Below are 144,179 nucleotides of genomic sequence, written 5' to 3'. Positions count from 1 at the left end.
GCCAGTTTTAGATGATGAGCAACAGTAGAGAATTGGCGCCTCATGGGGAAACTGTAGCTGTATGGTGACACAAAGGCTGATGCCATATTGTCATTTTCAGCTTGATAGTGTCCGGAGGTCCATCCAGCTGAAATGTTGGGGATAGATCGCACAGAAGTACTTGTGGTTGTTGAATCATTGAGCCAGTAACTCCTAAAGATATCTCCTTTCTTTTTATTAGTCATGAAGGGGAGGTCTAACATGGGTCGCAACCCAATGTAACTACTGAGTTTGCCCAGGCAAATGTTGCAGTAGGCCCTGTATGTTTGAAAACTGTTTGAAGGGAGTATCTTGCAGCATTGAGGGCTTGTGAATGTGATGGGATGGGCTGCTTGAGCAAAGGAGCTGGGCAGGAAGGATGTCATTGATGAGGTGATGTCGAAGCTCGCTGAAGATCCATAACATCTGCCTGCAGTGAACAAAATAAATAAATAAATACAAATTTGTTAGCTGTAGTGTGTCAGTGTGAAATATCAGTTTACATTTCTAAATATTACTTTTGCCATTAATTGAAATAATCTAATAATAAAATGAGACTTTTAATTGTAATAATCCACAGAGAGATCTGATCTTACCATCATTGAGTCCATCTGGGATTAAATGAAGAAATAGAAAAAAAACTGAGAAAGACTAAATCCAGATGAACTGCGAGAACGTCTCAGAGATGCTTGAAGAAACCTACCAGCAAAGCTACCTAAACTATGTACAAAAGTTGTTTTAATCAAAAAGGGTGGTCACACTAAATATTGATGTGATTTAGTTAATAGAAGTTAATTGATAAAAAAAAAATCTATTTCTGACATTATTTTTGAAAGCATGCTCACTTTACAGCATTTTTACCCAAATGTCTAAAGCTTTTCACAGTACTATAGCTTTGCAGGAAAGTTTCTTCAAGCATCTTGGAAATGTTGCCGCAGTTCTTCTGGATTTAGTCTGTCTCAGTTTTTTCTGTTTCTTCATGTAATCACAGACCGACTCAATGATGGTGATTTCAGATCATACCAGCAGTTGTCAGACTCCTTCTGCATAAAAAAATCTCACTGGATTATTACAAATAATGGCAAAAGGAATGTTTGGAAATGTAAACTGATATTTCCTACTGACACACTACAGCAAAATATATAAATAACTGTCTTAAAACCATTTTATTTAGGTGAAGTGCCTAAGACTATATATATACAGTATATGGCTCTTGATTGAACCACTTTAGGTAATGAACATTTTAGCTATCAAAACTTTTCACCATTACTGGGAGAAAAAAAAAACATTTAAACTGAAATAAAATAATTAAATATTCTGAATTATAAATGCTAACCTTGTAGCTCCATAGCAAAAGATTTTAAATCGAGGTTAAAGGGACTGTGCCATGAGTACGACTCCAGAATCCCACCCAGCATGCCCCTAAAATGCATTGTAGAAGAATGAGAAGGTGAGAATTCAGATATCTGAAAATCATAAAATACCGCTATTATAATGTCTTTATTTTAGATGATTCTGCTAATGTAATAACCTCAAGGTAATATATAGATTTGCAAATATACCAGTGCACAGCATAAACGAGTGCACCCGACAAGATTTCTCAGAAAACATCCATCTCGCTTTTAAATTAATACTTTCTATGGGATTCTATACAATGATATATTTGTTCAAATCTGGTTTTAAATTAGATTAGTCAATACCAAAATTGGAACTATTCTAACAAAATAATTTAAGATCATTAAACAAAAATTGGTACGCCCCAATGAATGCGTTAGGAGAAAACATAAAATAAAATTGTCATTAACAGGAATTCACCAGCAGATGCGTCTAATCAAACCTCACACAGGTGGCCACAGGATGACTGACCATTAAGAGTTTCTAAGAGAGAAAATCCACTCCCATATAATGCTGACAAAATGGCACCACATGGTAAAGAAATGTCACAAGACTTGAGAAAGAAAATTAGTAAAGCATTGCTAATAAGTTTGAATACTGTCGCAAAAGTGATCCAAAAATTAAAAAAAGGATGGACTTGTGGGAAGCTCCCTGAGACATCCAGGCCATAAACGGAACACCTTGTCAAGAGCGTTTTGTGATGAGAGAAGTTGAAGAAAATCGCCATGAAAGGTCAGCACAGTTGGGTTCCAAACTGTATGGTGTTACAAGGGTAAGGAGTCCAATAAAAAAATGCATGATACCAGCAGTAAAGCATGGTGGTGGCAGTGTTCATGTGTGGGGTTGCATGAGTGCTGGAGGAGTCGGGGAGTTGCATTTCATAGATGGCATCATGAATTGAAAGATGTACTGTGAAATACTGAGTGAGAAGATGCTACCATCACTCTGTACTCAAGGTCACCGGGCACTCTTTCAACACTATAATGACCCAACACATACATCTAAGGTCACTGGTTCATTTCTGAGGAAGAACAGGGTAAAAGTGATTCAGTGGCCAAGCATGTCACAAGACCTGAACCTAATAGAACACTTGTTGGAAATTCTGAAAAGACGAGTTGAATCCCTCCAGCATCCAGGATCTGAAAGAATTCATTCTTCAAGAATGGAGAAAGATAGATGTAGCTGTATATAGTCAACTTTTTCATTCAATGTCTAGAAGAATTGGTGCTGTTCTAAAAAAATCAAGAAGGCCATACAAAATATTAGATTTAATTGACTTTGTTGTAGGGAGTAATCATGTATGTATTTTTATTTTTTTTCTTATGCTAAAGATGTTAGGTGACCAAACTGTTATGTTAATAAAAATCCATGTTTAATAAAACAGTTTTATAAAAATGCAGCAAATTGGTCTCATATTCATTGAGAAATGGATACAAATCTTGATTTTCAAAGGGGGTGTACTCATTTATGCTGTGCACTGTATATGATATCAATAGTTTATACAAATAATAACATCCATTACCCATTTCGTTCCCTGAAGCCCTTGGCAAAAGGATTCCTGTCAATCTTCAGTTTTGTTATCTTTAAAGGTACCAAAAAAATAAATAAATAAAACACAGTCACTTTGGCAACAAACGCAGATATATATATTTATAGACCATTAATTTTACAGTGCTTAACAAATAAACCCAATTGAAATCAGTCACTGAAATATAAATAATACAACAATCCTTTTAAGACAAGACCTTGATGAAAAGTTGTCTGTCCTGTGGTTTCTTGTTTTTAGAACTGCCAAATGCTTCTGTGTAATTTCAGGTCTACTGTCCTGCTGATTTACAGGTGCATCTGGGAAAATTTTGTTTTAATATAATGTGCTTTAATCTGAATGATTTTATATAGCATTACAGGTTCCAGAGTTTTTAGTATTTGTAGAATGCAAAGTGTAAAAGAATGCAAAGGAAACCATAGAACTTGTGTTTGTGTGTTTGTAGCAATTAATTATTGGTATCATTCTATAAATTACAAAAAATTATATGGGTTAGGTTTTTGCTATATGTGTTTAACCTAAATGCACCCACAAGGGTGCTACAACGAAAACTACATTCAACAGTCCCCACAAGTAAAACAGGTTAATAAACATGCACACTGTTTTAATTAAAATCTAAAACTGCTCAATAGTTTCTGAAAGAGTTAGGTTTAGGGATAGGGAATAGAAAATACAATTAGCTCAATATAAAAAAATGGTAGAGTATGGTCTGCTAATAGAAAATTAATGTCAGATTTTTATAACTTTATGTATATGGACAGTTGAAATCTGTTGATTCAACACACTCATGGCGATTTGTAACTATTTTGCGTTTTGGTGACTGGGTGGCAATTTACCGGTCAAAAGTTTGGAAACATTAAGGTAGTCATAAAAGTAGTCTCTTAATCTCACCAGGGCTGCAATTATTTCATCAAAAATACAGTAGAAATAGTAATGCTGTGAAATATTATAACAATTTAAATTAACTGGTTTCTTTTGTAATATATTTTAAAGTGTTATTCCTGTGATGGCAAAGCTGAATTTTCTGCAGCCATTACTTCAGTCTTCAGAAGTCACATGATCTTTAAGAAAATAAAAAAGATAATTTCTGAAAACAGTTTTAACGGCTTAATTAATTTATTTATTTTTTGAAATCATGATACACTACCATTCAAAAGTTTGGGGTACGTAAAATTTTAAAGAAAAAATAAAGAAATGAATACTTTTTAGCAAAGGCACATTAAATTGATTAAAAAAGACAGTAAAGACATTTATGAAATTAAGAAATATTATAAAAAGTTATATTTATAATAAATTCTGTTCTTTTAGACTTTTTATACATCAAAGAAACCTGAGAAAAAAAAGAAAAAAAAAATGACTCAAATTTCAGTGTAATCCCAGACTTCTGGACTCGACTTTCCTACATAAATGCAGAACCATATGAAGCTAAACATTTCACGTTCTGCTCTCAATTTATATTAATCAAAGATAAAACAGAGAACTGTTGAGATACATTACCTGTTGGTTTTGGTAGGCAGTGACAGTGGTAAACTGAGTCTCAGGGAAGGAGAAGGTGTACACACCCTCCGCTGGCAGTGATAGTAGAGTCTGGGACACGCATTCAAGAGGACTATGCAGAATAACGTGTATGCGTGGCTTGTACTTATGCATGGACTTCAGGATTATCTGAATTTCAAATGACATTGGACACATTTTGTATTTATATTTAAGCGTAATTGTCAATTGATTTATGTTGTAGTGTAGAATTAGGCTAGTCATGTGAAAGAAAGGGAACTCACATGCCCTTTGTCATCCATCTCATTGTTGGTGAGTTTGACACGATCAAAGCTAATCCCCTGTCTCATCCAGTTCTCTCCTGAACACGGTGAGTCCGGGTGGACATACAGATGAGGGGAGAGGCATGAATGATCTGTGTTTCCAGCCACCATCCACTGAGAGCTGTGGTACACATACCTAACATAGAAGATAACAACAATATCTTCGATTCATTTTAAGTATTATTCCTTCTAATCAATACATGATTTAATCATTTGAAGCAAGTGTAGATAATTTAATAATTCAGGATACACCTCATCTATATCATCTGTATCAATCTTTTACCCTTTTTCATTTATGTTATTTTGACCTTCATGATTATTTTTTTAAATTAATTATTTCAGACTGCAGGACAGACCACAGTATACCTGTATCTCTTTGAGTCCACAGGCATGATGTCCATGGCAATGGAGTATTGCTGCAAGGGATCCAGATTGTGCACATTGACTCGGACAGAGGGGAACATTCTCCTGAGTATTTCAGATACACAGTCAACACTGACACTATAAAATCATTACAGCTGTTTGGCTAGTTACAGATGAAAATACTGAATAGTCTAATACAGTTTGCAAAGATATAGTTAATATAGATCAAAATAAAGGCTACAGAGGCTACACAAACTACAAAACTTTTGCCCCTTTTTGCATTCTGGATAAGTTGACTCTAGAAGCTGGACAGGCTGTAGATTTTTTTGGTAAGGAGTTGACAGACTTCACATAAAATCACGTGGTGTATGAAGGGCACTTTTTTTGTTTAGCTTCAGAGTATGAGTTTATTCAGTCATTGACCATCAAAGGACTAGTACAGAGCCCCTAAAGGAACATGGTGAAGAAAAATTAAATGGTATAAAAAATAATTTGGAAATGCTTTTGTGTTCTCTCGCAAATGTTTAGCGTTAAACCGAGAAACATTGCATTCGCTCAATGTTTGCATTCCCCCGATAAACTTTGTGTTCACTCGAAAAGAACACAAAAGTTTTGGCGAGAGAACGCAAAGTTTCTCGGGGGAATGCAAACATTTTGCGAGAGAACGCCAAAGCATTACCTTACTATTTTTCCTTCCATCTCACATTCTTTTTCCACCATCATGTCCCCTTAGGAGCTCCATAGACTGGAATACACTACATGACTTAAAATCTGAACAGATTTAAAAAAAACTAAGCCTAATACACTTGCTGATTTTATAACTGATTAGGTTTCAGAGAAAAACAGGGCATCATATACAAAACAGATGAGAATAACACTTCCAGTCATTTAAGTCATCTTAAACACAATAAACCCACACGGAAACACACACCTCTTTGCTTGGATATATTGTGTAACTTAATAGTGTGGTGTGTGAACTTCAGCCATGTAGGTTATGATGCCCAGTTTTTCTCTACCACAAAGTCAGCAAGTCTACAATGCCTAGTGATTTAAAAACTGTTCAGATTTTAAAAGTTGTATAATAATAATAATAATAATAATAACTTATATTTATATAGCGCCTTTCACAGGACTCAAGGATGCTTTACAGACAACTACAGAGATAAAAAAAAAACTTTAAAAAAAAACTATACACCTTTCTTGTATAGTGTAGCCTATTCCAGCCCTAACTACTAATATTAAAGATAAACACACTTGACATCAACATAATAAGTAGACTATCTAATCTTACCACTTAGCCCTACACACTCTCAAGATTTCAAAGTTGTATGTTTTACTTGCCTTTTTTTTTAAGGTGTGTGACTCTGTGTTTTACAACACCAAAACATAACATTAAAAACCAGGGTGAAACCACCGGTTTGGTTCTATTTGGTCACAAGCTCATTTTGCTGTAATATAGCTGTCACTGTAATATACTGATTTGCTTGGTTAATTTGTCATTGATTTTTAGAACTATAATATGCATATATTGCCATCTACCTCCCAACTTTTGTGATGATCATCTCTGTGCCGATCTCGTGAAATTTCTTCCACAGGTCAGATCCTTGAAGATCTACCCTAACTTCTCTCGCAGCTTCAGATTCGGTCCCTGCAGGTTTTCTTAGCTTCACGCTTTTTTTCTTCCTGTTGTTTCGCTGATCTACACAATTAATCAAAACAAGATTACACAAATGGTAGCCTAATACAAATAAGTAAAACAACTGTCAAACAATGCTAAAATGTTTCCCCCTCCTTCACAAATGATCCACTAACCCTGTGGGTCGATGAAAGTTCTTCTCGGTGTATCTCTGTCATATTCCAAGACATACTGCAATTTCTCATTCTTCATACTGTCCACCTTCATCTTCTTGCAACTTTTTCCTGAAGCATCCACAGAAATCTCGTGAGCGCGCGTGCTGATTCCCTGCATTCTGACACAAGAGCTCAAATGACACGAGAGTCTTTCAGCGTCAGTCTGTCAGCAGCATCCATCGTCAGTCGTTATCGATGGATCAAAACATTCTCTCCTCTCTCGTTTGCTGTCCTCTAAGCGCGTTCGTGTTCACATTTCACCTCTTTATTTCTCATCCTTTTAAAACTAAACAGTCCAACTCTTCATTTGCCTATGGGAAAGGAGATGCTCTTGTTCTCAAACTTACAGGCACCAATGGGATCTCAGAGGAGGACTTAAGTAACTCCCAGTCCCAGTACGATAAGCAACAGTTGTTGTTTTTGTTTTAAGAGATGTCATGCAAAACTCCAACCTGTGTGGATATAAAATGGCCCTCCTAAGAACAGTGTGCATTTACTTTTTAATTGTAACATATTAAGATATGTTTAGCATGTGCAGGATGATGATGCATAATGCAATTTTTCTTTCTGCAGCAAGAACAAATGTGAATACCTGGCATGTTTAACAACCATAGCATTTCGTGAGCTTAGAATTATAAGGTTCTATCTCCACTCGAAATTGAGTTTTTGACATAATCTGATCCATTAGGTGTTTATTAATGCCTGTGTGGTGTTATTTTTGTAAAAAAAATATTTTGTTAGTAGTTATTAATAAAATAAAAAGGTTCCATCTCTCCATTGCCAGCTGGGATGTAAAAACTTTGATGCTCAATATCTCAGAACTACTCTAAACGGAGATAGAACCTTATAATTCTAAGCTCTCGATTTTATGGATGGTTATGTCAGAGTATCACATTATGACAAGTGTTATTTACATTTTTAGCTCACATTTTATACAATTTATCATGCAAAGTGTTGAAAAGAAAAAATACAGAGGATAAAGAATAATTAAAAGTACCAAAAACATTTTTTTATTTTAAAAAAGTAACTGAAGAGGACTAAAATACAGATTAAATATGCACAACTGGCTCAATGACAAATGAAAGGAGGACACAGTGAAATCTGAGCAGTTGCATAAGTTAAACGTTTATTAATTAACATAAATAAAATAATCTGTAAAACAAAAAACAACATGGTTACTGTCAAAAACAATTAGCAAAAAGAACTTGTAACTAAGACCAAACAAAACCAAAAATCAAACAAAAACAGGCGATGGAAAACGTACTCGGTTACTCACGTAACCTCGGTTCCCTGAGAATAATGGGAACGAGTATTGCGTCGCCAGACACTATGGGAAAACTCTTTTTCTCTAGAATATTGAAGCCTTTATTTTAAAACGCAGTGCAGCTGCACAGCCAGCACAGTGCAGAGCTATAAGCATGCTGATTGGCTGGGCTGCGGGAACTGCACGAACCTATGGCAAGGCGGCGTGGCTGCATGAACCTATCAGGGCGCATCCCGCCACCAGCGAGCTGAGCCCGCCAAAACCGGGAACCGAGGTTACGTGAGAAACCGAGTACGTTCCCTTTCGAAAACTGTTCACTCGTATTGCGTCGCTAAACGCTATGGGAACCCAATTCAATCAAGCCATGCTATTTTAGCTGCCGACTTCGCTCTGAACCCCCGCCTGAAGCTGCAAGGCCTGAGGCTTAGAGTAGAACTATAAGTCAGAAGTCCAACGGATGTCGGATGGACAGATGTCAGAGCCCACAGAAGGGATACCTAGTGGTTTGGGCTCTTTAGAGGCCAACACCCACTTAGATAGAAAGGACTCGTGCCTGCAGAGCCGGCACCTCCAAGTTGTAAAACCTCACAAATGTGGACGGCGAAGACCAGCCGGCTGCCGCACAAATGTCTTCAATTGGTACACCACTGGACCATGCCCATGAAGAGGCCAAGCCTCTTGTGGAATGAGCCCTGACGGGGCAGAGTAGACTTAATTCTCTATCGTCTTCTGACAGGGGAAGGGCAGATAGCGAAATGACTTGGGCTCTGAACGGAGTTGAGAGCACCTTGCATAGCCATGTCTCAGTTTGAGGACGACTTTGGAGTCGTTGGGCCCAAACTCAAGGCAGAAAGAGCCCAGGCCACTCGCTTGACTGATGCTAGGGCTAGCAGGAGTGCGGTCTTGAGCGAAAGTGGCTTTAAGTCAGCTGACTGAACCAGGTCGAAAGAGTCAAGTCAAGAGTTGAGAGCGCTGCAGAGGCGGAAGTAGGGGGCGCACCATGACTTCGTCAGTTCGCCATGAACTTCAGGGAAGAACGGCGAGTTGAATTCATCGAGGTGGCTTCTAGTGGGCTCTTCCGGGGAAGACCAGTCGAGGCCGAACTCTTCGACGGCCCTGGCGAGAACGCGGAGAAGCTCGGTGTCTGTGCTTGCCCTGGCGTCACTTTTGCTAGACTGAGACGGGGTCAGTGACTGAGCCTGACCAATCCTCGCCTTCAGAGACCGCCAATGACAGGCTGTCATTGTGGAGGTCTTCCTCCGATCCACCAAACGAGACGAGGCCGGCCGCATCAAAGAAGGGGCGCTGGTCTGCTTTGGTGAAGAGCACCGGTGAAATGTGGAGAGAGTAAGGCACGCGGGGTCTGAGCCGGCGTGAGCTCACTCGTCTCTGTGCGCTCGTTTGTCCACTGACCCCGCCATTTCTTCCTCTGAGATTCCTGGGAGGCGGGAAAGGGGAGGGCGCAAGGGGCAGGGTCGCTATCTAAAAAGAAAGCTAGCCTCGAGCGCAGAGAGGAGAGCGGCATGTTCTCACAATGAGAACAGCCGCCCTGTGTGAGTGCAGTTTCTGCATGGTTTTTGCCCAGGCAGGAAACACACTCACGGTGCTCATCTGTGAGATGCAGAGGGGCTCTGCATGTGACACAGTCTTGCTGCTCTTTTAGAAAAAACATTTGCCTTTTAGGCGGATTCACTCGTTAAAAGGATACTTCGTCGGATAGCCACAGGGAAACGGTGAATCAGCAGATGACGGCGTCGAGTGCTGCAGATTCGCTGCGTTCCGCTGCTGGGCTCATTCGACAGCGAGAAGGCTTTCAAAGCTGGAGAAGATCAGCGAAGAGGTGAGTCGTCACTGAAGGAAAATAAATCTAATGTCTATGGCAAAATGGACCGCTTATATTGTCAGTAGCCCCGCCCATTTTGGCGGGCTCAGCTCGCTTGGTGGCGGGACGTGCCCTGATAGGTTCGCGCAGCCTCGCCATAGGTTCGTGCAGTTCCCACAGCCCAGCCAATCAGCACGCTTATAGCTCTGCACTGTGCTGACTGTGCGGCTGCGATGCGTTTTCAAATAAAGGCTTCAGTATTCTCGAGAAAAGAGTTTTCCAATAGCGTCTAACGACGCAATACAAGTGAACAATTTTCGAAAAGGAACTCACTCTGCACACTAACAAAAACAAAGCTTTATAGAGGGAAGAACAGGTGGACTGAGTTCTGTTGACACTGGCCTCCTAGCCACACTCAATGGCCGGCCGTAGCAGGGAAAGACGTCGTCTGAGACAGCAGAGAGTAGCCAATTAAGCAATGAGGTTTCTTTACAAAGATAAATTAAGAAATTAGGTTTACTTTATTATTCGGTAAAACAATATTGTAACGAGGAGTCAGTGTCGTGAGGGGCATTTCGCAATCCTAAACTCATTACTTTGTAAGAAAATAAACCTGAAGTAGTAATAAAAGCATATTTCTCTGACATCAAATTAGTAAAAAAATTAAATAAAAAAATAAATCCCATTTACACGGATCCGTGGAAACAACTAAAACGCTGTATTACACATGCCAGGAAAGTAATTGGCAATGTCACTAAGTAAAAAAGAAAGACTAAAGCCCTGTTCACACCGCCAGCGATTTTGTCGCTGCATGTCGCTAGTCTATGTACAGTGAAGTCGCTTGTGGGCGTTCCTAGTGTTGTCGCTCTAATGTTATTGGTAGACTGCACGTCTGAGCATATACCATCACAAGTGTTAAATAAAACTGAGATATAATTCTAATTTGACTAGGAATTGGTCTTAAAAGATTTCAAATCAATATTATGCTGTTGGGAGAGTGTTGTTATATTAACCACAGCAGTGCAGTGCATTAAATATTTAACTACATTAACGATCGATCAATCAACAAATTAAACTCACTCATACTGTCAATAGTTACTAAAACGTCATTCGAATTTGACAAATAATCCATTTCTTGTCCGATCCACATAATGCAGGGGAAACTGTAAAATGAACTGTCTGCAGCAGTGCTAAACTTGCATCATAAAATGACAACACTCGAACTAAATGTGTGAATTAAACTCACTGAGAATGTCGACAGTTTCTTTTCCATGCATCATTTTATTATATCCATACAGTCAAATCATATAAAGCAGTGAAATCGCCCTCGAACTCTTCTTGCCTGCACTCGAGACGGTGGCGTTAGCTGAACTCCACTGAAAGTCTTCTTTCCTATTGGTTGTCGCTCGCGAAAATCGCTTCTCATTTGCATAAAGTTGAAATTTCTGAACTTTTGTCGCGCGTCTCGTGTCGCTTGACACGCCCACATTCTGTCGCCAACGGTCACTGTCGCTCGTGTCGCCGGATGTCGCCAGCGCTCCATTGAAATTAATGGGATCATGTCGCTTTGTCGCTGCGTGTCGCTGGCGGTGTGAACGGGGCTTAAGTGCCCGTGCACATACGCATTCAAACGTGCATGCCTATAGACTAAACGCACTAATACGCATGTGCACGCAGTCACTGTTTTCACAGATTCACAATTTTTAAGTTTACACAGAGATGATAACGGTATCAAAAACTTGCACTTTGAAACCTATTCTATTCTCAGGCCACCAAAATGTATTAAAAGTTTTCTGTTTTCAGGGTGTCGTGTAAGCGGCAACTTAAGCGGCAACTTAAGTAAGTTAATAACTAATGATTTTTTTTTATAACGGAAATGAGTCAATCAAAAACTTAATTAAGCTGGACAATGACTTACTTCTAGAGCTGCTGTACAGCCAAAACAATCTTTGTTGAATCATTGCTGATGTTGTCTTGATGAGAGAGAACCAGTGGTGATTGGAAAGACAAGGCCGCAGCCTGGCACAAACGTAGGGGTCCTTTGAAGACTTCCAGCATCATCTTCACACTCAGAATCAGCCCTGATCTTGTGATCACTGATCTGTGATCTTTTAAAGTGTGAAGATGTTATACCCTTGAGAGGTGAGTGAGCCAATAAGGAGTTTGGATGTGTGATGTATTAAATGCTTACAATTTTGCATTTGAGATTATTGAGATTCCGAAGCAGTAGTGATAGGAATGTTGGGAATGTTTGGGCGCGCAGTTTGTGGAAGTAAAGAAAAAAGTTGTTGCTAAAAGACGTCTTACGTGTGTTATTTTGAATAGATACATCACAGAAAAATTGGCAACGAGGACAACGTTTTGTTCAAATTATGGCGCTTATTGGAACCAAAACCATAAGCGAAAGCAGAGTCTTGGTCGGCTTATATTGAACGGCTATTATCACTGTAAAGCTGCTTTGAAACAACACAGTAAGTATTGTACAAAGCCCTATATAAATCAAGGTGACTTGACTTAACTTGACTTGAGAAGGCGCGTCTGGAAATAATGAAACTTACTCTGTAATTAGAATGATGAAGTCAGTACACTGAGGTATGTAACTACATAAAGGTCAACATGATCTCTACAAGCATAATAAGGCTTCAACACGTTTATGTGACACACTCTAGTCTTCTTTATCCGGTCTGGGGTATTAATCAAATAATTAAGGTCAGAAATCTGATGAGCAATAAGTCTTACAAACTTAGCTTGAAATGTTGATCCGATAATAGGCAACAAGGTCACCTGGTTGGAAAGAACACATCTCTGTATGATGATCAAAAAGCTTTACTCAGACATGCTTTTGCCAATTGACAAGCTTCAAAAATTCTTCGAAAATCACTAACATATGTCAAGACATTCTTTGGTGGGTCAAACTTTTCCCAATCAGAAGCCAAAACTGCCAGTGGGCCTCACACATCGTGACCAAGAATAAGCTAAGTATGGTGTCCCAAACTCGTGTGCTCTGCATTTCACCCATCCAAGTGCACACACACAGCAGTTAGCATTCAACCCGGAACACACACCCGGAGAAGTGGGACTTGTGGGTAATGAGAGAGGAAGAGAAAGTTGTTCATTCACTCCCCCCACCTATATTTTCCTGCCGGTACTGAGACTTGAACCTGTAACCTTCGGGTTACAAGTCCAACACTCTAACCCTCAGGCCCCATTTACAGATGAGTATCAAATGAGTACAATATGATCTCAGTAAAGACATAAAATGATTGGTGGAATCTCTCCAGAGCTCCTTGAATGTGGGCATGATAAGCACTGAAGAGATTATGTTTAATGTGAAGTTGTTTCAATACTTGACCAAACAAATTAGAAGTGAAATTACTCCCTTGATCGGACTGAATAATTTGTGGTATTCCAAACTCTGAAGTTACTTGTGTTAGCGCTTTCACGACCAACACAACATTTGTTAATTTTCTTGTGGTGTTTTTCAAAGGTGTTTAAATATTGCTGGCTCACTTTGGCTGAATGTTTTAGACAGTGGGATTCATTTAAAGTGAGCGACCTCTGAACTTCAGTAATTATACTCAAGTTCATGAAATAAATTAACATTCACTGTTTATTTTATAGTTGACATGTATAATCTACTTTTTTAGAAAACAGAAATGAGTGTGCCATTAGGAAATTTTAAGTCAGAGATGGAGGCAATAAGTTCAAGGAGGAACAAAATGTAGATGCAGAATATAACGCTTTAAATTATGGACACAATTTAAGTTAATTTAAAGTGTTTAGAGAAAACAGACAGAAAAAAAGTTTTAGAATATGGTTACCTTTTTAAATGTTCCTCTTATTGAATTTTTGTTAGCCTATTTGTTGTTGTATGTCAAGTCACCTTGCACCAAATATAGTGCTTTTAACAATATAGATTGTTTCAAAGCAGCTTTACAGTGATAATTAAAGTAATAGAGATTGTTTTGGCTTTACAGCAGCTCTAGAATAAAGTTATTGTCCAGCTAAAGTTAGTTTTGATTGATTCACTTCCATTGCAAAGATCATTAGTTATTAACTTAGGGGCGTAAACACAACCCTGTTCCAACAGAAAACCCTTAAAGGAACACTCCACCGTTTTTTGAAATAGGGCTTATTCACTTTCTTTCCTACATTTAGATAGGTGGGCAAATGCATTTTTGTCTCAGTGCATGCATTGTTTTAGTTTGACAGGGTCGGCGCTAGCTTAGCTTAGCATAATGAATGGAATCCTTTGTTGCCAGCTAGCATGTCCTGAGTAAAAGTGATATAAAAAAAAAATAAAAAAAAACTAATTACTTCTTGTGGCCTGCGTATTCACAACAAGTACAAATAGCGATGCAGATTAACACTAGGCGATTTCCTAGGCAGATATTGACTTATATATTAAGGAAAATATTAGGGGGAAGCACAGGCGAAGCACTGCTACTTGGGCGTGATATCTCTGCGCCCAAGTAGCAGTGCTTTGCCTGTGCTTCCCCCTAATATAGTCCCAAGTCAATATCTGCATAGGAAATCACCTAGTGTTCATCTGCATCGCTATTTGTACTTGTTGTGAATACGCAGGCCACAAGAAGTAATTAGGTGTTTTTTTGTTTTGTTTTATATCACTTTTACTCAGGACATGCTAGCTGGCAACAAAGGATTCCATTCATTATGCTAAGCTAAGCTAGCGCCGACCCTGTCAAACTAAAACAATGCATGCACTGAGACAAAAATGCATTTGCCCACCTATCTAAATGTAGGAAAGAAGGTGAATAAGCCCTATTTCAAAAAACGGTGGAGTGTTCCTTTAACGTGCTCCGGCCCGCTCATCCGCACAACAACAGTGCCTGGTGGCTTGAGAACGCAAACCTTGAAACAGGTTCCAAGGTGCAAGCATTGAAAAATCGTTAAAAACTTTATCATCTCTGCGTAAGCCTCAAAAACGTGAATCTGTGAAAACGCTGACGGCGTGCACATGCGTATTACGTGTTCAGTCTATAGGTATGTGCATTTGAATATAAATGTGCACAGGCGTGTCTTTCTTTACAAATTTACCTCATCAAATTACTTGTCTGGCCTTAAAAATTCATAATACATAATTTTTTGTCGCCTCCACGTATCCATGTGAACTGGAATCATTTTGACAAGGTTTTATCTGTACTGAGGTAAAGGGAAGGGAAGGAGGCCTTCACAGGGAGAGACTAGTTGACACTTCAGGACAGCATTGTCGTCGTGTCCAGGCGAAGGTCCTTCATCAGATCTGGATACGGCCTGGATCCGGCAGACTGCAGTAAACCTCGGGATAAACAGAGACTAATATTTTAGTGTAGACGCCATCCTTCTTATAATGCAACGAGCACATCAGGATTTATGGGAAGTGATCCCGGTTCCGGCTGACCTAATCTATGCATCTTAACATTGAATTATAGAAGTTGATAATGTGTTATGTGTATGCTAGGCCAAAGAGATGTGTTTTTAGTCTAGATTTAAACTGACAGAGTGTGTCTGCTTCCCGGACAATGTTAGGAAGACTGTTCCAGAGTTTTGGTGCTAAATAGGAAAAGGATCTACCGCCAGCAGTCGATTTTGATATTCTATCATCAACTGGCCACAATTTTGAGATTGCAATAGACGTGAAGGATTATAATGCGTTAAGAGCTCGCTCAAGTACTGCGGAGCTAAACCATTTAGAGCTTTGTAAGTAATCCGCAATATTTTAAAATGTATACGATGTTTAATAAGGAGCCAATGCAGTGTTGACAGAACCGGGCTAATATGGCCATACTTCCTGGTTCTGGTAAGAACTTGATTCTTGTTTATTAAGCGTGCAGTGTTGTTTAAATGTGTTGCATGTCTTGTGGTCCCATTTTTAATATGTTGTAGAGTTAATTTTCATCTATATTCTGATTTCTGAATATTCTGATTTTCAGATTTGATCAAATTTAATGTCAACAATGTTCTATCAGTTGTTTAGAATTTTACACATGCATTGAGTGAACTGATGAATTTTCACATCATAGCCTAGGCTATATGCTTTTGGGTTTGTTATATGTTTGTTTGACAATATGTGTTAATAAATCATGTGCTTTTTTTTTTTTATTAAGATACAGGATCATTTTTGATAAATCAGGCCCACTTTACCTGAAAAGAAATTTGTCTGGAGTGCATGATCTCAAAATGTTTATCGGCATACACCTTGCAAATAACACATTATATCTACTGTATTCAAATTGAAATATTATAGCCCGACCTTAAAGTTAACAAAAGTAATAAAGAAAAGAAAAAAAAATATCTAGGTAACAAAAAGTGGCCCACTTTACCTGCATTCACCCAATTTGAAATTACGCATTTAAAGTGTTCAGAGAAAACAGACAGAAAAAAAGTTTTCGATTTTCTGCTCTGCTATTGATACTTGCTGGTTAGTGCGAGATGCATTCTGGGGTACCTGGCTGTCTCAAGTCTGCACAAGTCACCTCTCGATGCATCCTCAATCAAGAACACACTTGGGGATTTGAACTGTGCTTTGGATTGAAACAGTACTTGGGCAGCGACTGATGACATTTTACAAGTCCACAAGAACACAAGTACAGACAAGAACGCAACGCATATTGAGAAACGGCAAAGATCTGTTCAAGCGAGAATAAGGGTGTTTCTCAATATGCGTTCTTCAGCGATCTTGCGTCCTTGTGTTCTCGTTTTACGTCATCATTAACCGTCGAAGTTCAGACCCAATTCTCAAGAACGCAAGTACAGAGGACGCATGAAAGAACCCGGATGTGTTCTTCATACCTACCGAGGATGCATCGAATGCAGACTTGAGCTAGTACTCGCCTGGTGTCCCAGAAGTCATTGCGGCCGGTTCCAAGTTCGTTCTTCCAAGGAAGCTTGGCAAGACCGGTCTCCACGAGAACACAAGACCGTTCTCTGCGTTCTTGGAATTGAGAAACAGTATAAGTGATTCTGAGCCTTACTCTGAAGGTCCTTGCACACTAAGTCCAAAATTTTCGCACGTAAAAAATAAATACGACCTCACGTTGTGTCAGTCACATTTACCACAAACTGCTTCTGAAACTTTCGTCCGTCATAAAAAAAATCAGATTGGGTTAGATTTTCTGCGTTTTGCGCATCCGTAGCAAGAAGTGTTTTGACAATTCAGAGCCACCGAATGACGAATACGAAAAAACGCAGTTTCACTTTATTTTGATGGTTCCTTTAACACATTCTGTTGACTATAAGTACCGTTGCACCTACATGTCTACTAACTCTCTTTAGAGTATTAGTAGTGTATTAGTAGACTGATTAGAATAAGTTGACATGTACTTGCAAAGATATTCATAATCAGTAGAATTTCTGTTGGAGAATCATCACAATAAAGAGTTAGCAGATTTAATCAGACAGTCTAGTAATGCTCTAATGTGAGTTAGTAGACATGCAGTAGCAAACTTACTCATAGTCAACAGAATGTTTAAAAGGGACCATCAAAATAAAGTGTTCCCAAAAAAGCCTACGAAAATTTCGGACTCAGTGTACAAGGACCTTAAGTCTAAATCAGACAATTCTAAACTATGTAACTAAATAATGTTACTATGGAAAATCAGAATACTGATGGATTCATTCATCATGACTAATATTCAATAGTGGTCTGGTCTCAGACTTTCTGTCTCAAACCCCACTCAGTGTGTTCTCCTGGTACAGTTTATGAAATGGCACTAGGGGGCAGTGAATGGCTGTTTGTTTCAAAATATTCAAAAATATATAAATATACAAGTAAAATAGATTACACCATTCACAATGGTTCATGGGCTTTTTGAAAGGTTTCCTGTGCTGTTTAGAAAGGTTTATTCTTTTACCTTATTTAACCTTATTAAAGGTTGATCACTGGGCACCTCTTGATCGCTATGTTGAGCTCTGTTGCTGATTGGCACACAAAAAAGCTACACAAAAGAATGTTATTCGTATTATTCGTTCTGTGCTTCTGAGCAGTCTCTTGGAAATCCTAGGACAGAACAACATTTATGTACAGTACCAGTCAAAAGTTTGGAAACACTACAATTTTTAATGTTTTTGAAAGAAGTCTCTTATGCTCATCAAGCCTGCAGTTAAAAAAAAAAAAAAACAGTAATATTATGAAATATTATTACAATTTAAAATAATGGTTCTCTTTTTTAATATACTTTAAAATGTAATTTATTTTTGTGACGCAAAGCTGAATTTTCATCAGCAAGTACTCCAGTCTTTGGTGTCTTATGATCCTTCAGAAATCATTCTAATATGATGATTTGATACTCAATTATTATCAATGATGGAAACAGTTGTGCTGTTTAATATATTTTTTTGGAATACTTTTTTCAGGATTCATTGATGAGTAAAACGTTAACAGCATTTATTCATAAAAACAGCATTTATTCAAAATAAAAACATTTCTAACAATATAAATCGTTACCATCACCTTTTATCAATTTAACGCATCCTTGTTGAATTAAAGTACTAATTTCTTTAAAAAAAAAAAGTTATTGTTCCCAAACTTTTGAACGGTAGTGTATATTGTTACAAAAGATTTCTATTCTAAATAAATACAGTTCTTTTTAACTTTTTATTCATCAAATAATCCTGAAAAAAGTATCTCAGGTTATAAAATAATATTAAGCAGCACATGTTTCCAACATTGATCATAAATCAGCATATTAGAATGATTTCTGAAGGATCATAAGACACCAAAGACTGGAGTACTTGCTGATGAAAATTCAGCTTTGCATCACAAAAATAAATTACATTTTAAAGTATATTAAAAAAGAGAACCATTATTTTAAATTGTAATAATATTTCATAATATTACTGTTTTTTTTTTGTTGTTTTTTTTTTTTTTTAACTGCAGGCTTGATGAGCATAAGAGACTTCTTTCAAAAGCATTAAAAATAGTAGTGTTTCCAAACTTTTGACTGGTACTGTATTGCACTAGCCATTGCCTAAATCCCAATCCAGGTGTTTAGAATTGCATATATATGACAACCAAAAGGCAACTTACTCTTATACTATAGTAGTCTATACTTATACTTTCCACAAAAAAAGTGGGGAAAAAGTTACTTTCTAAGTAAATAACCAAGAAAATAGTTTATTATGAAACACACAATACTTTACAGAGTGATGAGGAATAATAGACAGACATGAGGGACAAACCAATCCCACACAAACCAATGAAGAATAGTAAATTATTACTACTAGGTAGGACATCTAGTGGTGAACATATGGAGCTACAGGTCCACATTCTCAAAACTAAATTTCACTTTGATTGATTTATTGATTGATAGATAGATAGATACAGATTTTATAGTCATTTAATAGAGTTTATTTTATTTTTATTTTTGTACAGAGATTAAGCATTTTAGAGCAGAAATAATTCTCTGATTTTTTTTTCAATTTGCTTAAATTATCTAGATGTTGTTGTAGCAGACATTTTAACACATGACTAACACATTTAGTGACAGTTTTATTTTATTTGCTTTGGTACTATTTTCACAAGTAAGGTGTACATTTTTTAAAACTCTTAGTACTAATATCACAACAGATCAAAAATGTCAGCATATTTTCAATTGTGTTAGTACAATACACAAAATCACAAAGTATCCTTTATTACAGTTTTTCTCGATTGCTTAAACACATTTCTTGAAACTATGCCTCGTATTCTCAAAACTATAAACACAAATCCATAACGTCTCACCCAATTCCCCAAACATCCTATTTTCAGGTCAAAATGAAGCTCTACACTCAAAACCATTCACTCTTGCTGAAAAACCAAACTTTGCCCTCAGACAGGACACACAAGCCATCAAAATCACACACACTACAACATAGTCTAAGACACTGGTGCAATAAATTCAAAACAACATTTCCAAAACTGGTAAGTTATGTTGCTTGTGGTTCCCCCCTCTCAAACCTTTTCACATGATGAACACAAAAGACACAACCAGTGGATACATTGGCGCATTTTTATTCATACACAGAAAACACACACACACAAAAAAAAATGTTTTCCTGTTTTACTCTTTTTTTTTTTTACTCTCTCCTCAATTCTTTTTTTTCAACATATGACAGTAAAGAGCACACACAAACCATATTCTAATATGGAATTCGAATTGTATTGGAATGGTAAAGAGTGTTGGACATGACAGGAGGGTCTCCACTCAAGGAGACAATATGATGTACACGTCTAAGAATGTTCCACATGTGGTTGAAATACCATCATTGGCCTAGAAAGATAACATTCTGGGAGTCCAGACTATAAAGGAGAAAGGATGCCCTCCCTTCACTGTCACACTCTGCAGCCACTCTGTGTGACTGTACGACTGCTGGCCTTTTCTTGCAAGAAAATAAACCTCATCAAAGACTATTGGAAATGTTTGTCTCTTATTCAGTGATAGAATTTTGTTTGTCACCACACCTCCCTGAAGGCTCTCGAGGCGACGGTAAAGCGACTCAAATTTGGCCTTGGCCAAATTTGGGCCCAGCCTCCCTCATAGTCATACCATTGACTAAGACATGGGCAACTAGAGTGGCTTGAATTTCATCTGAGACTGCTTGTCTTCTTATCCTTGCCCTTCCTCCTCCTCATTCTTATCCCTCCTCAATCTCTTCCTTCACGTCTTTCTGGATCCATTGTTCCAAAACTCAATAAACTGATTTGGGCCCTTTTATATATCTATTGAAGATTCTGATTGATGTGTGTTAAATTTTGACTCTTAGTGTTTCCACCTGGATAATTGTGTGCTAACTGAGCTGAAGCTGTGCTGACTTGAGTGATCAATATTGAATGCTAGTGCTTTATACATGACAACATGGTCTAAGCAATGAGAAATGAAGGGATTTGTGTGTAGAGTTTTGCAGTGACAGTTCAACAAATCTGACTCATGTGTCAAAACAGGGAATAGTGTTTATAGTTTAGTGAAATGGGTGTGCTTTTTGATAAATGGCATTATGGTTTTGAAATTTTAGTTCAAAAGCCTGGTTATAGTGTTTAAGCAATCGAGAAAAACTGTAACTGTATCCAGTATGGCACTAGGGGCACTAGTATCCATAAACATTTCATTCACAGTAACTGCCTTTCATAAAGCACTTGCTATTAGCCTAAATAGAGAGAGAGAGAGAGAGAGAGAGAGAGAGAGAGAGAGAGAGAGAGAGAGAGAGAGAGAGAGAGAGAGAGAGAGATTTCTGAACATAGAGCAGGATAGAGTACAAGGGAGAGGAAACAAGACTGTATACAGTAACATCAGATTGACCAGAGATGCATCAATAGAAGGGAGACAGATGGCATCAAATCCTCATGGCTGGGTCATACTTCATCACACCTTTTGATAACACACAAGATATATAACATTATGGATTCAATTACATAAGGTAGGTAATGTAAGTGTATTTTCTAATGTGGCAATTGTAGCATGTATTACTGTAATTAATGTAGCAACAAGGGTGATTTGAAACATGTATCTTGCATTGTTTGCTATTAAATGAACTGATTGTTAAAAGTACTAAATTGAAAGGAGAACATTTGGTTTGATCACCGAAACGCAACAGTATGATCTTATTACATATTACAATAATCTTGTGTTTGAATCAATGATTATGTGGACTGAAAATATAACTGAATGAAATAACTAAATTAAAGCATCAGGTTTTGAAAGAATGACTAGCTGTATTACAAGTGTGATAATTTTGTATTTTTGTATTAAGAGTTTTGAAAATGTACACCTTGTGAAAATCAAGCATAGCATTAGTTCTGGCAGGTCATGTTAGTCAAGCTCACATCAGCTGACTCTCAGCTGATCCACGTCTACCTATAGGAATACGACGCCTATCACAGCATCCATATATACAGTTAGCTCCTTCATTATCAGCAGCTATCGCGTTTCTCAGGAGCTAATTACCCTCCTCCATTCCCAGCTCCTCCTCTCATCCAGTCCGAGACGTTCTTAGAATGTTTACTTAACAGTTATGAATACATTATTTATTATTTATTATTATTCATGGAAATGTCCTCCAAACATCCCCTTGGGAACATGGCTTATATTCATGTTTATATTATTTAAAATTATAAAAGTTGTAAATTATAAATGTAAGAAATTAATTTATTACAGCCACAGGTATGGATTTCAAATAAAATAAAATTCAAGTACCAGCATTTTTTTTTTTGATCAACGCATTTTATACACCCCGCTCTAGTCATCTAACACGGATATGCATTTGCTTAGCAATAAGCATAATGCTGTCCCTGGCTGCAGCCGAAATCACATACTTATCCACTATGTAAAACAGTATGTGACAAGAGTAGTATGTCCAAATTTACAGTTATCATAAAAGAGTAAGCAAAAAGTACCTGGGTGGCATACTTCTTTACTTCTTCTACTTTCTGTGAGATTCTGAAGTGTGCATACGATGGACACTTTACTATCTCATGAGGCCAAGGGAGAGGTTTTTTGAATGGCAGTGAAGCGACATAACAGACGCTCGTAGATCACATGATAGTGACAACATGGCGAATATAGTAAATCCAGATTATATTTATACTACATGCATTCATACTATATATAGATATGTATACGTAGATGCCTCATTCTGCCTGCCATCTTGCAACGGTCAGTGTGTTGTCACTCACAGTAAGAATCAATGATGCCACAACATTGTGCAGATTCTGGTTGTGAAACCGCCAATATTTATATTCCAGAAGAAATGGGTTTTACAGGTGAGAATGTGTTGGTTTGTGTTTTTATATGTAGATTAACTCAATATTACATGTTTTTACTAAGACACATTTAATGGTTTTACTTTTACCATGGTAACTTTTTAATGCCGTGTCAGCTGACGCCTTCGTCTTGTTGTATTGTGTTAGTTTAGTGAAATCATCTACTGAAGTCCATTTCATATATAGATATTCACACATATGTCTAACTACGGTTGCAGATGCTACAACTTTCACTATAAAGAACCTTTAGTGGCTCCATGGAAGTTAAAAGTTCTTCATGTAACCATCGATGCCAATAAAGAACCTTTATTTTTAAGAAAGTGTGTATATTGTGTGTATATATATACCCTTGTGTTTCAGTCCTTGTTTTTCTGTCATTGTCTTTACATGCATTGTTGTGAAGCTGTTGCTTTTCAATTCCCCGTTTAGATCATCTTCTTCTTCTTCTTCTTCCCATTTTGGATTATCTTTGTTGTTTTGTTGATAAACTGCTGCAAATAGGTCCTCGCCTCTCCTCATTCCTATGTAACCACAAACAGAATGACTGACCAGTAAGTATGGATCTAGCAGCAGTATGCCGAGTTCTACTCACCCAGGATGATCGTTACCTCGAGAACAATACAAGTGAGTTTTTGGACCTTGCTTATCACTATCCTGACAGTGCTTTGATTTCCTTTTATTGTGCTGAACTCAATAGTTAAAAACACTAAAAAAATCCTTTTTTTTTCATTTATGGTCCTCGAGGGAGATTTATGGATTTTGTTGAGATGGTGCTCTCAATGAGAAGTTCCTCCTTCACATTGGGTTAGGTGGAGGAGGATGTGGACAGCCACTCGGTCATGTAACTTAAGTTCAGTGGTCTCAGAGCTTCCAAGTTTGGAAATCCCATGTACAGTGGTCTCAGAGGTCATTCCACCATTTGCTGTGCTTCCTGTGATGGAAACCTCCATCTTGTGTGTTTGGACCACACACACTTTGCCTGCTCCTTCCAAGGCGGCGACCCCAGATAGCAACATTGTTTCGGCCTAGATCCAGCCCACATCTGGCACTTGTGGAATGCGGATCTGGCCCACATGCAGTGTGGAATGATGGCACTTGGGCGGACCGCTCCTGTTTGCCAGATCTGGGCCACAAGCAGGCCATAGCAATGCCTAGAGCAAAGAAATAAACCAGAACTGGACCTTATCTGAGCCACAAAGTCTGTGTATATTAAATATGGAGTCATTTCAGCCTTAATAAGCCTGTTAACAAGCAGAATCACTGAAGGAAAGAAGATAACAGAAAAAGAGACGAGCAGAAACACAAGAACTACAACTGACTTCAGCCACAGCCTTAGATGAAATCAACTGATGAGAAAAGAAGACATTAAATCTGTGAAGATTTCTAGCATGAGATCTAGCAATATTATAACAATCAGTTAAAAGACTGATTTAACGATTTTACAAGTAGTATGCATTATTTTATGTGACTTTAAGCCGGGTTCACACCGGCTGTGAAGCACAGAAAAGCCTAGAAGAGCAATGAAGCATTCTTGCACGATATACTGCCTCGGTCATTATTATGAGACCGAACGATTATGAAAAATATGGTAAGTGTGTAAAAGGGTGAAAAGTCGGCACACACACTTTATTATATAAAATTTGCTGATTAACTTCATTTTAGTTAGCCTAGCTTCTGTAGGCTAGTTGTTCGATCTCGGCTGGCTAACCTTTGTTAAAGTTCGTTAAATGTTAGCTCTATTGATTCCGTTTTATAAAATCTTAAGTAAAACTAAGTTAATACAAAATAAAACATATACATATCTTACCTTGGTAGAGTTAAACAGGAGATATTTGACGGTGATGTTCTGGAAACTTGTTGCCAGGAGAGAGGAGACCGTTAGGGTTTTTTTTTTTTTTTTTTTTTTTTTTTGCTCTTAGATATATTATTAGACAATATTGTTTTAAGCAAATTTTTTGCACACATACATTAAAAAAGTGTTTTATAAGGCCATGAAACTTACACAAAAATATTATTTGACAAACATGCTGTGCATTTTGTATTATTATATCAAATAAAATAAACTTAGTCAAATATTTGAAAATGTTTTTCATTTTTAATACACAATTATGGCAGTTACTTTTTAAACAAATACAAACCAGATTCAGTAATTCAAATTTAGTCTAATATAGCCCAATTGGGGCCCAAAAGAAACCCGCAAATAAACGATAATGGGCAGCCTAACTGGAGCCCACAACCTAAACCAAACTGGGGCCCATAATAACCCCATCAAAGTGCCCAATTTGAGCCCATGCCCACATGACACCCATTTAACCCTGAGAAAACCCATGTGGGGCCCACGTGGACATGTTGGCTGGGTTGTCATGTTAATTATAATCAAATGTATCCTATTTTTGTTTTATTGACCACAATATTATCATTAAATATGAGGGGGGCACTTTTGAATCATTTTTAAAAAGGGCAGGGGTTTGAGCCCTCAAACCAATTCCCGAATTCGTCCACACCTTTGGGAGCTAGGGAACTGATTGAGACGCACCCCTAGTGCCTCCAGGAACAGGGTTGGGAACCACTGCTTTGTGCAATTGTAATTCCAGTGTAAATGCATTCATGCCAGCTGCATTAAACAGTCTGTGTAAATATACCTAAATGACAAATTAGAAAAAATATAAATATCATGGACATTGTTATCGGCTTATGGTAATAGTTAAATTACTGTGTCTGCATATACATTGTTATGTCTCAAGATGCAATCAACTCTGTGTCTGTAAAGGTGTGAACCAAATGGCCCATACATATGTATGGCCCATAGAAACTGATGGGTGTGAATGACAAAGAAACAACATTGCTCAGAGTAGATTTCAGTGTAGATCAATCTCCTGTGGGAGGTCCTAACAGTTTTCTATTGTATGTAGCCCTTTTGTCTTCATGTACACAGAACTTTGGGTTAAGATTCTTTAAGGACGACATGCTAACACTGCTGCTGAAGAACTGCTACACTACAAACCTAAACTACACTACACTACTCTACTCTGAAATTTGAGTATTTTGCCTTTCTTTAAAAATATCTTTTAAAAAGTATTTAAAAGCAAATCCCTGTAAAATGTGTTTCTCTGTCATTTGCTATCATACTGTAGAATATAGTGAAGTGTAGTATAGTTTACACTGAAGTGAGTCAACATCAAAATGTATTTCATCAGGTCTTTCAGTTAAAATGAGCATAAGAGATTGCATCCAGGTAATAAAATTCAGTCATCCATTAACAGTTTAAAACATTTATTTTTGTATATTATGTATTGTACCATACATATAATTTTTTTTACTATATTTGTATGCAGTATTCTGTGTACTATTCATTAGTCTGCAATTATAAAGAAAACAAACTGAAAATAGCAAAACCCTTCTCGTTTTTTTCCACTGACATTGTTGTCTTATACTTTTTTATCGCTTTGGTACTATTTTCACAAGCAAGTGGTGAATTTTCAAAACTCAATCACGCAACAACAGATAATCAGATAAATGCACTTTGATTTGAGCAAATTTTTATCAATTATGTAAGTACAATATATCCACTACAGTAATTCTATCAAACATTTTATTTGCATCTCTCTTTTTTTTCGTTCAGTTTAATTCGGTCAGTCATATCCAACTGATCTTAAAGGTTAATCAATCAATCGATCAATCATTTGGTACATCTATAGATTGCTGTAGATACAGCTTCAATAGATGTCTGTATGTGTAACCAACAGATTACAGTTATCAATTTTGCTTTTAAAAGTAAGCCATGTGAGGAACACTGCAGCTCACGTTTTATTGTACTTAAGTACTTAAGTTACTTTTTTCTTTGATTCAAGGAAATTGAACCTATGTTGGAATTTGATTGTTTTCATCAATACTGTAATATTCTGTAATATTTTCTTTACTAGTTATTTTACAGTGATGTATTTATAGAACCATTATGAAATATCTATCACATATATTGTACAACAATATTTAATGATTGTACAAACAACTATACAGTGAAACTATCAGTATCTTGTGTTTGGGTGAACTGAATTAGTTTTTCCTCGATTGCTAACACTGTAACTGATTCAGTTGGCACAATTTCCCAAACCATTCATCCAGCTCTCAAAACACACATTTCTCAAAACGTTTAACACATTTTTTACGTCCTGTATTTTTGCAGAATTGAGAGACGACGAGGTAGAAAAAGTCTTTTGTCAGAAAATTTCTTCTATAGTACTGTATACTGTAAAGAAATTTGGCCAAAGATGCAGAGAATGCTGCATTTATTTATTCAAAAAAATCTTTTACTGTACTGTAATTCACAGTATACTGCATTGTGTTGCATACCAGGTTCATATTCTGTGGTATTTTAACTTTTCTTCTTTTCATCTACTGTATAGTGTAATGAAAATGTTTTTCCTAAAGCTTATTGATGTATTTTACTGTATCTGCATTTATTTATGTTGTATACTGTAATAGACAATGAGTTGTAAAATAATTACTGATTCCCAATAAGAGATTTTTGTCACATTGTTACGGATTAATCTCACTGACGTTAACTGGGCAGGAAAGTAGTCTGTGTATTTTTTATGATTTGAGTGTCATTTGAAGCCAAAGTTTGATTCTGACAAAAGAGAATAATATATGACAAAAATATTCGATTTTTGACATGACAGTCAAAATGGTAAATTGATTAATGAACTGTGTAAGCAATCGAGATAAACTAATGTTTCTATGGTATTTCATGATGATAAACAAATGATTCTGCAAGTGCAATGCTTCTTTAAATAAATGAAATCACAATGCAATGTTGTACAGCCTATTACAGCTGAGGACTTTTGGGTTTTATGTCTAGAGCTCTGAAAAATGACATCAAGATTCTGAAATTAGTACCAAAGTGATGGTAAAAACTGATGCATCAGATGGAGAGAGACAGATGGCAGATAACTGTTATATAAAATACAGGCACTGTACAATACATTATGCCATGTAATAATGTAAACAAAGGCCTTACCATAGAGACTGCCAAATTACTGTAGATCTAAAAAGATTCACTACAGTATACATTCATATCAAATGTTCTTATTACATGTTACAATAATCTTGAAAAAGAAAATATGTACAACTGTAATGAAAGCATGAGATTAGGATTTGAAAGAATGACTAGCGGTGTTACAAGTAGGAGGCCTGTTATATTTCTCTCTTGTTTTAAGACTTAAAAATAGAAACAAGTACTCTATTAAGACATGGAGGATATACTTGAGGCAAAACATGCAGTATGAAATATGCACATAAATCAATTATAAAAAAAATATTTAAAAAAGTAAAGATCCATTTTACTAAAAATACAAGATACTAAAAAGAATATTTAAACACACAAAAAAGCAAACTATCACTGCACTATATGGGCACTAATTGGATGTAACTTGAACCACATTAATAATCAAGTACATTTAAGTATTAACTTGCTTAAACATTAGAGAAATAATTAACTGTCAAATCGTAACATATCTTTGCTTGTGTCTATTTGGACGGCTACAGAAATTAATTTCAAGTTGAATAGCCATTTAACAGTGAATTAATGAAAAGGGCTCTTGAGTGGATAAATAATTCCACCTCATCACATAATTTCATGGGTGCAAAAAAAAAAAAAGATATGAGCCAATAAGAAAAAGAAAAGAAAATCATCAGAAATCAGAAAGTGCAGGAGTTCAGCAGCTGTGCTGGAGCGGGTTCTCTAGATTACATCTGCCCTTTCTTAGATAGGGCTTCTGCTTCCTATGAAGAAACACAGAAAGCCTTCGGATTAGTTCAAATTAGCAGTGAGAACCTGTTCTGTACAGTAGAAGAAAGAGAAGAGCATGTCCATGAAGCAAAGGCCATCAGACGGGACACTGTGTCCGTAAGGCTAAACATTAGCACTCAAACATTCCTAAGAGCGGACACATACCGTACACATGAGGAGGGCATAAAGGACCCTTTTGTCTGTCAGAACACCTACCTTTGAACCTGGGGGCGCAGTCAAGCCAAGAAACGCATACACAGCATTGTCTTCACGGGCATCGAAAAATGCCTCATAGTTCTGGAGCACAGAAGCATCATTTAGGGAGCAGATGGCAAGAGAAAGCATTGCTCAATTCTTAGAGTCTGTGCATGAGTAAACCAGTCAAAACACAAGACTGCAGTTCTTCTGATATTTGAAAATTACCTGTGCAGAAATGTGTCCTGCGCAACACTGAAACTTACAGAAATAGATTCATTTTGAAAGCTTCATCACCTTCGTGAAAGGCATCTGTTGAGTTCGGGTAAACTACTTTCTCTTAAAGGAATAGTCTGGGTTAAATCTGTGACAAGTTGTTAAAGGATTGGTTCAACCCAAAAAAATCCAGTCATAATTTATTCAGCCAAATGTTGTTCCCAACTTTGGGAAATACAAAAGAAGATATTATGAAGAATTTTTCAGTTGTTTGTTTGTTATATTGCCAACTGCGTGTGCAACTGATATATTGTGTCTGGGGAGAGGGCGTGGCTTCTGGCCATGTAGAGGAGAGGCCAAGTTTGAATCTTGTTTGCAAACTGAAAACCCTGCATAGTGCCCCTTTAAAGGGCTTTTGCTTTGAAAGGGATGAGTTGAAAATATTTTCTGTGGTTATTGACAGCGTGTCACAGATACTGTCCAAAGACTTTAGGTTATGTTAACCCAGAATATTCCATAATGTTAGACTAGTGTTGAGAACTACTGTACTACCCCAACATGTGATATTTCTTATATGTACACACCCCACAATATCTCTCTTCGTTGAAGATCTGCGGAGGTAACGGGTTCCCTGAGGTTGGTCGGAAATCATCTGGAACATTTTCCCGCATCCATTTTCTGTTGTCTTCATCAGCTGCAATGTCACATTCCTCAAACTCAATCTTATTGGCTGCCAAGAAGCCCATGACATCCTGTTGCTGTTTCTTGATCTGAGGGAAATAGAAGATTAAAACACACATTAAAATTGATGGACACCAATTCTGATGTCCTCAAAAATAGTAATTATCAAAAATTATATTTTTTATAATTACTGACCTATGAACTCTTACATGTTTTCCTGCACTAGTTTTGTTTTTATTTTGAAAAAAATTATTTTTATACCAAAATACCAAAAGTATTTTTTCATGTTTTTGATTGTTGTGGTTGATTGTTGCCCTATTAAAATTACATGTATTCAGACTAAGCTCTTACATATGTATACCCAATTATGTGAAAATACCTCTTTGTATTCAAAAGCTTTAAAGGCATGAAATAAACATTTACCCTATTTAGTTTCTAAAATAAATATGTAACGAGTGGCTGTAAAGCGCACAATGACAAGTAGAATAAGAGAGAGAACAAACATGCAGGAGATCGCAGGAGTAATCACAGTAAAACAACCACATTAACATAAACGAGACGGAACACTGAACAGAGAAACCTAAGGGCTATAAATACAGAACAAAAATAATTATTGAGAACAGAACTAAGAACAGGTGTGGAACTAATGAATAACTATGGAAACTAGCAATGAACGGGAACACAGAAAAAACAAGAACAGAGAAATGAAACCAAAACACAATGAAGCTAAACAGAACTGAACATAACCCTGACATTACACCGCCCTCCATGAAAGGCACGTCCTCACACTGTAACAATATAGTCCAAAAGAGGAGGGAGGAGGATGAGGAGTCAGAGACAGGTGGAAACTAGGAGGAGCCGACAGATAGAGACACCACGGACGAGCTGACGGAGGGAGAAGCCAGGGAGGTGATTAAGGCAGAAGGAACCAGGTGGGAACCCAGATAGAGAAGAGACACCATGGTGGAACCGATAGTGGGAGGTGCCAGGGTAGAGTCAGCGATGGAGCGATGGTGCCAGGGTAGAGTCAGCGAACCACCAGCGATGGAGCCAGTAGATCTGGATACCCAGGCGCAGTCGAGGAAATGACGAGACTGGACGACACCATAGCTGCATCCAAGCACTTGGAGAACGTCTGCGGAGCCAAAGCCAGACCAAATGAAAGGACCCAAATTGGTACAACTTCAGGTCCACGGTAACAAACCAGTCCCCTGTTCGGATCTGGCCCAGGAGAGTTTTTAACGTCAACATCTTGAATTTTACTTTGTAGAGGGAAGAATTGGATGACATAGGTCCAATATGGGGCACAGACCCCCGTCTTTCTTTGGAACGAGGAAGTAGTGGCTGAAAAAGTCAGAAGGCGGAACCTCCTCTATCGCTCCCTTCAGGAGGATCGACGTCACTTCCTGCTGGAGAACAGAAGCCTCGAGGGTGCTGTTCGTAACAGTAAACCCCATCGAAGCAAGGAGGATGGCGATGAAAATGGAGGGTGTATCCAAATTGAATCGTGCGGAGAACCCAGCGCGACACACCTGGCAGAAGCCTCCATGCTGCCAGGTGGTAAGACAAGGGTTGCATAGGAATGGGCTCTAGTAGGAGCTCGGCCGGCAGACTTTCTGTGTGGCTGCCAGCGAGAGGTGGTGGGCAGAAAGCTAAAGTTACTGGAGGAGGACCTAAGGCATCCTCTGACAGCAAAGAGAGGCCCATGAGGAATAATGAGGAGGTTTTTCTCATTTTGGGATCTGGTGTAGAGGCTGGAGCATCCGACTCGGGGAGAAAGCCAGATGCGTCTCCCGTCGGAGGTGAAGCAGCTTGAGCAGGAAGAGGTGTTGAGGGGAGATAGCCTGAACCGTCTCCGTCCATCAATACAGGAAGATGGTGTTGGTAACTTAACTCTGTATCCCGAAGCGTGCATGGCGCTTGGTATAACAGATTTTGATTCGAAGAGCATCTGTGAAAGGTGAGTGGCCAGCATGTCCTCAACTGCTGGAATGCAAGTATAGCCTTAATCCACAGAACCAGCCAGGTTGGGCTACAGCATTAATCAAATGAGCGGACAAAGGCTGCTTCCAGGGTCTTGAGATCCCGTAATGAAAATCGCTGAAAAATGGCAGCTTCCTTCTAATGGGGCTCGAATTAGATTGGCCGCTCAAAGAATATCGAGCTTGGAGGACTGAGAATCGCGAGGCTCGTCAGGCCACTCAATGTTAAGCTTCTCAGTAGCACGAGTTAGCACGTCCACAAGCTCAGTGTAGGCTGTAGAAGGCCTTGCTCCTTGGTCGCTAGGCGGGAAGGTCGGCCGCAGGCCCAAAAAGCATTGAATCAGAAGCCGTGGTGAATTCAACATTCTTCATTCCAAAGGAAACGGCATTGCGTGCCTCTGGACTGCGGCATAAATAATCATGGAGAAAGCCAGAAGAGCCATAAATAACCTCCCGTACATGCATTTCACACACTTACCATGCGGGTGGTCTTTTGCAATGAAATGAGAAGACGGTGGCTGGCAATGACGCAGCTCCATTGTGCTTCACCGAGAGGAGAATGAAGCAAGTTCCACTAAATGTGGTCGCTGAAGCACAAAAAGAGGATATCCAAAACAAAATCGCTTAACTAGCACGGGCCAGATAAACCACTTCTGAAGAAGAAGAAAGCAGATAACGGGTTCACAGTATTAAGAGTGAGTGATGAGCACCGCTGAGCTGAGCCAATGAATTGGTGTGATTCTATATGCATTCGGACAATCAGCACCACCCCAATGGCGTTCCCATTGCATGAAATGAAATGAAATGATACCATGTGTTTCTTGTCAGTCAACGTGTGTTTGCAAACCACTGCGCAGCCCGTTCACGCACACATCATTCGCCATCAGCGCGTTTCACGTACGCTGCAGACAGAGTGAGAATGGCAGGCAAACAACATAACTTTCCTTCTGAATGTGAACCGACAACAAGTGCCAAGTATCTACAGTTCAAGTTTGACAGTACAGTTCTATGTACCGCGGACTTTGCCCTATGCAGATAATTCAGTGAAATTTGACTGTGTTGCCACTATGTCCTGATATCACATATGAATAAAGCTGAAATACAGAGCATTCTTTACTTTATGTCAACAGGTCAACTGGAGTAATTTAACAATCACATACTTGTGTATGCAACCAAGCGCTTCTGTTTCTTCCCTCACTGTACTGTAAAGTTTTCTCACCGGTGAATGACACATGATATAATCCGATAACGTTGTCTCTGGTCGTCTCTCTTCTGTCATGTATTTTGGAGGAGGTGTGGTTTGGACGGTGATTTGCAGGTAGGGTGGGATCGTAAATGTTTTCAATGCTACCAGGCTAAAGTTAGTATTTTCCAGACCACCTATTGCACCTTTAAGTCCCATGATAGTTTCTATTGCAATATGATTTGCTTATTACGCTTCACAAATCAGTCTGAATGTCAACCATTGTTTTCCAACCCTGTTCCAGGAAACACACCAACAGTACACATTTTGGATGTCTCCCTTAACTGACCCATCCATATCAGGTCGTAGAATCTCTGCTGATGAGCTGATGATTGGAATCAAATACAGTATCATCGCTGTCTTATCGTATTTAAAATAAACTTGACATGACTTGAAATGATGATCTGTAAGTAAGGCACTCAGCTTCCCCTGGTGATTTTAAAAATACATCATGACATTGTGGTATGGGGTGAGCTGGGCACAACCTAACGTGGGGCTAGTTGTAACACACTTGTTTTAAATACTTCCACACATGCTAGACGAAACTTAATTTATTTTCTAGTCGCCAACTGGAGAAAAAACTTATTTTATGAATTCTATTGAGAAACTATGAGAAAAAGATGAACAAAGACTGACAGTCAATGTTCAGAAATTGTTAATTATCAATGAGTTTACTTTCATTATTTAAAAAAATGCCATTATTTTATATGAAAAAGTTTATAATTGTATTTTATTGAGAAATTATTTTAGTTTGTCTTGTATATTTTTTGATAAGATCGGATAACATTTTAAGCTGTCATATGGCCATGTTACAATGTTCCCACTATGGGGCATGCTGTCATATTTCCCTTCCATTCTTTCAGGGTAAAATCAAGAAAAAAGTATACACTGTATTAATGAAACAAAACCACATAATTGTACTTGACATGTGGGAAATTAATGTGGGAAAAAAGAAATACTGAGCTTCTCTGAAAGTGGATTTACACAAACTGAGAAAGTCAAAAAGTGTTGGGTTGTGCTCTCCCCTACTATGGTTACTGCATTTGTGGCTATTTGTGACCAAAATAAATGTAAAAAAAAAATAGCTAAACAACAGTTCAGAAATAAAATATATATGAAATGTTACTATATTATTGTAGTTATTTATTTGAAGAAATGTAAAAACTGTTTAAACAAATTTGATTGATTGATTGAGATGTATACTTAACAGTATAGGCTATGGTAATATAAACGTTAGAAATATAGTAGGCTATTGGTTGCTTGTTATTAGTCTAAGATAAATGCAACACTTAACCTGTGTAAACATCAAATGAAATTGGTATAATATTTGGACTAATGGACTAAAAAAAATAAAAAGCAGTGGCATTTGCCTCCTCATTTAAGAAAAAAATAAAAAAAATAAAACACATGCCACTGGTGGCTGGAGCATGAGCTAGTCGAGACCATGAGATGTGTCACTGTCATTCCAATGTTACATAACTTAGCGTATCTAGAGCACAAGTTTTCGCTAACTCACCAAATTAGGAAGTGCTCCAGCCAAATCACCTGCTGGAGGAATAGCCCCCTCTAGCGTGCTCATTTTACACAGTGTGAATGAATACTGTTATTTAAAACTTCTCGACAGTTAAGATGCAAATAAAACATACTCATTGAAACCATTGGCAGGGACCCTTCTGAGTGCAGTCTCTAGTCTAGTTATATGCGCACTGTTTTTTGAGTAGTCGAGCAGGAGTGGCTATTACCAGCACACTAATAAGGAAGTGGTTAACTATCAACTTCAACACCATATTTAGACTGTTGTGTGTTTTTCTCTGTTAAATTTTAAATTTGCTTGGAAACAAAAGAATAGTTTAGAGCATTATTTATGTTGATGTTTCAGTAATCAATAAACATGTTTTCAGTCTGACTAATAATAATAATACTTCATAAAATAATATACAATAATTTTAGTGGCAACCATCATTTCCACCCAAATTTATTATTTGTGTCACACTCGTTTATTGTTACTATGTAAAACTAATTTAATGCGTCATCAACGACATCATAAAAAAAAAAATGAAAAGAAAAGAAAAAAAAGGACAAAGACTGTGGACTTTTCTCACACTGTTTGATCCCTCGTTAATTTATTGACTTCACTGTGGTAACAATTGTTGTTGTATTTTGGCTTATCTGCTGTGGTAAAATGTTGTAATGTCGCATGTTCTCAATTAATCTTGTGTCTTAAGTTCTTACCGATGTTGATCCGGAGGATGATGCGATGTATACTTTAATCACCATAATCACAAATTCCTTAAATCTAACAGGATGCAAACAACAATCTCCGGGGGAAGGTTAACGGCACAACAGCGATGTAAAAATCCACATTCACTCCGTCTGTCTCGATGAGAATCTGTTCATTCCGGTTAAGAACTGTGCTCATTATTGCCCTTCTCTTTCTTTTACCCCTCCTCGTTCTCCGCCTCTACAGCAAAACATGGCTTGCAGAACTCTTTCTGCTTTATCAGAAATAGTCGATCTAGGAACTAGAATGTGTTTTCCATAGAGTACAAATTAAAACAGTACTGGTGTGAAATGTTCAGCGTTCTCAACACGAGCAATAAATGTGAGAAAGTTATAGCACCCATGAATGACTACACAAAGCCATCGCCGTGCTGCCTTGTGTGCGGTTTTGAACTTTCAGAGCGTTACCTCTGCTTATGCTATATGGGAATCGTGTTATCGATAACACAAAGAGTTCAATCATATTGGTGTTTAGTGGGGGGGAAAACACATTCTTCTGAGTTCATGCTGCACAATCTGTAGAGATGACACGTAGGCTATGAACTGTGCAGAAATTTGCACTGAATAAAAGTTCTAGTTTGCTTGCTTCGCAGTTTTAACATGTTATTTTATCACCGTGCGACAGAACAAACTATAACGCCCTGTTAACCAACTAAACTGACTGTCTACACACTTAGTAACCACGAACGCTGATCTCTCTCTCTCTCTCTTTTTTTTTTTTTTTTTCCCTTTTTTTTTTTTTTTTTTTTTTTTTTTTGCTTGTAGCAAATCTGTCATCTGCAGGCTTGAGAAACAAACTCTAACCCGACACAATTCCAGGGCGCCATTTTGAACTATACCTAAATGGCAAAGCTACTTTGTAATTGCAAAAGCACAACGTTTTTTCCTCGTTAAAAAGTAAACAAATGAAGAGGCACATTTAAGTCTTGAATATATTCTTAGTCTTTCTTTCTTACTGTCGACATTTTTCAGAGATACCGGCTCGGATCTTTGTCATGTTTGGCTCTCGGCGCTGATTGGTTTAACTACACATCAGTCACGCCTAAGCTCCCCCCTTATCCCATTCAGTCCCTTGCTAATGTTCCTCTGTTTACTATTGTGTTAAGTGTACTGAGCTGAGCACGTATATGCCGAGTTCTCCTCTATAGCTGCAGTTTTCCTTGTGTTTTACTGAATCTCTTTAGGAATCCAACATGCCTAAAAGAAAGGTACGTATCCTTTTGTGCGTTCGCGCGCGCACACACACACCTACATCATGGAGGCATTGTTCGGTATTGATAAGCCATATTTATGTGGTTTATTATTTCTTTGTTTTGTTAAATATATATCTGCATACTTTTAAAAATATGTAACACTGAAATCCGCACAGCATATATCTACATTTTACACAGTATGTGCGATTTCGTGCTCAAGTAGGCTATGTTTTGCTGGTTTCCTGTGGGGTCAGCCATGCTGTGTAAGAAGAAACTCTTACAAAAACCCATCACGAAACATCCACTTATACTAAAAATGACTTGTGCAGTACTAAAGATTGAGAACGCACTGAAATGGACAATAACAGTGTTATTATTTTATAGTCTTTGTTCTTGTGAGCAGATGGCTGTAATGGCGCTCAAGTACCGAAAGATGGCGCTGTCGTCAGCTCCTCCTCTCACAGCTCACATATAGGGGTTGGTTGTGCTATTAATAAGGGATGGTTGAGCTGAACTAATGAGTTTACTTATACTGGCCACTGGATATGTTTATTGGTCTTACATTTGAATGTGTGCAAATGTAAAATTATAATAAAAGTAATGCAATTTTTTATTTTTTATTATATTATTATTTGTACTATATTCATTTAATTCTAAATAAAGGTTTTGTTGAGCTCATGTGTTTTTTTTTTTCCATCCACAGAGAGCAGATGGTGTTGCAAAGGATGAGGTGAATTTATTTTTATATTTAAACTTTTTATGCCACTTGGTTTATATGATTGTTTATTGAAAGGTTTTCCTTTATTAATAGATGTATGCATATTTTACTTATCTTTGTACTCTTTTTCAGCCTAAGAGGAGATCTGCACGGTTATCGACAGTACGTATGTTGCCATTATCAGATGTTGTTTGTGTGTGATATGTTTATGCTTAAAAATGCCAACTAGACTGGTTAAAGGTGCACTACTGAGTTTTGACCTCTCTGTGGTCATTTGATGATATACTAGTTGTCTGATCACCATATCAGAGCAGATTTGTCATTCTCCACCAATGGCAATACACTAAAACACGTAAAAGGCATGATAAATCTGAACAATATGTAATTTGAGCAAATAAGTTGCATTCTCTAACTGCCACCATAGTAGCCAGACCTTCTTTTGGTTTTGTGGATGATGTAAATGTAAAATTTCCTGCCAAATCGAATATAAAATCCTTCTTTTTTTTTCATTTATAGAGACCAGATCCTGCGAAGGCTGAACCCAAATCAAAAAGGACAGCTAAGGTAAATAGAAATCCATACCTAACATTAGAAGAATGTTTCAGTACTTTAACAAAGTACTGTTAATGTATGTGAGCAAGTTTCACGCGTGCAAATGTTCAGTGGATAAGTTCTGTTTATGGGTTCAGTTAAAACAATGTGCTGCCAATCATTTACTTCCTCTGTAGAAAGACAAAGCAGTCAATGTCAAAAAGGAGGACAAAAAGACCAAGATGAAGGCCAAGGAGTCCTCAGAGTCTGCAGCCAACGAGGAAAACCACTCTGAAAATGGAGATGCGAAGGTCAGTGCGGTGTTATAATTTCACTGCTGCATATCACACATTCAACACAGAACTGTATAGTCACAGTATTTTTTTAATGAGTCTGTTATACTTTGATTTTGTGTAATGAAATGCAATGCTATACTATGACATGCAAAATTCATTATTCTCCCTTTTATTTTTCTCAACCCATCCTCAGGTCGCAAAGACTCACAAAGAAACAAAGGAAGCAAAGTCTGAGTAGCACTATTGCATCCCATCAGCACTCTCGTTGCAACTTCTCATCACTCCTAAGTGTTGTGTCATTGTCCAACCTCCAAGGCATATTGTTAACAAAGAAATATTTTTATCAATGGTTTTATAAGTATCAGTACAAATCTTTAGCACAAACTGAAGCTAAATACTGAGCACCTTGTAGATTTGCAGTGATTGTTTCTGCGAGAATGCAGTGAGTGTTTTCTTAAATTGTTTCCACATGCTCTCCATTCTTCTTCCTCACACTTGTTTTTAAGTTTTTCCAAGTGATTATACATGGCTGGGGGAAATTGACTTTTTAACCTCATGCATTTTTTCCTTGCTGTTTATCCATTTGCCCTAGATTTTGATGTATTATTCATAAGAGGAATAATAATTAAACAGAAAAAAAAAAAAAAAAACAGAGCTAAGGCCCGTTTCAGAAAGGAAGTTTAGCGAAAACTCTGAGTATGTTAACCCTGAAATGAGGGAAACTCTGGGATTCCCATCTCAGGGTAAATCAACTCAAGAGTTCACATTTTGACTCAGAGTTGGTTGAACCTCCTTATTGAAACGGACCCCTGATGGGCCCAAATACAAACTGATAATTAAAAATGGCAGCTTATTAAAGATCATAATGTTTTCATGCAAATTGTAATTTTTTTACTATGTGATTCCGACATTTATTGAAGTCCGTAGGTTGTTATGTACTCTCTGATGTTGCAGTGTCTGCTAATAAAAAATGGTGGAATTTTCCTCACTTTTGCCTCTTACTTTTTTTCTTTTTTCTTCCGTTTATTCAAGTCAGCTATAGACCAATTTGGAGTCGACGTCACGGTTTAGGTCATTTGCAGCTGCGAGCGCATTGTGCTTTTTTTTAAACTAAAAATAAGAAGTAGACTGAAAGTATACTTTATGTATTTGTCAGAAATTGCACTTAAGGATACTTGACTTGCTATCAGAAAGGTAAGTATATTTGACCTGTACTTGAGCTCAATCTTTTGATCGAGATATACTCAAAGTATAATTAAGTATTCTAAGTATTCTTGGCTTGTAGTTGTGTTTACTCTTTTGATTGAGTAGTCTATTAAATACTTTTTTTTACGTAGTTTTACATACTGTCTTATAAACTTACATTGCTTGAAAATATTGATTTATAAAGAAAGCAGATGTTTCTTATTCTGATTTTTTGTGTAGACTTGTGTAAAGCTAGAATAAAATATTTTTAAAATGGAAAGAGTTACAGAAAAAGGTATATTTCAAGTATAAAAAAAAAATGAATAGGCTTACCTAAATAGGAACATAGTAGTATATCCTACTTAAAGTGCAAAAATAATATATATAAATAGTAAACTAACTATATGTTCACTAAAAGAAAACTTACAAGTATATTTGCAGTATAAAAACTATTAAACTAGTAGGTCACTGAGAGTTTACTTTAAAGTGTACTTTCATAAACTAAAAAATGTGCTACAAGTGTTTGATTATTAAACTCAGTAAACCTATAAGTTCACTTGTAGTATAGTTGCAGTACAAATGAAAAACTTAGTTGTAAACTAGTTGTGTACTCAAAGTTTTCTACTGTACACTTAAAGTACACTTAATAGTATACTTTTTACACTAAAAAGTGGGCCAATTTAGTCTCAAGTAGTATTGAAACAGTACACTTACAAGTATACTTCTAGTATATACTTCTTGATATTAGTATACTTCCTACATAAAGTATACTCAAAAATATACTTGAACTTTACTTAAGTATACTTAATAAAATGAACTTGAAGTATACTTATTTTTTGTAAGGGTAACTTTTCAATAGTAGGCTACTTTGTTCTTCAAAGTGGCAGACTTTGCTGCTTGCATACATTTCATTCTCTTAAACGTGTAAAGAGGCATTTATTGGGGATGTAGGCACGTGTAAATCCCTGCCGACCTTGGTGTTTGAGTCAGAGCTGGAATCAACATTGTGTTCTGTCCGGTTCAGTCAAGTACAGTACATCGCCGAATGGGAAATCCCCACTAGAGGGAGCTGTTGTATTATGTGGGAGGATAAACATCTATGCAACGAGGAGAGAGAAAGTTTTGTTTAGGTGCATGAGTAAGAAGTGTACTGCATCAGATGCATCACCTGTGTGTGATATCCTGATTTATGTAAAAAAAAAAAAAAAAAAAAACTGGTCCTTGAAATTAATTAAATTAATTCGGTTTGGAACCTACACAAATGTTAGAAAACTTCCTTTTGACGATTCATACTGAGAGAGATGACTGGCCTGGAACTCGAAAGCGTGCTATATTGCTTCACTGCCTTGGAACAGGGCACAGAAAATGTTCTACACTCTTCCAAAAACTGGTGTGATCTATGCATCTGCACTGCCTGCAATGAACTGCCTCTAAAACATGCTCATGTGTGTCTCGTCACATTTTCAAAACATAACCTTACTGTGCTGTGCTGTATGTATAATTTCTTTCTTCAACCAGTGTTTTTATTTATATACTATCATAGGCCATGTAACAGAGACAGAGGTGTGCCAACTGCAACACAGAGGGCACCAAAGATGTTTCAAACAGTGGCAGCACCACTGCTCTGAATCTACCGGCAGGTGGAGGAGTAAAAATTAAGTGACGTGATGATGGCGTCAAAAGTTCAGTGTTTATTACAAGGAGAGAAGAAAAAAAAAAAATTCAATAGAGTGCAAATGTTATTTACAGTGAAAATCCAAAAAAGACAAAACAAAAATAAAATAAAATGTTCAATGTTATTTGCAAACAAACCTATGCCAATAAATTGACCCAAAACACAGCAACACCTATAACCCTATTCCCTCTATGAGCTAGCGTCCAAACAATTCTGAGAGGCCCTCTTAAACAAGCCAAGCCCCTCCTACTTGGACTAAACCATTTCGAAATTAAAGGTAATAAAGGAATTTAAGAAAAAGAAAAAAAGTAAAAAAAAAAGTGATTTAACAGTAACAAAGAGATAAACTGTTATAATAATACAAAAATATATACACATTGGGAACAAAACAAACTAAATTATTAATGTTTAACCAAGATTTAAACAGAACACCAATCACCCCTCATACATGAGAACAATTAACTGTGCCTTCTATTGGCGGGAATGAGTCGAGATCTTCAAAAATGGTGGCATTTACTGTGACTGAATTTTGTCTGTTTGGGACAGGAAACATTTCTAGTGTGTAAGTATGACTATTTATAGTATGTAAGTGGTTATATGGAAACAATAAGCATTTAACATGATCACCCATCTTGTTTAACTTCTTAACACAACACAATACATAAATCATTTATGACAGAAATGTATGACTCACTAAATGTTAAACTGAAGAAAAAAAGGTGTGGTGAGGACAGGAACAACACTAAACAATACACAATCAGTGACACACATATCTGTGATAACTGGTGTTCAAATTTGTGCAAAACAAATAATGTGTTATGATGTTAGAATGAAAAGTGAATGTATGCAAGTATGTTCTCAGTCCAGTGTAAAAATAAGAGTCCCTTTACAGAATAAGAGTCTCTAGTCACAGAGCCTCACTGCGACAGGCCACATGACAATGATAACATGGTGAATGTAGTACTAAAAGACTTAGCCACTCGATGAGCCGCTCATCACTGACCCGCTCAGTACTCCAACACATGCATTCCCAGACACCTGATCGTGCTGATACACTCTCAAACATGCAGGGTGGATGTGTAAGGATTCACAAAGTACAAGTGAATAATAACATTAGGGATATTCCACCCAAAATTGAAATTCTCTCATTATTTACTCAACCTCATGCTGTCCAAGATGTATACCCTAGTGAAGAAAACCACCAAAATGCAATTAAAATACATTTATTTCATGCCAAGTTTACTACAAATCCATGAACATATTTATTGACATATCGCTTGAGGCTTACTTATCGTTAGCCTCATAGCATAATTGCCTAAGTCATATTTCAATTTCTTTGGAAAACAAGAAAAAACAAAAAATGACTTAGCCAATTATGCTATGAGGCTAACGTTATATAAATATTATAATTAAACTTTATTTGGAGTACCTTTTTATTGCACAATGCACATTTCTTTATATTAAGCCTAAAATGTGTTTAATATCACTATTTATCACTAGTTGTTCCAATTTAGCATACTTTAAGTATACTAATTTAGTATACCAAACCTACAATTGCAGGGTATTTATATTAAGTACATGAATATTTAAATGTATTTGAAGTATAGTTAGCATAAAATAAATGTATTTTAAATACATTTTAGTATATCTATTTTTCACAAGCAAAGATTTTTAGAAAAATAATCCACATCTGTGATTTCATATCATGTAAGCCTATTATGGGACGCCAAAGTTGATGCTTCAAAAACCATACAAAGTGAACATGACAGTAGTCCATACGATCCCAGTAAATTAATCAATGTCTTCTGAAGTGAAACGATAGTTGTGTCTAGGGCCCTCGGCCTCCTAGAATTCCTTACCTTCCTTCTCTTTAAAGTTTAGCGTTTGAAAAGCATTAAAAGAAATAATTAGTAATATTTTCTAAACATTTACCCATCATTCCTGTTCATGTGTTGCTCTACAACAGGTTTACATGCATGGTACTCCATTGCTTTCAATTGTTTGCCTTATGTGTCAGATCAAGATGCAGAATTCTTTCTAAAAGTATGGTTTTATAAATATTTATAAGCTACTTTTATATTTTGGAGCAACTAACCCCACTCCTAAACAATATAAAACGCGTAACAGGCAAATAAAAGTAGTACAGTCATAGGTATTTATTGCAAAAACTGACCAAAAACAGTAATAAAGTAATAACTCGTGTTGCATTCCAAGTCTTCTGAAGCCATATGATATCTTTATGTGAAGTAGTTGTCAGAGTGGATGTTAATGTTTTAAAGGCTTAGTTCACCCAAATTGAAATTTCTGTCATTAATTACTCACCTTTGTTCCAAACCCCGTAAGACCTTCGTTCATCTTCGGAACACAAATTATTTTTGTATTTTTGATGAAATCCTAGAGCTTTCTGACCCCACATAGACTGCAAGGTAGAGCTGCACGATTATGACAAAAATCATAATTGTCGATTATTCCCTTGAAATTGTAATTGCGATTATTAATTACGATTATCATGCCTATACATATTATTATACATGTTTACTTAAATTGTGAACACACACACTGTCCTCCTTAACATACACATAAATTGTAAGAATATGACTAATAGTAAAGACTACTAAGAAATAAACATTAGGCCTATATGCTAAAGCTAGTAAATAGCAGTCCCAAACTAGCTTTTGTTAATACAATGTTGGTATGAGCCACCACAGTCATTTAAAATATAAAAAATAACACAAAGTGAAAATAAAGTGGCATTTTGGGGTTAATATTGAAAGGACAGTTACCATGGTGAAAACACAATATTAACAAGAACTGTTAATGAAACATGGAAACTGCTCCTGGTCAATAAAATGAAAATCATCCCTGCATGCAAATCCTTCTCAGCTAACACACGACGTACCAGTAACGTGATTTATTGGTATTTTACTTTTATTTCGTGACTTACCAATTTACAACGTATCGTTGCATGCTCGTAGTTCCCTTTGCACTTTATACACAGCGCGCGCACGTGCGAGTGTGCGCTACGAGCACAGTAGAGTATAATGGCTGAAAGGACAGGGGAAGTTGGAACGTCCATTTTTCTGAGGTGAAAGACTTTTTATTTCAGCGCACACATACGTCACTGCCTGGTAGTTCCTATTGTGCTGGGTTTTCTTAAGTAGTTTTGATTCGCCTCTCATAACATGCTCTAAATGCGCGCAAAGTGGATTTAAAAAAATAAAATAAATTTGTAATCGCGGCTTTGAACGATTACGTAATCGTGGCATCCATAATCGTAATCGCGATTAGAAATTCGATTAATTGTGCAGCCCTACTGAAAGGTAATTGACACTTTCAAGGCCCAGAAAGGTAGTAAAGACATTGTTAAAATATGACTATGTGACTTCAGTTGTTCAACTTTAACTTTACGAAGAGACGAGAATACTTTTTGTGCGCCAACAATAAACAACAGTTTCTTCTTTTCCGTGTCAGTCTCTGACGCTGTTGACGTGAGCACCACGACACATGCGTGTGGTTCTGTCGCAGGAGCTGGGCAATACTGAGCCGAAGTTCTGATGTTGTGCGCTGTACTGTGTTTACAACGTGAACAACACGGAAGAGAAGAAATTGAAGAGACAAAAAAAGTCGTTGTTGTTTTATTTAGTTTTTTGCCTGTATAACCTATTTTACCTTTAAGTGAGGTTTCTAGAAATGTTTTTAAACATTGTGCTGTAACATTACAGAATTGCAACCACAATATAACATTGCAAAAATTTGTAAAAAAAAAAAAAAATTGTGTTTGCTGGAATTGTTGCAATTTCCAATCATGAGCTGCTTGCATGTAAATGATCAGTGCCAAGTTTAATTCTGAAACACATCACATCAGGCCAAATTACAGCCTTTTGCGACTTTATAATCTGTACTAGCTTTTCATCAACAGCCTCCCTACAAACTCTTGTTTGGGAAACTCTGCTTAAGAGATTGGGGAAACGTTTCTGAGCAATGAGAACCAATGTGTGGGACCATTCAGTTTTTAATGTTATTAAAAAAAGCATGAGATCAATTATTTTGTATGTTACTGTCATTTTACCTTTTATTCTGAGTCAATCAAAATTCTGTCTCTTAGGGCAGGTCTAACAAAGCCTGTGGTAAGTTTCAGAATATTTGATCATGCATTTTAGTGACAAAAAAAAAAAAAATAAGAAGGAGGAAAGTATTTTGTTAATTTTATCCCACATATTCTGCTACATTGAAATGTTACGATCACAAATGTTATAATCACAAATATTATTGTTACGGAATAACAGATGTTACTGACCTCAATTGCAGGGATATTTGTTGATTTGTTGTACAATGAAAACAGGTGAGTAGTAGATCAACAGATAATTCAAGGAGAGCACTTAACTTGTGAGTTACTGAGATGTCTTTGCAGGAGATCATCTGAAGGAGAGCCATACAAGGAAACACAAAGGGAGAACAAACAATGGAGGGCAAAAAGCGGATATCCAAGAAGAAGTCCACCTCCTGGTGTGACCAGGGTTGATGAGGAACGGCAGCGAAGGGTGTTTGCTTGCTGGAAGGTGGCGAGGAGACTTGGAGATGGCGCAGTCAGGACTAGGACAAACAGAAAGTGGAACCTTCCATCCAGTGATGCTACTCCACTAGCGCCAGCTTGATCACAAGCTCCTGCTGGCTGATGTCATAGTTTTGCTCCACCAAGGAGAATTTACCGGTGAAGAAGGCACATTGGTTTAACCTGGACGGGCGCCGATGCTGCTGAGTGAGGATGACTACAATGCCTGAGGCAGAGGCATCAAAACATTGCAGCTCTTTAATTTCCACCCCCTCAGGACTGATGTTATATGTAAAAAACTGAATTGATTACATGTGGAACTCACAGTTCTCCAGTTTGAGGAACAGACAATGTTCCGGCTGCTAATGTTTGGTCTTGTTCTGGGAATAGATGAGAATGTTGTCAATGTAAATGATGACAAAATTATATTCATAATGGACAGTGAGGGTCACAAAAGTAGTCCGGACAAGGTTCTAGGGACTGCACAAGTCCAGCTTTGTGAACACTGTCACTCCTCAATGTAGCTCCAAAACTACGGTGACTAGGTGAAGAGGATATTGGTACTCGATGGGTACCTTGTTGGGTACCTTGTTAAAAGCTCTAAAGTCAATGCAGGGACTCAAACCTCCCTCTTTCTTGGCCACAAAGAAACTCGAAGCAGTAGGGGAAGTAGAAGGATGGATGTATTCCCTGGTTCAATGCCTCCTCCACATATTCCTCCATGGTCTTCTGCTCCAGAAGTGACAGAGCATAGATCTGTCCACAGTCCACATGGTCTGGAAGAAGGTGAGAGGCACATTGGGGGCTAAACACATCTTTGAATGCCTGATAGTCAGATGGTAAATCAACTTGGGAAATTGTGATGAGTGAATCCTATACGAAGACTGACGTGTTTGGTATGACCAGTGATGTTTGAGGAACCTTTCCAAGTGGCCTGCCCACTATTGACTGAATCAGGAGCGTGGCTCAAACGGGATTGAGGGAAGGTGGACCTGTGGTGGATCTTCCTGAAGACACTGATGGCCAAGCCAGAGTCATGGAGATTTGTAACTGTGAGAGATATTTTGGCAATGGTCACTCTGACTTTAGTACACAATGGTGAATGAATTACAGGGAGGAAGTATCTAAATGCAGAAGTGGAGTTAAATGAAAACAAATCAAAACCAAAACAAAGGACAATAGCGAACTGAGAAATGAAGAAGTGCAACCAAACACAAGTGACCAGGAACAAAGGCACAAGACACCTAGGAACAGTCAAGATTAATAAACGGGGAAAACTACCAAAAATATACAAAGATGGCACCAAGAAACAGGAACAGAACAACGTAAGAGTCTAGGGTACATGTAACGGAAAGACAGGGCCGTTTTAATACATTTTCACAAAACTAGAAAATGGTTGTAGCCCCTGCCTTTCTTGATAGAAGGTGTTAGGGAAAAAAGTTTTTTTCCCCTCATGTTTGCTTCCAAAATGAGGAAGAATTAAAAAGAATACTGCATTGCCACAGTCAGATCACCTGGATAAAATGAAATTCAGGTCAAACACTAAGTAAGCTGATGTACAGTGGGTACAGAAAGTATTCAGACCCCCTTCAATTTTTCACTCTTTTTTATATTGCAGCCATTTGCTAAAATCATTTAAGTTCATTTTTTTTCCTCATTATTGTACACACAGCACCCCACATTGACAGAAAAACACAGAATTGTTGACATTTTTGCACATTTATTAAAAAAGAAAATCTGAAATATCACATGGTCCTAAGTATTCAGACCCTTTGCTGTGACACTCATATATTTAACTCAGGTGCTGTCCATTTCTTCTGATCATCCTTGAGATGGTACTACACCTTCATTTGAGTCCAGCTGGGTTTGATTATACTGATTGGACTTGATTAGGAAAGCCACACACCTGTCTATATAAGACCTTACAGCTCACAGTGCATGTCAGAGCTAATGAGAATCATGAGGTCAAAGGAACTGCCTGAAGAGCTCAGAGACAGAATTGTGGCAAGGCACAGATCTGGCCAAGGTTAAAAAAAAAAAATCTGCTGCACTTAAGGTTCCTAAGAGCACAGTGGCCTCCATAATCCTTAAATGGAAGACGTTTGGGACGACCAGAACCCTTCCTAGAGCTGGCCGTCCGGCCAAACTGAGCTATCGGGGGAGAAGAGCCTTGGTGAGAGAGGTAAAGAAGAACCCAAAGATCACTGTGGCTGAGCTCCAGAGATGCAGTCGGGAGATTGGAGAAAGTTGTAGTAAGTCAACCATCACTGCAGCCATCCACCAGTCGGGGCTTTATGGCAGAGTGGCCCGACGGAAGCCTCTCCTCAGTGCAAGACACATGAAAGCACACCTGAAGGACTCCAAGATGGTGATAAATAAGATTCTCTGGTCTGATGAGACCAAGATAGAACTTTTTGGCCTTAATTCTAAGCGGTATGTGTGGAGAAAACCAGGCACTGCTCATCACCTATCCAATACAGTCTCAACAGTGAAGCATGGTGGTGGCAGCATCATGCTGTGGGGGTGTTTTTCAGCTGCAGGGACAGGACGACTGGTTGCAATCGAGGGAAAGATGAATGCGGCCAAGTACAGGGATATCCTGGACGAAAACCTTCTCCAGAGTGCTCTGGACCTCAGACTGGGCCGAAGGTTCACCTTTCAACAAGACAATGACCCTAAGCACACAGCTAAAATAACAGCTTCCCAACAACTCCGTGACTGTTCTTGAATGGCCCAGCCAGAGCCCTGACTTAAACCCAATTGAGCATCTCTGGAGAGACCTGAAAATGGCTGTCCACCAACGTTTACCATCCAAACTGACAGAACTGGAGAGGATCTGCAAGGAGGAATGGCAGAGGATACCCAAATCCAGGTGTGAAAAACTTGTTGCATCTTTCCCAAAAAGACTCATGGCTGTATTAGATCAAAAGGGTGCTTCTACTAAATACTGAGCAAAGGGTCTGAATACTTAGGACCATGTGATATTTCAATTTTTCTTTTTTAATAAATGTGCAAAAATGTCAACAATTCTGTGTTTTTCTGTCAATATGGGGTGCTGTGTGTATAATAATGAGGAAAAAAAATGAACTTAAATGATTTTAGCAAATGGCTGCAATATAACAAAGAGTGAAAAATGTAATGGGGTCTGAATACTTTCCATACCCACTGTAAATTAGTGTTACAAATTCAAAAGGGTAAAACTGATCCTGAGTTCCACAGATGGCTTAAAGTGGCAGCTGTTTCCTGAAAAGAAAATACTTAAGCCTAACCCTTTCAAGTGAATATTATCTTAACCAATGTCCAAGGTCCACTGTGATAAGAACACCTCCCTTGACGTAAAAAACATCTTATATTACCACCTAGAAGGCATCTGATTACTATTGATGACCACAGAGTATGCCAAGACACAGGAGTGTTTACCTGACGCAGTGAAAGCAAGGCTTAGAGCAATGCATGGACATGGCCATTCATGGATCTGGTTGACAGTTATGGTTTTCCAGTACTGTTTCCAACAAAGTGCTTCCTTGATTTACTGGACTGCCTCTGTGGAAGTTAGATACTTTGACGGAGGATCTAATGAAACTAAAAGCAGTGTATGTGAGTGTGGTGTGTTCGGAGCGCACTCACCCTTGGAATCAGTTTCTGGACTAATAGTGCTTCCAAATCGGGATCCTCTGGCATGCTCAGGGAACACTACTTTCACCGCAAGTCAACAGCCATGGATTGCCCTGATAAAAAAAGGAAACTGTACCTATTCACAGAAGATACAGGCTGCCAAGCAAGAAGGAGCTTCTGCTGTAGTTATTTACAATATAGATGGGACAGGCAATGCGACTAACCTTATGGGACATTCAGGTATGACAGTTTCTCTAATTGGCAAACCAAGACGATTTAATTTGTTTCAAAGCAGCTTTACAGAAATTACACATTGAGCAAGGCAAATGTAATTGTGACAAGAAAACAACTTCATAAGATGTTTAGGTATAGTGTGAAGGGAAAAACCTTTTAAAAAAAGTGCTAAACTTACTGAATTGGCTTTCTCCATGCCATTATAAAACTGACTTAATCCTAGAGTAAAATCTACTTTGTAGAATGTCTTAGGAGATATAAAATAAAATATTTAAAAAATGGCATTGCTAACATACAATAAGAAAATATTTGATACATAGTCAAGATGTTGACAAACAAAATACAAAATGTTATAAAAAGTTATAAACCTGCCATTATGCCAGTGATCTAAGAAAAAGAAAGGTTTACTATTTGCCTATTTTATTAATAGAAGTAAAAACAGTACAACAATAAAAATGATATATTTAATTATATAAAAGTTATATTCTACACTATATATATATATATATATATATATATATATATGATAAAAACAACCCATTCCCACTCCCAAGGTGTCAAAACTATTAAGCCGCGAAAAGTAGCTCTATGTTTCACTGTCTTTGCTTTTAATTGCTTGCCTTATCTTTATAAACAATTCTGTACATCTTATATTTTTTATTTAAATGAATATTTTTGAGCACATAACTTTTTACACTTTAAGAAACAAGTGATTTTGTTAAAAGCCATCTAAATGATGTATAGGTAAAGGAACTAATTATTGTATAGACTGTTCTCTAAAGCTCAAAAGTATTATATAGTGGATTAAACGACCAAGATTTTATTAGTGGGTTAGTCGCAGAAAAAAATAAAACTCCACAGAAAGTGTCAAAGTCACGTGCTGATCGTTAACAGCAATTTCTTGTGATAATTACAGTATGTCGGGCAGGAAATCCAAACGTCCACCTATCTTCCATCAACCTTAAAAATAATTTGAAACATGTAAGTAGCAACTTTACATTCCTGCTCGCTCTAACGTTAACCTAGAAAAAGTTTGCGCTATTATTAGGCACATATCCAAGTCAAGTCAAGTCAAGTCAAGTCAAGTCAAGTCATCTTCATTTATATAGCGCTTTTAACAACGTAGATTGTTTCAAAGCAGCTTCACAGAGATAAGCTTATAATTTAAGGTAACAGAGATTGTTTTGGCTTTATAGCAGAGTTAAGTTTTTTTCCATCTTAAGTTAGTTTTGATTGATTTGCTTCCGTCGCAACGATCATTTGTTATTAAATTAGGGGGCGCTAAGACGACACCATTCCCTCTACACAGGCTTTAAACGCGAACCTGTGAGAAACACTGATGGCGTTCACATGCGCATTTAGAATGGGTTCTATAGTTATGTGCATTTGAAAATACGCAGGTTTGGAATTCCCTACAAGCCAAGCCTAAACAAAGTACTTGTCTTTCCTTATAAATTTTGATAAAGAATTTTATTTTATTTTGTTGCTTTGGGGTAGGAACGCGAAACAAATTTTCCCGACAACGCCTTATCTGTATAGTGGTAGAGGGATCCTCCATAGGGAGAGACTAGTTGGCACTTCAGCACTGCGTTGTCATCGGTCCAGGCGAAGGTCCTTCGTCAGATCTGGATACGGCCTGGATCCGGCAGGCTGCAGGAAAACCTCGGGATCAACACAGACACTAAAATTAGCGTAGATGCCATTCTTCTCATGATGTAACGAGTACATCAGGAGTTATGGGAAGTGTTCCCGGTTCCGGCTGACCTAATCTATGCAGCCTAACATTAAATTATAGAAGTCTATAATGGTGTCAAATGCAGCACTAAGATCGAGTAACACTAATAGCGAGATACAACCACAATCGGATGATAAGAGCAAATCATTTGTGACTCTAACGAGAGCTGTCTCGGTACTATGGTACGGTCTGAATCCGGACTGGAAATCCTCGCAGATATCATTTCTTTCAAGAAAGGAACACAGTTGTGAGGATACTGCCTTTTCTAATATCTTTGACAGAAAAGGTAGATTCGAGATCGGCCTGTAATTGACTAATTCTGTAGGATCAAGTTGCGTTTTTTTAACAAGCGGTTTAATCATAGCCAGCTTAAAGTTTTTTGGTACGTATCCTAGAGACAAAGACGAATTAATGATATTAAGAAGAGGATCTATGACCTCTGGAAGCATCTCTTTCAGTAGCTTAGTCGGTATAGGGTCTAACATACATGTTGTAGATTTAGATGATTTAACGAGTTTAGTAAATTCTTCCTCTCCTATAGCAACGAATGAATCAAATTTTTCCTTAGGGAGACTACAATGCACTGCCTGATGCGATACTGTAGTAGACGGTTGCATAGTTATAATTTTGTCCCTGATATTATCAATCTTATAAGTGAAGAAGTTCATAAAATCATTACTGCTGTGTTGCTTGGAAACTTCGGTGCTTGAAGCTTTATTTTTTGTTAGTTTAGCCACCGTTTCAAATAAATACCTAGGATTATGTTTATTTTCTTCTAATAGGGTTGAAAAATAAGCAGATCTAGCAGCTTTTAAAGCCTCTCTGTAAGCAATCGAGCTCTCTTTCCATGAAATGCGAAATACCTCTAGTTTTGTTTTCTTCCAGTTGCGCTCCATTTTTCTGGCTGCTCTCTTAAGGGCCTGAGTGTGCTCGTTGTACCACGGCGTTGGACTATTTTCTTTAATCTTCTTTAAGCGCAACGGAGCAACTGTGTCTAAAGTGCTGGAAAAGAGAGAGTTAGAAGTTTCTGTTGCAATATCTAGTTCTTCTAAGCTATCTGGGATGCTGAGATGATGAAACAGGAAGGATGATCAGGAAGATTATTAATAAAGCAATCTTTAGTGGCAGAAGTGATAGGTCTCACATATTTGAAACACGGAGTTGGCTTTGCAGCCTTGGCTAAATGAAGTTTACACGAGACTAGATAATGATCTGAGATGTCATCGCTCTGCTGCAGAATTTCAACGGCATCAACATCTATTCCGTGTGATAATATTAGATCTAGAGTATGATTACGACGATGAGTAGGTCCTGACACGTGTTGTCTAGCTCCAATTGAATTTACAATGTCTTTAAATGCCAATCCCAATGCATCTTTTTCATTACCGATGTGTATATTAAAATCACCAACAATTAGTACTTTATCTGCAGTCAATATTAATTCTGATAGAAAGTCCGCAAATTCTTTGATAAAGTCTGTATGGTGCCCTGGTGGCCTGTATACAGTAGCCAGCACAAATCTCAAACGTGATTTATCGTTTACACTATATATTTTTACATTAAGCACCAAATGCTTCAAAAGAATTATATTTAAAACTTGATTTCTTAGTGGTTTTGAAACTATTACCATAAATTACAGCAACACCAGCCCCTTTGCGTTTCAGACGAGGCTCATGTTTATGACAGTAATCTTGCGGGGTTGATTCATTTAAAGTAATGTAATCGTTTGGTTTTAGCCAGGTTTCTGTCAAACACAGCAGTCGGCAATTTTGTCGTCAACACTGCCGACGATGTCTTTGCTGCTATATGTTTAACATGAAGTATAGGCCTTCCACAACTCTCTCCATTTGTCAAATATATCACCAATGAGGCTTATCATTACCAATATTAAACATTGTTTAATATAATTGCTGTTCATATTTTTATTGAAAGTTCATAATCAAGATAAAGTTATTACCGGTAACTCTTATGTTTCTTATGATAACTGAGATAATGCAGCTAAATTTATATATTTTTTTACCTTGAATGTCATTGCTCTAATTTATTTTTTATTTTGTTCAAATGTTTAATATATCTGCTGTTCATATGTTCATTTATTAGTGTGTTATATGATTAGAATGTTGTCCCGGTTTTAAAATAAAGCAAAGCAATGATATTTGATAGTGTTTCTCCCTTTTCAGGAAAAGTATCGAAAAAGTATTGAAATCGCAATTCTTGACTTGGTATCGGTATCGAAACAATAATTTTGGTATCGTGACAACACTAGCACAAATAAGAATTGAGAAGCATACACAGTCTGCGTCGAAGCTTGACGGAAGGTATTTCTGAAGCCTGCTGCTGACGCAACCATTACAGTGACAACGCATTACTTCCAGCTTGGACTGCAACAAGCTAAGGTATTTGCATAAAGGCAATCTAATTGGCTGTCGCCTGCGTTGGCACTTGAAAAGTGACTCGACGCAACGGAATCCACAATTCAGTTCGGCAATGCATGACGTCACTCATTCAAAGTAAATAGGCTTGTTTGAGATGAGCAAAATCTGCGCAAAATCGATCACCGGTGATCACCGCGAGATGCATGCCGGTTAGAAATGTGTCCGAGTGCGGTCCGCCTTGCTCTGATGTCATGCTGACGTATGTCAAAAATCTCTCGCGAGCGCAAGGCGCACGTGTCGGATTCTGCAGTCGGGCGCAGTTGCTCTCCACCGACTGCGCTGATCAAAAGCATGATGGGAAACGATTTACTGACGACACAGCTTGATGTTCATTGGTTTAAACAACCGTGATGTATTGTTCTCTTTTAAAATGTTTGATTTTAAAACTCTGATATCATGTTTTATGTGTATAGCCTATGTTATATTCCCAAACTATCTGACAGTGCGATCTCTTTGGGTTATGCAATTCAATTTTTTATTAAAAAAAAACACACATATGTCTGTATTAAAGAAAAAAATATTGATAAACATGTATTTGGAATGGAATTAAATAACAAGTACTTTGGGTGTCTTGTTCATTTTATTTATTTTCATATAGAAGCAACGTACAGAACTTAAATTCCATCCAGTTTATTGGCAACACTGTGCACGAGCGTGAATCCCGTGATATCCATCTTTGATCTCACAGGTGTCAGATCCACTGCGTGAAGAGAGAACTGTCCGGCTTGCCTGCTCTTTTTTCACTCCTCCTCTCACTGCAGCCGCCTACTCTCGACTACATTTCAGGCGAGGCAAGGCGCATCTCAAACAAGCCTATTGAGAAGCGTTGGCGCAGATGCCCTGTGTGAATGCACTGTTACTGCATGACATGGAGGTGATCACCTGCATTTTTATTCTTAAAATAATTGTAATAAGAGTAATTCATCATTCCAAACTGTAAAGGGTCTACTTATTTGTGTACACAAATTTGTGTTTTTGTCAAATAAAGAAGACAAACAGGATGCGCTTTCTACCATCTCGATCTCCCTGAACTGCAGTGCGTCACATAAATGAAATGAAGCCGTTTTACTTGGAAATACGTCCCAACAGGGAAGACAAGACTATTGCATCCTCCGTTTCGTGCCGACTTTAAAGTACATGAAGAACAACAACGCTTACGCTAGCAAAAAAAAAAAAAAAAAACTGAATGCCCCTTTAATATATAATAACAAAGAAATCAAGGTATTTTAACATGCTTTAGTTTTTGATGCCTTCAGAGAGAGAACGTGTTTAAAATGAAGAGTTTCGTTTTATAATCATTGCATGACTAAAACCTGTTAAGGTGATCATAACCTGACCATATACAGTCAAGTGATCCCTTTGGAAGCATGTAATTTGAAATACAGTCAGTGTTTGTACCTAACTGTTTCTCAGGTCTGAAAGTTATGAAAGGGTTTGAAATTGTCATTGACTTATACATATATGGCACTGTAAAATTTTATGATCAGTAGAGACCATAAGAATGTTTTTATGACTAAGATAATTATGTTTTCTGAAGTTCATGAGTTCATACTGTTCCTTCCCTGAACTGTAAAATCCATAATTCTATAATATGTTGAAACTTTGTGTTTGACTTGACAGTTATCTGACAGAAGATATTTGGATAACAAGTGATTCTATGAATAGCGGAAGACTGGCAGAGACAGTTAAACAAAGTGGAAAGGGTGGTTCTCGCATATGATGTATGCTGGCGTATGATACGAGAATCTTGACCAATGACGTATCAGAGTCCATGTAAGCTTCCGTTTACATCATGGACTGTCTCTGCAGTCATTCTCGTCAGTCTCAGATTGACCAGAGACTCTGGCGGTCTGCCACTATTCATAGAACCACGTTTACATCAGTGAGCAACTTTCTAATTCATAGTTCCAGACCTCCAGATGCGGTTTAACATAGTGGAAGCTGTAAACCACCAATTCACAAGGACTGAGCTCTGAACACTGTCCGTAAACACAGCAGAGCTAACTAAAGAAGTCGCAATAGCACAAGTAGAATGGAATTTCATGGATATTGGAGCTGGACTACCTACCAAGCGATGAGCATTGGAAATAGTGTCTACCACTCAATGAGATAGCTGGGGTGAGGGGGCTTTGGGATGCCTCGGCTGACGTGGTGATCTATAAGATTGCCCTTGTACGTGCTGCAGCGAAGCTGTCTGATAGGCAGCTGTTACGGCCCATAACCAAATCATATAGCTCATTTGATTTTATAGAAATTAGTAATGAATATGGGTCAAACATATAAATCAGTCGCAGACACTTGAAACTTAAGAGGTCAAACACTGCTTTTATCCAACAACAAAAATCAATACAAAATAATTCTCAAAAGATGTTTACAAAAATATATATTAACAAATAAAGACAAAGCCTGACTACACCTGTTCTCATGAGATCTTACCTAACTCTCGATAAGAAAAAACAGGCATTTCTTCCAGGCCTCTGCTTCCCTCTCTGTGCTTACTAAATAACCAAAAATGTGAACTGAAAATAAATCCACTACCCGTTACTGACAAAAATAACAGTGAAGAGCATTAAATATAAATTACTCAAAAGATTAATGAAAGCACCAAAAATCCAAATAAATCGAATGAAAAACTGGATCACTCCAGAGAAATGGAGAGAGGTGACCAGCGATCCCGCCGTGAGGAACAAAGAGAAGGAGAGCATGCCATTGACTCAGTCATTCCTCTCCTGTTGATTGGGGATTCCCTCTCTCAACACCACCTATGGAATTTATTAAACACAGACACACGTAACAGCAGCCAGCCGGCCGATCTGAATAACTTCCCTTGTGATCAAGATATAATTAATAATAATAATTTGTTACATTTACTGACTTTTTATCATCCACTATTAAACTGAACAGAGTGATTATTGTCGGCGATTTCAATATTCACGTGGATGATGATGCCTGCAATATTGCTTCTGAATTTTTAAACATCACGGAATCTTTCAACTTTACTCAACACGTCACTGGTCCTATGCACAATAAGGGACAAGGGACGCTTGATCTAGTTCTATCTTATGGTCTAAATACTAGCAATATTTGTATTGAAGATGTTTTTGTTAGCGATCACAAATGCATTTTATTTAATCTTGCTTATAACCTGTTACGCGAGAGTCTTGCTCCCGCATGGTTAACCAGCTTGCTGTTGAGAATTTCTCAGCCGATTTTGATTCAAGCTCGGTTTTTATCTCAGATGACATTGACGTTTCTGTACAGTCTTTTAATGAGCAGTGCACCCTGCTGCTGGATAGAGTGGCTCCTCTTAAGACTCGACTAATTCCTGTTGTTAATACATCTCCGTGGATAAATGACGCCATCTCGCAAGACTCTCGCTTTAGACGTGTTTGTCGGAAGACGGAGCGCTTATGGAAAACGACTCAGCTTCAAGTCCATCACCTGCATCTTAAAGAGCTCTTGATTGATCTTAACGAGATGATCAAGGATGCTAGAGTCTCTTATTTTTCAAAACTGATATCTGCCAGCAAAAGGAATCCTAAAACTTTGTTTGAGACTATTAACAACATTGTTTCTCCTGCAACATCTTCTGTCCCTGTGTTTTCTAAAGATGATTGCAATCATTTTTTGTCTCACTTTGTGGACAAGGTTACAGCTGTTAGGGCAGGCATTGCACCATCAGTAAACCACCTTATAGTTACTCAACAAAGACCCTCAATACTGGACTCCTTTTGCCCCATTTCCCTGGAGGACGTCATTAGGTTAGTGTGTACAATGAAGCCTTCCCAAAGCTCTGTCGATATTTTGCCTACATCTTTGTTCATGAAATCCATTACATCTTTTGGCCCGTGTCTTGATCTTGATGTTGCATCTTTTAACAACTATAGGCCTATTTCTAGAATGCCTTTTATCTCTAAAATCCTAGAAAAGGTTGTGGCAATGCAGTTAAAGTATGTTTTGGAGGCTCATAGTATCTGTGATAAATTCCAGTCTGAAACTGCCCTCCTTAGGGTTTCAAATGACATCTTGATGGCTGCTGATGAAGGAGAGTTTGATACTGTTGATCACTGCATTCTGATTGATAGACTTAACTCTCTAGTGGGCATTTCTGGATCTGCTCTGGATTGGTTTACCTCCTATCTTTCTTACAGCAGTTTTTCTGTGTCCACAGGATCTTTCATGTCAGATTCTGTTCCTTTGTCCTGTGGTGTGCCGCAAGGTTCTGTGCTTGGCCCCCTGCTGTTCAGTCTGTACATGCTTCCCATTGGAAAGATTATAAGTAGTTTTAAAACAGTATCTTATCATTGTTATGCAGATAACATCCAGTTATTTATTTCATTTAGTCCAGACAGACTAGACAAACTGTCCTTTCTGCTGAATTGTTTAGTCTCCATTAATAAATGGATGGCTGAGAACTTTCTGCAACTTAATACGGATAAAACAGAGGTGATGATTTTTGCTCCAGACAACATTACCCCTAAGATTAGGCAGGCCCTTGGGGGTCTATCATCCTCTGACCGCAGTGACATAAGAAATCTGGGTGTCATTTTTGACAGATCAATGTGTTTTAACAGTCATGTTAAGTCTGTAGTTCACACCTGTTTTTTCCATCTCAGGAACATTGCTAAGATTAGATCTATGGTTTCCAAAAAAGAGATGGAGATGCTTGTTCATGCCTTTATTTCTACACGATTGGACTATTGCAATGTGCTGTACACTTGTTTGAATAAATCTTCTTTAGATCGACTGCAAGTTGTACAAAATGCAGCGGCTAGGCTTTTGACTAGGACCAGTAGGAGTTCACACATTACTCCTGTGCTGAAGGCCCTTCATTGGCTTCCTGTTGGTTTTAGAGTACATTTTAACATTTTGGTCATTACTTTCAGAGCAAGCACCCTCCTACGTCCAGGATCTATTACATATGCATACTCCATGTCGGTCTCTGAGGTCTTCAGGCCAAGATCTTTTAACTGTTCCCAGAACTCGCCTTAAGACAAGAGGTTACCGTGCTTTTTGTGTTGTGGCTCCAAAGCTCTGGAACTCGCTCCCTTTAGCTCTGAGAACTATGAGCTCTGTAGAATCTTTTAAAAAACACTTAAAGACTCATCTTTTTGGACAAGCTTTTAGCTAACAATTTGATGGTAGTACAGTTGTGGAGTTGTACTAGGTTTGTACTTGTGTTGTTTTTATTTTATTTTATTGTTTATTTTTATTACTGTGCAGCACTTTGTGACCCTTCTGTCTGTGAAAGGTGCTATACAAATAAACTTTACTTACTTACTTACTTACTTACTTATATAGCGCTTTACTTGGCCGTCTCTTTATGCTTTAAAACGCTTTACATAGAAGGGGGGAATCACCTCAACCACCACCAGTGGTGGCAGCCATATTGCTCCAGAACGCCCACCACACAGCGGCTTATTGGTGGAGAGGAGACAGAGTGATGAAGCCAATCAATATATATGGGGATGATTAGGAGGCCACAATGATGGACAGAGGTAAATGAGCTAATTTGGCTAGGATGCCGGGGTTAAACCCCTACTCTTTTTTCGAAGGACATCCTAGGATTTTTAATGCCCACAGAGATTCAGGACCTTGATTTAACGTCTCATCCGAAGGACAGTGCTTTTTGACAGTATAGTGTCCCCATCACTATACTGGGGCGTTAGGACCCACATATACCACAGGGTGAGCACCCCCTGCTGGCCGAGATGTTGGGAATGAGACTCTACTGTACGCCCTCTTTATTCCAGCTGGCCCAAAGACCTGACCAAGCACCATTGGCACTTGACGAATCCCATTCCGGGAACCCTTCCAGTAATCTAGATTGCACCAGCCATACCTGACCTTTAGCCTGCGTCATTAGTCATAGATAAATTAAGTGCAAGCATCAAGTGGACTAGAGAGTTCTCCACCCGGCTCAACCCTGAAACTGTATTATAAACCCTGATCAACATGTAATCAGTTCATCTGTACTGTATTCTGGGTTAAGACATCAAAGATTCTGTTTGAGGACCTCATCAGGAGACACTACCAAGAAAGACATGCATGTCTCCACTGGCTGTGTGTTACCAAGACCCGTCCCCTGTGCATCAGCCATCACCACCAACATACATGCCACCCGGTTCGGTCTAGCTGCTGGGGCTGAACGAAAAGCAGAAGAAACTACATCTGTAAAGTCGGGACAAGCCAGCTTCAAGAAATTCTCTAGCTGAGAAACTGGATGACACAGAAGGTTTGAAGCAACCCAGGACTGGGAAATGTGGGTCCAGTTTCAATCTGGCTAGTGCCATCTTCAGCATATCTTCAATTACTGATTGCTCAACACCAAGAAGGTCTGAGTCCTCATCACAATGTCACAGCTGAGACTGGGACAATGGAGATGATGCATCTTCCAATAAGGAATAGTGACCTTGTTCAGGCTCAACCAATGATTGAGAAGCAGCCAGTAAGACAGTATCTAGATCCTCTTGAGAAAAGCTAATTGATGGTTCATAGTGAGGTAGGCATACATATAATACATGCATACATTACTGTCATCAACAGGCTGGAACAGCACTCACTAGTTAAGCCGAGAGATTCTGGACTGTACTTGTAAGCTCAGCCACCTGGTGGGCTAGAAGAGCTGAAGAAGCATTCTTCTTCTTTGCAAGTTCCTTAGTCCTTCCTGCTGATTGCTTGCTGTTGCGTGGCCGAGCTGAGAAAGCAGTTTGAGGGGAAACACCCCAAAATTCAAGGTCCAATCCTATGAGTCCTTTTTTTCTCTATTCTCTTGGCATAATGCTACACTCAGGACAAGGATCTCTTAGAGACTCCTGGAGAAGGTCAATACCCAAACAGGTAGGACATTGGGTGTTGGAATCCATCAAGTTCATGGGCCCAGAGCAGACAGAGTAGTATTAATAATAAACTGTGACCCCTGGTCAGCCAAGGGGGTAAACCGCATTTAATGGGGACTTTTAGCTAACAAGCTCTTCATCAGTCACCAAACACTCTGGAAACCAATGTGTGCTCTTAGATTTAAACACAATAAATATTGCTAAACACAGTAGAACAGGTTCCTTAAATCCAGCCCTAGATGGCCACTGTCCTGCAGAGTTTAGTTCAGACCCTAATCAAACTCTCCTATCTGCAATTTTCTAGTAACTCTGAAGACATTGATTAGCTTGTTGATTAGGGTTTGAACTAAACCCTGCAGGGCAGTGGCCCTCCAATGGGCCCCTCAAGTCAGATAAAATCCATACCTGAACCCCCATCTGGATCGCGTACAAACCCAGTGATATATTCATTCAAAAGTTAAGCTTTAAAGTTTTAAATGTGTCGAGACACAGGAGCTAATACCAGCCCAAACAATCTGTGCACGCTCGAACAAGATCTCTCCGCGAGAAAGCCAAAGAGACAGACCATGTTGTAAATGAAAGCTTATATGGACTCTGCTATGTCATTGGTCAAGGTCACATGTGACTGAATCAGTATGAGATTCTCTTATCATACACGAGCATATGATCCTTTTCGATTTTTTTTATGTTTATCCGTCTTTGGCATTCTGGAACTATGAAATAGAACTGCATGCATTCTGGGGAAGAACATTGTTTTGGTTGTACTTCGGCTCTGCGTGACTGTGTGGATAAATATTATCCTACTGTTCATAAAACATTCACTACTAGACTTAAGAGATATAACCAGTTTAGATGGAAAGGATCTCAAGTTGACTAGCAGAAGACGTTACTGTAGCTATGCCAAACTACACTAGGTTAATACTAGTCCTATGGTTATATAACATACTGTTTTATCAGATTTTGTTGCCACTAGTCAGAGCTATTGCTGTAGGGTGTATGCTTCCCCTGCCAAACTACACTAGTTTTAGCAATAGTTCTGTAGTTATACAACATGTTTGTTGTATCAGATTTTGTTGCCACTAGTCAGAGCTATTGCTGTAGGGTGTATGCTTCCCCTGCCAAACTACACTAGTTTTAGCAATAGTTCTGTGGTTATACAACATGTTTGTTGTATCAGATTTTGTTGCCACTAGTCAGAGCTATTGCTGTAGGGTGTATGCTTCCCCTGCCAAACTACACTAGTTTTAGAAATAGTTCCGCGATTATACAACATGCTTGTTGTATCAGATTTTGCTGCCGCTAGGGGTGTAAGCTTCCCCCAATAGATCCCATACACTGTTAAATTAGCTACAGCAACATGCTTGTTGCAATGTGTCCTTGCTTGCTCCAGCTTGGGGTGATGCTTCCCTCATAAGATTGGATCTATAGCGCTCAACATATGCCACTAACATCAGGATGTATTAACCATTCTATCAGCATCAGTCATGTTGAGGGTAGTAAATAAGAGGGTAGTTGAGGTAGAAAAATCGCTGTCAGTTTGTGTTGGGGGATATTGGCAGATGGTTTTGTTTTGGGGGGGTTATTGCTGCTCTCCCTGCTTTTATCCATGCTAGGCTGCATGGATGCGCAGGGAGTTCTTGCCCAGAACAGAACCATACCGCCAATCCGAACTGTATGCAATTGCCAATCATATTTGACGATAGTGGTCCTGACAGAAATAACTTACCAGTTGAGTAATAAAAACGCCATCTCCACGTCGCTTTTACAACAATAAAAAAAAAAAAAAAGCCAAACCAGAGTTGATTCTTATTTTATTACAAGCTCTGTCGCGTTCTCATTTTGCCAGCACTCTCCTGTGTTTGCTGAAAATGTAGCTGCTCCATGTCAACCTTTTTCACTCATTGTGACAACTAACCTATGCCATACACACGTCAAAGTAGCACCTTCTCTCTATTTATGGATATGATGAGACACGCATGGGTGAGTGAAATAGTAGCCTATGTACGCAATTTCCCGTGAAAACCATTCCATCAGGTCTAAAATAGGCTATAAACAATTATAATAGGCTTACCATAGTGAATCAGGGTAAGACAAGAACATGTTTTGGAAGAAAGATTGATGATATATTAAATCATAAACATTTTTAACGTGTGCACAATTGGAATATCGCACAATTCATTTGCTAACAAAGCAGCGTTTCCAACCCATGCATGCGTTCAAGAGAACAAAATTGTCACTTCCTGAGAAATTGACGCAAAATAGCTGTAATAAAAATGGAAGTTGCTGCAGTTGGGGAAGCCACTGTGGCTCTTTTTTTCTTACATCATAAATTACTTGTTATCTTGCATTTTGATGCCTGGTGAACGCAGTCATGTGGGAAGCTTCTGGGTGGGAATTAAACCAAATCATTCTGATGACATTCTGAATTTGGATCAAGGATTTCAGAATGATCAAACCAACATTAGAGATGCTGTGCAATGAAAAATTGTCAGGGAATATGTTTTACAACAACCTACACTTGATTTCAAAGATGATTTTATACTTTTTGTAATGCTTGACACGCTTATGCAGTCATGCAAGTAATCAATATGGCATTGCTGCAATTCAACTGATGGAAATTTGTCCAATCGATGGATAACTATATTCCCTGTAATCCAGTAACATTTTGGGATGCTATGCTGTTGATCTCAAAAATAACCAGTCATGGTTAATGTTAGTATTTTATTTCCACAGATGCTGATGACATAGTTGCCATCATGGTTGGCAATATTCTAGGCACAGAAATCATTAACCTGATCAAGAATGGCTCAGACGTCTATATAGCGATTGCTGTAGCCAATGCACATGGCCTGTGGCCCAGTGCTACATGGGCATATGCACTGTCTTTCACCTTCATTGGAATAACAGCCATCACTTTGTTCTACTTCGCTTTCCTGTTTATCAAACGCATGTACATAAACCGACAGCTTCGTATGCAACAGGTAAAGTATTCAGTTAAGGTTAAAGGGATACTCCACTTTTTTCGGAAATAAGCTCATTTTACATCTCCCCCAGAGTTAAACAGTTGAGTTTTACCGTTTTAGAATCCATTCAGCCGAACTCCGGGTCTGACGGTACGACTTTTAGCATAGCTTAGCACAGATCATTGATTCTGATGAGTCCAGTAGCATTTCTTTCAAAATGACCAAAGAGTTTCAATATTTTTCCTATTTAAAACTTGACTCTTCTGTAGTTAAACCGTGTACTAAGATCGACGGAAAATGAAAAGTTGCGATTTTCTAAGCCTATATGGCTAGGAACTACTCTCATTCCAGCGTAATAATCAAGGAACTGTGCGGCTGTACCATGAGTGCAGCAGGCGTAATGATATGACGCAGCGCCTGAAAATAGTCCCCAGCTCGGTAACTTCTTCCAACGTGACCGGGACTAAGTTTGTCTAACCTATTAGACCTATTTTCAGGCGCTGCGTCATATCATTACGCCTGCTGCACTCATGGTACAGCCGCACAGTTCCTTGATTATTACGCCGGAATGAGAGTAGCTCCTAGTCATATAGGCTTAGAAAATCGCAACTTTTCATTTTCCGTTGATCTTAGTACACGGTTTAACTACAGAAGAGTCAAGTTTTAAATAGGAAAAATATTGAAACTCTTTGGTCATTTTGAAAGAAATGCTACTGGACTCATCAGAATCAATGATCTGTGCTAAGCTATGCTAAAAGTGGTACCGTCAGACCCGGAGTTCGGCTGAATGGATTCTAAAACGGTAAAACTCAACTGTTTAACTCTGGGGGAGATGTAAAATGAGCATATTTCCGAAAAAAGTGGAGTATCCCTTTAAGTTCACTGTAGGAGTCAAATCTACTCAAAAGTGTTGTATATTCAATATAAAATACTCAGATTCCAGACATTCCAAAATCTCTTAAGGGATTTTTTCTATTGCTAATTCTGTTCTGTCATTCATTTCTGTGCAGAGGGAGATGAAAAAAGTGACTGAAAAAGCAATAGCAAAGTTACAAGTGCGGACTCTGCGGACAGGTGACCCGGTATTGTCCCATTGCTAAATCCTAAAATAAATAAATGTGTTCCGTACAATAAATTCAGAGAGCATTTAAACTGCAGTGAGTAAAAGCATCATGCCTGTGTGTCTGTAGGAGGTTGAATCAGAGGACACGAGCTGTGTGGTGTGCACTGACTCATTCACACATAATGAACAGGTCACAGTTCTACCCTGCAGGTGCAGTATGAGGAAATCCACATATGATTTAACATTAAATACGTTTCTAACTTCAGAATAGTGTCAGTATAGTACTGTATGTTAATTTTGATGCATTGGCTGAGACTATTTTGAAAGGTTTTATTCATCCTTATTTATTTTATCTATTGTAACTTGCTTATCTTAGAGCATTGAATACAATATAATATATTATAGAAATATTGAATATATTAAAGAAATGCATAATATGAAATACATTGTTTTTACAGACATTTATACCATAAGAAATGCATTGAGCCATGGCTCCTGGAACACCCCACCTGTCCCATGTGTAAATATAATATCCTTAAATCCAAGGTCGGTTTGCCAATACACACAGAACCATCTTTATTCAGACAGATGATGTTGCATTTACTAACATGAGATTCTTTGTTGCTGTATGTGTTTAGATTGATGAGGAGGAAGATGAGCAGCCCTCATCATCACCATCAAACAACTCATTCTGCTTATCTACAGTAACGACAGTCACATCAGCAGACCAACACAACACATTAGACTCAAACATTCAAACTGCAGAAAGTGAGTAAAGGCTACCACAATAACATTTGCTGTCCTTTAAATTGTGTTCCTCCATGATGTAGGTGTTAGAAATGAACAACAAAACACTTTTCATTGTATTGCTGATGTTTTATCAGATTGCAGCTCAGCACTTACAGACCACATACTCCTAAAAGTTGACAAATGTTGTTGTTGTTTTTTTTTTTATCATATGCACATTAAATTGTTACTTATTTTTTACAGCAAATATTTAGTTTTGAGTTATTATTATGTCACTTAATATATTTAAATATATAAATATAAATAAATAGCCTACATGTTTATGATTTATAGATTTTACATATTTAATTAATGGGAAAAATACATAATGGTGTTTCATTGGTCTCTTGTATATTTTTACCTGCTAATTGGTAATTCAAAATTAAAGGGGTGGTATAATGCCCTTTTCACAAGATGTAAAATAAATCTCTGATGTCCCCAGAGTGTGTATTTGAAGTTTTAGCTCAAAATACCACCATAGATATTTTCATATAGCATGTTAAAGTTGTCACTTTTTGAGGGTGAGCAAAAACACACCGCACTTTGATTCTCTAATCTGCACAGACGCAGCAGCTGTCATTTTTGCAAACCATGCATAATTACAAGAAAAAATATTCCACACGAGGGAAATCATTGTGGTGTCCATGAAGATGTGAAAAAATAGGCATAAATCTAGCTTACACATTTACCCAAATTATTATACGCCTGTTTAACCGACGCTTATTTGGGTGGGTTTCTCCCATCCCCATACAATGTCACTTTTCTGTCTTTTACGGCCCTGACGAGAACGTCGGTCTCCTCGGCTGTGAAGAGCTCCTGGCGTGTGCCTGGCAAATCCGCCATTATAATAGCAATCCGCCATGGAACAAGCGCACCTGCTTTTAAAGGAATGTGAGATGACGCTCTGATTGGTTTATTTCAGGTTACGCCCAAACCACACCTATGAGTAATGTGGCTACTTCAGACCAAGCCATTTTAGATTTGCGTAGGGCCTAAGAGTCATTTATCCCGCCGGTATAATAGCAACAGCGCCCGAGATCCGCCCACAAGGTTACTTGCGTTTCGTGTTTGATACTTGCGTTTCAGGTCGTTAAAATAGGGCCCTAACACTCAAACAAGAGTTAAAGGGACCATCAAAATAAAGTGAAACCGAAAAAAAATTGTCATTGTTCAGTTGAAGCCAGTTTAGAGTTGATTCAGTTCCATTATAAAGATCATCAATTATTAAATGAGTTAAATTCGGCTGTAAAGCAGCTCTGTAGAAAAAGTCTTGGATTACGACTGTAATAACGGTTCCCTGAGAAGGGGAACGAGACACTGTGTCATGGTGTTGTTGCTCTGGGAATGTTTCTTGTGAACCAGTATCTGAAGCACGTGTGTTAAATGCCAATCTTGATTGGCTACTGCCGTCAGGTAATGTCACAGGCACGCTGGCTTGCTATATAAGGGGTGCCCAGAGAACATGTCATTAGCTTCATGTTGTCTGAAGGAAGATGTGTAGTTATGCCGGAAGTATGGCAACGCAAACACAGTGTCTCGTTCCCCTTCTCAGGGAACTCGCACTGCGTCATGGTGTTGAGACTATGGGAACGAAATACCCACTGCTCCATACTGACAAAACGCCTGCCCACTTTGCGGACCAGTCTCTCAGCGAGCTCTTAGCAGTAGCCAAGATGCTGCCACACAATGCACCTGCTGACCAGAGAGCTTATCATGCCCTGGTGCACTCAAGTCAACACCTCCAATATTACCCCTCGCCACCCTTAGTGGGAGAAGAGGGGGAGCACGGATGGCAATAGAGTGGTTCTTGGTCAACCGAATAGCTTACAAGAGAGCTCGCAAGTACTTCATGAAATAGATGGTGAGAGGATGGAGTGCCTCTGTAGCTTACACATCCTCCTTCTCTTCCCCAGTGAGCACATAAGGCCCTTCTAACCATGTGAAGCGTTAACTTGACCTTTCCCTAATAAGGGAGCTCAACCTGAAGAGACAACCAATGAGGTGGTGATAGGTGGAGAAGACAATGACTAAAGTCAGACTTTAGTCAGACAATGACTAAAGAAGTGGCATGCAAGAAGCAGAATAGCCCATCTTCTTTCAGCTGCGTCTGGCAACCCTACATATGCGAACCAGTAAGGAGCATATGCTTTCATCTCCGTGATATAAAAGGAAAGGTGACATGTGAGGAAGTGGGACATGAAAAGCGGATTAGCCCATCTTCCCCAACTATGCCCTAGAACATAATACTTCTACTTTCTATTACATATATGAATGCAGAAAGAGTATATCATTCTGTGTTCATTCCTAACAACTAGGAAAGGAGGTGGGACACTAGAGGTGGCATTGCCCATCTTCCTGATCCCATCCACAGATGTTACTTATATCTCTGTATTCACAGAACTAGGGAGATAACAGATCATGAAGTAGGACTCTAGAAGCGGAATAGCCCATATTCAACGTTTTCACATGTAAACTGAGCATTTTGTGCAAAAAGAGCTGCATGCAAGGCATTCTCGTCCTCTCTTGTCAATGCCGTTACATAAGCATATCACTTTCAATTCCGCACGCACAGTTCCAGAAGGCAGTAAATGAAGAAGTGCAATACGAGAAGCGATATTTCCCATCTTCTCATCTGATGTTATCTAAGCCTATGCGAACTAGCCCATGTGCAGAAGGAGTAAACATGCTTCTTATCACTGTATAATCTCGGAAAAACTGTTTCATTTCCTGCTGTCTGAAAAAGAGTGCCCAGATCTCTTCGTCTAGCATTGCATTGCATTGTCATTAGTGCCACGGAGCGAGATACTCTTAGGGATCGATCAGTAATCATTAATCATTATAGTAAAAGTGTAGGGGAAGCAAACAACCTCGTCACCGTATCATAAGTGCAATTGGGTGTCTATTGTACATGAAATAGCATCTGACCCGCTACTGGGAAGTGACAGCAAAAAGATATCAATCGCCAATAACCTTGTATCGTTCCCCTGAACATAATGCAATGGTTGGGGATGGATGTAAAATAAACCTGTATATGTAGTCTTTATTTGTGAAGAGACAGCGATATCATCCATCATTCATTTTAAAAGAAAACATTTTTAACTGTACTCAGAACCAACACAGACACCCCTGTCTTTTAATCTCTTTCTTTTAAGGGAATGAAATGCTTTCCCTTACACTCTTTCTCTTTTTTTAAACAACCTCTTGAACCCCAACACCCAGAAAGGGGTGGGGAGGGAAAAAAAGAAATAAGGATGAGAAAAAGACCAAAAAGGACTCTCAGCGTTTAGACCTCCATACTTGTTCTTGAGCCAGATGGCCACCTGGATCCCCGACCTCTCTAAGGCAGAGCTCTAGTGGCCACACTCACTTACTGCTCCTGTCACCAACTGGACCCAGCGACAGGCTCAGAAGGGGGAACTGAAGGACATTGCCTGCGGCGGGGAATTTACAGTAGCACTTGAACACCGCCGACTTAACCCTCGCCTCCCTAAATTTCCGGACCACAGTCTCAACAGCGGTGATTTGGGAGCGTCAAGGAGGAATGATCTCTCCTTCTCCTTTAGCCTCGATAGGTTAAGGTAAGCAATGCCAAAATTTGTGACAAAAGCAGCAAGCAGGGTAACGTCAGTGTTGTGGAGGAGATCTTCGATCGCGTTTGGTGCCACACCCCTTGCAGCGTTAACGTCCTTCAGGAAGTCAGCTTTGTATGCCTGCAACATCGCCATGGTATTCACGGCACCGCCGACTTGGCCCGTCACCGTGTGCACCTTGCTCACAAGTTTAGATGTAAATTGGAAGGGTTTAGAAGGAGCGGGAGGCTTCCACGAAGATGCCGCGCCAGATGAGAGGTAACCCGCCAGTGATTCCTCCATCCAGAACATCTTTGTATACCCATGTTCCTCCAACCCTTTTACATAGTTGGACTTGCTGGGAGGAAACACATGGACTGAGAAAGGATTTCCTCAAGATCTTAACACTTCACTGTGGAGAGAAATAGAAGGTTCGCTGGGGACACGTTTATGACCCGCCAGGAAGTACTCGTCTAGCCTGCCTGGGGCCATCCAGTCTAAGCTCAATCTGGCGGTGGAGTGGGTAGTAAATAGCAGGTAGTAATTATCACGTGTATTAATTCCCTGTACACGGTTGACGATGAGGAGGCTGGCTCATATAATACATCCGCCTCAACTCCCATCACGTCTAATTTCTCTGAACTAGAGTGGCATTGCAGCATATTTTCCCCCAAACCAGAAGCCGGAGAGCAGGCTTTCGGATTCGGCGCAAGAGCCTCGGAACTAGCGACAGAGGATTGGGAAAGGGAATCTGCGAGCCCCACTATCCTAAACACTGCACTGCCCCAACAGCAGTGGGTCCTGGACCACGGGGCGCTAACACCTGGCTCCCTTTCCCCGTAAATAGAGCCAGTTGGGAACACGATATATCTCTCACATGGAGGCACACATTTTTTAAACCTGCGTTCACTCATTTTGTTTCCTTTCTTTTTCTTTTTTCTTTCCTGAAGACGCAATAGAGGTTATGCACTGATATCACTTTCCCGCCAGAACATGCCCTCTTAGGACTGAGTGGCAACTTGGCTGGCGCTAGTAGGGATGATGACGTGTTCTCTGGCGCCCCTTATATAGCCAGCCGGCGGCCCAGTGACGTCACCTGACGGCAGTATCCAATCAAGAAAGGCGTTTGGCACACGTCCTTCAGACACTGGTTCACGAGGAGCATTCCTATAGTGTCAAAACCATGCCTTTGAAAGGAAATAGTGATGTTATCATCCAGCTCAGTTCAGTTATCATCAAATAGTGCAGTGTTCTAATCTTAACAAAGGACTTTGACCCCTGGTTTCACAGATGAGGCTTAAGCCTAGTCCCAGACTAAAATGCATGTTTGAGCTGTTTTAACTGAAAGCATCTTGCCATTGTTTATAAAAGCTACTTAAATGTCCTAATCGAACTAAGGTCTAATCCTGGCTTAATCGAAGCCCTGTCTGTGAAACCAGGCCATAAAGTTTTACCAATCCAATATCTACATCTTATCTCAGCTGGAGACTCAGCAACACTTACTATTGAGTACTGATGCTAAGGACTGTGTGTGATACCAAACAGTAACCAAATGTAGAAAAAGACAATAAAATCAGAAATTCAAATTCCAGAAAAACATAAAATTCAGCAGTAACACTAAAAACATTGATTTGTAAAGGTAAAGGTAATATACTGTATCAGAATAATGAATAAATTAAACACAATATATGAATACATAAATTCAGCAGTAACCTATGCCCTTTGTCATTATCAATGTCATGCTGGATTAATCTGTATATGGTGTATACTGATGGCTCATGGTTATTGATTTTTTCTTTATGACAGCAGTTCTTGGACATCCATCAGACCGTGTGTATTATGACCCGGATATCCAGACACAACACATTTATGAGAACCAAGCATTTGAAGAAGAACCAGAGATAATGGAGCAGCAGGATATCAACAGCCAAGATTAATATACTATAACATATTTCAAATATTTCTACAGTTTGAATATCACAAACAGCCAAAAAAGTGTGTGAAATGTGTCAAAAAGAATGACATACAAAAAAGAAGAAACTTAAAATGGGATGCTCAAATTGTGACATACAATTTATTAATAACTGAGCACTGTTTAATTAATGTAGATTTTAATGAATTTTAAGAAGAGACAGAGAGTATAAAAACAAAAATAAAAAAGGGATTCATTACTAATACATTACATAGATACATGAGCTAAATAAAGCTTGTTCACACACACAAACACACTCAAACACTGGCTAAGTAAATTTGACAATAGAATGATGAAATAATAAAATTGGTTTCTTTTTTTTCTCCATAAATATACTTTCTCTTTATCCTGCTCTTTCTCCCACACACATAAAGATATACGTAAACATTCACACACACACACACACACACACACACACACACACACACACACACACACACACACAAAAAAACGCTTCAATGCTGCCCCATGACTGAAAAGCTACATGACTATTGAAGGCCAAATTATCTTTTGATGTTCTCAGTAATGTTTACTAGTGAGCATTCCAATTAGAGATTTAATCTGTAATTACATTTTTACAAGCAAATTCCAGTTTTGGTGGTAACGCATTACAAGTAATTCGAGTAATGTAATTAGATTACTTTTTTGTGCAGGTTGTTGATTTTGTTTTTCTTCCATTGAGATGAGTTAACCTTGGATGATCGAACAGTGAGCTAGCATATTTGCACAGATGTCATAGTACTGTACATCTCCCTACGGAGTGTATTTCAACATCTTGATGCATCATGAGTTTATGGATATTAGATAAGATATTACCACACACTGAACACTTTGGAAAGTTTGGGTGACAGTACTAAACTCAGTTGATTGCTGATTGTATTCTTTCTGTTGTTGATTGCACATTTGTACCCTGATTTAACTTTTGATGGTACAATGTATTTCCTTCATCATTTGCATGGTGTAGGTTGCTGTTTGAAACCTATCCCTAGATGATGCCATTCATTAATAAAAATGAAAACCTTATAAATATGACGATTGAGTGGAGAAGTATTATTGTTACTGAAAGTAAAAGTAAATCTGTTTGTAATATGCTGTAATATAATCTAGTAATAGGTTAGGCCATGTAGTGGTATTTGTGGTATTTAGTGGAACTAAGAATAATAAGGCATAATGTACAATAGGAAAGCAATATCCAACTGCAGAGCCACATGTAACAGCAGTTTCTGTGTCTCAGCTTGCAGACATCTTGGACCTCCTAGGACCACATTTCTACCTTTTTTTATTTTGTATATATTAGGACTATACTATTTTAGAGCACTTACTATTCAGTTTTCAATGCGTAAGTAAACAATTTTTTGTATTTGTGAGAGACCGTTTAGTTTTTTTTTAAACTATATATAGTTATTTGCTATAGGAAAATAACTAGAAGATTAACAAGTGCAGAAAACGTTAAAACTATTTGTTTAAACTATTGTGTTTATGATTATGCTAATAAATTAAAATAATATAACAAATACCAATTTGGAATAGCAAGCAACATAATGAATGACTTTTACAAGGCTAAAAGACAGCTGTGCAACTGAAAGCCTTACACATTCTATTTTAAAAATAATGTAAAAAGATAATAAAAATAAATTTAGAAATAATTCAGGATTATTTGTAAAATGAAGCTTTCTTAAGCAACAAGGCCCTCAGAAATGTATTAACTTTACTGCTATCTGGTAGTCAAAAAGATTACACACATTTACCGAGCAATTAGATGTGACCATAATATGATGTTCAAGCAACCTAATGAATAAAGTACATGTTTATACACCTTTAACTAGCCTGCTATGGATGACATACAGTTATTTATGCAGAGCGAAACTGTGTATTTTTTTTCATCATCCTCTGTTGTTTCTTAAATGACTGAATCCTTTACTTGTGTATTCCAGAAAGCAGGTTATGCGACATAAGTAAACGGAAAACCTCAATGTTTGGTTCCAAAAACAGAAGCATGGAGGTGCAGAGCATTTAGGTGCTTTTTCTTTTTTAAATCTTTTTTTTTTTATCCTTCTTAATTCATTATAAATGTTGTGTATCTGTTTGTTTTGTATGTGGTGGTAATTTCCGTGCTGCAGCACAAATTGTCCCTATAGAGAACAATAAAAGGTTAAAGTCTACAGTCTAAAGCATTTGACCAGAAATCATTTGACTTTAAATGAAATATTACTCTGCAGAAAAAACTTTGCTGTGCAGCAAAAACATTACTGTGCTAATGTGTGTGGTAAGGGGAGGGGTACTTACTGACATAGCAATTGTAGGGTCCTGTGCTGAAGTGCCCTTGAGAGCCACCAGAGGGCACTCCCTTGTTCATTGCCATTTTCTTCTTGGACTTCATTACCCATAACCCACGGAGGCAAATCTGAATTTGCCATGTTAGATTTTTGGACCCTTTTTACATTTTCAGGGTTCTCTGAAGTGAATGTCATAGTTTGGTAAACTTCTACAGTGGTGAACGGTAGACAACAGCAACTACAATTTTCATATTACCATTTGCTCCATTAGCAAAAGAAAAAAATACATGATAGCATTTCCATGACTCTCAAGTCAAGTCACCTTCATTCATATAACACTTTTAACAATATAGATTGTTTCAAAGCAGCTTTACAGAGATAATAGGAAATTAAAGTAACAGAGATTGTTTTGGCTTTACAGCAGCTCTAGAATGAAGTTATTGTCCAGCTCAAGTTAGTTTTGCTTGATTCACTTCCGTTGCAAAGATCATTAGTTATTAACATAGGGCCCGCTAACACGTCGCCGTTATAATAGAAAACCCTTAATGCTCTCCGGCCTGCTCATGTGCAATATAGGTTCCAAGGTGCAACCGTTGACATTTTTTGAAAAATGTTATCATCTCCACGTAAACTTCAAAAACGCCAATGTCTGTGAAAACGCTGACGCCGTACACATGCATTTTACGTGTTCAGTCTATAGGTATGCACGTTTGAATATATATGTGCGCAGGCGCGTAGTCTTTCTTTACAAATTTACCTCACCAAATTGCTTTTCTGGCCTTAAAAATTCATAATACAGAATTTTTTGTCGCTTCCGCGTATCCATGGGCATTGGAATCCGTGCAATTTTTTCTCTCCAAAAGAGAGAAAAAATGTCAAGAGACTGATTACAGCAGTCAGAAGAGAGACAGATGTCATATTGTAACTGAGATCTGAGGGGGTAATTCCACATTTTGACCCCTTGTTCCACCGAGCCTTCTTCTTCCTAAAGGATGACGAGAGCATCAGAGCTGCTGTGCTGCACACGGGGGTGATCGACATGTTGCAACAGATGGAAGTTCTGAAGAGGGACTTCAGGAGCCTGATTGAGACAGTATGCAGCACATCACCCGCGACTAGGATCATTGTGTCCAGACTGCTTCTCATCTACCGACGAGGACATGAAAGGTTCAGTAGATTATTTGCTCTAAATGAATTGTTAATGTCCACCAGTACCACCGGCCCTGCACATTTTGTATGTCTCCCTCATCTATCACACCTGATTCAACTCATGAGCTCATTAGTAGAGACTGCAAGACCTGAAATGGGTGTGTCTGATATAGGGAGACATACAAAATGTGCAGGGCTGGTGATACTGTGCAGGGCTGGTGTAATGAACAAAAACTGCTCTTTGTTAATAATTTGAATCTTCTCAGGGAAAGACATAGGCACTTTCGTGCTGATGGCCTGCACCCCAGAAGAATCGGAGCAGATCTCCTGTCGGACAACATCTCCAAGATGCTACGCACCATTTGACTAGTAAGTCAAGCCTCAAATCACAGCCTTTGTTGTTCTACCCACTTAATTGATGGAAGTGTGTGTGTAGTTCATTCTATTGAGCCTGGCAATGGATAAAGCCTGGGGTACAGCAGATAGAAATGGTGCCGGACCAGGTGGAGACCCCAGCGAAACCATCGGGATGATGGCTTTGGGCGGCATTGCCAGGCCCGGAAGTCCAAGTCGATCCCACAGACCGAGGCGGAGCCGGAGAACTGGAGGGAGTCAGCAGCGAGGGCAGAGCCCTGACAGGGTCTCTGGGATGGACATGGCAGTGGGCTCAGGCTTTGAGATGGAGGTGGCCTCCCGCTGTAGCTCCGGGACAGTCATGTTGGCAGGCTCTGGCTCCGTGGGTGGAGGCGGCTCTCACACATAGGCTCAGGTCAGGTCCACGGTGGAAGATCTCTTGTGCATTCTGATCCTGTCTGGAGCGGGCAGAGAGATGGCTGCTGGTGATGATGGCTATCTTGGGGAGTCGGAGTTAGTGATGCTGTCCTCCTAAGGCCGCATTTTTAAGTTTTCGGACGCAGCCGACGTGTGTTCGACTTGAAGCAGTGTTGCGCAGACCGATTGGTGTATGATATCAAAGTACCGGGAGAGTGATTCGAAAGCACACAAAACTTTTGGTCTATAATCGCTCTTGTGGTACTTTGATGTCATGCACCGGTTGGTTTGCGTGGCGTCGCATCAGGTCAAACACACCTAGATTTTAGATGAGGCCATTCTATCACCATTAGATGAGGCGAATTATAGGCTTTATTAAAGAACTATAGTGCTGCAAGTCAAGAGTATTCACTAGGGTGCATCAGGTATGAAACAATATAAAGTAATAATGATTAAGTCAATTGAAAGTTATAATGTTATTCTATGTGTTAGTTTGTCTGTATGAGACTAGCAGTAAGCTAGATCAACATCAGAATAACATACTGATCATATTCTAACATTTCATCATATTGAGCTATATAACATTGATTAGTTTTATGTACATTTGCTCACCTGTCTAATAAAGTACATGCAAGAGAGGTGTCTCTGTCAAGTCGAAGTTTGTCACGGACGTGGAGCTCTCGGCATCTCAAAAACGTCTGATATATCACGCTGATATTGATCCTTGTTTTAGTTCTCCTTTTATCCCAAAGTCTGCTTGCCATGGTCCATAATGTTTGAACGAAACAACAACAGCGTGAGCGAGCCGCTAGACGTAGGCAAACACAGTTGTCCACGTCTGTCACCATGGTTACTATGGCAGTACAAGTGGAAACCAGGGATAAAACGGATATTACGTAATTGACAGGCGACAAGTGAACAGGGACGAGCCATTATTTAAAATTGGAATTTCTCTGAAATGAAAAATCTTTGGGAACTTTTGGGATATTGTAAGTACACAACTGCAGGAAATATAAAACACTAGCTGTGCAAGTGATTTTTGGATATTTTATTACAAAAATCTAACATATTTTTGTAGCTTTAATAGTAGCCTAAATAGCAAGCAGGTCAAAACAATATTATAACAAAATTATGACTTTACAAAAACACAACAACATAAATATGATAAAACTATTTAACAAATATTTTAACATTTTATAATTTTATTTAATATTCCCAAGCTGTTTTACTGTATACAGAAATTACAACTTTTTAAACTTAAAATGTTTTGTTATTTGTGCTTGAAAATGACTCTTACTATCCAAGCTTAGGCTACTAGCTTGTTATTTAGCGAGTGTAATTGTTTAATAGATAGATAGATAGATAGATAGATAGATAGATAGATAGATAGATAGATAGATAGATAGATTTTTGGGTGGAGTATCCCTTTAATGTAATAATCCTTTGCAAAAGTTAAAGACCTGTTCCAGAGAGCTGAATCCATTATAGAAAGCATTTCACGTGTCGTCTTCCTTTAAATATGTAGCGGACTGCAGCTCTTGAGTCCAGCTGCTGTTGTTTCAGCTTCAGTGTCATGCTGGAGGCATCATAAGCGCATTCCTTGTCCGTTAAAAGCTTTGGTGAGTACCTGAGTATAATGTTCTTGTTTCGAAAATATCGCGATTTTAACGGTAGCAGTAGCTATGTCATGTGGTCTCTGACTTTCTCAGTTTTGAAGGTTGTTAGGAAATATACAAGACTAATAGTAGATATTTATTTGACACATTGAATTCACGCGACAATAATCGGTTCAAGTAATCAATAAATTAAATGCGACCTTTTTGATTTATTTTTTTCCTAAGGTGTTTACCCGAGCTTGTGAGCATCAGTTCACAGGGGACCCGTACGTGCTTAGGCTACGTCTGATAGATGAAGACAACGGAATGTAACAGAACTCAAAGCTCCCGAGACTCTTGTCTGGGCTATTTTTAATTTGGCACGCATCTTCGAAAATGCTCGTAGGCCAGCAGCAAAAAAAAAAAAAAAAAAGCAAAACGTGGTAATTATTAATAATAATAACATTAATCAAAATAATAATAATAAACAGAATGATTGTGACAATGAGGCATTTGACAGTCTTTGTCGGTATATTCACTACTTGCAGTGAATCGAGAGATAGTTTCGCTATCTTTATAGTCAAAGTAGCTGATATTTGGGATCCTCCTCTGCGCATAGAAAGCTTTGACAAAGAGCTCAAGACGAAAGACATGTTACACATTGTTTCCTTAAAGTAGGCTATTACCTGAGTGCATTAATAATAGGCTATTCTCTTTCGTCTGTTTTATTATATAACTGATACAGATTTACAGTTTAATAGATAGTATTATAATAAATTGCATGAGAATGTTAATATGGATGGACATTTATTGGCTGTACAAGTTTAGTTCAGACTCTTCTCTTAGATACAGTATTTGAATTTCCCATAGTGTTCATAAGTTCATTCAGTAGTTGATTATAAAGTTTAATTCTTCGTGTATGCAGGTCTATAGAGCGTCTCAGCTCTATTTTCATTTCCATGCATTTCATGAATATAAAAATGTTCTATTCTTGTTGTTGCATGCATATGATAAGTACTTTTTGCCATCAGTAGCTGAGCAGTTGTCTTATGTTAAACAATATTTTTGATAAATTAGATTCATGTAGGCAGGATATGTACATATTTTGTTTACAACTGTTTTAAGTAACCCAGTGTGAAAAGACTGAATGCAATGCATTTGAATACATTTGAATTACAGTTGGGTATAAAGACTACATATATAGATCAGGTTTCAATGACGTGAGGATGAGAATAACCCATGCAGTGTCATCAGTGTGTGTTTGGATGTGGAGGTCACAAGAATGCTGAGTCATACTGCAGAGTAGCTCTCTCATGCTTAGCTTTCCTCTGTGTTGAATAGTGGCCACGCTTTGTAAGTTAATCCAATGTCATGACTAATTCAGCAATTTCCACAGAATGAATTTGAGCCAGAGGAGATGGTTACTGGTATAACGTTATTTTTTATTTACCTGCTAAACTCATTAATAGAGGTTATGCACTGACATCACTTTCCTGCCAGAACATGCCCTCTTAGGACTGAGTGGCAACTTGGCTGGCACTATAGGGAAAACTGCAAGAACTAGAGTAAAACAAATGATTACGTGCTTAAAGGGATCGATCACACAAAACTGAAAATTCTGTCATTAATTACTCACCCTAATGTCGTTCCAAACCCATAAGACTTTCGTCTTCACGTTATATGATAAGGCCAATTGCATGCAAAAGTCATCCTTACCATGAAAAAATTACGTTTTTACCAAAAGAACAAAACCCTTTATAAGTGTAAGTAAGTATAAGTCCATTTAGGTCTGCAATGTACTATATTACTGTGCTGTAAAAGAAAATTGCCTTGTTTATCCACCACATATGAGGTGAGCAACAATGCTAAAATTACATTTACTTTCAAAAGAGGGATCAAAGACCCCCATTTTTAAACTTTATTTTAACATTAAGCATTTTGCAGAAAGATAAATATACTCATTTAGTCATAACAGCACTGCCTGTTGAATTTATAAGGGCTATAATTAAGAGGTCACGACGCTTCAGTGCTCTGTCACGGCCTTAACGTTTTAAAGATTAAGTTTATATAATATAACAATTATAAATACAAATAATTTTAAACTTTATATAAAAAGCTAAATTATGTTTATGCTCTTAGTATCGACAATTCATCTCACTACTTTGCTCTGAACAACCATAACAACTATTGCTGTGATATATCAAAATATCTCAACTTTCAAATTCCGTCGATTTTATAACAAAATTTCACACTAGATGTCGCTCTTTAATACGCCGTGATAGATTTCTGTAGCGCCTCAGTGTAAGCGGCGGATCAAGCGCACATGGACCGATCTTCTCTTCCTCTCTGCCAGTTACAGGACGAAATATGAACATCAGAAGGTATATGACACTGTACAACTTACAGAAGAGCATTGTGTCTCATAGGACACTTCCCCCACGGGATGTCACGTTTTCACCTCTTGGTTAAAACATGAATATTCATCATAATCCCACGATCAAGCGGACATAATATTAACAATATTGCAATCATTTAGACACTAAATAAAATGTGATCATTTTGACTCACGACTGACTGGCTGAAAACCATGCAATCATTTAGACACAAAACATAACTGACATGATTGCGAGTGCGACTCACACCTATGGACAAGAGTGTCAATCAATTCAACTGACTGTGGAGGAAACCTGCGATTTTGATTTTATATGATTTTAGTATTTTAGCAAGCAGTTTTATTAGTAGGAAAATCATAGTCTCTATTGAGTCCTGAGCTGCACACACGCTTGTCAACTTGAGAAATAATCCATAACCATTTGAAATAGAGTGATTTATAATAAAGTTGATTAATTGTGCAATCTTACCATACTGGTATCACAGATTTCAATATTTGGTGGTTTAAATGCCTGCTTGAGGTCTCTGTAAAGTTTTAAAGCAGTATTTTAGTGCCGCTTTCAGAGCGTTCACGTCCGTAACGGAGAACTGTCACGCCCGTAACATTGTTTTTTCCTCATAAATGCGAACACGAAAAATTCTATAAAATGTGTATTTTATTGGCTGGTAAAAATTTGAAGCCCAAAAAAGTGCATCCATCCATGATAAAAGTAATCCATATGGATCCAGGGGGTTAATAACAGGCCTTCTGAAGTGAAGCCATGCATTTGTGTAAGAAAAATACCCATATTTAAAACTTTATAAACTATAATCACTGGCTTCCGAGTTCCAACAGACTGGCGTACGTATTGGTGAAAGACTAACCCCTGACCCGACGCACAACGCAATGACGAACGCGGAAGCTCAGAGGAAAGAGCAAAACAAAACACCGGTCGCGAGGAACTTTGTTTGTTGTAAAGCCCTATTACAAAAACCCATCGCATCTCTTCAGAAGGCCTTTAATAACCCTTTAATAACCCTCGGTGCCGTGTGGGGTATTTTTTATAATGGATGGATACACTTTTGGGCCTCAAATTTTCACCAGCCATTCACTCCCATTATAAAGCTTGGATTAGCCTGGCCATTTTTTTTATATAATTCTGATTGTATTTAAAGGATTGACCCCCTTTAAAGGGTTAGTTCACCCAAAGACAAAATTTCTGTCGTTAATTACCCTCGTTCCAAACCCAAAAGACTTTTGTTCATCTTCGGAACACAAATTAAGATATGTTTAATGAAATCTGAGAGGTTTCTTGAATCAGCCATAGGCAGTAACGTCATTGCAACTTTCAAGGCCCAGAAAGGTTGTTGAGACATCATTAAAATAGTCCATATGACTACAGTGGTTCAACCTTAATGTTATGAAGCGACAAGAATACTTTTTATGCGCAAAAGTCAAACAAAAATAACGACTTTATTGAACAACTTCTTCTCTTCCGTGTCAGACTCCTACGCTGATCACGTTTTAAACACAGTGCAGCGCTTCCGGGTTCTACACCAGAGCGCTGAGCTCCTTATTGGCCAACTCTGTTCACGTGATTGCCACGAGACGTGTGTGTGGTGCTGACGCAGGAGATGGACAATAATGAGCGAGACGACCGTTCCAGCACTGTTGGCCTCTCCCAGGCTCCCTGAGCTACCGGCTCCTCCATGGCTTCTTGTATTGCCGGTGCCACCTAGGAGGCTTCCTGTCCTGCCTATCCCACCCCTGGCCACCCCCTTCTCCATCCCCTCCCTTGTTGGACTTATTACGGCACGAGGATGCTCCTTCCGGGATGGAGTACTTCCATGTACTGTCACGTTTTGTTTGTTCATGTTTTTGATGTTTTTCTGTTTTATTGTTGTTTGAAGTCAGTGTGTTCATGGTTGTGTTTCCTCTGAGTTCTCCTGTTTATAGTTTTGATTCTTGGATTAAACATTTATTTTGAGTATCTCCTTTGTCAAGCGCTTCATTACAGCCACCGAAAATGACACCTGGATTCCTTGCTTTTTCTGCAAATTGCAGTGATCCATTTGTTTCTATTTTCTGTAGCTTTCAGCAATCTGAAAAAGGATATCGCCGATTTCTTTTCTCTTTTTTTTACCTATTTGGTTTCATTTTCCACTGTGGGCTGATAACAGGGCCTTTTGGAATGTAATACAAATGCTTCAGTTGCGTTTTCTAGAAAAACAACTGTAGATTAATGTTCACTAAAAGAACTTCAAACATTTCCATCAGCTCTCTGCTTGATTGTGATCCATGGTCGCGCATTCCGTGGTCAAATATTTTTTTATTAAAGGAGTCATAATGTTGTGTTACCTTGGATACCCAATGCTCTATTATAGTCTTTCAGGCACTTCTAAAAAAGAAAAGTGGAAAAAAAATCAACACAGAGCCCCTCAGACCCTTATTTCTAAAGGCATTATTGTCTCGCGAGATCTGATGCGATGTTTTGGCTGTCGTGGACGGTCATTATAATAATGCAAATGAGGGGCGCGTTGATTGGTCGTAGAAACGTGGTAACGTTACATACAATAGCCGCATTAGCAGTTAGCTGCTATTTGTTAACCACAGTAGAGCAATAAAAACACAGTTTTACCTTTTCAATTTCTGGCAAGTCCCTGATGGTGGGGATGGCACCTTTTCCCAAACGGAGCTTCGAGGCCAAGTTCGCCTGATATTGCCCCAAATTTGTAAATGATTCCGGTGTAAAATGTTTAGCGCACACACCTAACGATACGCCACTTGAAAGAGTTGTTGGGACAGCGTCATTAAAAATGAATTTCCTCCACTGTTCCCTGATAGTTTCGTCCGTTTTTGGTAGATAAAACACATTTGCATGTTGTTTGTGGCAGTCAACCACAGAGCATCTCAGGTGTGCACTCGGTTTCTCCATCTTTCTCGAGTCGACTAAACTGAATCTGAGGGGGAGAGGGGGAGAGGGGCGGGCTTCCCGCGGCATAGGTTTGCGGTGTCCATATTTGGTATATCCTCCCCCGTCTTGACGTCAAGAGGGGGAAGAAATCAAAATCTCGTTTTTTCGTGCGCGTGCACGTGGCCTATTTTACAAACCCCGAGGTAAACAAACGCTTCACTTTTAAATATCGGCTTCCCGGCCAGTGTACAATCATTATGCAATCATAACATACATTGATTCTCGTGGAAAAGTGAAATTTCTACATTATGACTCCTTTAATGAACACCTAACTGGTTAATTGACTATTTTGCCACGTAGATGTGCCAATTTCATGTCTCTTATCATTCCCTACTCTTTTTGTTATTAACGATGTTATCTTTGTTATCTTATCTTTTGCAATGTAGCCATAATGGAGAAACATAAAATAAAGGGGTAAAAAGACATCTGTCAGGCTTGAAGCAGGCACTCAGTAAATCTGACTGAATTAGAACCGTTTAAGCAGCTTTATTTGTTATGTTGATTAAATTTGTAACAATTATCAATGGGTGAACAAGGAAAAACAATAGCCATTATTAAAGGAAATACACAATACGACAGAAAAATTTCTGTCAAAGCTGTTGCAGTTATACTGTTGCTCTACTTGTATGCTGCGGTGAAAAACAGGCCAGTTATTTGTAGACCCCAACACAATCTCATGGCAGTTTGTTACGTTTTGGCGAATAGGTGGCTAATTCATATGAATTTTCATGCAGGGAGATTTGGTGATACACTTGACAAACACATCACATAGAAACTACAATTGGAATAAACTGGAAAACCCAATATCAATCCAGCTGCCTCGTTTAAACCGATGTTTTGGTGAATGGACATGTGAATGGGTGGAAAATATGCTGTACTCCAAAAGTTATTCCATTGGTTTTGATGCCAGTCGTTCATGAATCGTTTAAATTGACTTGAATGTTAAAACAACAGAATGAGAAATGTTTTGCATGCTGTTGAAGTTGCAACAGATATCAGTTGCTGAGTGAAAACAGAGGGTGTGGGCCAAGCTCCTCTCACCACACGCCTGGATGGCAAGATAAAGGTACTCGCTAACAGGAAATATACCCTGATGGAGCTGAGTGGCTGATTATCTCTCTGAGCCAAGAGAGTCAGATGGCGTGACAAAGACAACTTTCTCAATGCTGGAGAAAATAGTTTTAGGTTGTGTGAGCATTACCTGCTGTATAAATGTAACTGCCATCCTTTTGTCCAATTTGCAGCCAACTGCCTTTGCAAAGAAGACAGTGGGATGACAGACCAAGAGACACCCAATGTGGGTGAACCCCCTCCAACATACATAATCTTCCTCCTTGTCTTTTTCTTCTTCATCACTGGCCTTCTGGGTTTCTTAATCTGTCACTTATTGAAGACGAAGGGCTACCGCTGTGAACTGGAAGAGGATCAAGTAAATTGTGAAGACAAACTGGGGACAGACAAAGATGGCAAGTCATTTCAGCCTTTGTTTTATAAAAAATATACATATGTTTTATACAAAATACGGTCACACTTTAGATTAGGGTCCAATTCTCACTATTAACTACAACTTTTTCCTCAGTAAAATCCTAATTACTGCTTATTAATAGTTAGTAAGGTAGTTGTTAAGTTTAGGTTTTGGATTAAGTTGGATTAAGGGATGTAGAATATGGTCATGCAGAATAAGGCATTAATATATATGTAATATGCATGCTAAAATGCAACTGATTAATAGTGAGAATTGGACCTTAAACTAAAGTGTTACCCAAAATCCATACTGTTTGAAGACAGTTTCTTGTCTTTTTATTTTCTGTATCTTTATCCCATGGAGGTTTTACTTATCTCAAAATTCCTGGCTTAACACCTATCCCTAAAACCCTCACCATCACTTTTTTTTATTATTATTTGCTTGTATAATCTATATGGTCCAAAAATAAGCACTATTTTTCAATAGACGACCCACCCACACACACAGATTTCTGCCAACTATTGTAGGTAACTGCGATATTATAATAATAGATTCATTTAAAAGGATGTCTGCCCTTGAGTGCAAAGAGAAAGGATCACTCTCTCAAGAAATGACACACAGTTCATCAGTGACAATTTTTGACTTAAATACAACATGGTGGTGTAAAAAAGGTAGATGCTATTTATATAAATAGTGGTACATACTGTTTGCACAAGAATAAATAGCAAGAACATGTTGCACTAAATGTAGACTATATGAGAAATGGTGGGTAAAGTTAATAAAAATGACCTTTGCCAACAGTGCTATTTGCACTGTTAGCAAGATTGCACATAATACTCACTTTATTAACTATATAAGGATCTAAATACTCGGCACTCAAAAAGCACATTTTGACACAGTAACAAGCAGTACACATTATTGACAATACAAAAAGCGATTAATAAATAAAAATTCTTACAAATAGCCCCTTTAAACTGAACAAATACACAGTATGATTTTGGTCAGTTCATCCAATTTGTAATGACATTATTTTAATTACCATAATAATGTTTATATGTTTTTGTCCAGATGAATCAGAAAACAGTCAAGACACTGTGGAACAAATTCTGAAATGCATCATTGAAAATGAAGGTACAGACAATTCGTTCTGTTCTATTCTGCAGTATTTACTATTGTATTGGTCATGTATTTAAACAATTTTCACCACTTGTTTTGCTATTTTTGTCACAGCCAATATGGAGGCCTTCAAAGACATGTTTACTGCGCAAAATGTTTGTGAACATCACGATCCACGGTATAATCATTACATTTTTTATATTTCTTTTGTTCTATAGTGTGATAAACAGATAAACACCAACCTTTACAGCACATTTGACTCAAAGAGGATATATCAACTTTGTATAAATATGTTATATGATATGATGTGAACTGTCTACATTGAGATTCTTTAAGATCTTCCAGTTTGTTTCCAGATATTTCAGTTTGTAAAGTATTCTAAATTTCTTTTAGTACTCAGTTCAACATTGGCCCCACATACCTCACAATGATGTGGGACAAGTAAAGCAATGTAGATGTGTAAATTAGTTTGCACACTGACCTCTGAACTAATCCAAATGTAATAGAGGAATAGTGGCCATTTCCATTTTCCTAACAAAATAAAAATGTTTCTAACCAGGTTACATCAGAAAGAAGGTGCAAGTGGTCTTCCCCTTCACCATCATACAGTTCATCTGGGGGGTGAAATCAGCTCTTGTGTCCACTGTATGCAAGAACATATATTAAAAACACGACGCAAAAGCCGTGTGGCTAGAAGCAAACCTCGGCCAGCGGAGCAGACTGTGTTCTCTGTGGGAAGGTGAGGATCTATTATCTGTTATTATATACCAGTAATAAAGTTACAGTAATGGACACACTCATTCTTTATTACTGTTCCATATTTAGAATAATGCTAAAGTCTTAAAAACATGAAATACCACAAATGGAAGTATGTCCATGACCATGACCAAAAATGTTGAATCGAAACATTTGTATATTTGAGTTTCTTCAAAAATGAATAGAATCTTGACTAGATTAGAGATGCATGGTTTGTACATGTTTAAACAGCATTACAAGAGTTCCCGTGTTATGCTGGACACTGGGACTAAAACATGTATATATTAGTTGGATGACAAAATAAGAGTATCTGCGATAAAGATCTTTAAAATATTTCATTTAAAATACATGTATTAATGTTTTATATGGTTTTGAAAAACTTTAACTCCCGGTTTCACAGACGAGGCTTAAACTTAAGCATTATTGAGCTGTTACAACTGAAAGCAATTTACACTGGCATATCTTCAAATATGTCAATGCCTGTGTTTTGTCTCAAGATGCACACTAGCAATGTTTTAAAGGCACATTTATACTTGTATGTCCTAATTGAACTAAGGCCTAATCCTGGCTTAATCTATGCCCTTTTCTGTGAAACCAGGCCAAAATATAATTTCAAATGGTTTAATTAAAATTCAAAAATTAAGGTCACACTTTAGTTTAGGGTCCAGTTCTCACTATTAACTAACTATTGCTGTAACTATGACTTTTGCTTACTTACTACTCATTAATGTTAAATCTAGGTATTGGGTAGGATTAAGGGATGTAGAATATGGTCATGCAGAATAAAGCATTAATATGTGCACTAATAAACAGCCAATATCCTAGTAATAGTTAATAGTGAGAATTGGACCCTAAACTACAGTGTTAGCAAAAGTAATAACATATTTCCCTTCCCTACAAAGGCCAGAGGAGAACTGGCCCACCGACTGACCTTGGTTTTTCCCAAGGTTTTTTTTTTTTCTTTTCTTTTTTCTCTCCATTCTATTACTTGATATAATTTGCATTCCGTGCGACTGTTGGCTTTGGCTTGTTTAGTTGGGATTTAAGAGACCAGCAATATTATCAATTTGACTGTACTGACATCAGATAAGATAACATCATAACATCTGACATCATATGGTCAGATAACAACATTTGAATTGATTTCAACTGAATAATGACACTATTGTCCCTCCTGTCGAGCTGCTTTACATGTCACGGAACACACACGGGAGAAGTAGATCCAAAAGCAGTATTTAATAAAGTGTAATCCAAATCGTAGTCATCCAGGCAGGGGTCAAAATCCATATAATCAATCCAAACACGAGAAACAAAACGATAACAGGCAAGAAACAGACTTCAGAAGTGCAGTGACATTAAACAACGACACTAACCAGACGGGGTATATATATACACAGAAACTAACAATGTGATAGGGAACAGCTGAGTGCAATGAACAGTGATGAGTCCAGACAGGGATTGTGGGAAATGCAGTTCCAGAAGTAATGGTGACAGTATGGGGAAGAGACCTCTAGTGGACACCCGGGGGAAACACAAACCAGACACTGTGACATTACAGCTGAAATTAAGTCATTTCATAGCTGATAAATTCTGCAACACTGTTGTTACTGTGTGCTTTGAATCTAAATTGTGTCAAGTATATAAATACACGACTTGACTCTAAAGTAATTTTATTTATTTTACAATAAATTTTGATGTATACATTTCTAAATATAATTTATTTATACATATAAATATATAATTATATATTTGGGGAGTCATACCTGACATTTACCACCTGAACTTCTTCACCTTCTTTCATATACATTTATTTGATATTTTAAGAGACTTATTAACCTTGATAGAAAATCATGAGGGCCAGCAGGGGTTCTCTTAGTGAGGGAACGCCCCCCTCTGTGTAAATCATGTTGAAACCAGACGCTACGCCACTGGGTTCTCTTTATTATTATTTTTTTCAGTTTTGTGTTGATTGCACCATGTGACTTTGATTTGGAGGGAGAAAAAAAAAATGAAAAAGAAAAAAAAATATGTCATAAGGTTTTCTTTTAAAGAATTTTGCTCTTTAATAAGACTTTTTTCCTTTATTATAATATTGGGACAGGATATTTTTTATTTCATACACTAAAACTAAATCAAAATAAATATCGAAATGAACTTATTCAAGTCAGTGAATGAATGAATTGCATTTTAATGTATTTTTTTAATGAATATGAACAAAAATTTTACGGGATAATGTTGATCCAGTTTTGTAAAGAAATTCAAAAACTTTTTGAAGCATTTAAGCGTCATCCTTCAGGTCAAAAGCATTTTAGGACAACTATAAACATAAATTGTCAAGTGTGTCCAGACTTTTGACCGTGTTGAATACAGTTTACACCATCAGTATTGTAGAATATTATCAATGGATGGAAGATAATAGTAGACTAAAATTAAGATTTGCGCTATTTGCAAAATGTACATAATACAACCAAGCTAATTTAACTAATACTTACCTAAATTCACAGATTTCGTGTCACCCACATGGAGAAGAGAAACAGCCTGCAAGGTTCGATCAATCTTTCTGCCTCTAAGCCAGGAAACACATCAAATGACACAACGCTCTCTGATAGCAGGACGGGAATTAAAGACGCTTCAAAAAAACCTCAGGAGGAATACAACATCCGCAACATGTTCAAAGACACTGGAGCAACCAACGGCAAAGTCCTAAATGTAGGCAAACGGAAGAAGAGTGTCACATTGCTCGGCTTCTTTAAGGGTGCTGATCCTGTGGAGACCAAAGGGGGAGCAGAAGTGTTTGAGGAGGACAAGGAGGGGTCAACCACTGCTGATCAGTTATCTGTCTCTCTAGGAGAAGGCTTGAGCTCAGTTGCACTGTCTCCCACTGATGAAACAGCTTTAGATGAAAATGCAAATAAAGGTTCAGGTAGTAAATTAGAGGAGACCAGCGAAGAGAACAAAAATGCTGATGAAGCGATTTTAAATGTGAAATCGCATGACAAAATAAGTACAAACACAACAGAGATAGTTCGTGATAGTTCTAATGACTGCTCTAGATTTTTGGTGGTACGAACTACGGAAGAAACTGTCATCCCACCTGCAGCCGCTGCGGACCATAGAGGAGACGATACGACGAAACACAAGGACATTAAGACTGGCCAAGTTAGTCAGGAGAGTACAGACAATCAGCGGATATGATTACAGCATCATAGCCCTACAAGCATAACATTATACAATTATCAGATAGTCAGACAGTTGTTTATTAAGAACGAGACTCATGAAAAACAACACTGCTTTTACCAAAAATACACCTTGTTCTCAATTAATTGCATATTAAATCTATAAATATGATGGGCTTAATCGAAAAGCAATGGCCATTAAAATAGATGGACAATTTGTTGATTTTCTTTTCGCATCTTTAGAAAGCAGCTTAATTCATTGGGCAATCACAGCTCATATTAAAATAACACTGTACTCAATTGTGTTATAGGGGAATATTTTTACATGAACTATTTAAACTTGTGTCATGTGTCCTTGTATACAAGACTGCAAAAAAGACTGGCAGTTATGCAGGTCATCCATGAATAGAAATGTATTTATAGGACTATACGAACATTTCTTATTATTAAAGACATTTCACCACTCATCCAGATGGCTTCATCAGTTGTGGAATAGTGGGTTTTCCCAGACATTGAATGCCAAAATACATTTGATGTCATGCACTGGGAATTGTGTGAATATGGCTGGGTTTGAAAAGTTTGAAAAGTCTTCACTGAACAGAAGAGGGACAAATGTTACTTGTTACAACTCATCAAACTATATAATAGCCTAATCATCAGTAAACACCAGCAATTTTGTGGACGTGGACCTCTGTCCAATTTTTTTCCGTGAAGCACGTTTTAATTTGGAGCAAGAGATACAGTACGGAGAATCCGTCTCAGCTCGGTCCGTCTCACTATAACAATCCGATGCATATTGCATACAAAACTGGAAAACACTTTTTCACATTTTTATCAGTTTACTTTTGAGGATGATGTAATCACTGATTTGCCAAAGTTTTGCCAAGTTAGTAACAAAATAATTTTATAGATATTTAGTTTTGTTTGAGATTGTCGTACCATTATTTAAATACATGATTAATAGCATAAAGTCCTGGGGTGTTCCAACTGACAGATGTTACAAAAGTGCTTCTTTAAGCAGTAATTGTGGTAAATAGGAACTATATATGTAGGTTTTTGACATATATGTTGGTGGTAGACTGATAAATTCATCTCATGATATATTTAAAAAAAAAAATCATGTTCATTCAGTTTTTGTGCAGTAAAAACTGTACTTAGTTTACCCTATGTTTGACATTTTTCCTTGGTTTCGATTGATTTCTTTTTTTCTCCATGTCAGTTGTATGTTTTTGAGAATAGAAAATAAAATATTAAAATAAAATAGTTTTAAACAGCTCTGTTACAGTCAATGGTACACATTTACTGACATTTGATGACCTAGATATAATGCATCAGAATTTTTTTTTATTTAGCATATGTCACAATAATTTCACAATAATTTTCACAATATTTTTCACAATATTTTCAATTTTATGTGAATCAGCTTTTGGAACTTGAATGAATGACTCAACTCACTCATTAAGGCAGTCAACATGTCCGAAATCACTTACTGTATACATTTGGTTAAAATTTTGCTTTACGACCGTTAAAAAAGTAAATTCTATAAATGAATGTTTGGATGTAATACATCTACGGCATCAGTTACGTTGCTTATGCTTCACCGTCATTCAGGATAGTAAAGTTTGTTCATCAGATGCATGCTTCAGAATTTCCCAGACAGTAGTGAGTCATCCGTGTATAGTTTTTGCCTACTGTTTGATGAATACTGTGAATTCAAAAATTTGAATTAAAATCTACTCATACTGCTTTTCGCCTACTAAAGTAGTCATATTCGGACACTTGCAGTCGTAACCACCTACAGGCTTTTTTGTTTCATATTGAAATTGTTTCTTTTTTATAATTTCATATTAAAATATTCAATAAAAAAAAGCAGTTTGATTCACTCAATTTATTCACCTAATAATTGAGGTTTTAATTGCAGTGTAAATGCATTTGTGCCACATCTGTGCTACATTAAGCACATATACATGATACAATCTGTGTAAATGCATCTAAATGGCACTCCATATGCGGCTTCTGTGTGACCCTTTGCAGTGATTGATTTTGTTCATTTGGTTAACAGCCTTATAGTATCTTATCACAGTGCTTTCCAAACCTCTCCTGGGCCCCATTTTGTCTCCCTGATCTAATACTATTTATTCAACTCTTTAGCTCATTTGTAGAGACGGCAATATTTAAATTGAGTGTGAACGATGAGGAAGACATGCAGTGTTGGTGGGACCACAGGACAGGATTGAGAAGCAATGTCTTATCTATTAATTCTGAAGACATTGATTTACACGTTCATGTGTAATTCTATCAGGGTTGGAGCTAAACTTTGCCCATCCCTGTATCAGATAGTTTAGGACAGTGGTTTTCAATCCTGGTCCTTGGGACCCACCACTCTGCACATTTTGTATGTCTCCATTATTTAACACACCTGATCAAGATCACCAGTTAATTTGGTGTGCCAGAGCACTGGACCTGACTGATGAAGCAGACTAAACATGATAACTCAGCTGCTCATTCATTCAAGAGCATTGCAGTGGACAGGTTCTGCATGGGACTGCGATCTGACACCGGACGGAAGTCTGAAATCGGAGAGACACAGTGAGTAGAAGACAACGCAAGCAGAGCGAGGTTGGCATAAACTGGTCTGTGACCGGACTAAAGATGGCAGAGAGTAGTGACGGTGAGGGTGGGTATGAGGATATGGATTTAAATGACTGGACGGAAGTACAGAGAAATAAACGAGTTAGGAGTGAGTGGTAAGGAGGAGGTAAGTTGAAGATGAGAGGTTTAAAATAATTTTGAGGTTCAAGGAAGGAAATGATATAAGATAAGTCATTGACTTGCGGTTTAAAGGAGAAAATTTGATGGCGAAAGTGTTGGGAGATGGTGGGTTGTTAATCAAATATAAAGATGAGAAGCAGAGGGAAAAGGCGATGAAGATGGCTAAAGTAAGTGACAAAGCGGTGGAGAAAGCAAAGAAGACAGGTGATGGAACCTTTATGAAAGGCGTTATATATGGTATCCCAGTTGAGGAAAAGTTGGAGGATTTAAAGTCAAACATAAGAGATGGGAAAGTTATTGACATTAAACGTCTGCAAGCAATAAAGGGAGGAGAAAGGGTTGATAGTTTGTCAGTGTTGACTGTTTTTTTAAGAGAAGTTGTTGCCGGGGGAAAGTTAGAGTGGGATACATAAGTTACAATGTAAGAGCATATGTTCCTCTTCCTCTGAGATGTTTCAAATGCTAAAAATATGGACACATTGCAGCCGGGTGTTAAGGAAAACAAAAGTGTGGAAGGTGTGGAGGGGAGCATAAGTATGGGAAATGTGAGGACGGGGTAGAGATTAAATGTGCTAATTGTGGAGGTGCACATGTGTGGCCTATGGGTGAGAAGTGAGGAAGAAGGCAGTGGAAGTACAGCAGCTAAGAGTTAACAAGGACATATCCTTTGCAGAAGCAGAAAAGTTGGTTCAGAGGGAGAGTAGAGTGGAGAAGAAAGAAAAAAGAAAAGGAACATTTAACTGAACAGCTTGTGACAAAAAGTCAGATGGAGATAAAGTAGAGATAAAGAGCAAAAAAGGAGGTTTTTGTGTATTTCATGGCTGAAGTAATTAACTACACGTTCCAAGCAAAAGGGAGATCTGAGAAGATTAAAATAATTGTAAAAAGTGCAGCAAGATATTTAAATATACAAGGAATGTCTGGAAGGGGAGTGCAAGAAGAGCTTAATAAACAGGAACAGTCAAGCACATAATCATGGTCACAAGATTAATTTTACTCATGTTAGTTCTTCAGTGGAATGCAAGCAGTCTACTGTCGAATGGCCAAGAATTTAAAGGATTTCTTGAGGGTTTAGAACAGGGGTCGGCAACACTGGCACGCGGAGGGTTAATCGCTGGCACACAAGCAAATGCGAGAGAAGTGTATGTATTTCATTCAGATAAAGTAGTCTAGTTTTATGCCGGTCAAATGCACTCGGGCTCCCCATGATTAACACTGCGCAACATCAGCATCACACGTGCACACGGAACGCACATGTAGGAAACCTCGGGAATTACGGCCGCAATGTTACTAGGTCCCCAACCCGGCATCAATCCCGGGTCGTGTTTGCGTTCACACAGAAGGCACTCTGGCAATTTGCCGGCAATTCCCGGGTTCAAAGCGCTGTGTGAAAGGGGGGGGGCTAAAGTGAAAGCACACTTTTGATGGACAAAATAAATATGATTCCAAACAAAAGTGCCCAAAATGCACAGAATGTGCATGTCTAGTGTGTTTTATCAAGAACTGGATTAGGTTATGTCAGAAAAGAAAATTAAGACTCTATAAGACCCTGCGTCCTCATATGAGGACATTACATTTTTGCCTCTTGACAGTCAAATTTGTAAATCTTAGACATGTTGGCCACATTTAGGGACACTGCCCACACCATCTTGTGGTGATATCACAACATTACACCAATGTCAGTGAGAAGAAACACTTCTACACCAGTTCCCGAAAGAAAAATGACCCAGGTAAAAAATCTATTCAAATTATATGAATGAAACAAATGTATTTATGTACAATACTGTCTCTATCATCATATGGGGATTAAAATTTGACATATTTTAGTAATAGTAGCACTCTAGGACATCAGTAAATGTGAAGCACTCGTTTGAGGACATTGGGACTATATTACGTTATCCCCTTAACTGTCACCGTCCCACAGGTATATATTGCCCATATATATTTAGAACAATAATATCTTAGTAAAAGCCTAAAGTAATATTGACAAACTGTATATCATTTGAAAGCTTACAATCTCTAGTTTTCATATTTGGTGGCGGTTTTAAAAAAATAAATTACAGAAGAGCAGTAATTTATCAATTTGCAACAATAATATTTCATATTCATTTTATGTTTAGGCCTTTATTTTGAAATAGAAATAAACATGAAAAATCATGAAAGATTGGTAGAAACCTCAGTTTGTTTTCATGCCAAGAGTTCAAAAGATAACACTAATTAAATGTTATGAGAAAAAAAGGTCTGAAAATGTTTAGAATATAAAGAAAAATATTATGGATTCTGCGGCAGTGAGCTATAACACACATATGTGCTCTTTTTATGTTTATTAGAGGTTGAAATCAAATCAAATACTGCCAAAACACCCATACTATTTCTGAATAGGATGTATACTTCATAAATTGTATGAAATTATGGAAAGACATGGTTCAGATCACTCAAAACATATGAAAATGGAGGCGCCCTTATATGGTCAGTAAGGAAGCTGGCTGTCCATCTAGTGAAAAAGTTTGGTACTGCGCCCAAAAAAATCTTACTGAAAGCTCATTTTTTGAGATATCAACCTAAAATTTGGAACACAACTTGTTTAGATTTTGGGCTTTCATTTTCTAGCAGTTTTAGAGTAAAATATATTGTATAATATATATATTTTATATAAAATATAAATAATTATATTTTTACATTCTATATTTTCATAAACTCAAACTTATATAACTTTTTTTCTGTTTCACTTTCATAATTTATTTCACTTCTACAATAATCTGGCAAACGTCTTCTTGAAAACAAGACCAACCATATGTCTATATTCCAAAGCATTCTTGAATTACAACCATTTAAGTTTGTTTTTTGATTGCTAGTACTATGTCCTCATATGAGGACATCATATGATAAATCCTAGACCCACTGTCCTCACATGAGGACATCATTTTCTGCAAAAACTAGGCTACTTCCTGTACAAAAACAAATTTTAGTTATTATACTTATTAGGTCCTACTTATCCCAAATAGCAAGAACAATTAAAAAATGCACACCAGGCAAACTCTCAGGTCTCAGGAGGTTAAGAAAAGAAAAAGAAAATATTTATGTGTGCTGTAAAGTGGTTAGAAAACATGAAATCGAAATCGGCTAAAAAAATCGGTATCGGCAGGTCAAACTCAATGAAAAATCGGAACCCGGAATCGGCGTAGAAAATTGTAATCGTTGCATCTCTAGTTAGGAGTTATAAATACTATTAATTTGTCTATCTAAATCTAAAACAAATTTCAAGAGAAATATTTTAATTTCTGTAGCCTACAGATGTGTAAGCCTTCTGTGTAAGCCATTGTGAAAATGTAAAATGTTTGTGTATTTATGAGTGTGTGTGTGTGTGTGTATATATATATATAGGCTATGTGTGTGTTGTGGCACAGTGATAAACTCGGAAACTTAAAAATGGCACTTTATGACAAAAAGGTTGCCGACCCCTGATTTAGACATACAAACGTATACAAACACACGTATCCTTATAAAATTTGGTAAATAATAGTAAATAACAAATTCACAAAACCTGATCAAAAGAGACAAATTAGGAGTGTAAATAGCAACAGGTTCACAGAAGCTTTGTTTAACACAAGAAAATAAATAATAGTAAATAATAACAAATCCACAGAAACTGATCAAAAAAAGAGGAAAAAAAAAACAGATCACAATGGCGACTGTTGGCTGGTCATCCAAACCATTCGAGGCCTCGGAGAGAGGGAGTAGGCTACACACTGCTGTATCTACCGTTCAGCTGATATTCAAAGTGTCTAGCGCTGAAATAAACACACTAGCATAAAGCAAGTACAGCACAGCAGCAGCACGTTCGTTCAAAGTTATCTTGTCTTTTAAAAAGTTCTCAAAATGCTAGAACAAAAATGTTATCCTATATATTGTTCATGGAACGTATTTTTTGGAATGGTTTAGTTGAAAATTCATCTAACATTTATTAAACGTTACTACTTGTTTGATTATGAAAGAGAATTGAAAATCAGAAAAACTGCTTTGGATTCATAACCTTTAATTGTAATTCTAACTGTATATTTATTAATAAAATCATTATGAGATAAGAAATACCCATTATCATGTAATAAATCATGAATAAAATGATGTGATGTGACTTTGTTAAACACTTTTTCAGCAATTTAATTCGGAATGTACCAAGAAGAGATTCAAAACCAAAGGCTCTCAAGCCGCCATGTTCATACTCTTTAACCATGTATGTGATATTTACGTAAATAATATTTTTTATTTTTACATGAAATTTTAAATAAAATTGAATTCCGATTTAACTTCTTTTGGGGTGGTATACGAGAGATAGATAAATAAGTTTAGATATTTCCTCAATTTTAGTCAAGAGGAGTCTACCCAAAATAACCAATGATTTAAGGATTGTTTCATACTTTACACTGATTAGAAACTGATTAACTGAGAAACTGATTAACGTAAGCTGTAACTGACTGTCTTTTTTATTTATTTTTTTATTGCAGAGAATGGGAACATACAAAAGAGAAAGCATACATCACATAATATCAACCACAAAAATAATAAAGGAGACAACAGCAAAAAAAGAAGAGAAAAAAAGAGAGAGAGAGGGCCATTAGCCCTATACATCGAATAAAAATGTTCACATGAAGAGATCAAAGGCAGTGCGAATCCTAACAGTCCTTGTAGCTTTCTTTTTAGCAGATAGGCTACTGAAAATACATTTTAATAATTTTCCATTTATTTTAAGAAGACCGAGAAGACCGGTTTACAGTTTGAAAATTTGCATTTGTGAATGTAAAATTTGCTTAAGAATTCTTTTCCAAAGAGGTCTGAGTCAAAATACCTAAATATAATGTTTCTCATATTTATTGAGAAGCCTGGCAAACTCTTACACTTGACAAATACACCAATATAATTCCAACGCTTCTGGCTGTAAAGGACTGTCTTTTTATTTATTTTTTATTGCATAACAACATACATATACAGAGGAAACACACTGTATTATTGTCTATTACATTCATAATAGCATCAAAGAAACAATAAAATTAAATAAAATAAAAAATTAACACAGGGGAAAAAATAAAAATTTACAAAGAAAAGGATTCAAAAATTTTATACATCCGTTTCGCTTTTTTATTTCTGACATCTTTTAGGGCTTCAATATAATGTTTAAGCTCAATTTTAAATAGTATAATGTTAGGTTTATTATTTGTCCATTTCTGCCTATGTATATGGTATTTTCCATACATAATTATTAAGTTAACAACAAAATTTTGTTCCACACTCTTATTTTTGTATAACAAAAATATATCTTTACCAGATAGTTGAATCTTTCATTTTGTGAATTTAAATATCAAATATTCAACATCAATCCAAAACAGTTGGGTAAATACACATTCAAAGAATAAATGTTTTATTGATTCTTCTTCTGTATTACAAAAGTTGCATGTAGTTTCCATATCTCTAAAAAATCTTGAGACTACTTGTCTCACTGGATAAATCAAGTGAATAATCTTATATGTAATTTCTTTAACTTTATTGGTCAGACAGTATTTACTGGGTAAGTTCCAGACCTCTTTCCAATCAATCTGATTATACATTGAGTTCCAAAAAGGTTTACATTTAGGCAATAACGTAATCCTACATAATTCTCTAATATAAAAGTTATTAAACTTTTTATCCATAATTTTCACGCCATCAATACTTAACTGATTAGTAGTATATATGGGGATAGCTTCGGAAGATACATTGCCTGATAAAAGCTGAATAAGGCCACTAGGAATGGCATCAAATACCACTGCAAACTCTTTAGCAGTTACAGGGATCTTATAATAGTTAAGGAATTCACAATAATTAAAAAGATGTCCATTATTCTTAAATAACTGTCTGACCAAAATTATACCGTTATTGTACCAATTTCTGTAAAATAAAGATTTATTTTTAAATGTAATATATTTGTTGTTCCAAATCACAGATTTGTGTGGAGAAAAATTATGCTTAAAAATGAGCATCCATAATAGAAAAACCTGTTTATGAAAAGAAGAAAGCTTTATCGGAATCTTATTTACATCAAAGTTACACCTCAAAAAAAAATCTAAGCCCCCCAGCTTATCAAAAATGAACTCAGGGATGATATTCCAAATTTTGCCTTTAGAGTTAAAGTAGTTCTTTATCCACTTATTTTTAAATACGCAATTAGCAGTATTAAAGTCAAGTACATTTAGACCACCATCCTCAATTGAATTGCATAAAACAGTTTTTTTAAATAATGAGGTCTGTTCTTCCAAATGAAATTGAACAAAATAGTATCCACCTCTTTTATAATTGATTGTGGAACATCTAATGCAAGAGCTGATATACCAAGCGTGACAATCCTTCAGTTTGGGATAATAATATTCTTCCTTTTAATGAAAGATCTCTCATTAACCATGAATTAAATTTTTGTTTAATTTTCCTTATAATTGGTGTAAAATTCAAATTATATTTTGGTCTTTACAGATCTTAATACCTAAATAATCTACTAACTCCTTTACTGGAATACCAAGAATGTTATTATGATTACATGTTTTCAAGGGGAATAACACACATTTTTTAATGTTTAAACATAAACCAGATACAGAAGAGAAAACATCAAGGCACTCAATAGCTTTTTTAACTTCAGTTTCACTTTTTAAAAAAATAGCAGTGTCGTCCGCTAATTGAGAGCATTTTAACTCTTTCTCCAAAAGTCTAATACCACAAAATGTATTTCTTTTAATATGTATGGCCATGGTTTGTGTTACAAGTAAGAAAAGAAACGGTGAAATGGGACAGCCTTGTCGTATACCTCTATTAATTTTAAACCTTGATGACGTTCCATATGATAACTTAACTGAGCTGTTACAGTCATTGTACAGTGTTTTAATAGCTTTTTTAAAGTATACTCCAAAACCAAAATAATTTAAAGTCTCCAACATAAAGTTATGATCAATAGTATCAAACGCTTTAAAGAAATCAACAAATAAAACAAAACTATTATCTGTAATAAATTCATTGTAGTCGATTAAATCCAAAATGAGCCTAATATTATTACAAATGTGACGACCTTTCATAAACCCTGATTGACATTCATCAATTATGGGATCAAGACAGTTCTTCAATCTTTCTGCAAATATTTGTGCAAAAATGTTTGCATCATTATTGATTAGCGTAATGGGACGCCAATTCTCTACAAATAAAATATCCTTATTGGGCTTTGGTAATAAAGTTATCAAACCTTGTCTCAATGAATTGGGTAAATAACCTTGTTGTATAGCTTCTCTAAATACAGCTAACAAAAACGGGGATAATTCATTTTGAAAACATTTATAAAATTCACTAATTAAACCATCATTCCCGGGTGACTTATTGTCTTTGAGTTTATTAATACAGTGAGATATTTCATTTAAAGAAATCTCTTGGTCGCACATTTCAATAGAAGACTCACTTATCTTTTGAATGTCATCTTTAATAGACTCTAAGAATGACTGTGCATTACTCAGTTTGTTATCATAAGAATACAATTTCTCATAAAAATCAGCCACATATTTAGACATTTCTTTAAAATTTTCTGTTAACTGTCCATTAATATTCAATTTGACCATAGATGCAAGTTCTACATTCCTTTTTTCCATATTAAAAAAGTATTTTGTATTTTTTTCTCCTTCCTCTAACCATTTCTTCCTTGATCTTATGAAGGCACCCTTTGCTTTATATTCATATATTTTATCTAAATCTAATTGTAGTTGTAGTAATTTATTTTTATTTTCTTGATCTATATTACAATTTCCAGAAAGTCTTATAATTTCCTGTATAATTTTTTCTTCGTTTTCTCTTCTATATTTGGCTATTTCTTTTCCTCTCCTGTAAAGGACTGTCATTAAACTTTGAACTGCGGGCACTGACGTCACTGCCATTACACGATAGGCTGAGGTACATCACGTGATCCAAGTTTTGGATACAGACCCTCTTATCTCCTATAAGACATCTCTGCCTAAACCCACTGCTGGCCATGCTCTGTCTGGACATAATATGTTCAACTTAATGGAGATCTCAAGCGAAAAACACTATGTCGAGTTCCGAGTTTCTGTTGAATTTAGTGCATGCTATATTGTCTTGAACGATTGCAGTTATATTTAAGCCTTGCCGTTGCTTTATGATTATGCCTATAATTAGCTTGGTTTACAACAGTTACAATTATATTGACACAGTATCTTTACTTAAGTCATTCGGAAGAAAGTTTGCATTTCCCAACTGCAATCGTGTGCTAAAAAAAAAACCCAAAAAACATGACACATGACACAAGCGCGCTATGACAAACCAACAGCGAGGCATTGGAGCGTTCAGCGGATCTGAGGCTGAGCAAACACACCGGTGTTACGGATCAACTGGGGATCATGTTAACTGGGGAAACGCGCGTGCACGCAGATAGTTTTACCTGGATTTCCAGCAGATGTTAGACGACTACAGATTCGTTGCAGCCATTTTTCACGGATCCATGATTAAAAACGTATGTTTCACCAGTTGTATACACACTGGTATGCATAATAAAGCGATTTGTTTTTGAAGTGTATATTCCTGCGTATTTGACGCAATTTCAAATAAGTTTAACGTACTTTAGTGTCAAGCTCAGAAACCACGCCTATGTTAACATGGGGCATTTCGGTTTCATTGGATGAACAGACTTGTCAGTGCACTTCAGAAGACGTGTAATCTTCTCAACATTAGTGTATCATATTTTCTGTAGTGTGTTGTCATAAGTTCTAATCACAAATAACAACAGATGTAGATTATATTAAAGTAGCTAGGCTACCTAAAAGAAACATAAATTGCAAAGTCATTTAAAAATTTTACTCTTACGCTTATTTTACTCTGCTGATTATATTAATATCTCTTTTCTGTACAACCAGCTCTGACACCTCTGTATCCTTTTCCCTGGACATGAAGCAGCTATGCTTATACACGTAGGGTCATGAAGTTAATTATCTCATGAACTTGTAACATTTTCAACAGATTTATAAAAAATAAAAAAAATAAAAAAACGAATTTTGACTCTTCTTCTTTCAGAACAATTCTATATAGCAAATATATAGTAATATTGAATTGTAGTGTCGAGCTTTCCTGTAGCTCAAACAGTAGAGCGTTGGTACTTACAACGCCAAGTTCAAGGGTTTGATTCCCAGGGAAAGTAAGACCTGATAAATGTAAATGTGTACTTTGAAACACAATGTGAGTTGGTTTGGATAGAAATGTGTAAATGTACATTATGCTTAGTAGGAGCATGAACTTGAATGTTGTGTATTTAATGTCTTGTATTGGACATGTAGAAAACACTTTGTGTTTAGTGATTAAAGTCCTGTGAAAAACACTGAAAGGCAACCACAAATTGTATTACTGAAATAAGCAAAATATATGATATAGTGATAATGAATTATTATAAATATATACTGATATTCTCTATGGCTAATATTCTCATAGGCCTACTGTCACTAACCTCTTAATCATTTGTCACCTCACATGCATAGCAATAGGAAATGCTTTATTGTTAACTTTTTTGCTGACCTCTTTAACAAAAGAAATATGACACAATCTTTTTATGTAATATCAATTCTCTTAATTTGACTGGTACCATGAATCTCATTAACATATTCTCTTGTTATCCATCACATCATGTGCTTTCATTATTGTTGTCTGCTAACCGTTAGGAACAGATTAAAAGGTCTATAAATGAAGTGTCATTGTTGTTAGGCCATATACTGCCACAGCAAATGGATGCAATTAAAGTTAGACAAATCAAAAACTTTGCAGGATAACCAATATCCCGATCGCTGCTCAAGAAAGGAGCGTGATTATATAAAGAGGAGATGTGAAAATTTCACAATGAAGGGTGATGGTGTGTTAAATTGTTCTTAAAAAGATAATACAACTGACATTTATTTACTAATATAACATGATTACATTAGATGGAGAGCAGCATAGGTATGAAGGCCAAATTGGCCAATGGGTAAGAAAAATATATACATATACATTGCAAAACAAGTAACTGTTCTTCATTAACATGTAACTTAGTCTATAGTTTGTTCTCCCTTCTTTAGATTGAATGTTCAGAATGTGGAAGGTGGGACTGTGTGGTCAGATCTTCCACTGTTGGCAAATACAGCTGTCCTGCATGCATGCACATGCAAGCCTATGGCTTCTCAATTTCAACACTCTTTAGGAACATTTATGGAGTGTAGCCTACTGTATGCTTTATGTTTTAACTCATTCCTCAGTAACATTAAAATAAATACTAAATAAATGCTTGACATCCCTTTCAGCAGTACTGCTGCTCAATTTAAATTAAGCCACAAATTGGCATCATAACAATAATCTGTGAATACACATGCACTGCAAAGATACAATGTCAATAGCATAATTTATTTAATCTACTTACAGTTGTCATCAGATATTCAATTTCATTGAAACGAGTAACAAAATAATGTGGGCGTGGTCTGTGTCGTGAAATTAAAACACATAAAAACTTCCCTTAAATGCGTCTGAAACATTCAGCGGAGCGGAGCAGCGACAGAGTAAACAACAGTGTCCTAATATGATACAAACATTTACCAATAACGTGGAAAGCTTTTAAATCTGCTCAGTGAAAGATTCGCTGTGACGAATCTGTCACCGTTCAACATCTGCTGGAAATCCAGGTAAAAATATCTGCGTGCACGCGCGCGTCCCCAGTTAACATGATCCCCAGTTGATCCGTAACACCGGAACTCATGCATATTCATTAGATAACGTGAATGGACCCCCCTAGGAAGGGACAAGTTATTCGTTCTCACGATGAGGTATGACCATTGACAGTATATAAACGGGTATGACTTGTGAATTTCCTTTAGCACCTTCGATTGTTTTGCTTACTGCACAGTGGCGTCGACACACTTTTTGGCCTAGATCTGTATACAATGGCTTGCATGTTAAAAGATCTCCGAAGATCATGATACAATGTTTTTTTAATTCAGCGTCACGCTGTAGGCTAGTCTACTATAGTTACAAAAATGTGTCAGGCTAACTGTCCCATCGACGTCGTGGAAAGATTAGTTGGCTGAGTATACTGATCCTTATGAGAACACAAAGCTAAAGCTAAAGGTAAGTGTCAATGTTGATTTACCATTAGTATACTAATTAAATCATGTTCATGTGTAAACAAGAGCATGTTTAAAAAACCTCAAATTACTTTGTTGATATACTGTTTGGGTGTTGTGATGTGCAATATAGGCTACTTGCTCCTATAGTGTATATTACCGTATTTAAATCAAACGAGCTGCTTTTTGAAATGTAGCCTAGTGTCTAAAACCTTATGCTCTGTTTGGGCTCCGCAGACCCTCTTAAAATGCGTCAGTATCAGTATAAAATATAATGTTTTATACTGATATTTCATGAATTTTCCAAATTATGTCAAATCTTTTCAGTATTTTCTTTTGGTAACACTTTACATTAAGGTATTAACTAACATGAACTAACAATGAGCAATTCATTTGTTACAGTAGGCCTATTTATTAATATTTGTTCATGTTAGTTGATAAAAATACAGCTGTTAATTGTTTGTGCATATTAGTTCACAGTGCATTAACTGTTAACACATACAACTTTTGATTTTAATATTAGTAGCTAAATGTTGAAATTAATATTAGATTAAAATAAGATTAATAAATGCTATTGTTCATTCTTAGTTCATGTTATAACTAATGTATAACTAATGAACCTTATTGTAAAGTGTTACCTTTTTTCATCTGTCAGTTTGGTCAATACAAAATGTCCCCAAACCACACACACTTGTCTCTCTCACTTACACGCACACACTCACACACAAGTCAAGTCACCTTTATTTGTATAGCGCTTTTATACGATACAGATTGTTTCAAAGCAGCTTTACAAACAAGAAAATGATGCATTTCGACTGTTGTTCAGCTGAAGTCAGTTCAGTGTTGATTCTGTTCCGTTGTAAAGATCATCAATAATTAAATCTGTAATCTAATATCTATAAAGCAGTTTAAAAAAAAAAAAGTAATCGACCAGTTCAGTTTTCATACAAAAAGGTCAGTACAGTCAGATAAATAATATTATTGTTAAATATTAATTCAACAGCACACACACACACACACACACACACACACACACACACACACACACACACACACACACACAAACAAACTCTCATTCACACACTCTCTCAATTCAATTCAGCTTGATTAGTAAACAATATGTAATACAATTAGGGTTGGGTATCGCTTGAATTTTAATGATTCCGATTCTTCTTATCGATTCAGATTCTTATCAATTCCTAGTGTATCGAATTCCAATAAGGTAAAAAAAATATTTAAAAAAAGCACTTAATTAGAAGCACCACAATTTAAAATTGTGTCTTCTGTAACATAGGGACTTACCAAACATTTAGAAGTTTATTTTAAAATGCAAAGTATTGAAAATCAAAATAAAGCTCTGTAAACACTTTCATTTTTTGCAACACTATAATGAGTGTGTCCAATCGGGCAATCACACCTACTTGAACGCATGGTTGGCGCCAAATACAGGAAATATATAAATGCAAATTCTTTTCATGGAAAAGCAAGAACAAAGATGTGTAAGAAGATATGAGGGGAGCTTCAGGTGTCAGATAAAGACATAATAGAGTGTGTAAAAATGAACGAGCAACTGAGAATTTTCAGTTTACATGTAACACATTTATGCAAAAATAAATGTACTGTATAAATGCAAATCTGTATTTACTGTAAAATACTCAGTGTGATACACAGACAAAACGTATGGTGACATTCATGTATAGAAAGCAGTTAGCGTCAATAAAAAAGGAGTTTTTTTGTTCACTTTTTTTTTTTTTTTTTTTTTGAGAAGCAGTCGTCAGTAAAATGATGGGAGCACAACCAAAGATTGGGACTGTAGTTATAGTGCTGTGGGGGGACATGAGAGCATTAAACATGTTTAACATTGCATTTATTGTGATATCTACACTGTAAAAAAAAAAATAATAATTTTAGAAACAGAAAAGTTACATGTTATTTTCTGCCAGGACATTATCCATTAAGTCCACGGACCTTTAACCCTGAAACACTTAATCAATGTGTTATTCAGAATATGGGTAAAACACCTATGAAAAATTAAACCTTAAGTAAACTTCCTTCAGAAAATTAATCTTTTTTTTTATTATCAGATTTGCGTGTATTTACATTGATTTTGCAGCATCATTTTGGGCATTAAAGTTTGGATCTCCATCTCCGTAGGAGCGCCTTTAAAACCCTGTGATAAAGAATACAACAAGAGCCACTAAATATCAGACCATGGACTAATTATTAATACATAATTAAAGTATTATGTTGAGGTGTATGTACATAAATGTGTGTTGGTTTGCATGTACAAAACATTGGTCATGTACATGTTCTGTACTAAATTTGCTATTGTTATCATCACTAATATTCTGGAGAAATTTCTGGAAGAATGCTATGAAAAGCTATGTATTTCCATAACTCCACACACCCTGCTCTTGCAGACATCACACGTCATAGAGTTGTGGACAGACAGTTACTGTGCGCCACAATCAAGTCAAGGCACTTTTTTTTTTTTTACAATACAGATTGTTTCAAAGCAGCTTTACAGTAATAACAGGAAAGTAATACAACAAGTTTGTTGAGGCTGTAAAGCAGATATGTGACCCTGGATCACAAAACGAGTCACAAGTCGCACAGGTAAATTTGTGGCAATAGCCAACAATACATTGTACGGGTCAGAGTTATAAATTTTTCTTTTATGCCAAGAATCATTAGGATATTACGTAAGATCATGTTCCATGAAGACATTTTGTAAATTTCCTACCGAAAATGTATAAAACTTTTATTTTTGTGGGTGAATGCAGCTCAATCGCAAACATAAACTTTAAAAGTGATTTTCTCAATGTTTTGATTTTTTTTTTTGCACCCTCAGATTCCAGATTTTCAGATGTATCTCGGTCAAATATTGTCCTATCCTAAAAAAAATACATCAGTGGAAAGCTTATTTGTTTATCATGAATACATCTCTATTTCAAAAATATTTAACCATGTGACTGGTTTTGTGGTCCAAGGTCACATATTGAAGAAAATAGTGTCATAGTCCATTGATCCGGTAAGTACATTTTTGTTGTAAAAAAGGAGAAAACCGTGATGACAGTCATCTTCCAGCTCAGTTCAGTTTGTTCGTTGAGGATCAGTGCCAATGGCTGTCGTGTCAATCAGGCGTTCACAGGGGAATGTCTAGTTGACACAACCTTTGCTGACACTTCAGGGATGTGTTGTGGTCATGACTTGGCGCAGGTCCACCATCTGATCTGGATCCGGCTGATTACAGTAAACCTCGGAATAAACAGAGAGACTAATATAGCGTAGATGCTTTTCTTCTTATGATGTAACGAGTACATTGGGTGTTTATAGGAAGTGTCTCTGGTTCAGGGTGACCTAGTTTATGCAGCCTAATAATCATTTAACTGATTTGAATAATAGAAATTAATAATGTGTTATGTGTATGCCAAGTTAAAGAGATGTGTTTTTAGTCTAGATTTGAACTGTAAGAGTGTGTCTGCTTCTCAGACAATGTTAGGAAGACTGTTCCAGAGTTTTGGTGCTAAATAGTAAAAGGATCTACCGCCAGCGGTCGATGTTGATATTCTAGGTATTATCAACTGGCCGGAATTTTGAGATCGCAATAGACGTTAAATGACTATAATACTTTAAGAGCTCGCTCAAGTACTGGGAAGCTAAACCATTTAGTGCTTGTAAGTAATCAACAATATTTTGAAATGTATACGATGTTTAATTGGGAGCCAATGCAGTGTTGACAGAACAGGGCTAATATGGTCATACTTCCTGGTTCTAGCTGCTGCGTTTCTCATTCTCAAGTCATTCTCTCCTCTACAATTCTTTCCAAACAGAGCTATTCAAGTCATCTGGGGATTTAAATGTATTGCAGAAAAACAAAATATCGCAGTGTCAGTTTTTTTTTCCAATATCGTGCAGCCTATATGGTAGCCTACTAATGATTATTAATGTAATTTGGTATTTATATATTTGCTGTTTATTATCATAGTATGTGTACCACATAATGTACTAATATCATGGTATTTTTAACTTTTGTTTAAAGGGATAGTTCACCCAAAAATAAAAATTCTGTCATCATTTACTCACCCTCAAGTTGTTCCAAACCTGTATAAGTTTCTTTGTTCTGCTGAACACAAAGGAAGATACTTGGAAGAATGTTTGTAATCAAACAGATCTCGGTCCCCATTGACTTCCATAGTAGGAAAAAATATATACTATGGTAGTCAATGGGGACCGAGATCTGTTTGGTTACAAACATTCTTCCAAATATCTTCCTTTGTGTTCAGCAGAACAAAGAAACTCATACAGGGTTGGAACAACCTGAGGGTGAGTAAACAATGATAGAATTTTCATTTTTGGGTGAACTATCCCTTTAATATAAAGGGTTTATATATACCTAAAGCATGTATGTTTGTAAAACTAACAAAACCAAATGTACCCAAGAACTGATTTTACTCTGTGTTCACACTTGTAGTTCGGTTCTCTTGTTTTTTTTTGGTCTGAACCAAAAAAGAAAATGATACGTAGTCCTGATTCGCTCAGTGTTCACTCTGTCAATTTTAAGACCGAACCTAAAGATACAAAAAAATATATACGGTAGGCTATATATATTGTGATTATACTTAACAAAATGATATTAAAGGATCAGGTCACTTCAATATTAAAATTCTGTCATTATTTACTCAACCTGTTTTCAAACAACTCAAGTTGTTTTAAACCTGTATGAGTTTCTTTCCTCTGCTGAACACAAAAAGAAGATATTTTGAAGAATGTTGGTAACCAGACAGTTGATGGACCCCATTGATTTCCATAGTAGGAAAAAAAATACTGGATTGTGCTGGACCTGCACTTTTCTGGCTTACTTTAACATAACGTCACTAAGCAACAAATAAAGCCACGCTGGTTTGTTTGCTTTGAAGGGAAGAGCACAGACCCAAGAAACATAATAATTTGGGAAAACTAACCCAAGTGTAGAGAACCACCTAGCAACGAAGAAGCACATCTGGCCTATCCTGTCTATTTGTCCTTTTAGGCTGGTCTTTGTAAGTTCTGAATGGCCGGTAAATTAAAGGTCTAGTAATTGGCTGGTGAGTAAAAAAAAGTTTATTTCAAACCCTGGGGGGAATGTTTGTGATAATTTACTTAACCTTAACTTCTAACTTTAACTTTATGTTGTTTCCATTCAGAATGAGAGAATTATGTGAGAGTGAAGGACTGCTGGTAAAGCAGATTGAGGCAGGTGTGAGATGCAAGTGGAGCTGAAGCTTCAGACATTACGGGTGCAGGCAGCACACCTGAACTGATATCCCATTACATTACTTTCTTACATCATTTCCTCTACATTATTTGAGCTAGCATTTCTGAAGTGCAATCAGTAGAGCAGATTGGGGGGATCTTGCATCTTTGTCACCTTTTTCACCCCTGATGAGTTTGCATTTCAACCAAACCTGCCAAAAGTGAACACACCCTCAAATGCAGTATTGAATGAATGAATGAATGTTTTTTTTTTCGTTTTTTTTTTTCTGCTTTTAGGTGTCCCCCCGTCACATGCAGAAGCGAGGGCTTTTTGTTTTAGGCAGTAAAAGTAAAAAGAGGACTTGGTGATCAGATGCCACCATGAGGAGAGCTGTCAAACTGTGGCTTTTTCAACCCAGGTAATCATTAGACATGATAATATTAAAATGTCTTCCTTACCTGTAAACAATTAAAACATGTTTAACATTCACCTAAAAATGTAATTTTACTAATTTTAACCCTGACCCTGATTTTTACTGACCCTTTTTACCTTAGCAAAAGGCTGCTTATTCTTCTTCTCAGCTTGGCAGTGATTTCACTGGGAATTTTAAAACTGCCTCTCTTTTACACGGACCCAAAGCCTGTTCAAGTGCCAGTAGACCCCATCTACCAAGAGGTATATCTTTTCTTCATTTTACATCAGATTCAGGAAGCATCTACACCATTTCTGTGGTCCACCCAAATCAATTCAGCTTCGATGGGCTTAATCAAATCAAAACCTTTTCAATTCAAAATGCCGAATCTAAATGCATAAATTTGTAATGTATTTGTAAAAAATTTCTTTGGAGAATTTTGTGGTGTTGATTCACAATTATAAATGGAGTAGTCTGGTTTGCATTTGTGGTGCCAGATTTGGCTGCTGCCGCAGAAAAGTTTATTACGGCCCGCAGAGCCGGCCCGAAGCATAAGCGAACTAAGCGGGTTCCAATCGAGTTTTTTTTTTTTTTTTTACATATTAATTAACTTAAACAAGTGACATGAATGAATTAATGACTAATTCAAGACAAGAAAATTCTGATTTCATGATCAATATACCTGCCTACAGCTGCTGCTGTGTCTGCCAGTGTTTGAGTCATGCGCATAACCTCGCATGCATAGACAATTAGTGCGCAAAGCGGTACTGTTAAGCCATGTCACAAAAATTTGATTTGATCAATGATTGATGATTGACATTTAAATCAATGATTTATCCTTTAAATTTAATAATATTCAGAACAGAACAAGAATAAAAAAAAAACTATAAACAAGCCAAAACGAAATAATTTAAAGCGAAAGTGAAAGTAAGCGGTGTTGGGCTCACATTAGAATCAAAATGTTTCAACATTCGCGATGTATTTGGATGGTAAACTATTCTTTATTATAGCCTTTGTACTTAACTCACGTTCCAATATCGACGGGAAAAGAATCATCCTCTTCACGTGCAAAAAAGTGCTTGGAAACATCGCAGTGGAGCGGAGCTTACGCTGAATGGTACAAATTGTATTACTGACTATTTAAACAGAGCAGTGTAATTTTTATATGTTAGGTTGACTATTTTATTATTATATTTTATTATGGCAATAATGAACAGGCTGCGATGTCAAGATTACAATGCTGGAATATGTTGTGTCTGTGTGTGTGTGAGGCGCGGGCGCGATCGAACAGTGGAAACATAAAAACATACTCCGTCATGTTCAGACAAGACATTCAAACTGCAAAGTGTTGCAAAACGTTGGAGGATATTTTGCAAATAATTTATTTAATGTGTTTTGTGACAGTTTGTTTTCAGAAGTTTCAAAGAGTTAGTAAAAGAGTAAAGAAAAAGTTAAAACTTTTTATTTAAGTAGGCCTATCTATTTTTTATTAAGTATTTATTTTATATTAATACATAACCTCATTGTATTCATTTATAATGTAACATTATAGCGTGACATTTGTGTCAATAATCGTCAAACAGGTGACTCCGCGTGGTGGGAGGGGGCCCCCAAATTCAATCAAATTCCCCAAAAGGCTCGGGCCGGCACTGACGGCCCGTATGTATTAAACTTCTCAGAAATGCTCTTAACAGGGATAGTTCACCCAAAAATGAAAATTGTCATTAATTACTCACCCTCATGTCGTTCCAAACCTGTAAAACTTTCGTTCATCTTCGGAGCACAAATTAAAATGTTTTTGATGAAATCTTAAAGTTTCCTGTCCCTCCATTGACCGCTACACAACCACCACTTTGATGCTTCAAAAAGTTCATAAGAGATTGTAAAACTAATCCATATGAATTGAGCGGTTTAGTCCAAATTTTCTGAAGATACTCGATCGCTTTATATGATGAACATATTGAATTTAGGCTTTTAATTCACATATAAACATTCATTAACTCACACGTCAGTTGTATTAAACAGAAGCTCAAGCATGTTTGCTTGACGTGCGATAACCAATGAGGTTCGTTCTCGTGTTACGCAGCATGTTTGATCTTCCGCAAGAGGTTTGTTCTCACGCATCAAGGAGGTTCGGCTGGTCTTCTGTTTATGTTCACTGATCTATGTTTATATGTGACCTTGGACCACAAAACCAGTCACATGGGTAAATTTTTTGCAATTGAGATTTATACCTGAAAGCTGAATAAATAAGCTTTCCATTGATGTGTGGTTTGTTGGGATAGGACAATATTTGGTCAAGATACAACTATATGAAAATATGGAATCTGAGGGTGCAAAAAATCTAAATATTGCTAAAATCACCTTTAAAGTTTATGTTTGCGATTTTTGCTGCATTCACTCACAAAAATAAATGTTTTATACATTTACGGTAGGAAATTTACAAAATATCTTCATGGTACATGATCTTTTTTGAGCATGTTTCAGTTTATTATAATTTTTTTTAAATGACTTTTATCTTTGATTAAACTGGATCTTGGAGTGTGTAAATTTTAGCGGCATCTTGCGGTGAGGTTGCGAATTGCAACGAACAGAAGTTACGGTGGCCGACAGGAAGTGATGTCGTCGACTGAGACCGCAGAGAGTAGCCAGTAAAGCAATTGAGGTTTCTTTACAAAGATAAATTAAGAAATTATAATTATTTAATTATTCAGTAAAACGATATGTTATTGCGAGTTTTATTTATCACTTGTTCATCATTGTGTCAGTGTTTTATTCGCTGACTTTAGCTAGCTTCTTTGCATGAAGACCAACATAGTGACGAAATGCGCTCTGTAGAGCAGTTTGTCCGTTTAGGGCTACTGTAGAAACATGGTGGCCTAAATGGCAATTTCAATGTAAGGCCATTTACATTAGCTACAAAAGAAGATATTTTGAAGAATGTCAGTAACCAAACAGTTGATGGGCCCCATTGACTTCCATAGTAGGAAAAAAAAAATACTATGGAAGTCAATGGGGTCCATCAACTATTTGGTTACTGACATTCTTCAAAATATCTTTGAAAGAAATTCATATAGGTTTGAAACAACTTGAGTGGTGGTGAGTAAATGATGATATAATTTTCATTTTGTAAGTGAACTATTCCTTTAAGGACTGTTTTTCACTTACAGCGCATCCATTCCTATGTCAAAGAGATACTGGCCAGAGAATGCAGACCTTCTTTTGCCCGACAGAGAATGAAAGCTGGAAATTACAGCTCCACACCGGTGGTAGAGCCCTTTTTGGACAAGAACACTCAGTTAATTGAACAAATATTCCAGTATCCCCCACCGTTTGGTTTCATGAATATGAAGAACAAGCTTCAGGAAATCTTGAACCTCCTACCAGCCTCTTCTGAATCAAGACATGGAGTGCGAGATTGTCATCGATGTGTAGTGATTGGAAATGGAGGGATACTGAAAGGATTAGGACTTGGACCTCTTCTTAATCAGTTCGATATCATCATCAGGTGAGAGCCTGCTCCTATTCATTTGTGTGATTTTTAGCTAAAGGACCTCTAGGGCTGGACGATATAGTTAAACTTTTGATAATGTTATAATAATAATGGTTATATATAAATATATATATATATATATATATATATATATATACAATTTAATATGACAAGTTATATAACTAGCAAATAAAAAAATATAATTTTGTGTGTACAAAAGAAAACAGCAGAGAAGTGATATGTACATTTATTGCTTTATCGGCACTTTATTTTACAGTGTCCTTGTTACATAATAACATGTACTTACCATAGTAAAACAGTAAATTATACATAATTACATACAACTAACCCTCAGCCAAATCCCAATCCTACCCTAACCTTATAGTAAGTAAATGTAGTTACTCAATATTACTCAATACTTAAATATATAATTACACTGTAACAATGACACCTTCAAATAAAGTGTAACCGCTTTATCATTTATAGGCGTACAATAAAGGCATGTTCCTGCCAGCCTCAAGCGTCTACGCCAATAGAGGAATGACGTATTTTTGTAGACAAAACCTTGAACCGAGTTAGCATTTTAGCACTTCCGGTTCCGTCGTCCTTAGGTCAATGGCTGTGTTCAAAGTCATTGAAGTCACTATACCCTCATTCACTATTCCCTACATTACTCCACTTATATAGTCCACTTGAAGGAGTGAATGAAAACGAGTGAGTGAATTCGGACACTGAGTGTGCCGTAAGAGCTTTTGCATAGTTTGTGCTTGCTGTTTAATAATCATTTGAAACTTAGCAAACTGGCAGTTCCAGTAGTGATGAAAAGATTATCTTGAACTCTGTCATGGAAACTAACATGTATAAACCTTAATTAAACAATTTAATGATCATTAAAAGGTGCCATCTTCTGGTGAGAAACAGAAATTCATCCTTATATAGAGAGTAGGGGGACAGCCATTTGTAGTGGTGTCCAAAACCATAGTGGGCATTATCGACTGCACTCATTCAATCCCATAATGCACCACAATAACGAGTGTACAACCGATGTACGCTCAACGGCTAGAGAATACCCATAATGCACTTTGAGGGTCACGCAGAATGAATCCCTGCGTCTGACCAGAAGGTGTCGCCTGCAGCTGAATCAATCATCCATACATTTTCCAAACTGCTGGTCTAATGTGGGTACAACATAATATGCAGTGGGTACGGAAAGTATTCAGACCCCCTTAAATTTTTCACTCTATGTTATATTGCAGCCATTTGCTAAAATCATTTAAGTTCATTTTTTTTCCTCATTATTGTACACACAGCACCCCATATTGACAGAAAAACACAGAATTGTTGACATTTTTGCACATTTATTAAAAAAGAAAAACTGAAATATCACATGGTCCTAAGTATTCAGACCCTTTGCTCAGTATTTAGTAGAAGCACCCTTTTGATCTAATACAGAGAATCTTATTTACCACCATCTTGGAGTCCTTCAGGTGTGCTTTCTTTTGTTAACAACTGTTTATTAAGTTTTCTTTTTTAAAGCCAAGAAAAACAAAAATACAATGCAAAAATCTAGAACCCATCCCATCCCACCCCTGGTAGACTTCAAGAAAATACAAATCAAATACAAACATAGAATGTAGACCCAAAAAAAAAAAAAAAGGTGATGTTAAAAAAAGTGACACAATATCAAAAGCAGCATGCCATAAATTCACAGTCTTAACATTGGATCCATGCATACGAGAGGTTGAGAGTTCCATTGATATAATGTCCAGCCAAGATACCGTCCATGTTCTTCTGTCCATTGTGTGAGGAGGATTCCAGCGGTTAACTAACATTTTTTTGGCCGCTGTGAGAGCAGTTAACAGTAAATATCTTTGTTGAATGGATAAGGTAAGGTCCCTAAAATCGTTCAAGAAAAAACTATGTGGGGTCAAAGAAATATCAGTGTCCAACAGATATGATAAGTCCTGTGAGAGTTGGGTCCAGAAAGGTGAGAGAGAGGGACAGTCCCAAAAGAAGTGCAAGTATGTGCCTAGAGATCCTTGAGAACAAAGATTACACCTGGGAGAGGAGGATAGATTCATATAGAAACGTTTCAAGTAAACCCTATGTAGTAATTTCCAGTGTATCATTTGATGATTGGGGTTCCTTGAAGACAGCTTAAACATCCTCCATACCTGATCCGGAAATAAAACATGCACATCTTCATTAAGATCCTTGGCCCAAACGGTTGTAATAGATAAGGGTTTGTATGAATGGTCAAGAAGATACTGATAAATAACTGAAACAGAAGAGGGAGATCTCTCAGAAGGAAGGATTTGTCATGATTCTGCACTCGTGTCCTTGATTTTCTTTAGTCTTGAGGCAGAATCATGACAGACCCATGTTTTATGTGCAAACACATGGCCTTTTGCTGGGCCATGTGCTTGTGTTGTCTCGTTCTCTTGCCCCGCGGCCCCCGCCCCCTTGTTATCCTCGTTTTGTCTTTATTCAATCTGTGTCACCTGTTGTGTTAATCATTTGCTCCCTATTTAATCCCCTTGTGTTTGCTGTCCTGTGCTGGTTCATTGTCATTCATTGTATGATACCTACCGTGAGTTACCTGTTGAAAGTCTTGTCTAGTAAGAAGAGTTTGATCCTGTCTTTATTGTCTAGTTTATTGTCTGAGTCTAAGTCTAGTGTTGTCAGTCTAAATAGTCTATTCTGTCTTGTTCTGGCCCCCTCGTGGGTTTTGTTTTCTGTTTTTGTCCCAATAAACCTTTTGTGTATTGCATACTGTCTGCGATTGGGTTCTACCTCCACCCACATAACAGGATTAATTAACGCAGTGGGTGAATAGGTAAATGAGAGTCCCAAGGCACCCCATATGCCCGAAGGGCCGATCTTATTCGCAAATACATATAAAAAGATGTACCTTGTAGATTATCCATCCATCCATCCATTGAGCTTTAATGTTCTGAAATGATTTTAGACCCATATCGTCATAGATCTCTCCCAAAGTGTTTACTTTTTTTGTTGTCCATTGTGGACAATGAAAAGGGGCCTTGCCAGACAAAAGATTGTTATTACGGAAAATAGGTTTATGCCTATGCCAGATTGTAACTTGGTATGTTTGCTTTTCAACTTCCCTCCAAGTGGAGAGAAGATGAGTTACAATAGGACCAAACTGAGATTTACACTGCTTCAGTGGAACCCCGGAAAAAACAAGATGCTTCAGTTCATAGGGATAAACTACAGATTCCTCAATTGCTCTCCATGACACAGAAGCATCAGGGTCAAACCAGACTGATAAAGGGCGGAGAGTAAAGGCTTGAGCATAAAGTCTAAAATTAGGGAAAGACAGACCTCCATGTAATCTGTTACGCTGTAAGGTAGTCAGCTTGATTCGAGGACGTTTCCCATCCCATATATAACGAGAAACGCATGCATCGAGTTTATTCCAGAAGCCAGCAGGTGGAGAAAGAGGAATCATAGATGAAAAGAAATTAATACGTGCAAGAACATTCATTTTAAAATTAAAATGAATGTTCTTGCACGTATTAATTTCTTTTCCAATTTTCCAAGTCTGAGGATATTTTTGCTAAAATACTATTCAGGTTTTTCAAGATAATTTCCTGCAGGGATGGAAAGATATCTATTCCCAGGTACTTAAAGGATTGAACCACTGGAGTAGATATGGATAGGGGCGTGGACTCAATTTTAAAGTTGAGGGGGAGTAAACATGACTTGCTCCAATTAATTTTAAACCCAGAGAGGGATCCAAAATTGTCAAATAAATTCAACACCTGAGGGATAGAATGTGACGGTTTCTCCAAAAACAATAGGATGTCATCAGCAAACAATGAAATATGATGGTGTGTGTTCCTTATAATTATTGGGGAGATAATTTCAGATTGTCGGACTGCTTGAGCTAAGGGTTCCAAGGATAAAGCAAACAACAAAGGAGAAAGCGGACAACCCTGACGGGTACCTCGCTGTATAAAGAATGGATTTGAACAGACTGAACCTGTAAGAACAGCCGCTGCTGGATTGGTATACAGAATTTTAATCATGTTTATAAAACTTGATCCTAAACCCAGATGTTGTAGAACCACCCACAAATAGTTCCATTCCAGCTGGTCGAAAGCTTTCATCGCATCCAGAGATAATACTGCGCAAGGGGAGGTCAACGTACTCGCTGAATGAACAATATGACATAGCCTGCGCAAGTTATCCGAGGCGGAACAAGATTTAATAAACCCTGTTCGGTCATAATGAACTAATCTACTCATAAATCTCTCTAAACGTCGGGCCAGCACTTTAGCATACAATTTAACATCCGTCCCTATCAAAGAAAGTGGCCGATAGCTAGAACAGGAAGTCGGATCTTTGTCTTTTTTTAAAAGGAGAGAAATAATAGTTATATTAATCGATGAGTGAAATGAACCTTGAGAAACTGAAAAATTTATCATATCCAACATCAGAGGGCCTAAGTCAGACCAGAAAGTTGTATATAATTCGATTGGAATACCATCTATGCCAGGGGATTTCCCCTTGTTCATAGATTTATCTGCTAACTCCAGCTCCTGAAGAGTAATCGGTTCAGCCAGATATTCAGAATCTGAATCCGACAGCCGAGGTAAATCAAGATTGGATAGAAAGGATGCAGAAGAGTCCGGGTCACCACTAGAAGAGGTATAAAGATTAGAATAAAAAGAGCGAAAAGTGGTATTAATATCTTTAGGATCTGTCATAATGTCCCCAGTTTGGGATTTCACTGCAGGAATATTAGCAAACTTTTCACTGTTGCGTAATCTCAAAGCTAAAAGGTGACTTGGTCTACTCCCCTGAAAATAGTAATTCTGCCTGGATCTTCGAATCAAAAATTCTGCCCTGGATCTCAGTAATGAGTTGAGTTCAGTCCTAACTGCCATAATTTTGCTGAGTGTATTGTCCGAAAAAAATCGTTGATTATCTCTTGTCAAGTTCTGAAGCTGCAATTCCAGTTCAACTATCTTTTTGTGTCGTTTTTTCTGGAGGAAAGAGGTATATGAAATTGAGTTATTTCTTATAAAGCCTTTAACCGCATTCCAAAGTGTTCGAGGATCGTCCACCGAGCCTCGATTAATTTCAATAAACTCAGCAAACCTTTTTCTGAACTGACTGCAAAAGTTTCCATCCTGTAACAGCTTAGAGTTAAATCGCTATCTAGGGGACCGAGATGGCTGAGGGACCAAAGATAAACTGCACAAATTACCATCATGATCAGACAACGATAGGGAGCAAATATCCGCATTTCGAGCAGCTGAAGATAAAGAAGTAGAAATAAAAAATATAGTCAATTCGTGAAAAGGTTTTATGAGGGCCAGAGAAGAAAGTGAATGACCTAGTAGAAGGGTTTAGTAATCGCCAAATATCCACCAGTGAGGATGAGGTTGCACATTGCCGTAATTTATCAGAACAAAGAGCTTGAGAGTGTGATTCCTTTGACCCAGATCTATCTAAAGTATGGGACATTACAGAATTCATATCTGCACCCATTACAATTTCAAAGTCAGAGAATTTCAAGAGATAAACTGAGAGTAAAGAGAAGAAAGCAGGGTCAGGAGTACATGGAGCGTAAACTGAAAGAAATACAATATTCCTATTCTCCACAGCTGTTTTTATGTGCGTTACTCTACCATCCAAATCACAGCCTTTATCCAGAATAGTGATATTTAAAGTCCTCCGCACCAAAATTAGGACACCTTTAGTTTTAGTATCCGTAGATTAGGGGTGGCACGGTACATGAAAAAACATCCGAACCGTTCGGTTCGCTTGTCTCGGTTCGGTGCGTGTGTGCGTCGCGCGGTTCGCACGGTTCGACGCATGCGCAATGTAGCCTTGTGCCCGTGCTACTGCTAATACAATGCTAAATCATAAATCAGACAAATGTAGAATAACATTACAATGTCCAGCAATCGATTTAAATAGTACACTGGGTTTACTTAGACATTTAATGAGATCAACTCCACTAGGCTATATGTTGTTTTTTTCACGTGAATAAATAGGCTACATAGATCGACTGTTCCACGTACCGGTATGTACTTTAATGGTCCAGTGGCAGAACTTGCCAAGCGTGTCAAAGGTTCTGAGTTCTAATCTGCACTCGTATATATTTTTCTTTTTCATCAAAACCGATTATGTTTATCAGCGGTTGTATATCAAGCAGGGACAGATTTGTATGAATTTTGTTTTGTGATTTCATCGGAACGAATAGAGTAGCCTAGAGTCTCCTCAACGGACTGAAGCGCGCGTCTGAGTGAAGAATGTGCGGCCGCTGCGGTGTGTGCGCGAGCCACGAGAACACTGTATCAGCGCCACTGATCGCAACGGCAACGAGCACTTTGATCACTTGATTAAAAAAAACACATTTCAGCGCTAGATTGCTTCTTATTTAACAAACGAACGAAACGAATACTTTGCTAGTTAACTGGAAATGTTTTATTTATTTGTATTGGTACATCCGTGCTGGGACATAATATCAACCCTGGCAAAAAGTGGTGACAAATAACTGTCCGACACAGCCCAGAGAAGCTGCGTTTTGCAAACACACCCCATTTATGAAATAAATTAATTAATAATTAGATAATTCAGCTATATATCATATGCTGAAGTAAATTTTTGGAGTGTTAAATATTAAAAGAAAAAAGAACAACAAGAACCGTACAGAACCGAAAACCGTGACCCTAAAACCGTGATACGAACCGAACCGTGGGTTTTGTGAACCGTGCCACCCCTACCGTAGATGAATGAGATACCACTTCATAAAACGTATTATTGCACCTGCGTACATCCTCCTCTTTCAAATGGGATTCCTGAACTAACGCTATATCAATCTTCCTTCTTCGCAGAAAATCCCCAAAACTTGTGTGTTTGTGAGGGCCGTTTAGGCCATTTATATTGCAACTCAGAATATTAAGCTCAGTCATGAGTATCCAATTGAAATGCTGCTTGATAAAACAAAGTACCACTTAGAAAATGAAACCCTTTGAGTCTACCATCAAACCACCCCCCACCCTTCCCATTACCTTTTGGAGAAACAGAACCATATTCCCATAAACTATGGCGGATCAAACCAAGAACAAACCTTGATCCGCCAACCCCCCTTAATACGATCCGTGGCGTCAACAGAAACCTGCACATTACTGAGGCACCAATATTGGCCCAGTGCTAACATAATGGCTAGCAAGTACATAATAATAATTATATAATAATAATAATAATAATACACATTTAGCTACACGTAAAAAAATATATAAATACAAATAAAAAACTTGTCACACAACCCGATAAGAAATACATTATACTGACAGCTTAGCCTTTCAAAAATTATGGTGTACAAAAGTACAAAAGTGAGGTGAACTCTATAAAATAACAGTCACCTTACAAGTTAGAACTTAGAGCATCTCAGCAAATGACCAGCCGAAGTTCAGCGGGGGTTAGTGGCTAACTGGCAGCCGAGAAAGTGTCTTGCTTCCTCTGGGGAATACAGCATCTTTGGTTCGCCTTGATTGAGAATGACCTTCAGCGTAGCAGGATAAAGGAGGAAATTCTGGATGCCAGCTTCCCTCATTTCCCTCCGAATTGGTGCAAACGCACTTCTTCTTTTTGCAGTCATAGGAGAAAAGTCAGGAAAGAGGGACAGCGCTGCTCCGTCGCTTGTTTTCACCGGGGCATGTAGTCTAGCAGCCCGCAGAATGAGCTCCCTGTCCGTGTACCGCAAAAGTTTAAAGAGAAAGACCCGTGGTTTAGCGCGATCTGAGGTAGCCTTTGTATACACGCGATGTGCTCGTTCTACTTCAATCTCTCTTCCCGCCAGAGAAGGCAACCACGTCGCCAGAGATCTTTTCAAAAAGCCCATGGGGTCGTCTTTTTCGGATCCTTCAGGCAATCCAACCAGACGCAGATTGCTGCGCCTGTTGCAGTCTTGTAAATCCACTACCTGTTGTTCAAGCGCGGCTAATCGCACATCGTGATCTGCGACTACTTTCTTTTGGTCACGCATCTCACCTGTGAGAAGATCGAGTTTAGAGCATAACGACTGGACAACTGACATGTGAGAGGCAAATTCACTCCGCATCGCCGTCAGCTCGGTTTTTTAAATGTCCTCAAAGCGTGCAACAGTGTTAGCCATTTTGTCAACCGTATCACTCGTGGTCGGTGCTTTGGATCTCTTTTTAATCGGTGAAGATGACGGCGACAAATCTTGCTGTTTTCGATTGTGTGACATCTGGCAAAGTACAATTATTGAATAAAACTTAAAATAAAACAAAAAAAACTGTAAAAAAAGGGGACAGTTGTACGGAGCTCTACTCAAGTACGACAGGGTTCATGAGCACGTCACGTGACTTCCTTCAGGTGTGCTTTCATGTGTCTTGCACTGAGGAGAGGCTTCCGTCGGGCCACTCTGCCATAAAGCCCCGACTGGTGGATGGCTGCAGTGATGGTTGACTTACTACAACTTTCTCCCATCTCCCGACTGCATCTCTGGAGCTCAGCCACAGTGATCTTTGGGTTCTTCTTTACCTCTCTCACCAAGGCTCTTCTCCCCCGATAGCTCAGTTTGGCCGGACGGCCAGCTCTAGGAAGGGTTCTCCCAAACGTCTTCCATTTAAGGATTATGGAGGCCACTGTTAAAATTAAACTGGCTTGTGTTATTGTGTAGGGGCTGTTTCATAACGAAAATAACCCCATACAGTAGCACCATCTAGCGTCCAAGTTATTATATTGTTATTATATGTTATAATGTATAATAACTATTATATTGTTTGCATTGTATAGAATCATGATAATATCGTATCGTTGTGCCTTTGGTGATTCCCACTCCTAGTAGCCACTGCAAGCGGCTTCATGTGCATTTTTTTGTATTACTTGTATTTCTCATAGTTTTCTCAATTCCTGTGTTCTAACCCATTTTAGGTCCTATTACTGAGTTTCGCACTTACCAAATGTTTGATTGTAAATATTTAAAAGAGCAGAGGAACTTTTTCTATGCAGACTGAACAGTGCTCCTGTCCAAGATTTCAGTGCAGATGTTGGGAACCGCACCTCCATCAGGATGAGTTACCCTGAAAGCTGCCCTAAGGTTTGGGAAGAGATGGATTCAGAGCTCAAATATGTGGCTGTGATCTATAAGTCTGTGGACTTCAACTGGCTTCGTGCGATGATCACCAAGACATCCATTGTGAGTACTTGTTTAGATTATTGCCTTTTAAAGTCTTGCTCAATACAGTCTGAACATCAAGTTTGAACTTTTCAGTCGCTGTGGGACCGGCTGTTTTTCTGGCAGAATGTGCCAGTGAGTGTTCCAATCAAGGCCTCCCAAATCCGTCTCCTGAATCCGGAGATTATTAGGGAGACGACCTTGGATCTACTTCACTATTCTAAAGAACGGCTCTTGGGCTGGGACCAGGTGAGTTCCTTTTCACTTGTTTTATTGGAGAAAAAAATTGATATACTCTACCAGTCAAAAGATTTGAATCGGTAAGATTTTTAATGTTTATAAAATGAGTATTTTCTGCTCACAAAGGCTGCATTTATTTGATTAAAAATACAACAACAAAAACAGTAATATTGTTCATTATTATGACAATTTAAAATTACTGTTTTCTATTTTAATATATTTTAAAATGTAATTTATTCCTGTATTAAGCTGAATTTTCAGCATCATTACTCCAGTCTTCAGTGTCACATGATTCTTCAGAAATCATTCTACTATGCAGATTTGAAAAAAAAAAGAAAAAAGATATATTATCAATGTTGAAAACAGTTGTGTAATTTTTTTCTTTCAGTATTCTTTGATAAATAGAACGAAAAAAAGAAAAAAAATCATTTATTTGAAATAGAATATTTTGTAACATTATAAATGTCTTTACTGTAATTTTTGATCAATTTAATTCATCCTTGATGAATAAAAGTATTGATTTCTTTTATTTCCTTCCCCCAAAAAATAAAATAGACATTTTTACTGACCCCAAACTTTTGAACTGTAGTGTTTAATGTTACAAAAGCTTTCTATTTCAGATAAATGCTTTTGAACTTTCTAGTAAAAGAGAATCCTGAAATAAAAATGTAAATAACTATTTTCAACATTGATAATAAAGAGAAACGTTTCTTGAGCATCAAATTGGAATGATTTCTGAAGGATCGTGTGACACTGAAGACTGGAGTAATGATGCTGAAAATCCAGCTTTGATCACAGGAATAAATCACACTTACTTGCCATATATTCATATAGCAAACAGCTGTTTTAAATTGTAATTATATTTCACAATATTACTGTTTATTTATCAAATAAATAAATGCAGCCTTGGTGAGCAGAAGAGACTTATTTTAAAAACATTAAAAATCTTACCGATCCAAAACTTTTGACTGGTAATGTATATTATACATATATTTTTTCCTGTTCCCTCTCTAGAATGTCCCTACTTTAGGAGTCTCTGCTCTCAACCTGGCAACGTACTTATGCGATGAGGTGAGCTTAGCAGGCTTTGGCTATAATCTCAGCCAGAAAATGTTTCCTCTTCATTACTATGATGACAGACTCATGACATCCATGTTAAAGGAACCCATGCACAATGTACAGGCCGAGACTGTTTTTCTTAAACGCCTGGTAACTTCAGGCAGTATTACTGACCTCACAGGTGGGATACACTGCAGCTTCTGTTCAAGCTAAACGTCTTCTCTACCACCAAACACCTTAGCGGGCCAAGCTTTCACAGCAGCGCATGCGTGTAAGAATTCATGCAAGTGAAGGAATAACTTGTAAACTCTTATCAATGGGAAAAAACTACTAATGTAGTACTGCTGAGTGTTTTAGGAACCTTAAAACTGTGAGACTATTTTAGGTGAAACTTTTAATTTCCATTTTTAGTCTTTTGTTTTAAAAAAGATGCATTGCCAAAATACAACATTTTGTTGTTTGTTAACCAAAGCCTATTTATTTTTTTTATTTTGTCTGATTATTTTTAAAATTTGTCATTTACAATAGGCCTACATTTGTTTGCATCATTATGCGTGTAATAATTTGTCACTGTAATAACTGTACTCTTCCAACAGATGGAGCAGTTGTAAAAAAATAAAATACACATAACAGCCAAGTAAATATCTAGCCTAGTAAAGAGAAACTACATTAATCTTTGCTAGATCCTTCATGTGAGGTCACAAAAAGTCACCAGACTCTCCCATGTGACAAGTGAGAAATATTGATTCCTGAAATTTCTTGATTGCTGAAATCTTGTTTCTAATGTACTAGTTTTAGTTTAGTTTTTTTTTTTTTTTTCTCTGCCTCCTGCCACTTTTTTAAGGAACTGAAATGAGCTGAAAGAATAGCTCTAAGGACTGCATTGTTTTTTAGTCTTCCTGCAAGTATTGGTCTTTTATTGGTATTATAATAATAGTAATAATTAAACACACACACAATCATTTATATGTGGCTTTTTCTTTGACATGAATGAATGAGGCATTCATTAACGTCTCATCCGAAGGACGGTGAATGAAGGTGCTGGATAAGCTACAAATGAGGGATCTTTCTCTCAAAGTAGAGACCCTGATGTGCATGTTATTTTGTCGTGCATCTGGGCTTGTTAAAGTTAGCGTTTTCTTTCAAGACTGCATTTCCAAACATTCCTTTTGCAATTAGTTGTAATAATCAGTGAGATTTTCATTTTCACAAGCAGGAAGGTTTCTTCAAGTGTTTTGGAGACGTTGCCGCAGTTCCTCTGGATTTGGTCTGTCTCAGTTTTTTCAGTTTCTTCATGTAATCGCTGACAGACTCGATGATGGTGAGTCCAGAACATGCCGGCTGTTGTCAGACTCGTGCATACAAAAATCTCACTGGATTATAACGATTAATAGCAAAAGGAATGCAAACTGATATTTCCTACTCGCAGCCTACAGCAAAAAAATAATAATAACTGTCTTAAAACCTTTTTTTTTTGGTGAAATTAATACTGTATAGAGTGACTTCTCTATATATCAAGTCAAAATCCATATTAAGACATAAGACACATTGTTAGTTCTTCTCTCGTGTTGCTTGTAATGATTGATATGAATGATGTCTTCTTTTTCATGCTGTATACATAAATTATTGCAATAAATACAAAATAAAATAAAGAAATATTTTGATTTATTAATTTGTATTGTAGGTAGCTACAGGTAGCCTGTGGGGGAAGACAAAAGGGTATGATGTTGGTCACCAAGCGTGCCACTGTGCATTTTGGATAATCTGTTGAGGCATAATCCACTGTTGTGAGACATCAAATATTGTTTCGAGAGAGAATACTCTCCTAACGGCAGTTTATGAGCATTGTATTTATAGCTCATATTTAAGATAAGCTTTTAAAAACGACTGAGATTTGGGTATAAAGATACATGTTCCAGGAGTACTACAGCTCACCACAAGCACATTTCTCCAATATGCCATCAGAAGGTTTCATTTTGATGCATCTGTTTATCTCCTTGCCTAGACAGCAACTTTTGCAAGTAGGTTATCTCCCTCTCATAGAAAATGGCTAGCGATAATGACCATATTATTTTTCTCCATTTAAATCATTTGTTTGTTGAAAACTGGTTTTAACAACATGGCCAGCTCACACCCTAACCGGGATGGGACAAATCCTGAAGCTCAGTATGTGTATGTGTCTGCATGACTGGGTTCAGTGATCTTGCGTATATAGAAAAAGAGGGGGCCAAGCATTGACCCCTGAGCTACCCCAGCTGATGCGAGTTACACACCCTTTAGGACGGGTTCAATCCCAGGTTTAGCATGAGGATGGACGTCTCATAATGCAGCTCTCACCAAATGCTGGAGACAGATTTGGAAATGTCTCACTTTTTAGAAACTCTGTAGTAACAGTATGAAGTAAAACAAGTATATGTGATTGTGTTAAAGGTGCCATATGTAAAAATTGAGGTAAAAATATCCAAAAAATGAGCTTCACGCATCAAAAGAATGAGAAGAAATAAGGGCGATGATGTCATTAAAAAAATGTCAAGTTATAGTGCTGCAGAGATATCAACCTAAATTAGCATTAGCATTACTAGCCACGGCCCGACAGGTGTCGTAATACCAGTTTCGGCCATGGGAGGCGGTATGCGGGCAACATAACCACCAGCCATGCAATACACGAATAACTCGCACGGCTTGTGGGCGTACTTGAACCTGATGTTAATCGTGTAGAAAGTAGCCTACAGCCCCACTACTACATTCAAATAAAATCTGATAAAAAAGGAACAGAACCAGAGTAAACATTGGCACTGCTTTCCATCGCTGGAGACAACTAATGGACATGAAAAAAATGAGGTTTGACTCCGAACTTGCAACATTTCTTTTGGATTGGTAAGTAAGATGCTGTTAGTATTTCGTTAGAAGTTTGTTTTATATGTTTGTGTAGATTTTCGGGAAGTTATAACATAGAAATGTATCGAAGGCTGTTCGATAAACGTATATAACGTTCATAAATACAGTATTGTAATATAGTACACATAGCACAATCTCTATTGCTCTTTTTTTCTTGCCAACTACGTGACCTATATTATGTAAGTTATATTAAATGGCTTTCCTGAGGTAAATCTGACATAATTGTTCTCCAGCTGTGTTATTGACCTCTTCACGCTGATAAAAAACACTGATTGGTCGATATTATGTATGAGGAATACATTTTGGTAAGTTGTAGCCTAACGTTACTGTATCTTTCAGTGTTCGTGTTTTTTTACTATTATTAGCTAGTAGCAGCTAGAGATGTTCGGTTTACGTGCGCTAGGGATCTGTCGTGTAACATTTACAAGCGCCAAAACGGTATTTATTGTTTGAATTGCGTGATAAAATTGACAGAATCTGAGAGCTGAGATTTTTTTTATATCATAACTAACCTGCTCTGTCTTGTCTGTCGGTATCCGTGTCCTCTTTGCTTCGCGATTTTTCTGTGCGTGAGAAAATTGATGTGTGGGGTGAGAGCATGAGAAAAGTGTTTGCGTGTCTCACGGTTAATGCGTGATAGTTGGAAGCTCTGGTTACGTTGGCGCTAGCTTGGTCAACATCAGCGAATGCTGTCTGTCAAATTAATGTAATTCAAACTAACAATAAAAATGTAATATGAAGAAAACGAATATGAACATATTCACTGGTAAAGGTGAAGGGGAGTAGCTTGAAGATATTCATACTCTAGAGTAGACCAACTCACTTTCTGGAGGTATATTGCCCCCATCTGGTATGGAATGTGGAGTATGAATTTATTTATTTTTACACAAGGCACCTTTAACGTGTTGGTCTTACTATGAAAGACATTTATAATGTAAACATGTACTTTATTACATGTAAAATTATTACAAATTATTTTTAAACTGTAAGTTGCAATGTAAATCATTTAATGATTGTTATAATTATGGTATAATTGTACTTGGATATTTAGAGAGGCAAATCTGCAAAGCATGAGACTTTGAGGGGGGAAAAGACATCGTCAAATTGTTCTGTAATCTTATAAAAGTCACTGATGGAAATCTTCACAGTTTCAGCAACATTTAGATCTATGCTCGTCTGAGAAGACCTATACTACGGTCTCTTAATGTTGTCAGTTGATTGAAAGAAGTGACATTTTCGAACAATGTGAAATTTTGACATGGTGGACAGAAGCATTGAGAGAGGAAAGAAAGTATCTATTTACATGAACTCTGAATAGGGAAAGCATACAACAAAGTTGCTTAAATTCTGAAAAAACTGAAACGTATGAAAACACTTTTTTTAAACCTGCTGCTTAAAATCGTGTCTTTCTCTCTTTTTTTCGCAGTTTCAGCTGATGTGATTATAGACGCCTTGAAATAAAAGTGGCTCTATATTTTACCTCTCATTTTTCCTTGTACATGAGACAACATGTCCTTGTCCAACATGTCCCCCATGTCCAACTACCGTCCTTCGGATGAGACGTAAAATCGAGGTCCTGACTCTCTGTGGTCATTAAAAATCCCAGGATGTCTTTCGAAAGAGTAGGGGTGTAACCCCGGCATCCTGGCCAAATTTGCCCCTTGGCCTCTGTCCATCATGGCCTCCTAATCATCCTCATATACTGATTGGCTTCATCACTGTCTCCTCTCCACCAGTAAGCTGGTGTGTGGTGGGCGTTCTGGCGCAATATGGCTGCCGTCGCATCATCCAGGTGGATGCTGCACATTGGTGGTGGTTGAGGAGATACCCCCCTTCTATGTAAAGCGCTTTCAGGTCTCAGAAAAAGCGCTATATAAATGTAATGAATTATTATTATTATTAACATCAGTAATATTCTGGCCCTGCTTCCCCATGTTATTTCCAATCATTTTAACAGTCATTTCTGATATTTCATTTCCACTAAAAGATCAATTTAAAAGTCAATAAAACTTTTAAGCGAACAAGAAACTTATAATAAAAGTGACTAGCAGGTTTGGTCTTGACAGACTAGATTTGCTTATGCAGTTGCTGAGCTGCTAATATGCACATACATGTTGCTGTGACTGATGAAAAAAACACATGCGTACGTTCCCCCTGAAGCAGATCTAGACAGGTGGTGCTGGGGAAGAAGGTGCCAGAGAGAAAACTCATAACACACTGCAGTGAGCAGCAAATGACTCGGGCAAGACTATGCTGACCTGTAAGTGTTTCATGACTGAAATCAATTATGTGACCTGTCCAAAAAGATGACCTTGGGCTGTCTACAATATTAAAATATGCTTGGTTAACAAAGTGTTAGTAGTTAAAATACTTATAAACACATTGATCAAACACTAATCAATCAACAACCATTTTTTAATACTATTTTATTTTCTCATTGGTGGAACAGAAAGTGTAAAACTTTAGTTCATAGCAAATACGTACAATTAAATACATTATATACACTGGCTGGTCAAAAAAAAGGTAACCTTCTGAATTTAAATAAGTAAAAGTAAATACTTAAGGGTCTATGATTGGATCATTATTGCAGTGATTAATGTGTTTCTGGCATGATATATATATAAACACATAATACTGACTTTGGCATAACTAAAACATTCATTAAGTTTTGATGATGCAGAAATTAAGAGTTTGTAACCGTCTGATATAGGAATCCTACACAGGTCAGGTCACTATGTTCAGATCTGATTCCTCTTGGTGTTTTGTTTGATGTTTTTGGCGGGTCACCAACAATTGCTTATTGCTGCCTCCAAAGAAGAACTTCTTCAGTAATGAAGATTAATTCTTGTACAACATAGTTGAGTATTTTAACAGTAAATGAATTTATGAAATACATTCTAACATAAGCAACTTGCTGATAAAGCCACAGTTCAGAACATTTTATAAAGTATATGCTCCTGTTTACAAGAATGTTAATGTTAATACAAATCAAGTGGAGGACAGGAGATGAGTGTTCAAATAATTCTGTGCCATTTTCATTTATATCAGTGTTTATAATGTAATTGATAAAATGAAAAATAATTAAATGGGATTAAAAGAAAAAGAAAATGTGTGCTTTCTTGATCTAGCACATGGCAGGACATTTTCAACAAAATATGCACTGGAACTTGTAACTATGATCTTAAAAATAAAGGTTCTTTATTGGCACTGATGGTTCCATGAAGAACCTTTAACATCCATGGAACCTTTCCATTCCACAAAAGATTCTTTATAGTGGAAAAGGGTTGTTTAGATTATTTAAACTTTCCACTACGAAAAATAATATATATATATATATATATATATATATATATATATATACACAACCTTTATTTTAAGTGTATTTGTTCAACTGTTTAAGAACACTGCAAAACAAACTAACAAAAATAAAAAAATCTAACTGCTCAAACAATGGAAGATGAAACTGATTTCACGTCATCTTTTTGAAAAATGTTTGTGCTGTGCAAAAGTTATAGAATCGCATATTTAGAACCTAGATTGTGTTTTTGACACTGTTAGCTGTATAAAGTCAATAGTGCAGTGTAAACCTTTACACTTTCATTACATTACATGTTTGTTTTTCCACATGGGGAAAGTGTCTTCATGTAAATGGATTGAGTTCCTTCTTTCTCCAAATTCACAGAAGACATTCTTCATTTTATTCCTGTGAACAAAAACAAAAAAAAATACAGAAAGTTAGTTGTCAAAAATAGAAAGAGAGGACAATATTCTGACTAGATATAATTGTTTTTAAATGTACTTTTTGAAAAATGTTGCAGAATTGCAACACTCATGCACATTTCCATGTTCACTTTTCATCGCTGTGCTTTGCCAAAACATTTTTCCCCTCAGACTCACTGGCTCTACTTGACAAAGGGATTTCTTTCTTGGACGGTGCCCCTCCTCCAAACCCTCCTCCTGTTTCCCCCTCGCCTCTGTAACAGCTGCTCTTTGGAGCCGTATCCTAAGAGAGTGATGATCGGTGCTTTTTTATTTCAAAGTGTTTTTTTGGAACAGATGGCCAAGGGAGAACTGGGGAGTCAGCCAAGACCGCGCTGGGGAATGTGCCAATTCCTGTAGTGAGCGAGTTCTCTGGGCTCCAGCTCGCGTGCCTTCCCTCTGCCCTCTGCCCTGAGTGGCGCCAGCAGGACTTCCCAACTAGTGTTGCGAACATCTGGTGTCTGGCTCTGACGGGGGGAGGGGGAGGCGCACTCAACCAGCTTCCTTTTCAGTGTGCTTTGCTGAAGGAACGTATTAGCTCACATAGGGATGGAGGGTTGCTTTCCTTCACACATAATCTGTTGGGCTTCTGAAGACCCTTCATGCCTAAATTAAGCGCAACCTATAACGATTAGCATCACCACTGATTCGATTTCTCACAGCTGCTCATTTGTTAGTTATGAATGTCATAAAAAAGTTGCATTCTTTCCTTACGAGAGGATCGTGTAAAATATATGGTTAACTGTGCACAAACCAGGAGCACAACGACCATCATTACAGAGTCGATATAGGATAACGCTGCAGGAAATCGGGACTACATAGATGACTGTGTCATAAAACTCCCTGCAAAAACACATCAATCACTCCATTTATTCGCCCGGGATGCTTTCTCAGCGTAGTGGAGGAAAAAGCTGGCGGAACACCCAGTCCTGCCTCTGACAAAAGTTGATGATAATTTAATTTAATGGGATCATTATTAAGCGAGGGGGGAATTCTCTCTAATTGGTATGTATACACATACACATGTTCTCCCTTGTTTACTATTATCTTTATTTTGATAATATGTCTAAGAATACAGAATGCAGTTCTGAAGCCTTCTGTTAAGCAGTCTATAATTATTCACAGTTTGCTGGGCAAATGTCATGGTTCACATGAGAGCAGCATGCCTTTCTTAAAGGCATGGGTTTGTTTTCTTTTCCAAAAAAATATAATACAAATGTTGCCGCTATATGATGTTAAAGAGCAAATCAAAGGTGGGAAATGAGGTTTGTCACCTGGTTTTATCATGTAAGAGCCCTATAGAGTAGCCCTTCATGAGACACTGGAAAACTTCTTCCCTACTGACTATTTACCTTCCTTTTCTTGGAGCGACCCTCGGCCTGCAGAGTTCTAGTGCACTGCTCCACACACTCTCTGAAGCTCACGTTGCGGTGGTCTGGCGAATAGTCCAGGTCGGCAAGCTGAGCGAGGGACAGTATGTAGTTGCAAGCTATTCTTAATATAGCCAGCTTGGAAAGCTTCTGCCCATAAGAGTAGCAGGGTACCTGTAAAAGTAGATTAAAGTGTCGTCAAGTGAAAAAAAAGCAGGCCGTGAATATAAAAATCAATAATTACAATAACTTTTAAGGACACACGGCCAAAAAAAGTCTACTTAATCCATTAGTAATTCATCAATAGTCTTATTCACAAGAACAAATTAGATGTTTGCTGCAATATTTCACCACTTTTAATGTTTAAACTGTTATTTGTTTGATCATGGCTATCTTCTCAAGTAGTTAAACTTGAAAAAACTGTATATTCATTGATGATATGACTCTTAGTTTTTTCATAGTTTAGACTTTGGTTTGTGCTGATAGGATAATTCACAATTACGCTATGTAACATCAAAACTGCAAAAATGAAAATTACTGTTTACTAGGGGCAATAGGACAATTTTTTTTTTCTTTTGTTGAAAAATAGTCTTGTGAAATAAAGTTTCTTTACAGCTAAACACATTTGCATTCCTTTTAATTGTTTTTATTCGCAAACGTGGGATATTATTGACCTCTACACTTCTAGCTACAGTAGTCTCCGTAAAAGCAGAGACTTATGTATTATGTGGCAGTTCTGACAAGAAATGCTGCCTGTGGGATTTTACCTGCTTTCTGAGCGCCTCAAAGGCTGCACTGATGGTGTGCACGCGCGTCCTCTCGCGCGCGTTCGCCAGTAGTCTTCGCGTCTGCTGAATGGCTTTGATCTCCGTGACGACGCCCGACGGCTCTCCAGCGCGTCTCCTAGGAGACTCCGCGCGCTCGCTTCTGCCGCTGGCGTCAGGCGCCTGCGAGGCTGAGCGCGGAGAAAACACAACACGCTCCAAGGGAAAAACCTGTGAACCGCTCAAAGCCGAAACATGCGAGTTTGTTTGAGCAATTTTGCTACTGACAGTCTTCTCGGAGATGGATCTTAGCTTCGAGTCAGGTATCTCTCCAGAAATCACGGTGTTAATCCTCATATCTATGGCAGTATTTAAAATTTCGTTTCCGACAATCGCCGCGTCGATTTCCGAAGCGTGCGTCTCTTTTGGACAAGCGTCTCCCAGTGTCTCTGGCATTAGATGCGAGTTCTTATACAGTTTGAAGTAAGGCAAATGATCTTCACTGACACGCTTAATTGGATCTCGTGATTTCCGTTTAAATTTCTTGTCTCCTGATACCGTGTTTAGGATCTTGCAATGACCGTTTAGATGTGGATTCTTCATATCGGATGTCCACCCTGACTAAAAGTCCAATAAAAAAAAAATGAAAGGAAGACAAATGTTGTTGAGAGGTGATACACAAAGCACGCTGTAAGTGTCAAACCAGCGCTCTGTCAGCTGCAGTCAAGTCTTCTAGGACGAGCATGTCTGCTTCGCTTGTTTAAAACTCCATGTCAGTGTATTTTTGAGGTGACGTGCTTCTCCTGTGGTGTCGAAGAGTCCCGTGAAGTCAGGCAGACATTGCCAGGACATTTTTGTGAATGTGCTCGACAGTTCATCTGTGTTTATTCAGCCTCAGTTAACACAGAAGCCCCTGTTGGTGAGATAAGTCAGCGCCGAGAGACCGCCCAAAATAAACCCTCAAGAGGACCTGACACATTACCAATGAAAGCATTCTCTCGACAGTTTTTCAAATGATAGTATCATAATAATAATAATAATAATATCATAATAATTACGATCTTGTCGCACTTAATAGGCTACAATCAGCCTTTGTTAAAACGTATGTAAGGTTTGATGGCAGTAATGCATAATAAACTTTTCTTTTTTTCTTTTTTTTTTTATAATAACCTAGATTAATATGCGGGAGCATGTTGTCGCAAAATCTACATCTCAGTAGCTACAAAGTTTTTTTCACAGAGTTTAAAACTGTTTACAATATAACACTTAATTATATTGTTTACAATATTAAAACTGTAAAAAAAAAAAAAAAGTTTGTTGACCTATAGTCTTATTTGTATTTATTATCATATATTTCTGTTAGGTTAGGCAAGGTTATTAGTGGTAGGGCCTATTCTTTTTTTAAACAGTTAGACCCTCAACAAATAAATAAAGCAAACAAATATACATTACTCACAAGTACAATGTGCATACTTTGAACACATTTTAAATCATGTCCAATTGTTAACAAAATAAAGAATATTCAGAGTTCTTCATTTGTGGAGAGACCAGCTTAAAATCAGATTTCGTGTAGCTTTGGTTTGCTATGAGCGTTTTGTTCATCTGCCTGACAAATCTGTACTTCCACTCTTTCAGTTTCTCATTTAAGAAGTGGCTTATAGGCATCATCATCCTTGCTTTGCAACGAACACTTCAAGCCTCTTTTCTGAGCTCCTGTTGCAAAAACTATTGATACCATTGAGTATCCACCTTCTTGCTCAAAAACATGGCTGAGATCCAGAATAAATGTTTGCTCTGCATCAGGAGGAACTGACTCACTTTTCCAGTCTTGGGCTCACCATCCCTAACAACACCTTGTATCCCATGCAGAGATTGTGAGTTTTCACCAACAATAATGTCAAGAACCATATCCGTGTAATCAATCACCTCTCTAAAGGGCTTGTTGTGGGTGTTTTTTACTTCAGCATGGTCATTTGTTGCCCTAAATTAAATCTTAATTTCACTTGCTCCACCGTCCTCTTCTGTCCAGACTCTATTGCTTTCACATTTTGGGTGATTTCAAATTTTCTTTTGTTTGTCACCTCACCACCCTTAGAGTTAATATTCTATTGAAGCATAATGGCATCTTACACCCTCCACTATAGTGTGCGAGTTTCTGCTACAGTGAAATTAGGTTGTTTTGAGTCATGGTTCCACCTCTTTGGTGTAGAGAACATGGGATATTATAGGCCTTGAGCATGATTGTTTTAATTAAACAGAAGCCAAAGCACATCAGCTAATGTTTAGCCACATAGCCATATATTCAGCCTTTTTTAGAGAGAGGCACTGACATGGCAAATATTGCCCTTAGTCAATGCCATTTGTAGGAGGGTCATTCCTACAGGATTTTGCATCCCCATGAAACAAAACTGCAACTTTCATGCGACATAGTTTTTTCATGTATAGATGTACCCAATTAACACAAATCCATAATGATTAGTACCTAAGAAATTGCCATGTCCTCAATCATGTTTTCTCAACTTTCCATTGAAATAAAGGCTGCATATATATATATATATATATATATATATATATATATATATATATATATATATATACGTATATATATATATATATATATATATATATATATATATATATATATACATATATATATATATATATATATATATATATATATATATATATATATATATATATATATACACACACAGATATGAGTATTAACTTATTCTCTTTAACATAAAATACATTTGTCACTTTACATGTAAAATCATTCAACTTTAGTCCACCCTGTTTGGTTCCATTTGCCCTTTAAAATCTTAAGCGTATGCCCGTATCCCTTAATCACATGACTTGGCAGAAGTGACATAATTTCCTTGGAGGGAAAGCAACTCTAAGAACAAAGTAAGAATCAGTCATAAACTTTTCTCTCTTTTCTCCTAATTTTTTGAAGATTTATCTGTTAAAATAAAACAGAACATAACAACAGCGTAAAACATAAGTCCACCTTGTTGTGTCAATTTATACTGGACATGAAAATGTTTTTTTGTTCTTGTTTTTGTTTTTATATAGCTCTGTAAAATATAGCTTGCTCTGTCCTAGCTAATAATGGGCTTCACAAGCTTAAAAGGTCCATCCGGTTTCAAATCGCATAGTAAAAATGTCATGTAACAGGGTGGACAGAGAATGTGAATGTGAAATATTTGGTCAAAATGATTAGGTTATACTAGCCTGAGCTTGACCAATGTGTTTTCATGACAGACATTTTCTCCCTCTGACAAGATTAAAAAAGTTGAATTTTAAAGGCTCCCCCACCCCCTACAAACCGGCTCAGTCCAAAATCCACCAAACTGTAGGAATGACCCGGAGAGGATACTAAGGTTTTTTTTTTTTTTTTTTTGAAAACATGCTCAATACTATTGGGGTTATCGACTGCACTCGTGCATATACTAGCACCTCATGAGAGGGAGTGGGAGTATGTCAACCGGTAGGGAAGGCACAGCATCAACATCCAACTTGTGGGTGACGCTGACTTCATCATCACACTCTGCATCGTGAAGTGGCCTGGGTCTGTCCATGATGCACGTATCTTGAAGGAGAGTGCTCTATAGCATGATATTATTCTGACCGAACGGCATAGGAGACAGTATCTATCCACTTCTACTTTGCAGAAAACATAGCTAAGCGGACATGATCCAACACTGCTCATTGCAAAATAAGATGTGCAATTGGGCATTTTAATGGAGTTCTAAAGAGGTGCTCTGAAACTTGCAAGTGAAACCAGGAAAAGCATGCAACATAATACTTTCCTGTATTGTCCTCGACAACATCACTACCATGCACAATGTCCCTCTCTGTGATAACAGTTATGATGTACCTGAGCCTGTTGAAAACCCAGCCTAACTTCCAGTGTTCTATCAGAAAGAAGGAATGACTGGACGTGAGGCAAGGGATGCAGTTGTTAAAAACAACCTTTAAGTGGTTAATCTCTGATGATTGTCATTAATATACAGGGAAAATGACTTGATGATGATCAATGATTAGTCTGTTTATTGAGCTGATATGTTAAATGGAAATGTTTATACATTGTTGATGAGGATCATCCTGTTTTATTTTGTCTTTTTATCAAATGCATCTTAATGAAGTTCCTAAACGCAAGTTAGGGAGGAGTGAGCCCATCTAATCTTTCAATCAACAGCCTGAGTATATAAGCAGCCGCTTACCTCTCTCTTGCATCAGCTGTTCCAGTATCCCTCCACCTCCCCAAACTCCACCTTCATCTCAGGTACCTTGCCCTTCAATTATCATATCCTACTTTTAGCCACTGGGGGGGTATATCAAAGCTCGAGTTGAAGCTGCTTCATCGAGCCCCTCTTCAGTGGACAGCAAGCCAAATAAGTTTAACCTAATATCTTAAAGATTTTATGGGCAAACAAACTCGTTAAATCTTACTAAAAAGATCAAATCCAGGATTGGATTTTGTGATCAAGTCCAATTTCAGAACTCTTTTGTCTTATAAACGAATCCCACAGCCTGTCACAGTTATGTTCAGTTTGTTTTAGTATTCATGGACTTTTAGTTTGTATTCACTAGTTTTCTGTCTTCCTTTTTTCATTTTCCTGCTCCTTCTTTGTTTCCATGGTCACCGTCATTATAAGTTTGTTTGGTTCAGCTGTGTTTAATTAATTAGCCTTGTTTGGGTGTGTACTTGCGTTCCTCCTTTTCCTCAGTTCAGGGTCCATTCTTCATTTATGTTACATGCGATTGCAGCTACTCTGTGTGTTTATTTTGTGCTTCATGTTCATGTTCATGTTCATGTCTTCACTACAGCCTTGTAACAGAAGACTGGACCTTAAAAATGGAATATGCAGCAAAGTTTGCCCAAATTTTCTGGAGTATTTGGAGAGGTTTTGCCGTATCACCATCACCTGCCCCTATGACAATGAGACCCTGAAGTCGTTATTCTGGATTGGGGTGAACTATCACCATCCCGTAGACCTCCCAGACACCACAGGACATGACTGGAGGGAGGCCATCATCAGGTGAGCATCTGGAGAGCATCTTTTCCTGGTCCAGAACACAGCCAGACCCAGAGCTCAGCCCACCACCACCCTTGACCGCGGATAATTAGCGGGATAATTAAATATCGTGTTTGAACTTTCTTCATCTGCCTGTCTTCAATCGTGTAACACAACAGAAATCTGATAAGATTCTGTTTAAACAATTTGGCCAAGATTACTAGATTTTTACAATTAAAGCTACAATATGCAAGAATTTTTTGCCGCTAGAGGGCGCTACATTCCAAACAACAACAACGGCGTAGCTTGATGACGATGTGAAGGAGCGTGGAATGATGGGAACTGTCGTTTTAAACTCCACCGTGGATGTAAATCAGTCAGACGGGAATTGAAAAATCATGTTCATGGATGAGGTTAAGTTCTTTTTTTATAATGACATGCTTTTTGTGGCGAGGAGGGCGTGGTTCAGCACGGTCTGTAATGGGAGAGAGAAGAGACGAGCAAGTAGGTCAAGTGCAAATGACGAACACCTGTGTCTTATTGCTGTGATCCGCGTGGAGAGACCGCTTTTAAGCCGCGTGCTGGAACGAGAGAGAGACTGGAGAGAAAATTGGACGCAGAGAAAGAAAACCGGTGGATCCGAGCTGTTGCCGTCGCGGTTGCCACGGTGAATGCGCGTTGTTTGCGACTTTTGTTTTTTTGCTTTATTTTAATAAAGTATGAATCCCAGTCACGCCGACCCCTGTCTTCTTCCTTCCTGACTCTTGTACCTCATCACACTTTTATTTCATTAAAATGAATTAACCGCAAGATGATTGGTTATCATATATGTTACTGTATGTCGAATTCATTGTTGTGATAACGCGGTTTTACGTGTCCTAAACAATTGTTGTAAAAGTACATTCGAACATACCCACATCATTTGCCAAAATACTGATTAATCTTTATGTATAACACATGCTATATTTATTTACATGGCCATAAACACCAGACGTGATAAACAATGTCAATAAACTAAACACAAACCTAAAGCAATAATACTTCCCTTACATAAACACAACTATTACCGAATGCTACATTGGAAAATATAAAATTAAGCATGCTTTGTCGACAGAACCAGCTGCAATCGGTAAAGAATAATTGTGTTCCATAACGACTGCAAGAAACAAGCTAATGTTTGTTGCTTGATAGACGCTACAACTACAACTTCCGCATTTGTCCAGGACTCCACGCAGTACGAGCGGAAACCGAGGGTAACGCGGATATGACGCAATTGACTGGCGACTCCCAGCTCTCCCCTGCTCTAACGCCCTGTTTCCTTGGTTAAAATCGCAATTTTCTCACGATTTAAAAAAAGTTGGAAACATTTGGGATATTGTAAGTAATCAATTTAACAAAATATATAACACTGGCCTTGAGATTATGGGATATTTTAATGCAAAATTCTTACATATTGTACCTTTAAATTTAACAAATTGTTGGACATTAAGTAAAGTCAACTAAAAATGTTATTTACAGTGCACAAGTCCTGTACAAGACTGGGATATCATCATGTAAACCTATGCTTTCCTTCCAAAGAAAATAAAATTATGTGTCTCCAGTATATGACCCAGATTATTTCTCTCAGATTAGCTTTCAGATTAAACACATATCACCCACCCAGCCTGTCATTGAAATTTAAATGAGCAACTCTGAAGCAATCAAGCCAACTCTACATTTGCCAGGCAAGTTAAAGCCCGGGACACACCAAGCCGACGTCAAAGAACTAGCGGCGAGGAAAGCTGACTATGTTGTCGTCTCTCGTCGGCTGTGACTCGGCCAAAAAGCTGCGCTTGAACACACCAAAAGGACTAAAGGCGACTGTCAACTAGCATGTGCGTTCTGCGCCTGCGTATAAGTAAATATCTGTCTATATCAGCAGGTATCAGTAGTCTATTTTTGTAATTCTACAAGGAAAACCGAAACTAGGTTTACAAAATGTAAACAAAGCAGCGCTTGCTTACCATTTTGAACTTTTTTTTTTTTTCATTCCAGTTAGCTCATGTTATTATGAAAATATTTGTGCATTTGAATGCAAAGGTAAGTTGACATAAAATTAAAACCGCTTTCTGTCTGTACTGTCTTGACTTCTTTTCTCACTTCATCACTTTCACTTTTATTCTTGTTTTATACTTGTTCGCTAAGATGAACAGCCAATCAGAGTTCTCTCTCTCACAGACTGCCTGATGCCAATTCAACATGCTGAATCGGCCCAAAAAACAACAACGGCATCTGACTAGAGCCAATGGTGCGGAACACACTGAAAAAAACTAAGCCGATCAACGCTCAAAAATGGCCAAACATTGCCTGACAGCCGACCGCCGACTTGGTTTCCCGGATAGACAATTAGACAGCTTTCTATGGTGACTCCTGGGATTCAGGATGGTGCAGGATGTCTTTCTGTGTTAACAATGGACACACATTAACTCTAATGCTTAACTCTGCGATTAAAATATTGCTTACTTGTGGTTATTGGTTCCAATTAGTTCCAATTAGTTCAGTCAATTTGGGGTTAATGTCACAGGAATGCCCCCGGGACTGTTATTCTGAAGTTTCTGTTTTGTAGTTTTCATCTTGTCTTGTTTCCACATCCATTCCGGAGTCTGGTGTTGTCTAACGGAGGATGTCCTCTCATTTCAATATGCTACTTCCCTATTATGTATGTGAAATGAACAACATGTTCAACAGTATGGATGGTAAGGTAAGGAAGAATCTGAACTGCGAATCCACTGGACACTCTACTATCCCATGAGGCCATGGGAGAGGAGTCGTGAATGGCAGCGCAACTGCTGCTGGTAGGTTCCATTCATACTACACATCCATATTTTAAGGAACATGTCTTTTAATGGTAAGTTATTTCTCAAATCTAGTACACAGACAGTATGTGATTTCAGATGCAGTGTTGCTGATGCTGATTGTTCAGAGAATTTTTATGTACCATGTACCATGCTTTATGTACCATAAACCATGTTTACTAAGTTTGTATACAGAGTTTAATTCTGATTCATTTAAACTCACAGCTATTCAGATTATTTAGATTCACATAAAAATTAGAGGCTGATTATTATTTTTTTAGCCGGTTTAAATCACTGGCTGTGTCTGAAACCTGCAAAAAGGCTGTCTTCACAGCTTTATAAGAGGTAGGAATTAAGATATCAAGCCTCATCTAAATTCCAGTCTGTGTAACATGTTATCCTATCCTATTAAGATGCCTTTGTGTGGTCATTTTTAAGGCCTATGACATCTGTCAGTTTACTGAATGTCCTCCAGTAGAACATACAGTGCTGTACCAGTAAGGGCTTTAACATTTCAGCCACTCCCAACAAGCAGAAGGTTGAGCACAGGCTAACTTATCAAATGCTCATAACCTCCTTAATCTGTTCGTTAAGTCTGACATCACATGTCACCGCTTGCGGGTCCAAACTTTGATGATTCAATCAGATGCCAAAAGAAAACGATGAACGGGGCTAATATACACTCACAACGTGATGTAATACTACCTAAAAATCATCTCCATACCGAAATCCCAGATGGCCAAGAAAGTGATTCATCTTTTATAAATCGTTAAAATATTTGTGTCTGGGATGCCGTGAGTCTGTAAGTTTTTTTTAAAGCACAGCTTAAAGTCCCTGTAAAGGCAATTCTAAAAAAAAATTCTAAACACATTTTAAATGTTAGAAATGTATTGATAAAACATATTACAAAGACTGTGAACTGTGAAGTACTGAATTGTGGAGTTAGACCGTTAAACAGTTTTTCACCATTGCTGTGTTCCGGATTTTTTGGGCGGGGCTAAAACGGGGGCTCGATGACGCACTGGAGCCCCTGAGCTCCTGGACACGCCCCTACTTGATGACGCATCGGAGCCCCTGACGCTGCCCCTCCCCTAACAATATAGCACATTCATTCACATCAGTTTGCCGATCGCGAGTTACTGTCAGACTCAGTACTATTAGTTACTACAGCCTACAGTTTGCTAGCTAGCTATGCCTTCGTCACGGAAATGCGTACTACCTGGATGCGATCACGTACAAAACAGATCGGTGACCTTATTTAAATTTCTGAAAAACGATCACATCAAGAAGAGGTGGATTAATTTTGTGAAGAGCCACCTTGATGGAGAGCTTAGGATCACCGCCAAAATCCGCCTCTGTAGGGATCATTTTACACAGGATAGTTTTATAAACTTTAGTCGGAGACAACTGGGATTCACTGATAATCCGCTGTTACTGGTGAATGGGGCCGAACCGATTATCTCCCGCCTCGGCCTTCATCCTCCCGTCGCGCCGACAACTGGTGCCATCGTCGGCTGGCTTTCGTCAGCTTTCCCGCGAGTGGGCGTGGCCAGCCAGCGGGCCAGCGGACACGCCCCCAGCGTTTGAGAGCAGAGACTACTGCTCATTTTTGCAAGATTTTGATAGCTTATTTTATGTACTTGCCAGCTTTTTTTATCATTCAAATTTGGCTGGGTGGCTAATAACACCTTTTTCTGTGGTGTGACAAACTCAGAAAACATACTTAATTTTGACTTTACAGGGACTTTAAATGTGTAATATATAGTAAAAATAAATAGTGCTCATAAACGGCTGTTGATATTGTATTCCCAAGTAAAACGAGAGGCTTAGACCCAGAAACAGCATTCCTTATGTCACGACTTAACATGTGGATAAAGTGGTTCTGTTGCTCTTTAGCAGCTGAGACCAGTGAGATGAGGTAAGCCACCTTGGGATATAATCAGTATAGACCTCAGCTGCTCATAATTGAATACTTGGCAACCTGGGTCATACCTAGGTCATTTCCATATCACTCTGAGGCTGGCAACTGGGGTAAGGCTAAATCTATGGAGACAGATGATCTTCATTGAAACGATCACAATCTGAAGAGGTGAGGGTTGTTGGCTCTGTTGAATATCAGCAAGGATGTGTTGCTCATGTGTGCCAACTGTAGCTGCTTGACTGATTGAGAATGAAGCTAAACAAGCTCATTTCATAGTCGCTCAGATTTGGTGTTACTCTGGTGGTTGGCACTCCATTGATTGAATAAAAGTCCTGCCCTCTTACTGTTTCTAAGTTCTAACTAAGAGCCGAGCAGAGGTGTGTTTCCCGTACAACGACGTAACTCGCTCCTTCACTACCATAGTACGATGCATCGTTGAAGAAATCAACTTGCTAGTTGCGACTGTTTCCCGAAACCATACTGTCGCAAAGTGGTCGTTCAACCACGTTGGTTTATTACGTCACGCACGTAATAAAACGTCCGCTTCAAGCATCCTCAGAGCCTTGTTCCAGCCCGTGATCCTCCAGAGTCCGCTCCTGTCCACGATCCTCCAAAGTCCGTTCCAGCATCCTCAGAGCCTGCTCCATTCAACGATCCTCCAGAGGCCATTCCAGTCGGCGATCCTCCAGAGTCCGCTCCAGTCCCGGAGCCGGAGCCTGCTCCGGCATCCTCAGAGCCTGCTCCAGTGTCCGTTCCAGTCCGTGATCCTCCAGAGTCTGCTCCAGTCCACGATCCTCCAGAGTCCGTTCCAGCATCCTCAGAGCCTGCTCCATTCAACGATCCTCCAGAGGCCATTCCAGTCCACGATCCTCCAGAGCCTGTTCCAGTCCACGATCCTCCAGAGCCTGTTCCAGTCCGCGATCCTCCAGTGTCCGTTCCAGTCCACGATCCTCCAGAGTCTGTTCCAGTCCACGATCCTCTAGAGTCCGTTCCAGTCCGCTTTCCTCCAGTGTCAGTTCCAGTCCGCGATCCTCCAGAGTCCGTTCCAGTCCGCGATATATGGATAAATAACTTCTTTTAATTAAACTGTTTGAGATCGAATTAACACTAGATGTTTTGAGATAAATTACAGACATGGCATCTGAGGACTGTTTCTCATTTTCTCAGTTATTTTGCTTTATTTCGGGTATGTAGAAGAGCAGAAAGGAGTTGGAGGAAAGATAGGTTGTAAATTCCCTTGCAAATGTTAAGGGAAAGTCTGACAAAATACCAAAAAGCTGTGAAATACTATAGAGCAAGTTACTTGTCTGATATGATTGCTAAAAACCCACCACATGAGCTTTTAACCATTATAAATAGACTGCTTTGTCCAAGTACAAAACCTAGCTTTACTTCATCATCGGCAACGTGCAATTTATTTGTGAAGTTATTTTGTTGAGAAAATAAATGGAATCAGAGCAAGTCATCTATGGTTGCTAACCCAGTGCTAACAGTTTTAACTGGAATGTATTTTTTTAGTCAGTTTGAACTGGTGTCACTCTCTGACATTAGAGATGTCATTCTCCACTTAAAGCGATCATCCTGTCCCTCTGATGCAGTTGCACTGTCCATTCTTAAGGAAGGTGTTGATATTGTCAGCCAAAGTATCTTATCTATTATTAATAGTAGTCTACAGAATGGAATCATGCCACTTTGCCTTAAAGTGTAACTCTCGCCAAAATGCAACCTAGGGTCTTTTTGTGAATCTACCCGAAGCAAACTTTCGCTTAAAAGCATAATTAGAATGGAAACGCCACTTTTAAGATTGACTGTATTTTCATTTTCGGTCAAATTGCCTTTTGAATGGGAGTGCTTGGGGCACTACTATGATAGCATCAAAATCGCTATTTTTAAAACACTAAGAAGGCTCGACACAACATGAAACTTTGCTCAAAGTATCACCAGGGGCTCTACACATGAACTCGAGCATTGAGAACATTGTTTGTGTTCAAAGAGTTTACTAAAAAGAAAGGTTTTGAACAATTCACTGTAGCTGTTGTTGTTTCCGGCCACCGGCATTTTGTCAGTCAAAAATAGTCGATCTCCGAATGCAAATTAACTTATATATTGATTTATCCTTATATATTGATACATTGAAGGAAACCCCTTGTTTATTATTATCATATATAAGTTACAACTTCATGACATTTCCTCCTATATGGAGTCAGTTCATTCGCATTCGGAGATCGGCTATTTTTGACTGACAAAATGCCGGTGGCCGGAAACAACAACAGCTACAGTGAGTTGTTCACCACCCTTCATTCCATACAGAGCAACAACCAGAAAACCCTAATTTTGACATTCAAACGGGTGCAACCACAATTAGGTGGTAACCATAATGAACTTTAACGAGCAGAAACAGTCCTTTTATCCAGAAGCTCTTTGAAGATCAGCTTTCTATTGTGTAGGTGAATTTGAACCTCGAGGACAAACGCGCACATACTCTGTTGATTGTCAGGTGGAACGAAACAATACCCAATCAGAAAGCGAGCTGACAGAAGATGGAAGCAAAACAACTGCAGTCATGGTGGCGCAGCACAGAGTGAAATGGATATGGACATCAGAGATGGAGGATCAGCTTGTCAATTTGTGGCAACAGCACAAGTGTTTATACAATGTGTTCTGTAAAACATACCACAATAGAGTTGACAATTTCATAGCAATTTCTTCCTGCCTATCGTCCGCCATGTTTGTTCAGAATTCTTGAGAGATTTTGCGAGATTTCCCGTGTTCGGGAAAAGGCCGTGTTCGAGGCCTTATCTCTGGGCCTCGAGTTAGTTCACGTAGTGTTTTAGCGCAGCGCTTCTGTGTTGTACATCACACGCATCACACACATGACCAGCGTCGGCCAATAGTGAGCCTACGTGGTGACGTGCAACACAGACGCGCTGCGCTAAAACACTACGTGAACTCACTCGAGGCCAACAGAGAAGGAAATGAATAGTGGAATAAAGTCGTTATTTTTGTTTGTTTTTGCCCACAAAAAGTATTATCGTCGCTTGATAAACTTAAGATTGAGCCTCTGTAGTCACTTGGACTATATTAACGATGTCTTTAATAACTTTTCAGTCCCTTAGAAGTTTCAGTCCCTTAGAAGCTTATGGAGGAGTGATCCAGCTCTCAGATTTAATCAAAAATATCTTAATTTGTGTTCCGAAGATGAACGAAGGTCTTACGGGGTTGGAACAACATGAGGGTGAGTAATTACTGACAGAATTGTAATTTTTGGGTGAACTAACCCTTTAAATCTAGGATTTTTTGTCTTCATGTTTGTGGTCTCTCATATTTTGAAAATCTTATATAAGATTTTAAATATCTTTTGGTGTGGCCCCAGCATTACTTTTAAAATCCTATTGGATTTATTTGAAACATTGATTTCTCCACTCAAACAGGATTCTCTGTGTTTTAGTGATATGGAAATCTGTTAGGTTTTGTTCACTTAATAACAATTTGGTGTAGTGACAAGCCAAATTGGTATTTGGTGATGTGCATCACTGCCATGATTAATTACACATATAAATGACAGAATTTAAGATTTTGTTCATATCAAACATTTTAACTGAGGAGTTTATTAAAAGTCATATCATAATACTTATACAAAGTATGTCAGGGTTCTGTCACTTTTTGGTTTTGTGACAACTCATGTATTCCCATAGCCTAGAAATCTAGACGCACCCTAGCGGCAGCCAGGGCAGTCTAGCAACTCTCCATTGACTTTCGAGCTGCAAAAACCTAAATTGGGTCAGGCCAATCACGTCGTGTATACAGTAGGCGGGCGGGCTAATGACGACAGAGTTGCGACGGTTACCTGCCACTTGAAAAC

General features: G+C 37.7%; 7 protein-coding genes across 9 annotated transcripts in view; 4 read left to right on the top strand and 3 right to left on the bottom strand.

Moving 5' to 3' along the window:
• The window catches only part of tbx22 (T-box transcription factor 22), a 7,816-nt gene extending 728 nt beyond the window's left edge, over positions 1 to 7,088 (bottom strand). Inside the window, exons 1-8 of the mRNA XM_084429490.1 lie at positions 6,952 to 7,088; positions 6,679 to 6,838; positions 5,143 to 5,244; positions 4,738 to 4,912; positions 4,457 to 4,624; positions 2,936 to 2,994; positions 1,355 to 1,440; positions 1 to 448 (exon numbers count right to left, since the gene is read on the bottom strand). The exon at positions 1 to 448 is cut by the window's left edge and continues 728 nt beyond it. Coding sequence (XP_084285616.1) covers positions 1 to 448; positions 1,355 to 1,440; positions 2,936 to 2,994; positions 4,457 to 4,624; positions 4,738 to 4,912; positions 5,143 to 5,244; positions 6,679 to 6,838; positions 6,952 to 7,042 — 1,289 coding nt within the window. The 5' untranslated portion in view covers positions 7,043 to 7,088. The remainder of the gene's footprint in view (positions 449 to 1,354; positions 1,441 to 2,935; positions 2,995 to 4,456; positions 4,625 to 4,737; positions 4,913 to 5,142; positions 5,245 to 6,678; positions 6,839 to 6,951) is intronic.
• A 20,535-nt stretch (positions 7,089 to 27,623) lies between these two features.
• sh3bgrl (SH3 domain binding glutamate-rich protein like) lies at positions 27,624 to 35,567 on the bottom strand. Its single transcript, XM_084431282.1, has 4 exons — positions 35,150 to 35,567; positions 29,596 to 29,781; positions 28,817 to 28,897; positions 27,624 to 28,593 (listed from the first exon to the last, which is right to left on the bottom strand). The coding sequence occupies exons 1-4, from the start codon at positions 35,192 to 35,194 to the stop codon at positions 28,558 to 28,560; spliced, it is 348 nt and encodes a 115-aa protein (XP_084287408.1). The 5' UTR covers positions 35,195 to 35,567; the 3' UTR covers positions 27,624 to 28,557.
• A 391-nt stretch (positions 35,568 to 35,958) lies between these two features.
• On the top strand, positions 35,959 to 38,923 carry hmgn6 (high mobility group nucleosome binding domain 6). Its single transcript, XM_084431283.1, has 6 exons — positions 35,959 to 36,405; positions 37,094 to 37,120; positions 37,241 to 37,270; positions 37,625 to 37,672; positions 37,837 to 37,950; positions 38,129 to 38,923. The coding sequence occupies exons 1-6, from the start codon at positions 36,391 to 36,393 to the stop codon at positions 38,171 to 38,173; spliced, it is 279 nt and encodes a 92-aa protein (XP_084287409.1). The 5' UTR covers positions 35,959 to 36,390; the 3' UTR covers positions 38,174 to 38,923.
• Positions 38,924 to 48,737: 9,814 nt separating this feature from the next.
• Positions 48,738 to 71,444, top strand: rnf128b (ring finger protein 128b). 2 transcript variants are annotated; one of them, XM_084431053.1, is made up of 7 exons: positions 48,738 to 49,202; positions 62,939 to 63,186; positions 64,179 to 64,250; positions 64,359 to 64,441; positions 64,690 to 64,777; positions 64,870 to 64,999; positions 70,393 to 71,444. In XM_084431053.1, the coding sequence occupies exons 1-7, from the start codon at positions 48,797 to 48,799 to the stop codon at positions 70,521 to 70,523; spliced, it is 1,158 nt and encodes a 385-aa protein (XP_084287179.1). In that variant the 5' UTR covers positions 48,738 to 48,796; the 3' UTR covers positions 70,524 to 71,444. The 2 variants fall into 2 exon arrangements, with proteins under 2 accessions (XP_084287179.1, XP_084287180.1); XM_084431054.1 differs by lacking the exon at positions 62,939 to 63,186 and having other exon boundaries at positions 49,040 to 49,202; positions 70,393 to 71,441.
• A 4,799-nt stretch (positions 71,445 to 76,243) lies between these two features.
• rell2 (RELT like 2) lies at positions 76,244 to 88,672 on the top strand. Its single transcript, XM_084430760.1, has 6 exons — positions 76,244 to 76,373; positions 82,939 to 83,160; positions 84,228 to 84,290; positions 84,390 to 84,453; positions 84,835 to 85,014; positions 87,536 to 88,672. Exons 2-6 carry the CDS (start codon positions 82,968 to 82,970, stop codon positions 88,224 to 88,226), a joined length of 1,191 nt encoding a protein of 396 aa, XP_084286886.1. The 5' UTR covers positions 76,244 to 76,373; positions 82,939 to 82,967; the 3' UTR covers positions 88,227 to 88,672.
• Positions 88,673 to 101,713: 13,041 nt separating this feature from the next.
• st3gal5 (ST3 beta-galactoside alpha-2,3-sialyltransferase 5) lies at positions 101,714 to 123,417 on the top strand. Of its 2 annotated transcripts, none has more exons than XM_084429837.1 (7): positions 101,714 to 101,832; positions 107,662 to 107,783; positions 107,920 to 108,040; positions 110,948 to 111,285; positions 120,286 to 120,472; positions 120,548 to 120,700; positions 121,706 to 123,417. In XM_084429837.1, the coding sequence occupies exons 2-7, from the start codon at positions 107,746 to 107,748 to the stop codon at positions 121,961 to 121,963; spliced, it is 1,095 nt and encodes a 364-aa protein (XP_084285963.1). In that variant the 5' UTR covers positions 101,714 to 101,832; positions 107,662 to 107,745; the 3' UTR covers positions 121,964 to 123,417. The 2 variants fall into 2 exon arrangements, with proteins under 2 accessions (XP_084285963.1, XP_084285962.1); XM_084429836.1 differs by having other exon boundaries at positions 101,724 to 102,133.
• Positions 123,418 to 127,057: 3,640 nt separating this feature from the next.
• Positions 127,058 to 131,492, bottom strand: atoh8 (atonal bHLH transcription factor 8). Its single transcript, XM_084430810.1, has 3 exons — positions 130,545 to 131,492; positions 129,760 to 129,951; positions 127,058 to 128,351 (listed from the first exon to the last, which is right to left on the bottom strand). The coding sequence occupies exons 1-3, from the start codon at positions 131,142 to 131,144 to the stop codon at positions 128,346 to 128,348; spliced, it is 798 nt and encodes a 265-aa protein (XP_084286936.1). The 5' UTR covers positions 131,145 to 131,492; the 3' UTR covers positions 127,058 to 128,345.
• Positions 131,493 to 144,179: the final 12,687 nt, after the last annotated feature.

Source organism: Rutilus rutilus (assembly GCF_951802725.1).
Source record: "Rutilus rutilus genome assembly, chromosome: 14".
Classification (NCBI taxonomy): Eukaryota; Metazoa; Chordata; class Actinopteri; order Cypriniformes; family Leuciscidae; genus Rutilus; species Rutilus rutilus.
Note: the sequence above shows the minus strand (reverse complement) of the source record. Positions and strands in the feature narration are given on the sequence as shown.

What these genes read in the sequence shown, in the direction of transcription:
- sh3bgrl (XM_084431282.1), bottom strand. Translation starts at nt 35,194, where the DNA reads ATGGTGATTAAAGTATACATCGCATCATCCTCCGGATCAACATCG. An exon ending in CATCCTCCGGATCAACATCG is followed by an intron (nt 29,782 to 35,149) that starts GTAAGAACTTAA and finishes TATTTCCCTCAG; the next exon opens with ATCAAGAAACAGCAACAGGA. An exon ending in ACGAAGAGAGATATTGTGGG is followed by an intron (nt 28,898 to 29,595) that starts GTGTGTACATAT and finishes TCTGTGCTCCAG; the next exon opens with AACTATGAGGCATTTTTCGA.
- hmgn6 (XM_084431283.1), top strand. An exon ending in ATGGTGTTGCAAAGGATGAG is followed by an intron (nt 37,121 to 37,240) that starts GTGAATTTATTT and finishes ACTCTTTTTCAG; the next exon opens with CCTAAGAGGAGATCTGCACG. An exon ending in CTGAAAATGGAGATGCGAAG is followed by an intron (nt 37,951 to 38,128) that starts GTCAGTGCGGTG and finishes ACCCATCCTCAG; the next exon opens with GTCGCAAAGACTCACAAAGA.
- rnf128b (XM_084431053.1), top strand. Translation starts at nt 48,797, where the DNA reads ATGCATGGACATGGCCATTCATGGATCTGGTTGACAGTTATGGTTTTC. An exon ending in CTCTGCGGACAGGTGACCCG is followed by an intron (nt 64,251 to 64,358) that starts GTATTGTCCCAT and finishes GTGTGTCTGTAG; the next exon opens with GAGGTTGAATCAGAGGACAC. An exon ending in AAACATTCAAACTGCAGAAA is followed by an intron (nt 65,000 to 70,392) that starts GTGAGTAAAGGC and finishes TCTTTATGACAG; the next exon opens with CAGTTCTTGGACATCCATCA.
- rell2 (XM_084430760.1), top strand. Translation starts at nt 82,968, where the DNA reads ATGACAGACCAAGAGACACCCAATGTGGGTGAACCCCCTCCAACATAC. An exon ending in ATGCATCATTGAAAATGAAG is followed by an intron (nt 84,291 to 84,389) that starts GTACAGACAATT and finishes TTTTTGTCACAG; the next exon opens with CCAATATGGAGGCCTTCAAA. An exon ending in TGTGAACATCACGATCCACG is followed by an intron (nt 84,454 to 84,834) that starts GTATAATCATTA and finishes GTTTCTAACCAG; the next exon opens with GTTACATCAGAAAGAAGGTG.
- st3gal5 (XM_084429837.1), top strand. Translation starts at nt 107,746, where the DNA reads ATGAGGAGAGCTGTCAAACTGTGGCTTTTTCAACCCAG. An exon ending in TGATCACCAAGACATCCATT is followed by an intron (nt 120,473 to 120,547) that starts GTGAGTACTTGT and finishes TGAACTTTTCAG; the next exon opens with TCGCTGTGGGACCGGCTGTT. An exon ending in GGCTCTTGGGCTGGGACCAG is followed by an intron (nt 120,701 to 121,705) that starts GTGAGTTCCTTT and finishes TTCCCTCTCTAG; the next exon opens with AATGTCCCTACTTTAGGAGT.
- atoh8 (XM_084430810.1), bottom strand. Translation starts at nt 131,144, where the DNA reads ATGAAGAATCCACATCTAAACGGTCATTGCAAGATCCTAAACACGGTA. An exon ending in TTGAGGCGCTCAGAAAGCAG is followed by an intron (nt 129,952 to 130,544) that starts GTAAAATCCCAC and finishes CTACTTTTACAG; the next exon opens with GTACCCTGCTACTCTTATGG.